Consider the following 144,179-nt stretch of genomic DNA (forward strand, 5'->3'; position numbering starts at 1 on the left):
AACCAGTCGTCCTTGAATTCAGAGTCCCTGTGCTAAGGGGAAGTCTTGAGGGAATGAGGGTGTAAAAGTTCTACTTTTCTATTGTTTTGATTATTAAACAATTAACCACTAAAGGATGGGAAGGCTAACCTGGTATACAGTAGGGGTATTGCTGTCACTTTCTTTCTTGGGTGGAGGGGGTGAGCACCAAGATGGAGAGACCTCTAGGACTGGAAGCCCCATTTTTTTTATTATGAAAGAGGAGGAAGGAGGCTACTGATTTTTTTTTTTTTTTTAATGCTTAAGGTTTTGTTTCCTTCCATTTATGTCTTTAAAAGTCAGGCATGGGGCACCTGGGTGGCTCAGTGGGTTAAGCTGCTGTCTTCAGCTCGGGTCATGATCTCAGGGTCCTGGGATTGAGCCCCGCATCGGGCTCTCTGCTCAGCAGGGAGCCTGCTTCCTCCTCTCTCTCTCTCTGCCTGCCTCTCTGCCTACTTGTGATCTCTCTCTGTCAAATAAATAAATAAAATCTTTAAAAAAAAAAAAAAAGTCAGGCTTATTGACCTTTTCAAAGAACTAATTTTGGATTTTGTTGATTCTTCGTATTGTTTTTCTGTTTCCGTTGACATTTGTATTTTCCTTATTTTCTTCCTTCTGCTTGCAGTGAATTTAATTTTTTTCTTGTCTTAAGGTGAAGTTTATATTGTTGGATTAAGACTTTTCTTCTAATTATAGTCATTCAGTGCCATACATTGCATTCTAAATACTGCTTTACCTGCATCCCACAAATTTTGATAGGCATGCTTTTGTTTTATGAGTTATTCAGACGTTTGTTGTTTAATATCCAAATGTTTGAGGATTTCCTTGATTTTTTTAAAAAGACTATTTATTTATTTATTTGAGAAAGAGAGAGAGAATGAGAGAGAACATGAGAGAGGTCAGCTGGAGAAGCCGACTCCCTGCTGAGCAGGGAGTTTGTTGTGGGACTCCATCTGGGGACTCCAGGGTCATGACCTGAACCGAAGGCAGTCGCTTAACCAACTGAGCCACCCAGGTGCCCCTCCTTGATTTTTTTTGGTATTTGTTCTACTTTACTAACTTTTCAGTCTGAAAATATGCTATAAAATGATTTCAGTTTTAAAAAAATGGAAGATTATTTTTTGATCCAAAATATAGCCTATTTTGATGAATGTTCCATGGGCAGTTTTGTGTTTGTTGAGTAGAGTGTTTAAGGGCGAGCAAATGTTCAATTTATTTATTTATTTATTTTTAAAGATTTTATTTATTTACTTGAGATAGAGAGAGAGCACACAGGAGCTAGGGTGGCAGAGGGAGAAGCAGGCTTCCCACTGAGCAGGGAACCCAATGTGGGGCTCGGTCCCAGGACCTGGAAATCATGCCCTGAGCTGAAAGTGGACACTTACCAGACTGAGCTACCCAGGCACTCCTAAGTTACTTTTTAAAGATTTTATTTTTAAGCAATCTCTACACCCAACGTTGGGCGCGAACTTAGAACCCAAAGATCAAGAGTCGCATGCTCTACTAGGCCTGGCAGTCACCCCACAAATTTTCAGTTTTAAAAGATAATTCCAGGGGCACCTGGGTGGCTCAGTGGGTTTAAGCCTCTGCCTTTGGCTCAGGGCATGATCTCAGGCTACTGGAATTGAGCCCCGCATCGGACTCTCTGCTCATCGAGGAGCCTGCTTCCCTTCCTCTCTCTGCCTGCCTCTCTCTCTACTTGTGATCTCTGTCTGTCAAATAAATAAATAAAATCTAATTAAAAAAATAGTATCTCATTGTGGTTTTACTTTACTATCTTTCTGCTTCCTAGTAGAGTTAAGAATCTTTTCTGGGGTGCCTGGGTGGCTCAGTGGGTAGATGCCTCTGCCTTTGGCTCAGGTCATGGTCCCAGAGTCCTGGGATCCAGCCCCACATTGGGCTCTCCGCTCAGTGGGGAGCCTGCTTCCTCCTCTCTCTCTGCCTGCCTCTCTGCCTACTTGTGATCTCTCACTGTCAAATAAATAAATACAAATCTTTAAAAAAAAAGAATCCTTTCTTTTGTTTGCTAAAAACTTATGCTTCCTCTTCTGTGAAATACTTGTTTATGAGCTTTCATATTGATTTGTAGGAGTTGTGTATATTTCGTGTATATTCTTTCTTTATGTAATATAAGATTATTCTTATATGTATTCTTCAATTGTGTTGGAAGAATACATGTATTCTTCCATTGTCCAGGTTTCCTTATGGTGTCTTTTAATGGAAAAAAATTCTTAGTTTTAATGTCCAATTTTATGATTAGTAGTTTATTTTACCACAAGTTTTTAATGGGCCTCTCAATATAATTCTAAATTTAATGACATTTTGGTGCTTGAGTTAGGCCAATGATTCTTTTTTTTTAAGCTTAAGAAGTATACATCCTGATGGTTTGATTTATAAATATTGTGAAACGTTTGCTACAATAGGTTTAGTTAACATCCATCAGCTCATGTAGATACAATGAAAAGAAAATAAATTCTTTTTGTGATGAGAAGTCTTAGGATTTACTTTCTCAGCATCTCTCCTATATATCATATAGCAGTGTGTTAACTATAATCATGTTGGACATGATACCCCTAGTATTTATTTATCTTATAACTGCAACCTTTTGTCTACCTTCCTCCAATTTCCTTCCACTCCCCAAATTTATTATTTTTTATTATTTTTTTAAAGATTTTATTTATTTATTTGACAGAGAGAGAGATCACATGTAGGCAAAGCAGCAGGCAGAAAGGGAGAAACAGGCTCCCTGCTGAGCAGAGAGCGTGATGTGGGGCTTGATCCCGATACCGTGGGATCATGTCCTGAGCTGAAGGCAGAGGCTTAACTGACTGAGCCACCCAGATGCCCCCACCCCCCAAATTTATGATTAAGTACTCTTTGTGTTGTATGGTACCTTTCCTTAACTTGAGCATAAAAATATTCTATAATGGAACTGATTTTCTTCTATTGGATCTGATTTCTCTATCTGGTATGCATTAGATTCAATGTCATTATTTTCTCCTAGGGATATTCATTTGTTCCAGCACCCCTTATTTTAGAGATCCTCTTTTTCTTATTCCTCTGCTGTTCTTCTCTTATAAAATAGTAAGTGTTTGGATTTGCCTGGTCTGTTTTTCTGGGGTTTCTGTTGTGTTTAATTGCCCTATCAATCTTTCCTTTCTTTATATTTTAATTCTTTTCCTCTTTATCTTTATTTATTTATTTATTTTTAAAGATTTTATTTATTTATTTGACAGAGAGAGATCACAAGTAGGCAGAGAGGCAGGCAGAGAGAGAGAGGAGGAAGCAGGCTCCCTGCTGAGCAGAGAGCCCGATGCAGGGCTCGATCCCAGGACCCTGAGATCATGACCTGAGCCGAAGGCAGCGGCTTAACCCACTGAGCCACCCAGGCGCCCCTCCTCTTTATCTTTAATATGTTAATTTTACTTATTAACATTATATAATAATATGTTAACATTGTATAATACTATTGATATTATACCAGTATATCACATCAGTATTTATTGCAAATATCAATATGTGAATAATAGTTAACATTATATATTATATACTAATATTAATATCACAGTATTATTATATAATATTAGTTGCTAATTAATAATTACATTTTCAAAGCAGAATTTTATGTATTCATTTACTTATTTATTTTTAAATGGGGCCAGAACTCACAACCCCCAGATCAAAAGTTGTATATTCTTCTGACTGAGGAATTAGAATTATAAATTTCATAGACACAGACACAAATATTCTTATGCTGTCACTCAACAAACAGTTGGGTTTTGTATGGAAACTGCATTGGCTCTATAGGTCAGTTGGAGGAGAACTGGTCTATTTATGACATTAAGTACGGGTTTTGATCTTTAAGACTTCTTATGTACATGAAAAATTTACTTCTAGTCAGGATATAAAAGGACACAAGACCTCTATATATATTGATCTGAGTCTTATTTCTCTTTCGATAACTTTTTCTTTTTTTTTTTTTTTTATATATTGTTTCTTCTCTTTCATTTTGGCTTTCTAAAATTTCAAGAGGTTGTGCCTACTTTCCTGCTTTAAGTGACATCTTTGAAGATAAAGTGTTGTTTTAAAAAGTTCAGGGAAGGGGTACCTGGGTGGCTCAGTGGACTAAGCCTCTGCCTTCGGCTCAGGTCATGGTCATGGTCATGGTCATGGTCATGGTTATGGTCATGATCTCAGGGTCCTGGGATCTAGCCCTACATCGGGCTCTCTGCTAGGCAGGGAGCCTGCTTCCCCCTCTCTCTCTGCCTGCCTCTCTGCCTACTTGTGATCTCTCTCTCGGTTAAATAAATAAAATCTTAAAAAAAAAAGTTCAGAGAAGTTTCCTTCTGTTCTTTTCATTTCATTGCCTCTATTCTTTTATTCTGGAACTCATTTTTTAAAAATTTCTTTTTTAAAAATTTATTTAAGTAATCTCTCCATCCAGTGTGGTCTCAAACTCACAACCGCATGATCAAGAACCACATTTTCCACCAACTGAGGCAGTCAGGCGCCCCTGGAACTCATTATATTTTATTTTTAAAAAAGATTTAATTTATTCATTCGAGAGAGAGACAGAAAGGATGAGCAGGGGAAGGGGCAGAGGGAGTGGGAAAGCAGACTCCCTGCTCAGTGGGGAGCCGACACAGGGCTGGATCCCAGGACTCAAAGATCATGACCTGAGCCAAAGTTAGACAACCTGCTAAGCCACCCAGGTGCCCCAACCTCGAACTTATTTTATCCTCAGTCAATCTTTCAATTCTCTTAACTCTTTTTTCCTCAAAATTTCCATTTGCCTTTTTCCTCTGTGTTCTTGGAGATTTCCTCAACTTCATTTTGTAGATTGATAGTTCAGCCATGACCTTATTATTCATCGTATCCATAGATTTTTAAAAATATTTCTTTAGCAGTGCCTGGGTAGCTCAGTGGGTTAAGCTTCTGCCTTCGGCTCAGGTCATGATCTCAGGGTCCAGGGGTCGAGCCCCGTGTTGGGCTCTCTGCTCAGTGGGGAGCCTGCTTCCCCCTCTCTCAGGCTCTGCCTGCCTCTCTGCGTACTTATGATCTCTGTCTGTCAAATAAATAAATTTAAAAAATCTTAAAAAAAAAATTTCTGGAGCCATCATAGTTTTAATATATAAAAATTTATTTTTGATCTTTGGTTTTCTTTTTATGTATTAGAATGTGCTTTTTTATGGGGGCCATAACTTTAAAAATATGCAGTGAGGATATTAAATATCTTTTTCTGGCTTGTCCTGGGTTCAAGAATACTGCCGACTTGCATGCCAGGTCCAGCAGTCTGTTTTCAGTGGCTGGGCAGCCCCAGGTCCTAAAAGACTTCCTGGGAGGGCTGCCTTCTTTGGTGGGCCATGTGGTTGTGCAAGAGAATGTGTCAGCCCCTGCGTTTTGTTTCTTTGTGTGTGTGTGTGTGTGTGTGTGTGTGTGTTGTTGTTGTTGTTGCTTTTTGTTTTTGCTTTTTTTTTTTTTTTTCAGTTTTTTTGGTGGCCATATGGGGAAGACTAGGATATATTAATTTTTTAATATTTAACTTTATCCCTGAATTATTTCCTTGTCTCAGTTTTCCTCTCTTCCATTTCTTTCCTTCTCTCTCTCTCTTTTTTTGTTTTTTGTTTTTGTTTTGTTCTTTGGATCTTTTTGTTGATCTTGATTCTTTTCTTTTCTTTTTTTTTTTTTTAAAGATTTTATTTATTTATTTGACAGAGAGAGATCACAAGTAGGCAGAGAGGCAGGCAGAGAGAGAGAGAGGAGGAAGCAGGCTCCCTGCTGAGCAGAGAGCCCGATGTGGGGCTCGATCCCAGGACCCTGAGATCATGACCTGAGCCGAAGGCAGCGGCTTAACCCACTGAGCCACCCAGGCGCCCCATTGATTCTTTTCTTTGATGCTATTTTCCTCAGATGTCTGGCTGTTATTAGCTTTCCTTTCAGATCTATGGGTAAAGGATTGCATTGGTTAGTATACATAAGTTTTCCCCCTTTGTTGTATAGATTTGTTTTATTAATGAACGTTTTGAAAGGAATGACTGGCTGAATTCTGTGTAAGTGTGTGTGGAGTGTTGATGGGCAGAGCTTTCTTTCTTTCTTTCTTTAAGATTTTATTCATTTATTTGACAGACAGAGATCCCAAGTAGGCAGAGAGGCAGGCAGAGAGAGAGGGGGAAGTAGGCTACCTGCTAAGCAGAGAGCCTGCTGATGCAGGGCTTGATCCCAAGACCCTGGGATCATGACCTGAGCTGAAAGCAGAGGCTTAAACCCACTGAGCCACCCAGGCGCCGTGCCCCTGGGCAGAGCTTTCTAGAGCATTTGGGGTCAGGGATCAGGTAGGTACATTCACAGTGGCTACCTGTATTTGCCAAAGTGAAGAGAGATTTACTGGAAGTGTGGATAAAGTGATATAATGTAGATTATTCCTGAGTAGAAACAGTTTTCTTTTATTCACCTTTATTTACCATTCCTTCATCAACTGTATTTCTTCAGGCTCTGGGCAATTTTGCTGACAGGTTCCAACATCCATATTAGAAGTTATTCCTACATTGACTACTTTTTAAAAGAGAGGATCTTTGGGCTTTTCTAAGACAGTGGTTCTCCTAGTGTGCTCCCCAGACCAGTATCTTCAGCATCACCTGAAAACTTGGTGGAAGTCCAGATTCTCAGGCCCCAGCCCAGACACACTGACTAAAGAATTTGGAAGATGAATCCCAGAAATCTGTTTAAACTTCTCCAGATGATTCTGATACAGTCAAGTCTGAAAACCACTGTCCTAGGAGCAAAAGCCACTGCTGTTAGTTGTTCTTTTTATGTCTTGGGGGGGGGCAGGGGTTGGAATCTCTGGTCCAGGTGTTTGGAATGAAATTTATTAAATGAAATAAACTAGTGAATGCTCCTTGACCAAAATCTCTGCTTTTGGTTTCATTTGCTCCTGTTTAAATTCTTACTTGTGGCTCTTTTTAGAAGAACAGTACTTACTTTTGCTGTCCAGGAGTGGGGTTTCATCTACTCTGGTTATTCACTAATCCCTTTTGCTTTGTTTTTTTTTTTTTTTTTTTTTTTTTAATTTTAATCACGGAGCCCAATGTAGGGCTTGAACTCACAGCCTGAGCCAAGACCAAGTCCTGAGCCAAGACCAAGAGTCAGACGTCTAACTGACCGAGCCAGCCAGCCCCCCCCCCCCCCCAATTTGCTTTTACTTTACAGAAATTCTTTATAAAGATTGTCAGTGATACCCTTTCTGTTAAAAACTTCATTCAGGGGCACCTGGGTGGCTTGGTCCATTAAGCGGCTGCCTTTGGCTCCAGTCATGATCCCAGGGTCCTGGGATTGAGCTCCGCATCAGGCTCCTTGCTCATTTGGGTGCTTGCTTCTCCCTTGCCTGCCATTCTCCCTGCTTGTGCTTGCTCTCTCTGTCGCTCCCTCGCTCTGTGTCAAATAAGTAAAATCTTAAAAAAAAAAAAAAAATTCAGACGTTGATGGTTGGGGAGGGGAAATATTTGTTTCTATGAAAAAATATCATTTAAGTTAAATTCTTTCGAACTAAGGGTCCATTAGGAAATCAAATTGGCTTTTTGACTCTTCTTGATTTATTATGAAGAATTTTGTAAACTCATAGCCCTAGGTAATTATTAAACATTAGAACTGTGGAATTTGAGATACCATCTTGTCCTGTAGACCCACTTTAGGGGGAATCAAGAGTTAGAAAGGGGAAGTAGCTTGCCCTGGTTCAGACAGCAAGTTATTTTAGAGCTGAGGCTAACACCTAGAGTGCATTGCTGATTCTATGTTTCTGGAGGGAGTGCAGAAGGACCAGAAGCAGACAGACACTTTTCTGGCCTGAGTAGTTAACTCAGGGAGGCAACTCCATTTTTGAACTTTATTTCTTGGAATAGAGTATCTCCTACATTGACACGGTCCAACTTTCAGAAAATTGGGCTGTTAGAAGTCACAGAGGGAATTAGCAGCTGTTATAAGAAAAAGCAAAAGGATTGTTGCCAGACTTCTTAAATCTTGGCATATTTGAGAAAATGTCCAATATGTAACATATGCTCATTCATGTGTGTAAACCTTTGGCTATTGTACTTTGTCAATATAAATATGTTCTGCATTGTAAGTTGGTCTGAGTGCTGGATTGCATGTTTATTAGTCCCTGAGAACCCCTGTTTCGCTAGTTCTTCTCGCTTCATTTCTCCTGCTCTTTGGCTCTTTTTTTTTTTTTTTTTTTTTTCATTCTCTTTCTTCTTCCAAACCCTGCCCTCCCATCCTTAGTGACAATTACTTTCTGATCTCCACCTTGTCCAGAGGTTTACGTTCGAACCATATAAGCCATGCTTCAGCAGAGTGGAAAAGTAAGTCCTATTTTTAGAACTGGGAAAGTACCAAAAAGTGGGTAGAGGCCCCTGTGAGGAAGTCCACTGTCACTCTCGAAGCTGGGTAGGCACAGACTCTTGTCCTATAGAAACAGTCAGTAAACCCAAGCGCACATATGCATACAGACATAAGTCAGATTGATTTCGTTACTCACATTTTTAGCACAACCAGCTTCTCTGAGAAATTGTGAGAGGCAAATAGAAGCCATGTTTACTTTGTAAGTGGCCTCCTCATAGAGCTTTTTGCTCTGGGTCAGAGTCTTACCCCAGCCCGTGAGTCAAGGGGTGTGCTGAAGCAGCAGAAACAAACCAGTGAGGAAAGGGAAAAAAAGCTAGGATTGAAGGGCCATAGAAAGGTAGTGAAATATTTGCTCAGTGGGCCTATGGGCAATAAATAAATTGGTGGATAAAATACCAATTGTTCATCATCCCTTGGCTTTAGGCAGTAGTTTTCCAAATCTGTTTTAAAGCGGATAACCTGATTTGTCAAATGATAACTTTTCTGGAATCCTAATGTAAAATGAAGGGGAAAAAAAAAAACCCTGAGATGAAAACGCAGCCAGTGTGGTTGAAACATCTCCACAGGGCACAACTGGGGATGGGTTAAGGCATTCAAGACTCCTTTGAAATGTAATAATAGCACCTGGGAGGTATAACCTATTAAGCTATAGTATAATAACAGTTTTCCCTGGGAAAACATGAAATAAATCACTTCTGGAATACTGTATTAACGTCTGGGAGTTATACTTTAAGAAGGGGAGAGAAAACCTGAGATTCTTTGAGTAGGATTTCCAGTGTTCAGTGTTTCTTGGTGGAACTAGGTTTTGGAATCAGAGGTCTTTGTTATGCCCCAATAACGGGTCCATGATTCAAGGAGCGAGACTGATATAAAGCGAAGGTCAAGCAAAGCTTTATTTCGCACCAAGCATCAAGAATCTAACTGAAGGTTCGGGGACGCACCTCTTACAAGAGAGGGCGACCCTTCTCTGGGTCACAGACTAGCTTTTAAGGGCAAAGGCCATGCGGTCGGGCCTGGCCAAGCACAGGTGGCCAATGAGATTGTAACACACACAGGAAACGCCAGTGATGCTACGTGACCAATTGAGTTACAATTTACCCTAGTAGACATTTGACCCAGCCTATCACCTTGGATGGGATTGGCGCCCAAAAGTCTCCCAAAGGGCGGGGCCCATACTCCTTGGTAACTAGGGAGACAGTATGCAGCCCCCCACTGTTCGGATGTCTCCACCTGGCCGGAGCTTTGTTACCTGAGGCTGATTTCCAGGACTTGTTTTTAAGTGAATCCCCTGGGGGAAGGGGAGCAGGGAAAGTTTAACTTTAATGAAAGCCTCTTGCTAAATAGGTCCTTACAGTCTTAAATTCAAGTTTTCCCTCTGCCATTTAGTACCTGTGTGACTGTAGGCAGTTCATCCCTCTGACGCATAATTTCCTTTTCTGTGAAGTGGAACAGATTGTGTCACCCCCAAATACGCATCTTTGGCATGAGGATGATTTTGACCTAATTACTTTTTACATTTTTTTAAAGTAAACTCTACCCTCAGCATGGGGCTCAAACTCACAACCCTGAGATCAAGTCTTGTCCTGTGCCCTACGGACTGAGTCAGCCAGGCACCCGTCCAGAGCTGATTATTATTTTTCATTATTTATTTATTTATTCATTCATTCCTTTATGTATTTCATTCCCAATGGTCTTTTTTTTTTAAAAAATTAACACATAATGTGTTATTTGTTTCGGGGTACAGGACTGTGAATTATCAGTCACAGGAGAATCTCTTCAGACTAAGTAGAAGGTACCCTTTTAGGTGTATTTACATTTACAAGGGAAATTTCCATTTGGGATGAGCCTGTCTCTAGAAACTTCCATTAACCGAGGAGCCAAGGACTCACATCTACATAACAACCATACCCGGATGTTTACTGTGGGTTGCCAGGTGGCCCCGCCTCACCGGCTCCCCACCCCCTAAACATCTTCTTTTGTTTTTAACTGGAGGTGGTATTTAAGGTGGCTAATGGCCTGGGCCATTTTGGGGAGTTACTCAGTTTTCCTGGGTCTCCTATGTGTTTGGGAAGTTTATTTGCTATTAAACCTCTGTTTTTCTCCAGTTCATTCGTCTTCTCTTACACGGGGTTTCGGGGTGTCTGAGCCAGAAACCTAGAAGGGTGAAAGGAAAATCATTTTCCTTCCTCTTCATCTGCTTTGTGCCCCGTGAGGCTGGTCTTCAGGGACCGCTTTAAGGGCTCCCCTTCCCTCTGGCTTTTGATTGGTTTCAGTCAATGGGTGGTCGCGACCGGAAGCTGGAGAGTAGAAGAAAAGAGAGCATGGGACTATTATTCCAGACTTTCTTCCAGAGGTAGTTTGGAATTGGCTTTGTTCCTCTACTGAATACCTCAGCTCCTGTCTGGTAGCTTTTCCCTGAAGTTCTCTGCACGTTCTGGTTCCTCTTCCCTCCCCTGCCCTTTCAGGTAAGTGTGGTGTTAAATTAGGATCCTGGTCTCTCTTCTTGTCCCTGGAATGCTTCCCTTTGCTCTGTTGATTTTCCTACAACATTAGAAATTGTCCTTTGAGTGTGCCATCTATTTCCTGAGGGGGGGGACTCCCATAAATTCAGTATTAAAGACATTATCCCATTATTGAAATGTGTTTGCGTCTTTGGGTATGTTTCCTCAGGAACGTTTGTTACCTGAATAAGACTGTGGCCTTGGTATTTAACTGTCCATTGACTCTCAGATTTTTTTTTGAGCATTTTATTTTAATAAAGGATTTTATTTCTTTATTTGACAGAGAAAGATCACAAGTAGGCAGAGAGGCAGGCAGAGGGAGAGCTGGGGAAGCAGGCTCCCTGCTGGGCAGAGATCTCGATGCGGGGCTTGATCCCGGGACCCTGGAATCATGACCTGAACCCACTGAGCCACCCAGGCGCCCCAAGCATTTTATTTTTTTTAAATTAACATATAATGTATTATTTGGTTCAGGGGTACAGGTCTGTGGTTCATCTGTCTTACACAACACCCGACTCATAAATTTTTATCTCTGGGCTTTCTTTACCTTTTATTGTCTGTAGATGCCCAAGAATTATGGAGTCTGTTTGTGTGCTAAATACACCCAAGATTCACTACTTCAGGGCTTGGGTATTATAAGAGGTTTGCTCGGCCTGGGGCTAAGGACACCAGGACCCAAGTTTTGTCCTTGTGGGAGACAGCTTGTCTTCTAAAGCTTTAGATGGTACTTACAACCTTGGTCACCAATGAGTATTTAGAGGTTCAGTTAGGGTAAGATCACTGGCTCTGATCAAGCAGCAAAATAGTCAGTCTATTGATCTTGGGTCAGTTGTGTCCTCTTTTTTAGGAAGAACAGTTATATTGTCTATAAAGGGGACAAAAAGCCAACTCAAATAATTACTAGATGGACTCTAATTCTTCTCAAAGAATACATACATCCTCTTTTGGGAGGTGCAACTTGTTACCTTTCCTTTCTGACCTGGCATTCAGGATATATTTGCTATATTTATTTATTAAAGATTTTACTTTTTTGAGAGAGAGTGGGGGGGTGCACATGGTAAGAATGGAGGGGGGGCGGTAGAGGGGCAAGCCGACTTCCCTGAGACTACCACCTAAGCTGAATTCAGATTCTTAACGGACTGAGCCACCCAGCTGGCCTGATATATTTGCTATATTTCAAACTCAGTTGGGATGCCTGGGTGGCTCAGTCCATTAAGCATCTGCCTTTGGCTCAGGCCATGATCCCAGGGTCTTGCTCAGCAGGGAGCCTGCTCCCTCTGCCTGCAGCTCCCCCTGCTTGTGCTCTCTATCTCTCCGACAAATAAATGAAACTTTTAGAAAAAAAAAAAACAAAAACAAAAACACCTCACAGTAAAAATCTCATTATTAGTTTCTGATATAACTATACCTCCATTTTCATTAGTTTGTTTAGTCTTTATGGAACTATTTGGTGGCTATTTATATTTTACAGAAGTTATTTTAAATCATTAGGAAATAGAAAAAAATAAATTCATTAAGAAATAGTATAAGGACTCAGGGGGAGCTTTTTTTTTTTTTTTAAATTTTATTTATTTGTCAGAGAGAGAGGGAGAGAGCGAGTGAGCACAGGTAGACAGAGAGGCAGGCAGAGGCAGAGGGAGAAAGGGAGCCCGATGTGGGACTCGATCTCAGGACCCTGGGATCATGATCTGAGCCGAAGGCAGCCGCTTAACCAACTGAGCCACCCAGGTGTCCCTCAGGGGAGCTTTAATGAGAGTTCGAAGAATATGGAAAAATGAGGGGGGCAGATTGCTCTCTGAAATCAAGATGTAAGTCCAAGTAGATCTGTACAACCACCAGAGAGAAGATGGCTTTGAGACCAGAATTAGTGATGTGTTGTATTAAAACATCTAAATAAAGACCATGTCAATCAAAAAGAGGGTCTAGTCAATTCAGCAGGCATAGAAGAAGGGGACTTAGAGAGGCACATGTTAGCAGGGTCCACCCAAGCACGCTCAAAGCAAGAAAGCCTGAGATAGTTTACTTCTAGTATTTTGATCTATTGAGAGCATTTGAATGAGATGGATACATCGAGGTACCCCGCTATTTCAAGAATTTGATCAATTTGATTATTAATCCTTTTTATAATTGCAAGCTCCTCAGAAAACATTCTGAGTATGATGTGGCTTTCCAGGCACCATCACGCCAGGGAGAAAAATCCACTATTCACATACTATGAAAAATCTGCTGTCTGTAACAGTTAATTGTCAGTGTGAAGTTAAGAAAAAGACCTTTTTTTTATTGTGATTGGGCCTTCCATGTGGCATGTCTACAGGGAGAAAATACACTTGTCATGCTGACTTGATTATTCCAGTCCGTGTGAGGGTCATATTTTCCTTTGTCAATAAATGAATTGACATTTTGACTCCTGTCTCCCTCCGGTGAGCTTAATGAGCCAGCAAGCAGATCTGACTTCTCAGGTTGCGAGGCAGAGGGCCAAAGGCAGGACCGTGGTGAATTCACAGAAGTAACGAGCACCCTCCTGTGAGCCTCTCTCGGGAGCCAGCCTGTAGGCATTGTCTCGTAATGACATGCTATGTAGCTGAAAGTGAGCCTGCTTTTCTTTTATAAAATAACAGGGCTTCTAAATAGTCGCTTAGCCAAGGTAGGTTAAGGCTTTATCACAAGCCTGTGGTAAAATGGGAGTGCATTAACTTGCTTCCATTTTTTTTCTGTTAAATATATGATTCACATAAAAGAATATATGTAATACACATGAAAGTTATTAATCATCATAATAGAACAACTCTAAACCATCACCCCACCACAGAACTAGCAGGTTAGAAATACTGTTGAAATTCCCGTGTGTTCTTCCCTGATACGTTATCACTGTTGGTGTCTCAGAAGGAACTAATGTCCTGAATTCTGCATTTCATATTTCCCTTGGATTTCTTTGGTGCTTTGCCATACATGTAGATATCTCTAAACAATTTATTGCTTGTTTTTTTGCTAAGTGTTGAGCTTCATAAAACTGTCAGGCAGATACGGTTTGGGAATGTTGGGATGCAGAGCCGACGGCTAAGGACTCCTGAGACATCTTTGGTGCAAAAAGGTGGTTTTATTAAAGCATGGGGACAGGACCCGTGGGCAGAAGGAGCTGCACTGGGGTGGTGAGGAGTAGCTGACTGTAGATTTTCTGTCCTTTGTGGGGCATGGTGGTGTTATGGCTCCAGGAAATTGAGTCTATGGGGTTCTGGAGATAGCTTTTTTCTTGTAAATCAAGACAGTTGCAAACTGATGGAGACTCTGGTCCTGCATGACTGATCAGCCATCAGTTAATGTGCTTGTTTTTCCCTTTCCTTACTTTGGGGCAGCCAGGAGTGCCAGAGGAATGTCACACATTTCCCGCCTTGGGGCGGGGTGGGGGAGGGGTTTGTGGGGTATTAGATTGTGCTTTGCCCTCAGTTTGCCTTCTGGTCCCTCATCAAGGCTGTTCGTATTTTTCTTGGGGACTTGGGGACTTGGTTTTTTTTAATACTTAAATGGTAGTTTAAGGTTATTCTGTTGCATATATCTATACTTGATTCATTTTCACTGTTGTATAATATTCTGTCATGGGACTGGACCACAATTTGTCTGTTTTCCTGTCAATGAACATTTAGAATGTTGCTGTGAATATTAGAAGTATGCAGTATTTCTTGGGGCGCCTGGATGGCTCAGTCGTTAAGCGTCTGCCTTCAGCTCAGGTCATGATCCCAGGACCCTGAGATCGGGGCCTCACATTGGGCTCCCTGTTCAGTGGGGAGTCTCCTTCTCCCTGTCTTACCTCCACTTGTACTGTCTGTCTTTCAAATAAATAAATAAATAAATAATCTTTTTTTTTTTTTTTTAAATAAAGTTTTTGTCTAGTAAGTCCAATGTCTGGGCTTTCTCAACGATGGTTGCTTTAATTTCTTTTTTCCTGTACATGGGCCATATAGTCTCATGTCTTTGCATGCTTCATAATTTCATCTTGTTGAAAAGTGGACATTTTGACCATTGCAATGTGGTAACACTGAATAGCAGATTTCTTACCCCTTCTTAGGGGGTTTGTTGTTTCCTTTATGCTTTGTAGTGTTTTATTTACAAAATATTTTGGAAAAATTACTAAAGACCATGTATTTTGTCATGTGAGGTTGAAGTCTCTGTTATGTCAGCTTAGTGTTTAGCTAGTGATTTTACAGATTTTGAAAAAAAAAAAACTTTGGAGCCAGAAACTCCATGTCTTTGCAGCTGGGCTCTTTGTGTGCAGTCCTTCTACACTCAGACAGTGGACTCTGCCTTTGCCTTCATTTTCGACTCCTGCAGAGCTTAAAAGTCAGCCAGAGGGAAGAGCTTAGGGATTTCCTGGGTTTTCCCTGAGTACACATGGCCTTTTAAATTGTTAGGATTTTGTGGGAGCTTTCATTTCCCAAGTATCTTAAGTCTTTCCTGTCTGGTTTTTCATTGTGCTTACTGTTTCCCCCAACTGGTCTCAGCTGACAATTGTCCATTCATTGACCTTGAATATGTTTTCGACAAGTGTTGCCTTCCTTGCACTCACTTCTCGATCCTGAGACAGTTCCAGGAAGAGGCAAAATAAAGGCAAGTTTTTTGGGGGGCATCTGGGTGGCTCAGTTGGTTTAGTGTCTGACTTGTGGTTTTAGCTCAGGTTATGATCTCAGGGTTGTGAGATCCAGCTCCTCATGGGGCTTGGTGCTGGGCATGGAGTCTGCTGCAGATTCTTTCTGTCTCCTCCTGCCCTTCCCTACTGCTCCCCATGTGGAGGGGAGCGGGGTGTGGCAAGTTTTTTGTGTTGGTCCTACAGGAAACCGCCCTTGAGTTCAAAACCAATAATCACACATCTTTGAGAACAAGGTCCACTCTATTGGTACCAGGCATTCATTTTTGGAATGTGGACTGATGTATTCAAGGCCTCCAATAAGCTTGGAAGGTGTGGATAACCCATGGGTAATGTGAAATGCCACAAGGCACTCCTCCTGGGTTTTAGTCATCTTTTTCTTTTCTTTCTTTCTTTTTTTTTTTAATTTATTTGACAGAGACAGTGAGAGAGGGAATACAAGTAGGGGAGTGGGAGAGGGAGAAGCAGGCTTCCCACCGGGGAGCAGGGAGCCCTATGCGGGGCTTGATCCCAGGACCCTGGGATCATGCCTGAGCAAAAGGCAGACGCTTAACGACTGAGCCACCCAGGCGCCCCGAGTCACCTTTTTCTTGTTGAAGCATTTGCTTGGTTGCTGTAAACTGTTTTCTTGAATTCTGAGATCATTAATTCTATCATTTTTGTCAGCTTTTGGGGTGTTTTTGTACAGGGGCAGACCCCTGGGATCCTCTGCTCCACCATTTTCACTGATGTCACCCCTACTATTTGTTATTATAATTAGTACATTTTAATTATAGTGAGCAAAAAAGTCATAAGTAGTCTCAAGGTGACTGAATTCTTTTTCTTTTTAACATTTATTTATTTGGGAGACCTGGGCTGCTCAGTTAAGCATCTGCTTTTGGCTCAAGTCATAATCTCAGGGTCCTGGGATGGGGCCCCTTGTCAGGTTCCTTGTTCAGTAGGGAATCTGCTTCTCCCTCTCCTTCTGCCCCTCCTCCAGGTTGTGTTCTCTCTCTCTCTCCAAAGTAAAATCTTTAGGGACAGCTGGATGGCTCAGTTGATTAAGCATCTGCCTACGGCTTAGGTCATGATCCCATGGTCCTGGGATCAACCCCCACATCCGGCTCCCTGCTCAGCGGTGAACCCGTTTCTCCTTCTGCCTGCCGCTCCCCCTACTTGTGTGTGTGCTCTTTCTCTCTCTCTGGCAAATAAATAAAATCTTTAAAAAATATATTTACTAGGAGAGCCAGAGCATGGGGAGTGGGGAGGAGCAGAGACAGGGCGAGAAAGACTCTCAAGCCGACTCCCCTGAACAGAGACTGACATGAGACTTAATCTCTTGACCCTGAGATCATTATCTGAGTTGAAATCAAGAGTCAGATGCTTAACTGACTAAGACATCCAGGCACCCCTCAAGGTGGCTGAGTAGTATCTGGGCATAGGCCATATTACACTAAGCCACAGAATAATAGTCAATATAGAGGGAGCATCAAAAATCAGGTAGTCTAAGTTGATAGTGGATGGCTCTTTCCACTATACTAAATTAAACTCATGACCAGCTAGAAGAGTTCTGAGTATAGGTTGGGGAGGTCATCTGTATTTTAATTTCAGATTATTAGCAAATAAGTTTCTTTTGTGCCTTATTTTCCAGAGAGTTATCCCTAAGTAGACAAAATCCATCTTACCACTTATCCTTATTCTAACAACAGATGTTACAAGGCTGTGAGGCCACCTTTCCTATTTGTCATGAAATTACTCTGTTCGATTTTATCTGTAGCAAAATTCTTTTTGCACCCCCCTCCATTTTTTCCTTTTGGATTGTTGTTTTACAAAATACATTTTTTTTTTTCTTTCTATGACCAATGAAAATGCCCAGGCGTTCATTTTGGGCTTGTACACAGTTTCCTGTCTTCTCCTGATGCATTATTCCAACTAGATTTCTCTCCTCCAGAATCTCTAGTGATTTGTGTTTTTTTCCCCTTTTGGTAGCAATTACGTTTGTTTACTTCCCCTTAGCCCAAGTGCAAAATCAGGACCCAGAGATCAATTAAAATATACTCTTAGTCTAGGGCCATTTACTTGTCTAAGGTCTAGGTAGGAAAGTGAATAGAACAGAGTGATTTTGGATATTCGACCACTTGCCCCGTAAGTATGCTCATACCTACTAGGCTGTATGTCCTAGTAGTTTATAAAATTTAAAAAAAAAATTTTATTTATTTGACAGAGAGAGCACACACAAACAGGGGGAGTGGCAGGCAGAGGGAGAGGGAGAAGCAGACTCCCTGCAGAGTAGGGAGCTCAATGTGGGGCTCCATCGCAGGAGCCCGGGATCATTACCTGAGCCGAAGGCAAAGACTTTAACCCACTGAGCCACCCAGGCGCCCCTAGTTTATAAATATTTGATGTGTATGGATCATCTGGGTGAATGAGTCAGATGGGACTCTCTGTGTCAGTTTATTTTTCTCATGGACCTCTGATGAGAACTAATGTGCTATGTGTTCTTTCTTGTTATTTGTATCTTTGATTTATTGGGAAATTTGGCAAAGAACATCTGACTTAGCCTTAATGGAAAGAAGGTAAATTGATATAGTTTCTGATGAGTGTGTGTGTGCGTGTGTGTGTGCGTGTATGTGTGTGTGAGAGAGAGACAGAGATTTCATTTTCTTGGTGCCTTTAATGAGGAATTGATTTGAGAGTTTTTAATGAAAAAGTAATAACAAAAAAAAATGAAAGCTCTGATAGTTATTAATAGGAAATTGAAGTATATTTAGGTATAGACAATTCTGTTAATATATGCTGTGAAGACTGAAAAGCAATCTTAATATGGGAGAACATTCTAGTTTGTTATTAATGTGGCCTGTGACACTTCTTTTTCATAATTCATTTGAATGCCTTGTGACTCTGGATGGGGCTTCCTGGCCTCTTGTTATTCCTGCTATCTACAAATAGATATCAGTAGTAGTCCTCTTCCTGTGCTTTCAGCCAAAGGGCCAAAGAACTGAAGAATTTATGGGGCAGTCTTCTATGCTGTGGCACTTTGCCTAATATTATTATATTAATAATAATAAAAATAATAATAGCTATCAGTTATCAGGACATACCAGGTGACAGTTACATTTTATACACTATTTCTAAATCTTGCAACCTTGGTGTTTTTATCTCCACTATATACAGGAGGAAACTGAGGAACAGAGAGGGGAGATAACTTGCTGCAGGTAACACAGCAAATGGTTCAAGCCCAGGCCTCCCTGAATGCAGAGCCTTCCTTCTCTTCACTGTGCCTCAGTGCTTTTCAAGCATTCTAGTTTGTTACTGCTACTGGATATGCTGCTTTTCTGTTCCTTGTTTTCAGAGAGCTTATTGTTGAAGCATCTGCCGTAATGCTCGGCATTGTGATGGCTCTATGTTAAGACTCACAGTAGTGAGGTAAATGTTAATACCCTTATTTTATAGATGAGGTGATTTTTCCATTCTGCCTCCACCTCTCCCTGTTCTTTTTTTTTTTTTTTTTTTTTTTTTAAAGATTTTATTTATTTATTTGACACAGAGAGACAGCCCAAGCAAGGGGGAAGGGCAGAGGAAGAGGGGAAGCAGGCTTCGCGCTGAGCAGGGAGCCCATTAGGGTCTCCTCCCCGTCCCAGGACCCTGGGATCATGACCTGAGCCCAAGGCAAATAAATGCTTCAACGACTGAGCCACCCAGATGCCCTTCTTCTTCTTCTTCTTTTTTTTTTTAAAGGCATTTTGGATTTTATTTATTTATTTGAGACAGAGTGAAAGAGAGCATGAGAGAGGAGAAGGTCAGAGGGAGAAGCGGACTCCCCGTGGAGCTGGGAGCCCGATTCAGGACTCATCCCAGGACTCCAGGATCATGACCTGAGTCAAAGGCAGTTGCTTAACGAACTGAGCCACCCAGGCGCCCCTCCTTTCTCTTGTTAGGCTAGATACCTTTTCAGTCGTGCTCTGACCCGTCCTTCCCCATCCTCATCATAACTTTCCAGATGCATCTTCCGGGTGATTGCATCATCTTGTTCCTACGGGCTCGGTGGTACGAAGGATTTCTTATGTTAATGTTTCTGACTTGTTAGCCCTCCTTAAGGGACTCACGGGCTTACTGCTCCCTGAAAGAATGGACTGTCCCCAAGCTTGGTGTTCCTCAGCTGTGGTGTAAATTACAGCACGCGTAACATTTCCCCGGGCCTGACTCAAATCACCTCCGTGGGACTCACGGACAAGGGAAACTCGCTTACTCTGCTCAGGCTGCTTTAACAAAATACCACAGATCGGGTGGCTTAGAGACCAGACATTTCTTTCTCCCAGTTCTGGAGGCTGGGGAGTCCCAAGATCAGGGTGCCAGCATGGTCGAATTCTGGTGAGAGTTCCCTGGGCGTTCGTGGTTCTTGATCACCGCGCTACCCGCTACCCGAGGGCGTTCAGTCTAGCTTATGGGAAGAGGCTTGATTCCCCACCTTTCAGGCGGTTCTCTGCCCACCCCCGTGGGGAGGCTTCTCCCAAGCGGTCTGATCAGTATTTTGCTGAATGCTCCAGGGGGCCACTGGTGCCCTCCCGGGTTCTCTCTGCTGCTTTGTCCTCTCTCATTGTCGGTCCTGCAAACTCTAGTCTTCTTGTTCTCATACTCTCAGTTTCTTCCCCTCCGACCCAGGGTATCCATTGGGCATCTCTTCTGTTTTCCCTTTCTGCCTCCTGTATGCATCCTGAAAACTCTTTCCGGCAGTAAACTGGTTTAAGTGGTCCTCCGTTTTACGGATTGCTCTTCTTCGTTGCTTGGTGTCCTAGGTCTTGCAAACTTCTGCTTTTCACTGTGTTTGTTTTTTGGGTTGTTTTGATTGAGTGGATAATAAGCCTCTGTTACTCTATTTTGGCCTGAAGTGGAAATTGGATTTTTATTTTTATTTTTATTTTTATTTTAAGAGAGACTGAGAGAGAAAGGAAGGACAAGAGGGGGTAGGGTCAGAGGGAGAAGCAGACTCCCTGCTGAGCTCGGAGCCCCAAGCGGGACTCCATCCCAGATCCCTGGGATCATGACCTGAGCCGATGGCAGATGCTTAACTGACCCCAGGTGCCACTGAACAATTCTTTTTTAAATTTGGCTGTGATATTTAGAAACAGCCCAAAGAAGAGGATGAGTAGCTCAAAATGAATCAGGTTGGTCGTCAAGCTGGCCAATTTCTTGCAACCCCGTCTTCCAAAAAAGGTGTGGTAGTAAAGTAACAAGCCTCGTCTTCTTTCTGTGGTTTAGAATTATTTTTCACAAAGAGGAGTTTTAGTGGATTTATTCCACTCGAACTTCTCCTAGTTTACTAGGCACTGTGACCTATGGAGGACTAAAGGTTCTGGAAATAAATTAGGGTTATATTTTTACCATCATCCACTTTTCCCCAACACCGCAGTTAATTTACTAGACATTTTATGACTCTTCCCTTTTTGGTGTCTCTTATCTTCTCCCTCTCAGTGCCAGGACTTAGGCTAAGTGGATTTGGTGTGGAATAGAGTATCATACCCTACTCCTAACTGGTCTTTCCCTTTTTCTGTCTTTCACGTGAAGGCCAGAGTAACTTTCTGAAAGATAAAAAAGCAAGAGACCTGACAATGTCATTTTACCCCTTAGAATGGTGCCCCCTTAAATATAGATTGTCCAGCCTTCTTTCTGTGCTCACAATTTGATCTCTGCTTTTATTTCTTACTTCATTTTACATACCACAATTTCTGCCATCCACAGAATTCTGTCCTTCGCATGACAGTATTGTAAGGTGCTCTAAACTCAAACCAGCTGAGATGCTTCTGCCTTTCTTGTACGGGTCCAGCTCTGGCCCACCTTGGTGTCTCTGCCTATGCTATGTTCTTTTTCACAAGTAGCCCATTTTGCCTGCCTTTGGAGACCTCTCTCAGATAAGAACTACTACCAAAGGCTTCCTCAGCAGCCTCTAATTGGAATAAATTCCTTTGTCTCTTATTTTTCCATAACACGTTGGTCACATCTGTATTAGAGCACTTAACCAACTCTGCTTTGGTTTCCTTGAGTAAATGCCTGCCTCTCTCAGTGGCCTGTGAGTCCCTGGAGTGCAGGAATTTCTGACTTTCTTCATAGTCATCATAGCGTCTACCCCAGGCCCTTATAACTAGTATGTTCTGAATAAATATTTATTGAATTGAAATTTATTAAGTTAGGGAACTTTAGCACATAGGAATAAATCAGTAATGCTTTCATTTACTGACATCTGTAGTTTGGTCTGGGGTCGGTGAAACTGCGAGCCAATAATTTGTCTTTGGGTTCTGTGAGGACCCTGCTCTCTTCTGATGGCCAGCCTGCCCCGTAGCTCATACTTGGTCCCCTGACTGCCTGCATTCTCTAGGCAATATCCTCAAAGTAGCTTCAAATCTAGTTATGTCCTTGATTTATCTGGAGGGGGAGTTTCATTTCATTTCATTTTATTTTATATTTATTTTTAAATTTATTTTTAAAAAAGATTTTACTTATTTATTTGACAGAGAAATCACAAGTAGGCAGAGAGGGTGGCGGGCGGGGGGCGGGTGGAAGCAGGCTCCCCGCTGAGCAGACAACCTGAGTCAGGGCTCCATCCCAGGACCTTGAAATTATGACCTGAGTCGAAGGCAGAGGCTTAATCCACTGAGCCACCCAGGCGCCCCTACTCTTCCCTTTCTGTTCTCAAACTTCAGTTGAGTATTAGAACCTCCTTGAGATATTCAATAGGCAGTTGGATTCTTGTGCCCTACTTCAGGTCTATTGAATTAGAGTCTCCATGGCTAGATCTTGGGAGCCTCTAGTTTGAAAATGCTATTCCCAGGCAATGCAGATGCCCCAGTCAAACTTGGAAAATAATGATTTCACATCAGAGGTCACCTACTGACATTTGTTTTCTAGGACCATGATTTTCAACCTTGGCCATGCACTGGGACTACCCATGCAACTTTAAAAAATGTGGATTGCTGGTCCCACCATAATTGGTCTGAGATACACCTTGACATTGGGATTTTAAATCTCTCCAGGTGAATCTAACATGCAGCCAAGGTTGAGAGCCACTGCTGTGGTGGAGAAGATAAAAAAGGCTATTTGAAGCTGTATTAGTCTATTTTGATTACAAGCTATACTAACCTAAGCTAGCTTAAGCAAAAAGGAATTTATTGGTTTACCTAAGATGTCCAGGGGTTGTCTGAATTCAGATAGGTCTGGATTTAGGGCCTTGAATAATGAAATCATGGATCTCACTCTCTCTCTCTGTCTCTTGACTCTCCTTTCCTTTATATGGTTACATTCTTGTGGGTAAGCTTTCTCCACTGGCTTTGGATTTATATAATCCTTAGAGTTTGTATTCTTGGAGAAATTAAAAAAAACAAAAACAAAAAACAAAACCTGTTTACTCTCATAGGTTACATACCAACTCTTAGGGGAGACTTTCATTATTCTACCTTGCTTTTGGCACCTATGTCTGAACTAATCACAGTGACCAGATAGATGAAGGAGGATGGGTCACATGCCACCCCAGCTGGTCTGGAGGGTGGGGATTATGATTCGATGGTCTCACTTAAACCATGTGGTATGAGTTTCCCATAGGAAGGGGTCTTTGGTTATAAGAAGAAAGGAAGAAGGAAGGAATATTATGCTAGCCAGTGGATATCACAATCCACTACCGAAGTGGACTTTACAAATTTAATCCTGTTTTGATGTTGCTAATGGCACTGGTAGGAATAGTCAGAGTCCCAATGTTCTAAGACAAATGGAATGTTTACCGGTGAAGACCATCTATAAGGTTAGTCTTGCCTGAAATCAGGTTATAGGTTCTTTCGTAAGCTAAAAAAACAATTTCCCTTTCCGATGGCCGATGGAAGTGTCAACTCAATTCTACTTTATGAATTGGCTACATTTTCCTTCCTGCTGTGGATATTAACTGCTGAGATCTTAGAAAGAACGGCATTCTTTCTGATCAGAGACTGTGTTTGATGAAACTCTTACGCCCCATGCGCGAGTCCTCTAACCGCTTAACATTCAGTTGAGGAGAAATCACTTCTTAGGTTGTTGGTTTGCAGATTGATAAGGCATTGCTCTTGCTACAGTGCTCAAGGTAGTGAAATTTGCAGAGCTATTAGAATTCTTATATTGTCCGAATTGGTCATATGTGAGAGCCTAGCTCATGGCCCCTCTCTGAGACCATGCAATATATTCACAGTTGAAGGCCTGGCCCTGAAAATCTGATTGTCAATTGGGAAAAGCACTTTTAGAGTTCACTTCCTCTGTAATTGGTTAACACTCTTCCTTCTCCATGGAATCAAGTAATAGAAAAATAAATGCAGAGTAAATAGAATTTCATGCTTGCGCAAGTCACTGGCAAATCATCCTTGGGTCATGCAGGAAGAGATGTTCTGTGCAGAGGAAAATTGTCTGGAAGGGAAACATTTTATTTCAATCTCCTTTCTCTTATTTACTCTATCTGAAGTTCTGATTTTAAAATGCTGATTCTTTGCAGAGAGGGGTATTGAGAAGGAGGAGACTTTGCACCTGTCCTGTAAATCACATGAGCAATTGTAGCATTATAAAATGAGTGATTTATTCATGGAGATTTGAATACTAGAAAACTCCTCCAAGGTTACTTACATAAAAAGAGAGAAGAGCACATTAAAACCAAACTCCTCTCTAAAGTACCTACTAATTTTACCCGTTGGGCAGAATAGCAGATAATGTTTGCCTTAGCAGGTAAATTACCTCCATTCTGTTGGGTCTCTGTGTAGAGTGTGTGTGTATGTATGTGTGTGTGTGTGTGTTGGTGGGGTACTCTTTCTCTCTCTCTCTCACAAATACCTTATACTTACGGCCTCACCTTATTCTTCTTGCTGTGTTGCCTTTGTTTTCTATTGCTGCCCTGGCAATTTCCCACAGACTTGGTGGCTTAAACAATACACATTTATTATCTTACAGTTCTGGAGGTCAGAAGTCCAAAATGCATCTCACTGGGTTAGAAATCAAGGTGCTGTTGGCAGGACTGAATTCCTTCCTTAGTGGCTCTAGGGGGGAATCTGTTTCCTTTTCTTTCCCAGCTTCTAGAGGCTTCATTCCTTGGCGTGTGGCTCCATCTTCCATATTCAGAGCCAGCAGTGATTGCTCATGTGGTATGACCCTGAACTATCCTGCGTCCCCCTTCTGCTGTTAAGGATCTTTTTTTGTATATTAAGGCCCACCCAGTTAATCCAGTATAATCTCTGTTTTATTTTATTTTATTATTATTTTTTTTAAAGATTATTTATTTCTTTGATAGACAGAGATCACAAGTAGGCAGAGAGGCAGGCAGAGAGAGGAAGGGAAGCAGGCTCCCCGCTAAGCAGAGAGCCCGGTGTGGGGCTCGATCCTAGGACCCTGGGATCATGACCCAAACTGAAGGCAGAGGCCCAACCCACTGAGCCACCCAGGTGCCCCTAATCTCTGTTTTATAAAGTCAACTGATTAGCAACCTTAATTCCATCTGCAGTCTTCGATCCCTTTTGCCATATAGCCTAACATGTTCTTAGAATCCTAGGGTTAGGATATGCACATCTCTGTAGTGGTGGGCAGGTGGGTTGGGGGGGCATTCTTTTTTGTTTGTTTGTTTTAAGATTTTATTATTAATTAATTAATTTATTTATTTGACACACAGAGAGAGAGAGAGATCACAACTAGGCAGAGAGACAGGCAGAGAGAGAGGGAAGCAGGCTCCCTACTGAGCAGAGTCCGATGCGGGGCTCGATCCCAGGCCCCTGGGATCATGACCTGAGCTGAAGGCAGAGGCTTTAACCCACTGAGCCACCCAGGTGCCCCGGGGGGGCATTCTGCTACCATACATGCCCAGTGCTTCAGGCTTTTGTTCTATGCATTGGCTGCCCAGAATTCCTGACACTCAAGTTAGGAGTGTTATTTCCTAAAGATCTTGGAGTGTAACTTAACAGATCAGCAGAAGAGGAGGCAGGGGTTTGGGTTGGCAAACGGCCTCTACACAACTCCAAGGTTGTGTAACCTTGGGCAAATCTTGGAATCTCAGCTGCCTCATCCATGCCCTTTTCCATTTTCCTTTATCAGAGCTTACCTATTCTGTATCTTTTCTAGCAGGGAAACTCATTAAATCTAAGACACATTAATAAGTGATATGATTTCATACACTGCCACTACCTTCTTTCCAACTCCAATACACATATATCCTCTCAAGTACTATTTACATTTCCTAAGACGGATTCACTGGAAAGGAAGTCATTGTATTAAGTGTGCAGGAAAAGTAAACGGAGTAGGCTGCTAACTCCCTCTTAAAGCTGGCTTTGTCCCTGAACATTTAAGAAGAAGGTGTCTAGGGCACCTGGGTGGCTCAGTGGGTTAAAGCCTCTGCCTTTGGCTCAGGTCATGATCTCGGGGTCCTGGGATCAAACCCCGCATCGGGCTCTCTGCTCAGCGGGGAGCCTGCTTCCTCCTCTCTCTCTGCCTGCCTCTCTGCCTACTAAATAAATAAATAATCATTTAAAAAAAAAAAAAGAGGTAGGTATCTATAGGATGACCAGAAGACCTGGCTTACCTCAGGATGTTCTCAGTTTATATGTGTTAATGATAAATTATATGATCACTGTATTTATTTGGCACTTGTCAATGTTGTGAGTATATTTATTTCTTTAAAGATTATTTATTTATTTATTGGACAGAGAGAGAGAGAGAGAGAGAGACAACAAGTGAGGGAACACAAGCAGGGGAGTGGGAGACGGAGGTGCAGGCCTCCCGCCGAGCAGGGAGCCCGATGCGGGACTCGATCCCAGAACACTGGGATCATGACCTGAGCCGAAGGCAGTCGCTTAACCAACCGAGCCCCCGAGGTGCCCAGGTGAGTGTATTTATAAAATTCTTCTGCCTTGGACTTTCAATGAAACCAGGGACATCTTAATTACATTTGTAGTTTCTCCTTTTATTTGCCTAGAATCCGCATGCTTCTGGGTAGCTACTTCTGACTGACTCTAATTCCATATGTTCTATTTTGGCCATCATTATTTTTCAAGTCCAGTTTGTTGACTATTATGAACTGAACTGTGTCCTTTGCCAACTTTTTGTGTTGAAACTCTAACCAATAATTTGACTCTGTTTGGAGATAGGGCCTTTAAGGAGGATTAACATTAAATGAAGTCATGAGGTGGGGGGTTCATAATCCAATAAGACAGGGGTCCTTATAGGAAGAGGGAGAGACATGAGAGATGGACGTGCACAATGAAGGGCCATGTGAGGCAGCGCCTGGGTGGCTCAGTGGGTTAAGCTGCTGCCTTCGGCTCAGGTCATGATCTCAGGGTCCTGGAATAGAGCCCCGCATTGGGCTCCCTGCTCTGCGGGAAGCCTACTTCCTCCTCTCTCTCTCTGCCTGCCTCTCGGCCTACTTGTGATTTCTGTCTGTCAAATAAATAAATAAAAATCTTAAAAAAAAAAAAAAAAAAGGCCATGTGAGGACACCTACAAGCCAAGGAGAGAGGCCTCAGGAGAAACCAAACTTGCCAACACCTTGATATTAGATTTCTAGCAACCAAAACTGTGAGAAATTAATTTCTGTTGTATAAGCCACCGATTGTGTGGTCATTTGTTGTGTTAGCCTTAGCAGACTAATATGTCACCTATATATAAAGGTCCTGTTAAAAAAGCAGTGTCCTGTGTGCTGTTTCAGTTTTAATCAGAATCTCTTTCTGGGGCTTAGGGACGCTTTGTGTTTTCCTTAAGTGATTCTTATACACAGTAATTTTGAGAACCACTGAAACAGGGACCTCGGCACTAGAAAGGGGGGCTTTTTTTTTTTTTTATTCACATTGTCTATATCATGTTAAGTTTTTGTTCTCTCTTCAGGGACTTTCTACCTGGGTGTTAGCAAAAAATAACAGGGCTCGAATATTCCAGTTATCTTTGGGATATCTGGAGGTATCAATGCAAATTACAGAATGCTTGGAGGCTATCGGGACTGTATGTGAAAGACGAATCAAGGAAGAGAGGAATAGATCATTTTAGGGGGAGGAGGTATCAAAACTGGCCTAGAATTAGCCCTTTAGAAAGGTCATGGGGGTACGCCTGGGTGGCTCAGTTGGGTAAGCGGCTGCCTTCGGCTCAGGTCATGATCCCAACGACCTGGGATCAAGTCCTACATTGGGCTCCTTGCTCTGCAGGGAGCCTGCTTCTCCCTCTGCCTCTGCCTGCCACTCTGTCTGCCTGTGCTCGCTCTCTCTCTCTCTCTCTGAAAAATAAATAAATAAAATCTTAGAAAAAAATAAGGTCACGGGCAAAATCATTGAAGCTGTATTTGACCATTGTTTTCCTTTCCCCTTGTCCCTCCTTTGGAGGAATAATACTTGAATAATACTTCCTGCCTTGTCCCTTTCCTGGAGGGCCCATCGGAGACGCTGGCTTTCAGGTCTTAGTCTCGTAACCAACCTACTTCTCATAGAAGCAGTTAGCCCCCAGAGATTAAATCCCAGCTCATGGAGATGATTGACAAGGCAGCTAAGAGAAATGGATTCAGTGGATAAACATGGTATTCTATAAAGCTTGAGATGTTCAAGCTCAGAAGTTAGGTTGCGTCTTTAATGTCAGACCTGGCTGTAATTAGCACGAATCTCTGCTCATTCCAGGGTCTGTAGCGGTTCAAAGCCTTCCCCTGGGTCCCTGGAAATGCCAGTTTCCTCCAAATAACCTACTTGCACAAAGCATTTCTAAGCAGTATAGATTTTACTGTAATTTTGTGGAGGATATGGAGAATAATTCACTTTAACTTGTACTATAGGCAGTTCTTAACTATCCATTGTTAGCACAGCCCTTTGGAGTTTTACTAGCCCTGTCATCTGAACCCAGTTTCTTTTTACTTTGACAATTCCTTTCATATTCACTCATATTTTAAGATAACAACAAAATTCCTTCCCCATTTCTTTCAGAGCCACTACTTCACCATCCTCAGACTTGATGCTCCCTGGCTATTCAGGGTTGGGTTTTTTCTTTTTTCTTTTTTTTTTTTTAGTTTGTGGTGGGGTGGTGGTAAGGAGGGTCACTTTTTATCTTTCTGCTTTATGCACTTACCAAAGCAGACTTCCAATTCAAGACTGTGCTATTCTTTTTTTTTTTTTTTTAAATATTTTATTTATTTATTTGACAGAGATCACAAGTAAGCAGAGAGGCAGGCAGAGAGGGAAGCAGGCTCCCTGCTGAGCAGAGAGCCCGATGTGGGGCTCGATCCCAGGACCCTGGGACCATGACCCGAGCCGAAGGCAGAGGCTTTAACCCACTGAGCCACCCAGGCGCTCCTCTTTTTTGTTTTTTTTTGTTCTTTGTTTTAAGATTTTATTGATTTATTGAAAGAGAGTGCACTAGTGCAAGCGGGAGGGAGCGGCAGAGGGTGAGGGAGAGAGAGACTCTTGCACAGACTCCCTGCTGAGCATGGAGCTGGAGGCTGGATCAGGACCCCGAGATCACCACCTGAGCTGAAATCCAGAGTCACACACTTAATGGACTAAGACTTCAGGTGCCCCAAGACTGTGCTTCTCTTGAGAGAAACTCTTGACCAAATTTGTCTCCACCTCATTTTTCACAAAAATAAAACTACTGCTGTTATTGCCTTGGAGTGGATAGGGATATGGCATAGTTAAATGAAAGGAATACCAGGCAGTGAATAGAAGGAAAGTAATTTTTTTAAAAAGGTTTTATTTATTTGACAGAGATCACAAGTAGGCAGAGAGGCAGGCAGAGAGAGAGGGGAAAGCAGGCTCCCTGCTGAGCAGAGAGCCCGATGGGGAGCTCGATCCCAGGACCCTGAGATCATGACCTGAGCTGAAGGCAGAGGATTAACCCACTGAGCCACCAAGGTTCCCAGAAGAAAACTAATTTTAACTGGATTTGTGCTTTACTTCCAGCACCAGGTATGTGTTTTATGTTTTATTTAGTCCTCACAATGTGAAGTTAATTATTATTAGTTCCATATTTTGGATGAGAAAAATAAGGACCAGAGAGGTTAACTGACATCAGCTAATGAACGGAAAATCCAGTATTTAAACTCAGGTATGAGTCTTTTTTTTTTTTTTTTTTTAAGATTTTATTTATTTATTTGACAGAGATCACAAGTAGGCAGAGAGGCAGGCAGAGAGAGAGGAGGAAGCAGGCTCCCCGCTGAGCAGAGAGCCCGATGCGATGCGGGGCTCCATCCCAAGACTCCAGGATTATGACCCGAGCCAAAGGCAGAGACTTTAACCCATTGAGCCACCCAGGCGCCCCTCAGGTCTGAGTATTCATGCAATTTTAACTATACCACTGAATGCCTCTGAATTTGGAGTCTTGGGTCCAAACTTCTACTAAGAATTAGTTTGTGTGCCTGTAGAAAAGTCATGTTCCCTCCGAGTTTTAGTTCTTATCTATAAAACAGGTAGGCTGGATTAAATGGTTTCTAAAGGCCTTTTGAGTGCAGACACTATGATATTCTCTCACCTCTTCGTATATCATTTGACCAATAAAATTGGAAGCTATAGTATGCCTTAGTGAAGGCAGGACCTCATTAAGCTCTGGATCCTGGGCTTTACTGTCCTACTCCTGAGGTAGATAAACTATACAATTTATTTATTTTTATATTAGAGATTGACTGGTTTTAGATACATAAGGTCCAGAGTTTTTTAAAAATTAAAAAAAAAATTATATTTTAGGTTGAGAATCTTTTAATAAAAAGTAAGCTTAATTTACTTTGGACTTTATTTTCCATGTTTTGAAGTATTTTTCAACTTTACCCTGAAATGGGAAGGCTGGATGGTCTTTGCAATGCCAGTGAGTTATAGGACAACCTTGCTCTTGCTTCTAGGAAGCAGTGTCTTGGATGTTTGGATTAGCAGCTCTCTTATCTGTAGCTATCAGTCCTTAACTGTGAAGGCTTTTTTCTGGTACTGAGCATCATGGCCTGAAATGCCATCATCTCTTCTGAAGGCTGTGTGGGTAAGGTAGGGAGACCAAAGACGAAGTCACCCATTGTCATGGTAAGCCCTGGGACCGGGCTGCATCCCCACAGTGGCCGAAGCAGAGGGGATTGTGGAGATTTCTGCAACCTGTATGTGGTGAAAACAATGTCACTGTTTAAGGTGCCGTTGATTCATGGCTTTAGTGGCTAGATATTGGCCAAGTCATTGTCCATGTGAAGAGGAGGAGATTGGAGGGTACTATATGGAGGAATCTTATTTGTGTTGGTTGAAAGAGGACGAAAAAGAATTTCTCAGGCGAGATGCTACGAATTGTGCTTTGCTGTACAGAATTCAATTATTTGGGTTATGCCATCCTTGTCTGGCTAATTATCTTCTTCAAAACAAACAAACAAACAAAACCCAAACCCAAACCCAAAAAACCCACCCAAAACCCCAACGATTTACAGTGCTTTATATGCATTATTTTGTTTCACCATCACAGCAACTTAGATCGATAGATATGTAGGCAGATAGGTAGATATTATTGTTCAAATTGTATAGATGCGGACTGTGAAGCTCAGTGAGTTTAAATGACTCTCCCAAGGTCATGTAGCTAGCTACTGAATATCTGAACTAGAATGTGAACTTGGGTAGTCCTCTTCCTTTCTTCCCTTCCCCTTTACCTGTTCTGCTTACGACGTTTCTACTCAGCCTGAATATCTAGTGATTATCTTGTGGAATCATTTGTGAAATTGTTTCCAAGAGAGTTAATACCAGTGAGCTAAATAAATAAATGACAGCAAACTGGGTAACTGATAAGGTAATTAAATATTCATTGAGTTCTTAACTCCTGCAAGCTTTGGGGATACAGTATTACAAAAATACCAGAATAGTCCTTGCCCTCATGCAACACAGAATCTAATTGCTGGTGCTGTCTACAATGATAGCCGCGAGCAAAGAGCAGCAATTTAAATTTAAATTAATTAAAATTATATACAATTAAAAACTCAGTGTCTTGGTCACACTAGCTACATTTCAAGTGCTCAATGGTGACCTGAAGCTAGTGGCCAGTGTACTAGACCACAAAGGTAACAGAAGAGTTCCATTATCATAGAAAGTTCTTTTGGATAGTACTTAGATAATAACAATTGTGTTGTGAAAAAAGAGGACAACGTGTTGTTGTTATTATTTTTAAAGATTTTATTTGTTTGAGAGAGAGAGTGCAGGAGCAAGTTGGGGGAGGGTCCGAGGGAGAGGGAAAGGGAAAGGGAGAGAATCTCAAGCAGACTCTGCACTGAGCATGGAGCCGGATGCGGGGCTCGATCTCACGACCCCAAGATCATGACCTGACCTGAAATCAAGAGTCGATCGTTAACTGACTGAGCCACCCAGGAGCCCCATGTGTTCAGTTGTTTGATGGGTGAGCTAGTCTGGGAGGCTTTCCTGAGGCAAGTAACATTTGAGCTGAGCTTTCAGATAAAAATAGATTAGCCAGTATTCCTAGGTGGTGGTTCTTCCGCAGTTACTCCCTGATGTGAGGTAAAGTAAGGCTCATAGAATTGCAGCTCAAATGTTCAACTTGTCAGGGTATAAAGACACCTACCTTCTGCCCTCAATGGACCCAACCTTGGCTAAGCAAGAGAGAATACACCAGAGGAACGTACAGAGCGGTCTCGAATCTGTGCCTGTTAAAGTCAGGACAGTAGGCCCTGAGGCCATGAATCACTGTAAGTGAGGGCCTGCCCTCATTTTTTTTTTTTTTTAAAGATTTTATTTATTTATTTGACAGACAGAGATCACAAGCAGGCAGAGAGGTAGGCAGAGAGAGAGGAGGAAGCAGGCTCCCCGCTGAGCAGAGAGAGCCCAATGCGGGGCTTGATCCCAGGACCCTGAGACCATGACCTGAGCCGAAGGCAGAGGCTTTAACCCACTGAACCACCCAGGCGCCGCCCCGCCTCCCCCCCCCCCCCCGCCCGCCTTTATTTTTGATGCCCTGGGAAGCAGTTCTGTATCTTCTTTGAATTATTTTGGGGCAATCCAAGCTTAGGGATCATTATCAAGATGGACAAAACAGTGGTATGATTTAGGATATTCTGGGCAAAGTCAAAGAAGGCTGAGTAGGGGAGATGCTTGGGTGCCTGTACCCTGTCAGGAGGCACTTGCTCCAGGGGCTTCTTCTCTGGCCTGCCCTGGAGAGGTGAAAGGTATTTAGATACTCCGGTGTCTGCAAGCAGGAAGTTCAGTTCAAGTTCATCAGAGGCCAAGATCTGATCTGGGTGGCAGGTTTGTCTGTCTTTAAATTCATTAGAATGGAATGCCATCCCCCTATGTTCGTGGATCTCCATCTCATCATTTTGGTCTGCATCTATCTCTGTCACCTTTCACTCTCGTCTATTCTAGATTGAGATCTGTTCTCCAGAAGTCCCAGCAGGATTTCCAACGCTATCCAATTCCCAGATCTTCCCTCTCCATGTGTTCTACTCAGACTCAGATTCTTTTTCTGACTGGGGCACCGTGGAGCGAGGTGTGGGAAGGCCGGCTGTTTTTCCACTGCCGGCATCAGGAGCTAGGGAGGTTTCATGTTCACTTTGCAGAGAGAGACACCAGAGTCTCCAGAAGATGAACTTCACTGATAGTCATGTCAGTAAAAAACAACCAATAAGAGCTACCTCTCGGGTATCGTAGAAATGGGCAAAAAAAAGTCTGGATGATTGCGCGAACTTGTCAACTGTCAGCCGGTTACATGGGTATTACGCGGATGTCTCACTGCTGGGAATTGGAATGACTCCGTTCTCCAAATGCTTCCCGGTTTTTAAAACCCAGAAACAACCATGTCAGCTTCTGCACATCTGCCTGCTGTTTGTCTCACTTGCATATTAAAAGGCTTTTTAAATGCATCTCATTGCTACTGTGTTTCCTGGGTGGGTGGGTGGGGGTTGGAGTTGTTTCTGGAGATGCTAGTCTCTTTAAAAAGTCCTGCCTCTTCCCCTTCCTCCTTCTTTCTTTGAGCATCCTGCTTGCAGCTGCCCCTCAGAGACCTTGACTCACTGGTTATGGCCGGAATCCAGGTCCTGTCTCTCTCAGTTTTCCCTGCGTGTTCAGAGCTTTGTCAGAGCCGTTCCGTATTTGATTTATCTTCTGCCAGGATGGTGGCTCCACATTCAGTCTGTGTGCCAAGTGCTTCTGAGGCAGCGTTTCCAAACCAGATAATTTAATTTCTTCATTTTCAGAAAGCAAAGAGCAAGCCACCTTATTAACTGGAGATGTGCTTATTTGGTGCTGCGTGGGGGCTGACATTATCCCTCTGAGTCTCAGGAAGCTCATCTTGTTCCTGAGGTTTAATTTGCCTTCTCAAAATCTCTCTGCAACTCCCCCACCCCGACCCCCACATATGTCCTCAGACACAGACACACATCCGTACTTGCAACTCTGAATTCTAGTAGTTCTTTGAGGCTCCCTTTAAAGGCTTAGCCTTTCCATGGACTCTTCCTTAATGAGGGAAATAACACACCCGCAGTGTATTTTCTCCTCTCCTACGGTATGTAACGTCTGCAGTACACAGTCTCAAGCTTGCTTCTTATACTGTTTTGTCCTATTCGCTCCAACTGGAGAGTAAACTCTTAGAGGGCTCAATCCATATCTTAGCATTCTTCTCCGGGCGATTACTATATTCACTCATCTGTTCAACGGGCATTTATGGAATACTTAATAGGGTAGGTCTTATGCGAGGTGCCAGAGCTTTGAAGATAATGACTGGCACACAGTGCCTGCCTTCAACACGGCCCAGTCTAGAAGGGGAGATAAACATGTAAGTGTAATAATAATGTATTCTAAGTGCTAGGATAGGAGTCAAGAGAGAGTATGGGGAAAGCATAAAGGAAGGAGTAGGGGAAAGTTCTCCTTGAAGCAGGCAAGTCTTCATAATAGAGGTGCTTGACTTAGCTTAGTGTTCAACACATAGTCCATTTTAATTTGGGAGAAAAGAAGAATATTCCTAACAGGAAGAGCCTCAGAAGAAAAGTCGCAGAGGCTTGTAACAGGATAAAACATTATAGAGAAACTATAGGTCGTTTGGCATGACTAGAAGGCAGTTGGGTGGAGGTGGGTAGAGCAGCTGGTAAGAGAGAACTGGAGAAGGGTTGGGGGTCAGAATTTGGAGGGCCTTGTTGCTTTCAGGACATTGAACTTTAGGCTACCGGTCATGGTGAGCCACTGTGGAATTTTGTAGGGAGGAGTTACATGGTCTGATTTGGGGTGGGAAAAGATTACTCCGATGGATGGCATGGAGGCTGATTAGGAGGTTGAGATCATGAGGGACTGAGGCAGTGAGTGCCCATGACGGTAGGAACTGAGAGGAAGCTCAGCTTTCAAAGGTGGAGGGCAGCCAAACAGATAGGGTTTAGTGATTGACTGGAGAGGGAGAGCCAGAGACAGGGAGAAGTCTAGAATGACTGTCAGGTTTTTGGTTTGGGTTTAGTGATTGACTGGAGAGGGAGAGCCAGAGACAGGGAGAAGTTTAGAATGACTGTCAGGTTTTTGGTTTGGGTTTAGTGATTGATTGGAGATGGAGAGCCAGAGACAGGGAGAAGTCTAGAATGACTGTCAGGTTTTTGGTTTGGATCACCGGGTGGGTGGTAGTGCCGTTCACTGAGGCAGAAAACAGAGAAGCCAGCCCCCTCTATCCTGGTTCTCTTCCACTTCCCTCTGCAATCCCATGTGGGTGCACAGTAGATGCTCAAAAATGCTGAGCATTGATTTAATTTTACTCTATTAAGAGAGAGGAGAAGGGCTTACCTTTTCTTTGTGTCCTGCCTTGGCTTATATAAGATAGCTTCCTGCAGCAGAAAGGATCTAAGTTTCATGGCCTCTTTCTTGCTACTACTGTATGACTCTTTTCTCTGGTGCTATGATCTATTTTTGTGTTTTTGTGTCTCCGGTGCAGGTTCTGGACACCCTCCTCAGCCTTTCTTAGTGCCGCATTGCTCTGATCCTTGTCCATACGAGTGACTTAATAATCATTACTCACACGGGAACAGTGATTTGGAGTTTATAAGGCATGTTCTGCTATCCTTTAGTGCTTTGATCCCTATCACCCGACTCTGATGTGTAGGCAGTGAAATAGGTTTAATTGTCCATTATATAGATAAGGGAATCCAGGCAGTGGTGATAGGACGGTGTGGAAGACAACAGATCTAGGAAGTGGTATAGCGCTCGGATGCCTCCATATCTGCTATGCTTCAGTTACACAGTCCTCGTCCACGCCTCGCTCTCTGTGCTCCCATGTGCTCCCAGACTCCTCAGGCTGTGATTTCTGTTCCCTGCCATGTTCTGATCTCCGGTGCTCGCTTACCTGTGCCTGAACTGAAGTCCACTGTGACCGTCTGCTTTTGGTTGCCTCCCTTGCTGAGACCTCGCCTTTGTGCTGTATATTGTTCACTGCTCTGGCTTTCTCAGTCTGGGCCTCTTGCCCTGGCTCTGTCATCCTTGTGAACCCACAGTCCTGGCAGGGACACAGCAGGACTTGCAGATGGATTTGCGGCACTAGAACTTTTCCTCCTAAGAACATAAAAGAACACCCACTGTCAGTCTGTTGGAAGGAAACCTGACCTTAGGAAATATTGGCCTTTTGGGCTGTGTTGCTTGTAAAATATTTAATTTGTGGATGTGGGCAGCAGCAGAAGACACGACAAGCAAGGCATGTTGCCCAGCCCACGGCCTGTGTGCTTCCTGACACGTTTCTCATTTAAGGTTCTCAATGGGCTGCATTGCCTGAGCCTTAGTCTTCCTGTGAGTACATGAATCTCCCGACTCCGATGTTTAGACTTGACCATTTTGGACTTATTTTCATTTATAGGGTAGCAAAAGAGCGTTCAGGAGTATATAAATCGTTGGTAGGTGCTTTCTCAATCCTGCAGTGGTTTAATTGGTGTCCTCGTGTGCGTGAGTTTCTGTGGACCCTGTGGGGGCCTTGCTTAAGCTTGCTTCAGCGCACATAGCACCTCAGTGTTCTTTTTTTTTTTTTTAAGATTTTATCCATTTATTTGACACAGAGGGATCACAAGTAGGCAGAGAGGCAGGCAGAGAGAGAGAGAGAGAGGAGGAAGCAGGCTTCCCGCTGAGCAGAGAGCCCGACGCGGGACTTGATCCCAGGACCCTGAGATCATGACCTGAGCCGAAGGCAGCGGCTTAACCCACCGAGCCACCCAGGTGCCCCGCACCTCAGTGTTCTATAGTCGATCAGCAACTGCTTGTGAAACTCCTGCTGCATACTAGGGATGGTCCATAAAGACTCCTTACACTTGAGCCTTCCATCTAGTTGGGAAGAGAAGCCCAACATTTTTTTTTTCCTCCGTGACTGAGCAGCACCCAACACAGTTCTGTATCTATGCTGAAAAGGTTAGCATAGAAAATGAGATTGGGGCCCCTGGGTGGCTCAGTGGGTTAAGCCTCTGCCTTCGGCTCAGGTCATGATCTTGGGGTCCTGGGATCCAGCCCTGCATCTGGCTCTCTGCTCAGCAGGGAACCTGCTTCCCCCTTGCCTCTCTGCCTACTTGTGATCTCTCTCTCTCTCTGTGTCAAATAAATAAATAAAATGTTTAAAAAAAAGAAAATGAGATAATAGGCCTGTCTACTTAAAGAAGCTTCCTGAAAGAGATGACCTTTGAATAGAGGGAAGGTTTCCATAGCGGAGTGATCGAAATGTGTGAGTCAATGACAGTGCTGATTTTCTAGGAACCCCATATTTAATTCTTTTCCCAAGAGTGTTTTTCTCTATCTCAGGTGACCAATTCAGGAGGGGGCTTATCAAAGCCGGCTTTTTAAACTGTCAAATCTTGTCCAGTGCTGCAGTTTGGTTCTTTGGCAGCATGATTTTAGGCTCTGATGTGAACTTAGCTTAGGAGACTTCCTCTCCCAAGTCAGATTTCCACTCCAGGTGAATACTGAGTTTGTACTTTGGAGATAATTGTTCTAAGGAGGCAGTACTAAAATACAGGCTAGAATAGAAAAGTTAACTTTGTGTAGCTGTGAGATGCAATTTTCTCTGTTCTTCCTTGGCAAAGATGATGCTGTGACTGGGGAGTCTTCTCAGAGTGACAGATCTGTGTGGGCTGAAGCCCCAGTTTGATCATGAGGGGGCGGGAGATGGAAATTTCTTTCTCTTCTCTATGATGGTTTTTGATGAAGTTCTGGGAGCTATTGTTGGGGAAGTGATGTAGGCCTCATTTTTCAGCAGAAAATTGAGCAAACAGCACCCAAAAACACATTTTGCAAGAGGGTCAGAGGGCAGGATGGGCCAAAGCAATGGAAATAATTTATTGGATAACGCAGGTTTGTTGGCGCTGTGGCCTGCAGAATTGTTGCATCCAGTAGCAAACCCAATTGCCTCACTCTCTGTTCTCCTTTTCTAAAGACTTTCCTAGATTCCAGGGTGAACTGAGGTAAGATTCTGCTTCTCAGTTTGGGGGAGGGAACTGTTAAACAAAACTGGGCGGAGATGGCTGGCCCCTGGCCCTCTGTGAACTTGGCAAAATGTGTCTGTTATTTTTCCATCTTCCTATTGGTTTTCCCTCTTCCCACTTGGTCTTCTCCCCTGCGCAATCTAGAGTCGTCCTCTGTTAAGTCTCTACTGAGACCCCAGTAGTCACTTGTAGGGAGAGGGGGGTATGCCTGGGATGCAGAGATGGTGCCTCTGTCTCAAGAACAGTAGGCAGTAGCCGAAGCATGATATCCTGAGGATGTAGCAAATTCTTGCTCATAATGGGCTGTTGTGTATGCCCAAGGATACGAATTAAGGGACTTACTCATTAGCAGGAATTTATGCTCCTCCTGAGGGCCCATCTGTTCTGCTGAATGGTCAAGGTGCAGACATATTTTGAAAGGATAGGGAAATAATGGAAGTGGAGATGAAGAAAAATGACCTCACGGAGTTTGTTTAGGATGGAGTCAGTGGGGGAAGATATTAGTATCTACAGGGTAAAAAAAATATAATTACTAACACTTATTGAGACCTTACTATATGCCAAGCATTTAATATAAAGTTCTCATCTGATTCTCATGATAAGCCTATGATATGAGGTAGGTAGTTTCATTACTCACATTTAAAAAATCATTTTTTAAAAAGATTGTTTATTTATTTATTTGACAGAGAGAGAGAGAGAGAGAGAGATCGATCACAGGTAGGCAGGGAGGCAGGCAGAGAGAGAGGGGGAAGCAGGCTCTCTGCTGAGCAGAGAGCCTGATGTGGGGCTCGATCCCAGGACCCTGAATCATGACCTGAGTCAAAGGCAGAGGCTTAACCCACTGAGCCACCCAGGCCCCCCTAAAAACCATTTTAAGAAAGATTTATTTATTTGAGAGAGAAGACTGAGTGAGGGGCAGAGGGAGAGGGAGAGAGAAGCTCAGGCAGACTCCACGATGAGTATGGAGCCCGATGTGGGGCTCGATCTCCATGACCTGAGCCGAAACCAAGAGTTGGGTGCTTAACCAACTGTGCCACTCATTATTTGCATTTTAAATACTGGTAACATGAAATGAAATTGCCCAAGGACACGGTGTTGGTAAGTGATTGAACTAGGGTGGATTGATTGATTCTCTTTTTATTGTAGTAAAAATACATAATGTAAAACAGAACCATCTTAACTGCTTTGAACCAGGATTTATTTTTAATTTTCTTTTTAAAATTATCATTCAGTGAAGGTATTCTTTATTGGTGAACACTTCTGTGAATTTTAACCCGTAAAGAGATTCATGACGCTCTCACTGCAATGAGGATGCAGAACAGTTTCCTCTCCCCTGGAAACTTCCTCCTCCTCCTCTTCCTCTACATACTCTCTTCCCTCTTCTGTCCCTTAGAAATCGGTTATCAATTTTTCTTCACCATACTTTCGTGTTTTCTAGAATGTCATATACATGGAATCATGCAGCATGTAACCTTTTGAAACTGGCTTCTTTTACTCAGCAAAATTCTCTGGAAATTTCACTCGTTGTTGCACGCTCATTCCATTTTCTTGCCAAGTAGTATTCCATTGTATGGATATACCACAGTTTGTTTATCCTGTCATCTGTTAATAGCCATTTGCCTTGCTTCTGATTTCGGGCAGTTATGAACAGAACCTCTATAAATATTCTTTTAGAGGTTTTGCTGTGAACACCTATTTTCTTGAGGGGAAATACCTAGGAGTGTGTTTGCTGGGTCATACAGTTAAGTGTATGTTTAATTTTATAAGAAATGGTCAAATCATTTTTCAGAGAGGCTATGCAACTGTGCTTTCCTACAAGCAGTTACATGAGAGAGTTGATTACACCCTGCCCAACTTTTGGTATTGCCAGTAGTTTTTAATTTTAGTCATTCTGATAGGTAGGTAGTGGTACTTCATCCTGGTTTCAATTTGCATTTCCCCAATGGCTAATCACATTGAACATAATTTCTTTATTTCTTTTGCAATTCGAGTATCTTCTCTGGTGAAGTGTCTGGTCACGTTTTTTACACATTTTAAAATTGGATTATTTGTTTTCTTACTGTTGAGCTTTGAGAGTTCTTTATACATTCTGGATATAAGTCTTTTGTCAGATATGCGATTTGCAAGTATTTTCTCTCTGTAAGTGTCTTTTTATGCTCTTCACAGAGCCTTTCTCAAACAAATCGTTTTTCATTTTAAGTTTTGTAAGGTGCACTTTTTTCGTTTTTTCTTTTATGGATCACCCTTTTCTTTCTTTCTTTTTTTTTTTTTTTTAAAGATTTTATTTATTTATTTGACAGGCAGAGATCACAAGCAGGCAGAGAGGCAGGCAGAGAGTGGGTGGGAAGCAGGCTCCCCATCGAGCAGAAAGCCCGACAAGGGGCTTGATCCCAGGACCCTGGAACCATGACTTGAGCCGAAGGCAGAGGCTTTAAGCCACCGAGCCACCCAGGTGCCCCTGGATCATACTTTTCGTATCCTATCTAAGAACACTTTATAAGAACAGAAAGCAGATAGGAGATTCCCTAGAAATATTGTTCCTGCATCATTTTTAAAAATAATTCCTTTCCTGAGGCATATTTTACATGTTACAAGTCACCCTTTTAGAGTAATACAGTTCAGTAATTAAAAAAATAAATTTCCCAAGTTCTCCAACCATCACCATGAATAACTTTTTAGAATTTTTTCACCACCCCAGTAGATCCATCATGCATATTAACTATTTATCTCCATTCATCTTTAACTCCTCTCTGGAAAACATTGGCAATTTTAAAATTTTATTTAATTTAATTTATTTATTTGAGGTAGAGTGACAGCAAGATAGACAAAGCACTCATAGCAGGGAAGGGGCAGCAGGAGAGGGAGAAGCAGGCTTCCCGCTTAGCAAGGAGCTTGACGGGAAGATGGACCCCAGGACTCTGGGATCACACCTGAGACAAGGGCAGACATTTAACTGACTGAACCACCCAGGTACCCCCAGATTTTTGACAGTTTCTTCCAGCACCCATTTTTGTTTTTTTATTTCTTAGTTCTTTGAAAAGTAAGTTCTGTGCCTAAAACAGGGCTTGACATCAGGACCCCAAGATCAAGAATCACATGCTCAACTGACTGAGGCAGCCACGTGCCCCAGCATCCTTTTTTAATTTAACGATATAAAAAATTGTAAAAAAAATTGAAATGTACCATCTTACCATTTCTAAGTGTACAGTTCAGTAGTGTTAAGTATACTCACATGGTTATGTGACCAATTTTCAGAAATTTTTCTTTTCTTTTCTTTTTTTTTTTAAAGATTTTATTTACTTATTTGACAGGCAGAGATCACAAGTAGGCAGAGAGGCAGGCAGAGAGAGAGGAGGAAGCAGCTCCCAGCTGAGCAGAGAGCCCGATGTGGGGCTCCATCCCAGGACCCTGGGACCATGACCTGAGCCGAAGGCAGAGGCTTTAACCCACTGAGCCACCCGGGTGCCCCCAGAAATTTTTCTTGCAAATCTGAAACTCTATACCTATTAAGCAACTCCCCATTTCCCCTTCCTCCATTTACTGCCAGCCACCATTCTATTTTTTTGTTTCTTTGACTCTAACTATACTATAGATATCTCCTATAAGTGGAATTTTATAGTATATATCTTTTTTGTGACTAGCTTATATCACTAAGCATAGTATCCTCAAGATTTGTCTGTATTATATAACAGGTGTCAGAATTTACCTCCTCTTCTTTAAAGACATTTTATTTATTTATTTATTTATAAGATTTTATTTCTATGATAGAGAGATCACAAGTAGGCAGAGAGGCAGAGAGAGTGGGGGGAAGCAGGCTCCCCACTGAGTAAGAACCTGATGTGGGGCTCCATCCCAGGACTCTGAGATCATGACCTGAGCTGAAGGCAGAGGCTTAACCCACTGAGCCACCAGGCACCCTGGGAGAGGGAGAATCTTAAGCAGGCTCCGTATTCACTGCAGAGCCTAGAGGGCTGGATCTCACAACCCTGAGATCATGATCTGAGCCAAAATCAAGAATTAGGCTTTTAACTGACTAAGCCACCCAGGGACTGTATGGAGATACCATTTTTTGACAAGTTTCATGTCTATGTACTCAGTTTCTTTAATCATTATAGAACTGTTTAGGGGTACCTTGCTGGCTTAGTTAAGCTTCTGTCTTCGGCTTCTGTCATGATCCCAGAGTCCTGGGGTTGAGCCCTGCATCAGGCTCTCTGCTCAGCGGGAAGCCGGCTTCTCCCTCTCCCTCTCCCTGTGTGCTCTTTTTCTCTCTTGCTATCTCTCTCTCAAATAAGTAAATTTAAAAAATCTTTAAGAAAAATTATGGGACTGTTTAGATTACTCCATCTTGAATTGAGTTTTGACAGTATGTGATTTCTGAGAAATTGGTTAATTTTATCTAAGATGTCAAATTTAGGTACATAGAGTTGTTCATAGTATAGCTTTGTTATGCTTTTCATGTTTGTGAGACCTGTAGTAATAGCCTTCTTTCATCCTTTATTTTTTTAATTTTAAGATTTTGTACATTTGACAGAGAGCACAAATAGGGGAGTAGCAGGCGGTGGGAGAGGGAGAAACAGGCTTCCCGCAGAGTAGGGGAACTTGGATGTGGGACTGGATCCTAGGACCCTGGGATCATGACCTGAGCTGAAAGCAGTTGCTTAACCAATTGAGCTATCCAGGCACCAACCCTATTTCATTCTTTTTTTTTTTTTAAAGATTATTTATTTATTTATTTTACAGAGAGACATCACAGGTAGGCAGAGAGGGCAGAGAGAGGAGGAAGCAGGTTCCCTGCTGAGCAGAGAGCCCGATGCGGGACTCGATCCCAGGACCCTGAGATCATGACCCGAGCCAAAGGCAGTGGCTTAACCCACTGAGCCACCCAGGCGCCCCTTGATATTAATATTTGTTTTCACTCTTTTGTCTTTAAGTTGTATTAAAAGTTTTTAAATTTTAGTGATCTTATAGAATCATCTAAAAACATCAAGACCTAGGACAAAAGATAGAAGTTAATCTAATGAAAGATGATCAAGTTTTTTAAACAGAAACTATAAATTGTGTTAGGAAAATAAGTAAATGGAAGAATAATATGTTTATGGTTTTTTGAAGTCTGTTTTAAAGATGTCAGTTTTCCCTATGTTGATCTATAGATTGAAAGAAAATCTAATCACGATCCCAGTTCTGTTTATAAACATTGAGATTGATAAGCTGTTTCTAAAATGTATGTGGAAATATAAATACCCTAAGGTAATTAAGAAAAAATCTTGAAGAACAGTGCAAGAACATTTGTATGCCATCAGATATCTAGGTTTATAATGATTAGGGTATCCCTTTAAACGTAGCGTGGTATTGGTCAAGAATGGAGAAGTAGAACAGAAAATGTGAGTCTATGTGTCTATGAGATTCTTATCTTAGAGATGTGAGTTTATGAAAGTGAAAACAGTCCAGAAACAAACTCACATATTATATGGGACTTTGATGGATGACTGATTCAGAGTGGAGATCACTCTGTTACAGAGAGACTGTTAAATAAATGAAGCAGGAAACATTGGCTATTCAGAATGTAAACAATATAGATTTCTATCTCTCATGTAGTATATGACTGTTAACCTCAGAAGAATTAACTGAGCTAAATGTGAAAAGCAAAGCTACATTTTTTAGTTAAAAGCATTGGTGAAAGTCCTCTTAATTTTGGGGTAGCAAACTTTTTTAAACATGACATAAAGCACAATTAAAAAACTAATAAGCCTGATAAAATAAATCACAATTATAAATTTTTGTTAGTAGACAGCTTCTCAAAAGTGAAAAGATAATCTAAAGACTGAGAAATTATTTGCAACACATAAAATCAACACAATGTTGGTATCAAGAGTATGTAAAGAACTTGTAAAAATCATGAAAAATGATAACCTAATAGAAAAATGGACAGGACATCTGAGTGACTCAGATGGTTGGGCGTCTGCCTTCGGCTCCGGTTATGATCCCGGGGTCCTGGAATCGAGTCCAGCATCAGGCTCCCTGGTCCTTGGGGAGCCTGCTTCTCCCTCTGCCTCTCTCTTTGTCTCTCATGAATGAATAAATAAAATCTTAAAAAAAGAAAAAAAATGGACAAAAGACATAAATTTTATAGATGAGGAAATAAATAAGGATAATACATAAGCCAGTCAACATTACTGATTATTAGAAAAGTTAAAATCAAGACAGACTATTTTTTACTACTCATTTGAAAATGATTAAGAAGGGGTGCCTGGGTTGGCTCAGTCCTTAAACATCTGCCTTTGGCTCAGGTCATGATCTGGGGTCCTGGGATGGGGCCTGCGGCAGGTTCCCTGCTCAGCAGGGAGCCTGCTTCTCCCATTCCTCTTGCTTGTGTTTCCTCGCTGTCTCTTGCTGTCAAATAAATAACAAAATATTAAAAAAAAGAAAATGATTAATTTTGACATTTAAAATATTGATGAAGAGGAGGGTAAACAGTATCTGTATGTTGATGCTAGAATTATAAATTGACTTAATTATTTCAGAAAACAAATCGGCATTATCTTGTAAGTTTGAATGTTCACATTCATGATGACCTAGCAATTCCACTCCTAGGTATAGTCCCATGAGAAATGTCAGTAACTGTAAACCAGGAGTCATATCCACAAATATTCATAGAAACATTTATTATAATAGTAAAAAACGCAGAAGTAGCTCAAATACTCATCAGGAGGAGAATGGGTAAATTGTGATATATTGACACAGTAGAATATTATAAAGTATTAACAATGAATGAAATCCAATGTGTAATAGCCTGGATAATCTTAATAATATAGAGTTAAAGAGGTAAGTCTTACAAGATACTCTCCACAGTATTATCCCCTTTATATAAAGTGCAAATCCAAGAAAAATATATTGCTTACTTGTATAAACATATGCAGGCACACATACACATGAGATAAAATTAAGAAAAAAGTAAAACATGGTAAACATAATCATGAAATGCAAGCTGGTTGTTATCAGTAAGAGGCAGGACTAGGGTAAGGAGAGGCAGATAGGTAGAGGTTATTGCTAATGTTCTAGATCTTAGACTGAGAGTTAGTGGAATCATGGGTTTATAATATTATTGAAATAATGGATTCAGAAGTAAGTAAACAAAGCAGTGCCTGCATGGTGCAATCATGATGGCGAGTGCTGATTAAGGACCCATTTTTGTACATCCTGGATGTTCCAAACAAATGAACCTTAGACTAGTGGGATTAAGCAATAAGTATCTTTTGTAGAAGATTTCCACTGATTTGTTTATTGGTGGAGAAATGTGGAATTAATTATTCTCTACACATTTTATGGAAGCTTTGAAAAAAAAAATCTGTTGACAACTACCAAAATGAATGAAAAACATAGTAACTATGATGAAATACAGTTAGTGTGTACCCTGCTATTTGATTGAATAGTGGCTAAAATAGACAAGATAACAAGTATAAAATATAAGTACCCCGAGAACCCCACTGGGCCAGTCTTTGCGATGGAATGGTTATCTGTGTAGTTGCAGTGGTTGTATTATGCCCTAGAGCTGCTGTGGCTCAGGGAAAGAAAAATCGTATACATACACACATCTATATGTGTATGCGTGTATATATACTCAAGTTCTCAGAAAACTCCTCTGTCATGTAGATAGAAACAAAAAATTGAACACATACATTCAATTGGGCATGGAAACTCAGCGTAGCTGCAGTTCCAGGTTTTTCTCCCGACAATACAATTTCGACCTTTTCCTGAAAGCTTTTAATGTTAAGACAGTATCTTCATGGAGCAATGTCTCAGAGATAACCGGTTCCTCAAAAGATTGTGGAGATCCAGAAACATCAGCATCAGCTGAGAGCTTGGAGGGAACGGAGGATCTCAGAACCTGTTCCAGAAGTACTGTTTCAGAATGTGTATTTTTTGGGCACCTGGGTGGCTCAGTGTGTTAAAGCTTCTGTCTTTGGGTCAGGTCATGATCTCAGGGTCCTGGGATCCAGTCCTGCATCGGGCTCTCTGCTCGGCGGGGAGCCTGCTTCTCCCCCCTCTGCCTGCCTCTCTGCCTACTTGTGATATCTCTTTCTCTCTGTCAAATAAATAAATAAAATCTTAAAACAAAAAAGAATCTGTATTTTTAACAGGATTCCTTTAGGTGCCTCGTGGGCCCATTACTGTCGGAGAAGGAGTTAGTTAAGAGTAGAGGTCCTTCCTTCCCTGAAGGGCCTCAGCAGGGGCTGGGCTTCAGGAAGTCTATACACTTACTCAGATTTTATTTAAAATTTTGAGTTTGTTGGCACGAGTATTTTTCTAGATCACACTACTACATGTATACATATATGTATATATATAAAAGTAAATATATATATTAAAGATTTTATTTATTTGAGAGAGAGTGAGAACATGAGTGGGGGGCGAAGCAGAGGGAGAATCAGGCTCCCTTTAAGCAGGGATCCTGATGCGGGGCTAGATCCCAGCACTCTGGGATCATGACCTGAGCCAAAGGCAGATGCTCAACCAACTGAGCCACCTGGGCACCCTTGTCCTAGGCATATATTTTACTCCTGGATCAGGCCAGACCACTGGAACATTGTGTAGTTCCCAGACTTCGTGTAATCGTTTCATAGGGCACGCTCTAGTTTTGTGTCTCCTTTACTTGTAATGAAGAGTACTGTGAAAAGCAGCTGTTGAAATTCATTGTCTTTATTGCTAGATACGACTGAGACTATTATAACACTACACAGGTGGCTTCAAGGCCAGATTGTATAAAAGAATCATCGTAGGTGTTTGTAAACTACTGATTTGAGGTACTGCCTGGGCAGAAGTATTATTATAACAAGTAGTCATGGTGATTTTGGTGAAATAGGTCCACTCAAGATTAGTTTGGGAAGTTTTATGCTATCTCATGTTTCTTTCTTAAAATTTGCAGGGTTTTTATTTCTTCAGACTTTAGTACCTGGAAAAGCTTTATTTCTTCTGGGTAATAGATATGCAGTAACCGTATGAATAGTATATATAAGTTAACATGTGTCCCTCATGAACTTATAAAAAGTACATTTGTGTCCTACTTTTTTTTTTTTTTTTTTCTTCAAAGATTCCATCCATTTATTTGACAGAGAGAAATCACAAGTAGATGGAGAGGCAGGCAGAGAGAGAGAGAGAGAGAGAGAGAAGCAGGCTCCCTGCCGAGCAGAGAGCCCGATGCGGGACTCGATCCCAGGACCCTGAGATCATGACCTGAGCCGAAGGCAGCGGCCCAACCCACTGAGCCACCCAGGCGCCCGATTTGTGTCCTACTTTTGACAATAGTCTAGAACCTTCTGTTTTACACTTTTGTGTTACCTTTGCCTTCATTTTATTTTGAATGATTTCCTTCAATTTATTCTTCTCACTTATTGTAACTTAATTGTCTATTTTTTAGTTGCTTTCACTTCTTTTGAATGGGGTAGGCTATGAATTAGAACAAACAAGTAGATATTTAAATAATTACTTATTTATTAGACCTGTGTAAACCTGTTCACTGTTAACATTTTAAAATCATTTATTTATTTATTTATTTTTACCCTTAGAAGGCAGTGGACTTTTCTGTAAAGTAACTTGTTTTTTCCATTTTCTGAGTTTGCTTCTGAAAGGTATATTAGGTTCTGTCATTCAGTTTATACTAAAACAGAATAGCTTTAAAATCGTGGCCCACACATGCAAATCAAAACTACAATGAAATAGGACTTCTTATCTACTAGGATGGCTATAAAAGAAAAGACAGATGACAAGTGTTGGTGAGGATGTAGAGAAATTAGGACCCCTTCTACATTGCTCTTCGAAATGTAAAATGGGGGGCACCTGGGTGGCTCAGTGGGTTAAACCTCTCCCTTCAGCTCAGATCATGATCTCGGTCCTGGGATCGAGCCCCGCATCAGGCTCTCTGCTCAGCGGGGACCCTGCTTCCCCCTCTCTCTGCCTGCTTCTCTGCCTACTTGTGATTTCTCTGTTAAATAAATAAAATATTAAAAAAAAAAAAGAAATGTAAAATGGCACAAGTGTTTTGGAAAACAGTCTGGCAGTTCTTCAGAAAGTTAAGCACAAAGTGAACATACTATCAGACAATTCTACTGCTAGATATATACCCAAGAGAAATGAAAACATGTCCACATAAAAATATCATGCCTGCATATTTAGAGCGGCATTATTCATGTCATAATGACCCATGTATCCATCAAGTGATAAATGGAGAAACAAAATTTATATTCATATAATAGGATATTATTTGGCCATAAAACAGAATTAAGTATTGACACATGCTACAACATGGATGAATTTTGAATATATTATGGCATGTGAAAGAAACCTGACATAAAAGGCCACATATTATATGATTCCATTTGTGTGAAATATTCAGAACAGGAAAATCTATAGAGATAGAAAGTAGATTAATGTTTGCCCGGACCTGGGGTTTGTTTCTGGGGTGATAAAAATATTTCGTAATCAGATAGAGGTGATGGATATACAACTCTGTGTATATAGTAAAAACCATTACATTATATTTTTTATTTTTTTAAAAGATTTTATTTATTCATTTGAGAGAGAGTGAGACAGAGCACAAGCAGGGGGAGAGGCAGAAGCCCACTCCCTGCTAAGCTGGGAGCCCGATGTGGGGATCCCCAGAACCTGGAGATCATGACCTGAGTCGAAGGCAGATGTTGAACCATTCTGAGCCACCCAGGCACCCTACATTATATCCTTTAAAAGGATAATTGTATGGTATAAGAGTTACATCTCAAAGATACTTAAAAAATTGTGGTCCATAACCCTTTCAACTGGCAAGCATGACTTTTTTTTTTTTTTTTTTTTGTGGGGGAAATGTATGATATATATTAGGTTGTTGAAAGTAGTAAGAAAGGGGCACCTGGGTGGCTCAGTGGGTTAAAGCTTCTGCCTTCAGCTCAGGTCATGGTCTCTCAGGGTCCTGGGATCGAGCCCTGAATCAGGCTCTCTGCTCAGCGGGGAGCCTGCTTCCTCCTTTCTCTGCCTGCCTCTCTGCCTACTTGTGATCTCTGTCTGTGAAATAAATAAATACAAATCTTAAAAAAAAAAAAAAAGTAGTAAGAAAGATCCCAAACTTTTTATTACTACTGTTAGGGACCCCTGGGTGTTAGGAGCCCTTGGATTATGTATGAATCAGCACCTTTAAACCGTTATTCTGAATTCAAGTATAATTTTAGAATTCGACAATGGGGTAGGCATGAGATTTTCAGTCTGATTGTAGTTGTGCTGGTAACAAACTCTATCACCTTGTTTAAGACAAGTCTCTTTTTTGTCGGCTTCTATTTTGTCATCTTCAAGGTGGGCGCCTTTTCACCTTGCAGGATTATGAGAATCACATGATCAACTTTGAATACGTACTATGTGTTAGACACTTTTCATAGACCTATACTCCTTCATTTAATCCTCCAAACTATCCTCTGACGTAGGGATTGTTCCTTCCCCCTTTACATATGAAGAAATTAAGCTCAGTGAGGTTCCCATCATTCATTTAAGATATATCTGAAATGGAACTTCAACTTGATCTTTTGGAGTTCAGGGTCCAAATTTGTAATCAATCTGTATTACCTAGTATAGGACATTGTGGTGTAAGAAGAAACTGTGAGTCTTACGGATTAACGTAACAAAAATTAATTTCTTTTCCTGGTTATACAGTTTTGGTTGCTTGCGGGTCAGCAGCATTCCAGGTCCCGGGCTGACGGAGGAACCTTCCATCTCTAGCATTGAGGGCCCTCTTGCCATGACAGAGTGAACGATGTATGATGCACTGGCTCTTGGAGCCTCAAAGCGACCCAGGTCACTTCAACCTGAGCATTGTTGATCAAAGCTGGCTGCTTGGCCAACCCTAACGTGTGTGTGTGTTTAGGGAAAGCAGTCCCACTATGTGAGAAGGAAGAGAAATAGGAATATTGGGTGAGCCGCACTAATGACTACCGCATTTTTCAAATGTGTTTATTGATATAACACTATTATTATTCTGCCTTTGAATATTATTCTTACCTAAGAAGTTGTTGTTATGACTGTTGTTATGACTGAAGATTGTTCTTATCTAAGAAGCAGTGATTTATGTTCACATTTTTTTGGGACAGTCCCTTTTACAAGTCCTACGTAAAGTCAGCATATATGCTACAATTTACAATTAAAAATAAAGAGTGATATGTAAATAAAACAATACAACAAATGAATCAGGATCTGAGCTGTGCTGTTGAAACGGATATATTTTAATGTGGTTTTCTTGTCCTAGAGGGGTAAGGTTTTTACCTTCCTGAAATACATTAAAAGAAAAAAATTACATTAGAAGGAATGAAAGTACAACATAAGGGGTTCTATATAAATTGGAACGAATGCCATAAACATTTTCAAGAGGTTTGCTATGCCTTTTGGGCGTGGCTAGTTTCAGAGTAATTTCCTGCATGTGACTGTTGCAATGCTTAACACAGCCATTTGTAATGTTCAAAGTGCTCTACAGAATTAAGGGCACCAATGCAAATGAGAGAGCTTTCTGGAAACCGTAAGCATTTTGCAAATTTAAATATTTTTCTTCTTATTGTCACATGATCTCATTTGATCCTTCCAATTATCCTGTGAGGTAGACCCAAAACTGTGTACGTTACTCTAGTTTTCACTGTCTTTACTGGTAGTGGAGGAAGCTCAGAAGTATTAAAGTACTCACCGTGATGATGTGGTTTGTAAACCGAGGACTCTGGGCCAGAACTCCATCCAGTCTGTAACTTTCTGGTCAGCCCTCTTCTCACTGTACCCTGCTACTAACTCTTTGGTCACATTCTTGGGTAACTTAAATGTAGCCAGGAGAAATGAAACAATTATCCATTGAAAGAGGAAAAGATCATTTTCAATTTCCCAAGACACAGCTAGCATTGTGCATGCACCCAAGTCCAGGGAACAGAGGCTACTACCCTCTGATGAGGAACTCTGGAAAATCTGGAATCATTCTAAGAGCTAACATTAATGGGGAGAAAATGGTCTTTCCGAGGGGCCAATTAGTGGCTTGGTAGGCTGGAGTATTTCACAGAATGTCATAGCTCAAGGAAGCCGAGGAAAGGTGGTTATGCCTGCCTTGAAGAATTGTGCAAAGTAGGTTAGCAACATTGCTTCCATTTTTGTGAAAGAGAGTGCCTTTCTAATTTTAGAGTCTTTTAAGAGGTAGGTTGGCTTTTGTGTGAGGGGAAGGTTTTCTCAGTGCTCGTTTTGAGAGGTGCCTGTGAAAGCACTTTATATCCTGTTTGGAAAAGGAAGACAATGTGGTAGAAATGAAATGAAAAATGAGTTTGCGTAAAAAGTTATCTTTCCCAGAAGAGACGGTGGAAATAGGGCTCCACAACCATAGTTACTACTTTTTCCCTAAGTTACAGAGATGTGTATTATCACTTCAGTGCAGGTATTGGGTTCCTTTAAATGTAATGTGTCTCCTGAAGTTATACAGGAGGAAGTATTTATTTAGCTGATCATTCTAGAAGGGACAAAGGCTTTCTTTTAGCTCCTGGAGAATGCTGGGTATTCCCCAGCTTCTCATCTCCAATGTAATTTATTTTGTAAATTCCAATTTTCAGAACATTAAAATGTAGTTTGTAAAATGACCTTTTATTTTTTAACCCACTTTTTTCCTCTGGTAAAACAGCAAATATGCCAAGGGCAAATATCCTCGTAAAGAAAAGAAGGGTTCCTCCAAGGACCTGAGGTCTCTTTAAAGGTAGGTCATTGTGTATAGCTTTAAGTAACGGAGGTTGAATTTTGTCCTGAGAAGCCACTTTTGAAACTTTGCTTTAATTGAAGAATTTATATATATTTTGAAATTAAGAATTCTGTATATAAAGATGAAGACTGTGGGGCGCCTGGATGGCTCAGTCGTTAAGCATTTGTCCTTAAGCTCAGATTATGATCCCAGGGTCCTGGAATCCAGCCCTGCATGGGCTGTGGGAAGCCTGCTTCTCCCTCTCCCTCCCCCTGTACTTGTGTTCCCTCTCTTGTGGTCTTTTCCTCTCTCTGTCAAATAAATAAATAAAATCTTAAAAAAAAGGTTTAGAGATATCTGGGATCTAAGATTATAAAATTACCAGGTGATCTGGTGGAGCGTCCTAGAAGGCCAGGATTAGATTGGATTAGAATTGAAGGTGGTCTTTCCAGGGCCAAAGGCAATGTGATTCTCCTGAATGGGGAGTGTGCAGAGAGATCACAGATAGAAGGAGGGAACAGAATGAACGGTCCTAATGAGTATTTAACATATGTATTCCCATTAAATCCTCACAAACTGTGATGGAGAGCTCAGATTTTATAGAAGAAATAATATGGTCAGATAGAAATTTGTCGATGGGCCTAAGACTACATGGCTAAGTGCACATCTACTTTTTTTTTTTTTAAAGATTTTATTTATTTATTTGACAGACAGAGAGAACACAGTCTGCAGAGAAGCAAGAGATGGAGGAAGCAGGCTCCCTGCTGAGCAGAGAGCCCGATGCGGGGCTTGATCCCAAGACCCTGGGATCATGACCTGAGCCGAAGGCAGAGGCTTTAATCCACTGAGCCACCCAGGTGCCCCTACTTTTTTTTTTTTTTTTAAGATTTTATTTATTTATTTTACAGAGATCCCTAATAGGCAGAGAGGTAGGCAGAGGGGCGGGGGTGGGGGGTAGGCTCCCTGCTGAGCAGAAACTCACTTTTTTTATTGAAGATTTTTATTTATTTCTTTGACAGACAGATCACAAATAGGCAGAGAGAGAGAGAGAGGAGGAAGCAGGCTCCCCACAGAGCAGAGAGCCAGATGCAGGGCTCAATCCCAGGACCCTGGGATCATGACCTGAGCCGAAGGCAGAGGCTTAACCCACTGAGTCACCCAGGCGCCCCACAAATCTACTATTAAGTCCAAATTTTATGAGACTTTCAAAACCTGTGCTCATTTTACTAGACCTAAATGTAGGTTCAAAAAGACCTCAGGTGAAGTCTTAGGTGGAGTTATTAGGAGGAACTGAGGGTATCAAAGCTTTCCCTAACATTTCAGACCAAAGACAACCAGACCCTCTTACCTTGAGGCCCAAGCACAGAATTTAAAGCTCCGGAGGCGATGAAGCTGAGGGTGTATGCAGGCCCGGTTCCCTTGCAGACCAGTCAGCCATATCTGACTTGAAGTTACACAGACTTCCGTGACCCAGTCAGCTCACGTTTGAGTGACAGAGGGCAAATCATCATGACCTTTAGACATGTGTGACCTCTAATAACTCTTCTGTTTATTTCATTCATCTGGGGTTTGTGCTAGGCATCGTAAGAGTCATGTCCTGTACAGGTTGATATATAGGAAGGACCTATATAGGACAGATTTGTCATTTATTAGTATTGGGCACTCTGCTTCTAGATTCAAATAGTACTTATGTCCATTAACATCCGGCTTGAATGGAACTTTGTAATTCAATAAGTAATTTCATTATATGATATTTTCCTTTTTGTCTTCTCACGAGATTATGCAGCTTGTTTCATGTACTGTGGTAACTCCTAGAACGCGTGCTTTGCATAGAGATCAGTAAACGTTAGTCCGTGAACATAAACACCGCGGGCCTACCGTGCTTGTCAGTTCCTTTCTCCATTCAGTTCTTTCGCCTGTTCACTGCTCGAGTTATTTTTTCTTTTCCACTTCTTTGCTCTCCTAGAACCTCCAGTCTTTGCGGTAAAACATGCCATCTCCTACGTTGCAGAAAAAAATAGAAGGCGTCAGCTGGGAATTTCCTCAACCTCTCTTTCCAACCCACAAACTTTCATTCGCTTTCATCTTTTCTTATTTCTCTGCTGTTAACAGAAGTGTCAAAGTGTCCCTTTTCTATCTAAGGCCAAGTCCTCAAATTTTTGCTTTGTATCCTGTCACTTCCGGGATTTCTGTTGTATTGGTTGGTTAAGATAATGGTAGCTCCTGTAACAGATAAACCTGGAAAGATTATTGGCTTAATAAAATACATTAATGTCTCGTTCAGGTCAAATCCAGTGGGCAACATGGGGCGGGAGTGAAAGTTGCTCTGTTTTTTGCAGACTTGGACTAACACAGGCTCTTTCCTCTTCAGCATCAGGTTTCTAGTGTTTCCCTGGGCATAGAGATATCAAGCCAGCAGATGAGGGAAGGGAGAGAATTTAATGCTTGAAAGCTTGTATAGGTCAGACCTTAAAATGGACTGGAACCAAGGCACATGACCACTTCTAACCATACAGGAGTCTGAGAAATACATTCTTTTTGCACGTCCAACAAGAAAGGAAATGGTAAACATTTAGCCAGTCTCTCTCTCATCCTGTTTAGTTTTGTTTTATCTGCTGTGTTTTTACCTTCACCTTCTAGATCGGCTCATTCTATCGGATTCTGAAAGCATGATTAAGTTGCTCCTAATTTTTAGAACAAAACAAACCACAACACTTTCTTGGCATCCCCCTCCATATTAGTTTCCTAAGGCTGTTGTGACGAAGTACCACAAACTGGGTGGCTTAAAACAGTAGAAATCGATTCTCTCAACCTTCTGGAGGATGGAACTCTGAAATCAAGATGTTGAGAGGGACACGCTTCCTCTGAAACTCTACTCTAGCTAGAATTTGTCCTTGCTTCTTCCGTAGTTTCTGGTGGCGGCCATTTTGATCCTTGGTGTTCTTTTACTTGTAGCTGCATCACTCTGCTCTCTCCTCCTTCCTCATGGCATTCTTCCTGTGTGTGTCTGTCTTCACATGGCGTTTTCTTTTTTTTATAAGGACACTGGTCAGTGTGGATTAAGGGCGTATTTTACTCCTTGACGTGATCTTAATCACATCTGCAGTGATTCTCCAAATAAGGTCAGTTTTGAGGTACCCAGGAGTAGGACTTCAGCATATCTTTTTGGGGGACACAAGTCAACCCACAACACCATCTTCAGTTGCCCTGTATAATTCTTCCCCTTTCCCCGCCACAAGTATAGTTACTGTCTGTCACCATACAAAGTTATTACAATAGTACTGTAATATGTAATTCTGTATATTCTCCTCTCCTTAATTCCACACTTGGGGAATGATTTCTCTGTACTCAGTGTCTATCCTTTCCAGTCCTCAGTGCACTTAAATAAGCTGTTCACTGTCATCACTCACCTAAATGTACTTTTACTATCTTCCTTGTATAATGCCCAGTGGATACTTTTCTCTCTTTTAAAAAAATATATTTAGTTGTTTGAGAGACAGAGCGTGTGTGCTCGAATACTTGGGTGGGGCGGGGAGAGAATCTTAAGCAGATGCCCCACTGAGCATGGAGGCCTGACACAGGATTGAGCTCACGACCCATGAGATTAGGACCTCTGCTGAAATCACAAGTCAGATGCCTAACTGACTGAGCCACCCAGGTGCCCCTACTTTTTCTCTTTTTTAATCTTACTTGTCCTCCTAGACACATTTTCAATTATTGGCCACTCCCTTCACAAACCTCTTTTCCTAGGACTTTGGAGAAACGTCTTGCATTTCTAGGAACTCTTTCTCCTTGTTCCTGCCTCTTCTGTCCATCTCTTGAATATAGCTGTTTTGGGGGTTCCATTGTAGACCCCGTTCTCACTCCACATAATTTATCAATCTCGTCTGTCCTGATGGCTTAATCTATGTATGCACATGATTTTGAAATCTCTGTCTTCAGCTCCTATCTCTTTCCTGAGTGTCACACTCAACTTAAGTATCTCCCCTGTAGGTCAACTTGGATGGTCCAAGGAACCTCAGAGCTGAAATTATCTTATTTTCACAACTCCTGATTGCTCTTGGTTTTAGTGTTGTAGGTATTTCAGTCCAGTTGAATTTATTTTGATTTAAGGAATGGGGATAGGGGTGTACCCTTTCTCATATTTCAAATAATTAGCTACATGATACATACTATTTATTCAATAATCCCTCTTTACCAACTTGGAATGCCATTTATCTCAAACACTCTGTAGTTTGCTTAGATATATTTTCATTCTGTTCATTCTCTTTCAGTGATCTGTCTACTTTTTCTTTTCCTTTCTTTCTCTCTTTCTTTTCTTTTCTTTTTTTTAATGATTTCATCTATTTATATGACAAGCAGGGGGAGTGGCAGGCAGAGAAAGAGTGAGAAGCAGTCTCCCTGCTGAGCATGGAGCCTGACAGGGGACTTGATCCCAAGACCCTGGGGTCATAACCTGAGCCAAAGGTAGATAGATGCTTAACCACCTAAGCCACCAGTTGCCCCTAGTTTTTCTTTATTACCAAATAGTTTTAATTATGGAACCACATAATGTTTTAATAGATGATGAACTTGCTTCTCAATGTTTGACCTAGCTCCCCTTTATTCATTCAGTTTCTCATTATCAGTAGAAACCTCTTACTCTGTATGATTTAAATTAGTACCACAAGTGCCCCGATTTTTTCCTACTTACTGTGATTCTAGTACTTTCTTGGACACTTGGGGTGTTAATTCCAATGGAAATATTTGGAAGAAGGAGAGAGTGGCTTCTGCCAAAGTCTCAGTTCTTAATCGTGCTCTGTGGCTGCTACTCTGGGGGGGAATGGAAATTTGCAATTATCATATTAACAGCTCTGTAATCCAGCATGTTGCATCTCTGTCTTTCACCCTCAAAAATTTCTAAGAGTATTAGCAACCCAATTGGACCCTCTGTTCCTAAGGAGGAGAGTACAAAGACCATTGTGATTTGACTGGGAGCCTTGGGGAAGAGCTTGTGTGTAGAGTGCCACCGTGGGGTATTCCTTGTAAATTTCCTATAAAATTTATTTCCATGGCTGATCATCTGTTGGAATTTCCTATATATTTCCTGTCATTTATTTATTTTAGAGACAGAGAATGCACATGAGCTGGGGGGTGGGGAAAGGCAGAGGGAGAGGGAGTGAGAATCTGAAGCAGGCTCTCTGCCCAGCATGGAGCCCAATGTGGGGCTCGATCCCATGACACATGAGATCATGACCTGAACTGAAACCAAGAGTCCAACTGACTGAGCCACTCAGGGGCGCCTTCCCTGTCTTTTTAAAAGAAATTAAACTAAAATCTCTTAAAATATTTTTGTCTAGGTTGTAACATGTATGTATGTATATCTAGGGTGTAATACTTTTTCTTTTTCTTTTTTTTTTTTAGGGTGTAACACTTTTATTTTTTTATTAACAAAAAGCAAACTGATCTTTTTGGCCACAGTCTTTGCACCCTCCCAATAACAACACTCTTCTCTATAGCCAGTGTGATGTGACTGCCTTGTCTCTATCTCCACCCTGGGCTTTGGGCTGAGCTACTGACTGGTGTGACATCTTTTGGTTGCTTCAAAACAAAACTCCTGATCCTTTCTCTGAAACTTCCTTTCCTTTCCAAATTTCTTCTTTTGGAAGATGGCCACCCACCTCAAGAAGGGCACTAATCGGTTTCAGTCATTTCCTTAACTATTCTAACTATCTTAACTGGCCTTCTGGCTTCTACTCTGCTCCTCTCCAAACTTTTCTCTACCCAGCAGTTGGGAGAGCTACAGAAAATACAAATCTTAACACATCAGATTTGTGCTTTATCTCTTTAGTGGCCTCACACTGCTGTTGGAATAAATATAAATCATCTCAACATGCCCTGAAAACCTTGACTAGTTTGTCTACCTCTATACTTTTCTATTTTCTTCTTTCCCCATGTTCTGTCCACTGACATTAATGGATACTTTGCCTTCTAGAGATATTCTGAATATATGCACATATCTCTGCCACCATATTTCCGGTGCTTCCATTTCAAACTACCATTTTTTCTTCACCTCATGTTCATGTTTTGGCTGACTATGTTTTTCTGATTCTACCCTTATCTTCTTACAATGCAACTGCACACTCCTCTCACAGTAATCTTTTAAACATAGATATGCTCGTGCAACTGCTCTGTTTTTTTTATTCCTTTCATTTTTGCATAAGACAGCATCTTTTTGGTAGAGCACACAGAGCTCTCCGTGATCTGGCTCTTATCCCTATAATTTTAAGCCATTCCCCAGTATTCATTTGCTTTGTGCTCTAGCTTTAACGGTAATTATGTTAACAATAATGATAATCCCAACTAGTACTAGCATTTACCAATTATTAACCATCTTTAATGTACTATTTCTTTGAGCATCTCTAATTCTGGAAATAATCTTTCTATTTAGGTGTTGAAGAGCCACTGCTCTAGGTTCAGTATTAATTGGGATGCTGGCTCTTGGCTCTTGGTTTGAAATAAAATATTCTTTATAATGTTAAGTGCTTATCCTTCTATTTGACGCTTACTACACTTGGAATTCAATAAATCTCTTTCAGTATCCATTTAGAGGGTTATATAGATGTGGGATATATTATGATTGCAGATTGCTGATATTAAAGGAATTTGAGGAATTAATCTTAATTGTGTTATGGGATTTTAATTTTAATATACTAATGTGTTTGACTGACTAGTATTTTTTTTTTAAAAGATTTTATTTATTTATTTGACAGAGAGAAATCACACGTAGGCAGAGAGAGAGGAGGAAGCAGGCTCCCTGCTGAGCAGAGAGCCCGATGTGGGACTCGATCCCAGGACCCTGAGATCATGACCTGAGCCAAAGGCAGCGGCTTAACCCACTGAGCCACCCAGGCACCCGACTGAGTAGTATTTTATTTAGCATTTTTACATCTGTTCATAACTGAGATGGGTCAGTGCCTTATATGTACAGGTGTGTGGGCACATACATATGAATGTTATCTATCATTTTTGATCTCAGAATTGTGCTACCCTCATAAAATAAGTCGGTAAGCTTAAAATCACTTATTCTGTATCTGTCTCCCCCATTAAATTATAAGCTTCACGAAGTAAGGAGCCATGTTTAGAGATCATTGTAGCACAGTATATGGCACATTAAAATCAATGTATAATTATTTGCTGTATGTTATAGGTGGAGCTGAGTATCAGAGTGTTGAATCAAATCGCCCTGGGCCATACAGTTAGTAAATGGCAGAGCTGATCCTCAGGATGTATAAATAGAATCTAGTGGCAGAGCCTTGTGGAGGAAGAGAGCATGCGTGGGCTAGAAACTTGACTTTGTGGTTCGAATGTTAAAAATGGCAAATCAGGTTCTCAAAGTCCTCCACTGACTGTCTTGTCTTGTTCTGGTTCAGACTTAGTTAGGACTCGGAGTCTGTGCGGCTTCTGCTTTATCATGCTGCCTCTCCAACTACTTGGGAGTTCCTCATATATGCAGGGCGACTGCATAATGTATTGTCCAAACTGGGACAATTTTGAAAATGAAAATGGCTGCTATTTATACTTCTGCCTGGGTAACAGAAGTAAATTGGGACTATCTTGGGTACCGGAGCTGTATGGTTTTCCTACCCATGCGTACACGATGTGTTGGCTCTTGGATCCGTTTCTTTGCCCTTGTTCCCCTGCCTGAAATGTTTCCTTCTTGGTCTAGCCTACTCTTAATAATCTTTCAAATGCTTCCTTTCTGTGAAGCCTTCCTGCTCAGTCTCCTCCTTTCTCCCCAGACTCAGTCAAGTGTTCGAACACTGTGTCTTCAGTACTTCGTGATTATTTCATTCTAGGATTTGTCCTACTCTCTTATAACTGGGTGTTTAGTGGTTCATCTTCCTGATAGACTGTGAGCTTCCTAAGGGGGAGCAAGGGACCTTGTTCTTCTTTTCTCCTGGCACCTGGCAGTGCTTGGCATGTCATAGGTCCTCACTACGTTATTTGTTGAATATGTGAATCCAGACATAAATGAATGACCACCAAATAAAAATTTCTCCCTGTATCAGAGAACTGTTGTTATCTTTTCTCAAGGGAACAGAGCATGAACATATGTTCATGCTTGACACTTGACGTACATGACTCAGCTCTCTCCCCTGTCAGCCCTTTAGGGAACATTAGGGCAGGGAACAGATGGCCTCACAGCTGTGAGATGCGCTAAATGAGGACCTACTATACAACTTCCTCTGGGTGCCACACCGCCTTGAATGCCGCCCTTGCAGCCATTTCTTTGGGATGAATACGGCCTCCAAATGGCTATTCCTAAAAGTGTACATATATCATCTGACAGAAGTAGTCCTCTAAATGATCGTTTTCTCCCCACCGACCTAGATTTTACTGGGAATGGGTTGTGTGGTACACGGGTGGGAAATGGGTGAATTTAGGTTGCAATGAGGGAGGTGTGGTGTGTGGACTTTTGTTTGTAATTATTTCCATGTGTCTGGTGTCTGTCTCCCACACTGTGCTGTGAGCTCCCTGAAGGCAAAGATCTGTCTCCTTGGTTTACTCAGTACCCACTGTAGCTCCTGACTTACAATAGGTGTTCAACAGTATTTGTTGACTAAATGATTGTAAATTTATAGTCCTTGTATCATTGAACATCATTTGTTTATTGACATGTTGTCAGACTCAGCTCTAATGAGGATGAAAATTGAACCTCAGGGCTCAACCTGCATAGCCCAGCCCAGCATCAAAACTGCCCACTGCGTGTTCTGTATCACCAACTGGAGCTCTAATTTGTTTTGATTCCCAAGCCTGGTAATGAGAGGGCCGAGAGAGAGGGCACACAGGCCATACCTCAGAACATCTGGGTGCTTAAGGAATCTCTGCTTTCCTCCTGACTTCTGCATTTCACATAACCCTGACTGGTTCTTTCCAGTTTCCCTTCTCTACCTTCATGGGATTGCATTGTACTTCTTACTTTCTTTTCTTTTAAAGATTTTATTCATTTATTTGATAGAAAGAGAAACAGCTAGAGATGGAACACAAGCAGGTTGAGTGGGAGAGGGAGAAGCAGGCTTCCCGTAGAGTGGGGAGCCTGACACAGGGCTCGATCCCAGGAATCTGGGATCATGACCTGAGTTGAAGGCAGACACTTAACGACTGAACCACCCAGGCGCCCCTGGATTGTGCTTCTTGTATCCTGGGATTCTGCTCATGGTCCTCTTACCACAAGGCTGAATTAAAATGCTCAGTTTAGAGTGTGGGCTTCTCACTGTCAGGTACCTTCTTTGTTCGTTGCTATACTTCTCATGTCCAGAATATTCCCAGGCCCAGAGTAGGTTTTCAGTTTATTCACCTTGAATGGATGAATGATGGAGCCCTTTCTTGGGAAGGCATGATTGCTGTTGAAAGGGGGTTGGTCTTGGGCAGTAGTATTAACAGCTATCATAGCTACTACTTACTGTCTGAGTTTTCTGTGCCTAGTGTTGTGTTAAGCATTTAAAAATTTTTTTCTAATTGGCATGATGTCATGAAGCAGGTGGTATTATAATCTCCATTTTACTTTTCACTAAACAAGGCTTCAAGAGGTTGGCTGCATGACTAAGGTCATATACTAAGTGGGAGAACAAACCCATGTTGTTGACTCCAGAGCCCCCAAGCTTTACAGATAAAAAAGAATACTGCTCAGGTGGTAGTGGGGTGGCAATTTAGGGGGCACAGGCAGGTAAGGGAGGTGGTATGGATACGAAAGATAGACGCCATTGCTTAACATACTTGCCAAGTACAGGCTCTGTTGCCCTTTGAATCTGAGGTTGTGCTACAGTGGGAGGAGTCAGGCTGTCCCCCTCGGAGGAGTCTATGGTTCGTAAGTACTGAGAGCAGAGAGGGCGCTGGGCTGGGAGGTGGCTCTCTGTTGTTCATGACTGTTCTGTGTAAGCTGGTCAGGGTGCCTGGAGTTCGTGCTTATATGGGATTGTAAGCTGAGGGAAATTGCTTAATTAATTTTGGATTATCTGCTTGGTTCCCCAAGATAAAAAACCTCAGATTAATTTATAATATGAAATTTGTTCTAATTTTCTTTCTTTTTCCTTCTTTCTCTCCCTTTCCCTTCCCCTTTTCCCCTCTCTCTCCCTTAGCAATAAATATGCTGAAATTTATGGGTAGTTTATTCTATTTGGTGCAATTTGAATGGGAAGTGAGCCAAAGTACAGAGGTAATTGTGGTCGAATTTTATTAAATAAACTTCCTGAAACTCAAACAAGATGTTGAATTGTGTGTCGTGGAGATCTACTCACATACCTAGCATTCACAGATTTTGAGGTGGTGGATGTTATGGGTTAATTGACAGTTTATCAACATTCTTGCTTTTTACCCAGGAGGTGTAATACATTTCAAGGAAGAGTGGCACAACCTACTGTGAGTATCCATGGTAGTGTTTAGAGTAGTGGGAAGCCAATGACCTCTAGTTCACGGACAAGTACCTGGGGGCAATCAGTTCATTGACCGGGACTGGTGGTTAGCCTGTCATATTTTGAATGTGTTTTCCAAAATTAATGGGCATTTGCCTTTTCCAAAGGATTCATGAAGGAATAGAGTTAGAATTACAGAGGAGCTGACATGTTATTTCAAAGTTTTAACTCCCCAAAAGGGAAGTAGAGCAAGTAACTACTTCCTTTCTCTTTATGCATCAAAGGATGCCTCATTAGGTTCCTGGGTAGCTCAGTTTGTTAACTATCTGACTCTTGGTTTTTGCCCAGGTTGTAGCCCTGTGTGGAACTCTGCACTCAGTGGGGAGTCTGTTTTAGGATTCTTTCCCTCTCCCTTTGCCCCTCCCCCTGCTTACACACATGTGCTCTCTCTCTAAAAGAAATAAATCTTTTAAAAAAGAGGGGCGCTGGGTGGCTCAGTCATTGGGCATCTGCCTTTGGCTCAGGTCATGATCACGGGGTCCTGGGATCGAGCCCCGCATTGGGCTCCCTGCTCGGCTGGAAGCCTGCTTCTCCCTCTCCCACTCCCCCTACTTGTGTTCCCTTTCTCTCTGTGTCTCTCCCTGTCAAATAAATAAATAAAATCTTAAAAATACTCATTGTGATCCAGTCAGATGGGTCAGTTTATGCTTAAACTCCTCATTCTTGCCTTTGTGTCTGTTTATGCTGATCTTTGCCTGGATTACATTGTGGTCTATGTGAGTCTTCATCTTTTTCTCTTTTCTCCTTTTTCTCTTTTTTTCTCCTCCACCTCCTCTTTCTCTTTCCATTTTACTCCATCCCTTCTCTTCCGAATATCAACAATAAAAAAAAAAGCAATGTCTTGCAATTAATAATTACTTAAAGATTTATCACATAATCCCTATACACACTAAACAGAAATTACCTGAGTGATCTGTATTGTGAGAAAATTTTTTCTTTTATTATCTTATGCATAAGGACTCTGTAGAACAATAGTTTAAGACCCCAAATAGCTCTCGGGTACTTGGTTAAATGATTTCCAACCATTAACAGGAAAGACTATTCCAGAAAAATTAAAATTTATGCAGTGGAGGGAAACAGACAGAGAATGCGCAACTGGTATGCACAGGGACCGGTGGCCACCCTATATAATGTGACTTGCACTATGCTGTTTTATTTAATCTTAATTATCTTGGTTCATCCTCACAACCACCTAATGAGGAGATACCACTATCTTTATTCTTTATTTTTTTTTAAATTTTATTTATTTATTTGACAGAGATCACAAGCAGGCAGAGAGGCAGGCAGAGAGAGAGGAGGAAGCAGGCTCCCTGCAGAGCAGAGAGCCCGATGCGGGGTTTGATCCCAGGACCCCGAGATCATGACCTGAGCCAAAGGCTGAGGCTCAACCCACTGAGCCAACCAAGTGCCCCCCACTATCTTTATTCTAAAACAGATGGGGATACCGAAGTTCAGAAAGGTTAAGTAAATTGCTTAATGTGAAGTGGCTAAGGAATAGTGGAGCTGGGATTTGAACTCGGGTCAGTATTATTCCAAAGACCCATTCATATTCTGCCCTGTAGTTCTCAAGATCCAGCTCGTTAAAGCCCACTTTGAGAACTCTAGCTCTGTAAATTGGTTAATAATCTGAACCCATAATAAGCACAGTCTGAACTACTGAATCTAAAAGTTGAATATTCACTCTCATAAGTTATCCTTTAATTGTTTCATGTGAATAACCTTGATTTTTACCTCTAGACATAAGCTTCTTTTATATACAATGCTGAGCGTGTAGTAGGTTTATTGGGTATACAGTTCACTTCGAAGGGGATGGAAAGTCAAGCTGTGGTTCTGAAAATGGAAATTCCATGAACGCGGAGTCTTTGTTGACTTAAAACCCGAACAAGTGGATGATACCTAAAGCCAACCAAAGAAGTTTGGTAGATGGTTTGTTTGGGAACAGATGGGGTGAGACTCTGCAAGAAGGTGATTGATTTGGATGATTAAAACAAACAAACAAACAAACAAACAAAAAAAACCAACCAAATCACCTTCATTGCTTGACCAGTGAGGCAGTGGCGTCCCAAACACGCAGTGTTTTGACTATGTTGGGTGAATCCTCCAGTCAGTAACCAGTCAAAAGGTAGATGAGACAATATCTAGGTAATTAAAGTTGGCTTTTTAGAGGTGCTACATTCCACAAGTTGATCCTGTGAAGTAGATGTTGATGCAAACCCTCTCTTTGCTCTTTACCGTTGGTTGTTATTTCAGATATACTTTGTCTTTGACTGACAATGATCTACAAGATGTTAGCTTTAGGCGTGCCTCGGTGGCTCAGTTGGTTAGCCCACCTTCAGCTCAGGGTGTGCTGCTGGGGTCCTGAGACTGAGCCCTGTGGTGGACTCCCTGCTCAGTGGGGAGCCTGCTTCTCCCTCTCCCCACCCTATGTTTCTCTGCAACCCCTGCTTGTGCTCTCTCTTGCTCTTTCTCTCTCAAATAAAAAAATAAAGTCTTTTTTAAAAAAGATGTTAGCTTTAAGTTTTTCTCTGACTCACTTCCTCGTCAATTACAGGTGACTTCTTTAAGAAGAGCCAAATCCACAAAATATTGAAATGAGGGAGGAACTGTTTGCATGTTGAAGTCATTGACAAGAAGATTTCTATGTACAGTTGCCTTAAATATATTAACCAGGATTAAATTTATAAAATTCCTCCCCATATATATTTATAAAACATGTAAAAATATGTATATTTATAATCAAAGCTATTCTATGAAGAAAGTGATGATTAATCTATCAGCCACTCATAAATGTATTGAGTTCTGTTATTGAAAAGATCCTTTGCTAAAGATTTTGAAATGAAATTATCATCTGTTATTTATTGGCATTTGTCCCTTGGGGTTTTGCTCCATTGAGTTTTCAATAAAGTGGTAATTGCATCTATACAGGTTTTTTCACCCTTAATTCTATTATTTTGGGCCAGGTAATTCTTTGTTGTAGAGGTCGGTTTGTGCCTTGTCCCTGGACTCTACCCACTACCATTCTCCCACCCCCATTTTTGGTGACAAAAGTATCTCCAGAGATTGCTAAATGTCCCCTGAGAGGCAAAATAGTCCTTGGGTGAGATCTACTAAGCTACATAGATCTTGAATATTAGGAAATACTTATTAAATTAGAAGTAGAATAGTTAGAATAATTATAGCACTACTTCTATAACATTAGTGGCCAATGTTTTGCATATATAACTTATTTAATCCTTATAGTTCTGTAAAGTAGATACTATTACCGCATTTTACTTTTTTTTTTTTAAAGATTTTATGTATTTATTTGACAGAGAAAGAGATCACAAGTAGACAAGCAGAGAGGCAGGCAGAGATAGAGAGTGGGGGAAGCAGGCTCCCCGCCGAGCAGAGAGCCCGATGCTGGGCTCGATCCCAAGAACCCCGGACCATGACCCGAGCTGAAGGCAGAGGCTTTAGCCCACTGAGCCACCCAGGTGCCCCCCTCCCTTTTTAAAATTAAGTATGTTCCATGCCTAGCCTGGAGCCCCATGTGGGGATTGAACTCACGACCCCAGGATGAAGACTGGAGTTGATATCAAGAGTCTGATGCTGAGCTGACTGAGCCACCCAGGTGTCCCACTACCCCATTTTAGAGATAGGGTAATGGAGGAACAGAGTAGTTAAGTATTAAAGATTGTTGTAGTGCCAGAATGTGAATCCAGGCTGAGTGGCACCCGCATTTGTCCTCTGAAACCCTAACTATGCTTTCTGTACAATGGAATGGCCAGATAACAGAATTTTTTTTTTTTCTGGAGAAACAATATTTATGTTCTTTCCTACCTATCCACATTGACCATCCAGAGGGATGTTGTGCATTGTCAACTGTGGGTCTGCCTCTGTGAAGGACTTCAGATAAAGTCTAAGGTAGTATAGTCTAAAAAAATTCTTTTAAGATTTTTTTTTTTTAAGATTTTATTTTTAAGTAATCTGTACACCCAACGTGGGGGTTGAACTCACAACCATGAGATAGAGAGTCGTGTTTTCCACCGACTGGGCCTGCCAGGTGCCCCGATTTTCTTTTATTTTTATAAGTCATCTGTACACTCAGTGTGGGGGCTCGAATTCACAGGCCTGAGATCAAGAGTCTTGTGCTCTTCCGACTGAGCCAGGCAGGTTGTTTTTTATACATCTATATATACATTTATATATACATTTATATATCTACTTGTTTTTTATACCAAACATTTGTAAGGTCTCTTCTTTTGGTCACTAACTACTTTTGATTGAGTCAGTGAAAATGCTGCTAATTGATAGACTGAGTATGGCCTATATGCAGGCAGGGCTCATCGTATGTTGATTGCAGAGTTAAACACTGACGGTGGGATTGTATTTCAGGAGTTTTATGAAAAATAATGAAATCGTAGCTGATTTTGGTGGACTCACCTTGCCTAGAACTTGATTACCCAGACTGAAGGGTCAGGATAGTTCCAAAATTCTAATGTATTCTTGATGGGCAGTTATGTAAGATTTTCAGATATGAACGTTGGGTAGATTGCAGATCAAGGAGCTGCTGAAAACACAACCCAGGCCTCTTTTTGGATGAATAACAGGTGACATTAAAGACGATTATTTGATCTCTTGCTTTTGAGATTGGCTCTGATGATTCTTTTACTAGTAGGCAGTACCAGACCCTTGATCAGTCTTAGCCCAAGGGAGAACACATGGCTGGAAAGCCTGTTTGGAGTAAGATAGTTCTATATTTCAATTCATTACATTTCTTTCTTCCTTTATTCACCATTTTTAAAAAAAAGATTGAGAGAGGGAGAGATAGCAAGAAAGAGAGTAGTAGTGGCAGGCAGGGGAGCAGGGCGGAGGGAGAAGCAGACTCCGCGCTGAGAAGGGAGCCCAGCTCGGGGCTCAATCCCAGGAACCTGGGATCATGACCTGAGCCGAAGGCAGACGCTTAAGTGACTGACCCGCCCGGGGTCCCCCCTAGGGGAAGGCCTCATTTATCAAGAGTCCTTTATTGTAGCATAGTTTTTAACACTGCTGGCTCTCAAATCAAATTCTACCTATGACACTTACTAATTGTATGGCCTGTGACAAATTAATCTTTCTAAGCCTTAGTTTCTCCTTTGTAAAATTGAGGTATTGTGAAGAATAATGGCCTCACCATGATTGCTTTGTGTATTAAATTGAATAATGTACATAGAGTATTTCATGGACACTTAGCTAACCCTGAGTATGTATTATTTACTTAGCTATTACTAGGATGGTGTGCTGATCATGTCATTGTGTCTGTCTACTAGGGAGAGGAAACAAGAACGTAGCTACAACACAAGGCAGAAGGTCCTATGTCATGAAAGGAGGAATGAGAAAATGCTCTGGTACTTTAGAAGAGTATGCGTCCTGATGAAGAAGTAAGGAAGGAATCATGGAAGAAGTAACAGCCACTCTGAGCCTTGAAGGAAGGATAGAATTAAGGCATGCGGTTGTGAGAACACTATTTCTAGAGTCGGCTAGAAATATCTACTGACACTGGACTGCAAGTGATGAGTCATCCTTTTCTTCTAATTCTTCTTCTTCTTCTTTTTTTTTTTTTTTTAAGTTTTCATTTATTTATTTGACACAGAGAGAGATCACAAGTAGGCAGAGAGGTAGGCAGAGAGAGAGGGGAAGCAGGCTCCCTGACAAGCAGAGAGCCCGACATGGGACTCGATGCCAGGACCCTGAGATCACTACCCGAGCGGAAGGCAAAAGGCTCAACCCACTGAGCCACCCAGGCGCCCCCTTTTCTTCTTCTTAATCCTAGCAATGTGCACTAAGGAAATCCACGGGGGTAGCAAATTATTACCAACTAGTTAGTGTTCCCTCCCCTTCATTTTTTATGGAGAACATAGAAGGGCAGTCTTATTTCCTGCTGCAGCAATAAAGGCGCTAAGTTCAAGGTCATGTAGTCAGCTTTAAATTAGACTCAGGTGAATGAATTCTCTAAGTAATTAAGCACCATGTACATTTTTATTAGGCATTTACTCTAATCTAATATTGTATGGTGCTTTGGGGGGACAGAAGTAGTCTGCCCTTGAAGAAACTACAGTCACAATGGGAAATATGACATAAATACACTAAATAGTATTATAAAATAATACAGAATCTTATATTCAGGTGTGTGGTGTAGAATCCTTATCTCCAATAAGTTCTGAAAGGAGGTTTGATCAGTGGAACTTGTGATGATTTAGGAAAGATGGCTTCATGGGATAGGAATTTGAGTTTTGGGTTGATGTAGGGGAGGGGAGAGGGGAGTGTTTGAAATGGGGAAGTTTATTTAGCAATGCTGGTAATTCCGGAATGAGTGAAGATAATGTCTTTTAATTCATGGATTAAAATTGCAGGGATGTCTGCTTCTCTTCAGCTGAGTCATATTTGCAGAGAGCTGTGTGTGGCTCTTTCCTGTCCTAACGTCCGCACTCCAGGTGATTTCTAAACCATGCACGTATGTGGGGCTCTTTTTCAGATTCCTGCTCTTGCTGATGCTCTGACACACAGAAACTAAACAAATGTCATGGCATTGACAGGAATAATTCTCCATTTCTAGTCATTTTCAGGAAATGAATAATACTGGCTCATTTCAAAAAGGGGTCTTTCAAGTCAGCACATTCTCTGACATTCTTCTGCCTTATTCCCCTTCAGTGAGTGTGTGAACCCCACTGATATCTTAGGAGGATGCACTGGTTGTCAAGGTAAAAACCACGCTAATTGGGTTCCTCTAGTTGATGTTCTGTCAGGCTCACTGCCCCACTGAGGATTTGGAATAGAGCACTTAACTTTTTACTTCTCAAAGAACATGTTCCCAGCGAGTCAGCTGGCTCAGCAGAAAATGGAAGGTATTTGAAATGTCCAATACGTTATCCAAATACTTCACCCTTCATGGGGCCAGACATGCACAGTTTCACTTTTGTTTGGTATCTTCTTTCCACGGAGAGTGCTGATGAAAACGCAGCTGGAGATTTTTAACAGTGTTAAGTCGATTTGGGGGATTTATAAAGAATGAAAGCATGTGGGCAGACCATTACTTTGAGAAAGGAGACCTGAGTCCAGGGCAGGGCTGGTCTGGAGCAAACGGAAGTAGTCCTCTTTTGTGATCGTCTTGCCCTGTTTTCCCCACTGCTAGAAGGAATGAAGGAATTAAAAATGACCTCCAGCACAAACTGTGAGGTCAAATTCCCACCGTTTTTTATCTACCTTCTCTTCCAGGGTATTTTCCTTGCTTGGCAACCTGTAGGAAAATCTGAACTATGGTTTTCACGGCTCTGAATGATTTAACATATCACTTCTGTAACTTAACAATTGAAATTGCACTTGACCATCGGGCTAGATAGTTTGGTACTCCTCATTACATCAGGTAACAGTTGCCATCATTTCCATACTGGTTTAAGTTTCCTAGCCCCTGGTAATGTGGACTCCTTGAGAAATTCTGAGTAGACTGCGTAGCTCTGTGCTTCAGTTTTTTTTTTAAAGGTTTTATTTATTTGACAGACAGAGATCACAAGTAGGCAGAGAAGCAGGCAGAGAGAGAGGAGGAAGCAGGCTCCCCGCCGAGCAGAAAGCCCGATGCGGGGCTCGATCCCAGGACTCTGGGATCATGACCTGAGCTGAAGGCAGAGGCTTTAACCCACTGAGCCACCCAGGTGCCCCTGTGCTTCAGTTTTTGAGGCTGATCCTTTTGACTCAAGGAGCACATACATGCCTAGGTGTGAGATCAAGGGTTTCCCTAGGTCTTTTGTCTTTTTAACTGTTTCTGGAATACTTTCAGTGATGCTATAACTCCTCTGAAGAACCTTTATTCCATCTCTCTCTTTAAATCCACTTTTAACCACCACCGGTCCTCTATACCTCGGTGTGAGTGGGTATGGGACAAGGTTTTGGGCACTGGCCACCTGAGGGATCGAGAGGAAACCCTGGGGGTGGGGGTGGGGAATTGTCCATTGCATGTTTGAGGCTAGGAAAACAACTAGCCTTTTCAACAGTTTTGCCTCAGACTGGTAGTGGGGATAATAATGATAATTATCAGCAAATGGGGCCAATTCAGTGCCTAATTGGGCATGATGTTGTACTTGGAGAACTTCACAGACCTCTCCATTTCTGCAGCGAGCCTAAGACAAACACAGTTATGAAGAGGGGGTTATTCAATGGTAATACTAAGTCAGTTGGTGCTAAATGTGTGCATCGCATCGTACAGGCTAAAGATCAGTTCATTGTCGAGGAGTAAGGGGCAGCGAGATTGAAAGTCTGAAGGCAAATGGGACTTGGATATTATTTTGGCTTTACTCCTTATCCGATATTCAGAAATGTTTAGGTTCTCTTTCCTGCTTCAGAAAGTAGCATTCCAGATTCTTCCGTGACCAGGAAAGCCCTTGCTCTAGGCACCAGGAATATTGTTGACACGATCAGAGATCACGGTCTACTCTTGGAAATGGGTATGGAATAGGAGAGGGAAGGATGGAGACTCACCCCGAAATGTCCTCTGGAGGATGGTTTTGCATGACTTTGTGGAATAGCAATATACATTAAGATTTGAGTTCTTACTAAGTTCCAGGTGCTGTGTGAAGTAGCCTACATCGGTTATGTCATTTAGCCCTGCTAACAACCACTACCTTGATGAGGAAGTTGCCCCAAATCACACAGCTGTGCAGATTACCTCCTCCCAATAAACCCGTTTATGTGATAGTTTTTTTCTTCTCATGGGCACGGTCTCTCTACAAAAGTTGGATGCAGTTAGCTGAGGACCCCCCCCCTCCACGCCCCTTAATTGGGTTCTGGATAATTGAGGTTTGGCCTTCATACGAGGTTGCAGATGATTCAGCTCAGCTACAAATTAGCCCCTTCCTGTCCACATATAATTGCGTCTCACAATAGTGTTTGTTTTGGTAGAGGTTGAGGAGTCGAATATTTCTATGCCATGGAAACCTGATATTATCAGAGGAGAGACCTAAGTTGTTCAAAGGGCTCAGAACTCTGTTGAATTCAAGCTGTTTTCATAATTCCATTATTGTTAAATCCCTTCTTTCCCAACGACCTACAAGCTGCCCAGCCTTAAGGGCTTGTTTACACTGGGTTCCTTCATTTTAAACGGAGAAAGAGCTTTGCAGCTCCCAGGGTGGAGGTGAAGTCTCCACCCTAGTGCCTACAGTTTGCCCTTCTGTGTTTCCATAGAAACAGAATTGTTGCTTGAACTAAAAATGCTTAGATTTGTTTTGAGCTTAGATTTGTTTGAAACTTGTGCTAGCTGTATCAAAACTGGGGGAGAGTTTCCTGGCATTCCATTCTACTGGCAATTAGTGGGGGTCTGTGTGCCTGGAGGAGAAAGAAGGCACAAGGGCTCTGTAGAGTCAGATTTGCATGAACCCTTGATATCAAGAAAGAGATTCCTGCGCCTGTGAATCTGCTTTCAATTCTTTCCCAACTCAGTCTTTCATTCAGCTCAGCCATCTTGCCTGAAACTATAAGATCATTTTGGAGGCAAGAGTGTAGTTCGGAGTTCCTGGGTGGTTTATTTGGATAAGTGTCCGACTCTTGGTTTCGGACCAGGTCATGGGATCAAGATCGTTGTCCGTCTCCATGCTCAGCACAGGGTCTGCTTGTCCCTCTCCCTCCCCATGCTCCCCCCACCCAACTTGGGCTCTCTTTCTATCTACACCCCAATAAATAAATAAATAAATAAATAAATAAAATCAATCTTGAAAGAAAAAAGTATAGTTAAGAGCATGGGTTCTACTGCAGAGAGCCTGCTTCTCCCTCTGCCTCCCATTCTGTCTGCCTGTGCTCGCTCTCTCCCTCTCTCTGATAAATAAATAAAATCTTAAAAAAAAAAAAAAAAGATGTAGTCTTTCCAGAATCTTCTACAAAACTTTCTGGGGCGCCTGGGTGGCTCAGTGGGTTAAGCCGCTGCCTTCGGCTCAGGTCATGATCTCAGGGTCCTGGGATCGAGTCCCGCATCGGGCTCTCTGCTCAGCAGGGAGCCTGCTTCCCTATCTCTCTCTCTCTGCCTGCCTCTCCATCTACTTGTGATTTCTCTCTGTGAAATAAATAAATAAAATTTAAAAAAAAAAAAAAGAGCATGGGTTCTAGAGTCAGGCTAATTTGGGTTCGGCTTCTGGCCCCACTAAGTTATCAGCTTATGTGAGCTTGGACACGTAACGTAAGCCCTGTGATCCTCAGATCTTTATCTGGAAAATGGGGATAAAACTGAGATGTGCTCAGTAGAAATCACGTGAAGGCCTAGTGCCTGAAACATGATAAACATTCAGTAAATGGCAGGTTTGGGAAACTTACTTGTGCACCCCCCCAAAACCTCCCCAATATTTTAAACCCATCACAGCTTTGAAGACCTTTGCCTGAGCCCCCATCTCATGCTGCCTGCTTTGAGGTCCCATCGCCTGACGCATTTGAGGTGGTCGCCGAGTCAGTTGTAGTTGTTGCATGGCGGTGTCTCGCAGATCATCTAGTTGGGAATCACCTGAGGGCACAGGTGGGCTGTTGCCTGGCACAAAACTGAGCACCAAGGAAATACAAATCAAATACTCACGGGAGTAGGGACTGGGCTTTGGGCTTCCGCAACTTACCCAGAGAGTGTGCGGAGTTGACCTTTTTGTTGTCATTGGAGTTCAGGAAGCCACTCTCTGCCCTAGCTTTTGCTGCCCCCACTAATAATATAGTCTGGTAAAATATTTCTAAAGCACCCCATGTAGTAGATCCCATCTCTAAGGACTAATGAAGATGAAAGAACGTTCTCATACAACCTAAGGCTTTTCGCCTGTTGTGACCCTGTGCTGGTGGCTTATTTTATTTGGGGAAACACTGTATTAGGTTTGGTCAGCCTCAGGGGAAGCCACTGGGGCCTCTTAATGTGTGTACACTGGCAAGCGCCTGTAGCCAGGCAGAGCTGAGCTAGGCTAAGATCAGCTTCACTTTTAGATTCTCCTATGGAGGGGCACCTGGGTGGCTCAGTCGACTGTTTCGTGTCTGCCTTCGGCTCAAGTCATGACCCAGGGTCCTGGGATTGAGCCGTGCGTCGGGCTCCCTGCTCTGTGGGAAGCTTGCCTCTCCCTCTCCCACTCTCCCTACTTGTGTTCCCTCTTTTGCTGTGTCTCTCTCTGTCCAATAAATAAGTAAAATCTTAAAAAAACGATTCTCATGTGGATCACCATTGGGTGGTAGTATCGTTCAGACTCGAGTTGTCAACCTTCAGCCTGGGCTTCTTTTCTCAGATGTTTTGAGGTTCAAGAGCCTATTGAAGGTGAAAAATCAGTTATGAGACAGTGCTCAAGTTAAGCAATGAACGGCTTGTGGGTAGACTGCTGGGGCAAAAAACGGGCACAGTAAGGCATTATTAAGGGAAAATCAGTCGGTTACCAGGGCTTTAGAAAATAGAGGGGGAAATGAAAATAGGGCTTCTTTGATCAATGAACACAAAGAGCTTGGTTTACCTCTTTTCTGAACTTCTCTGTCACTCTAGTCAAATAGCAGAGGTATTTGATTCTCAAACACAAATTATTATTATTTTATTTTATTTTTGTTTTTGTTTTTAGATTTTATTTATTCATTTGACAGAGATCACTAGTAGGCAGAGAGAAAGGGGGAAACAGGCTCCCTGCTGAGCAGAGAGCCTGATGTGGGGCTCGATCCCAGGACTCTGGGATCATGACCTGAGCCAAAGGCAGAGGCTTTAACCCACCTGGGCGCCCCTCAAACACAAATTATTTTTGCCACAATAATAAAAGGAGGAATCCAAGGAGGGTCTTTGGGACATCTCCAGGTAAGAGCCACATCCTAGGGAGGGGGTAATTTGGCTGTTCCCTCTTTAGCTCTGCCTGTGGTTGTCTCTTTGGTTGGCATCTAGGTGCCAAGTTGGTTGCGTAGTTTCCAAGATCTCCTCTCTAGAGAAGATCCTCCAGCCTCTAGAGCCACCTGCACTTCTGCCGAGGATCGAGGGCAGGCTCATGCCTCTGCTTTGATGGCAGGGGACAGGGGAGTTAGAAGGGAAGTGAGTGAGAAGGGAGGTGAAGAGAAGCGAGGCACGAAGGGCCAGTATCCAAGCTTATTGAGCTAGCCTGTTCCCTGTGTTTCCTACCACAGGTCCTGCTTCTCTCTAATCCATTTTCCACACAGCCACCATTGATCTTCCTGAGCATAAATCTGATTGTCTCATTCCTTTGCTTAAACTCTTCAGTGTTGCCTATTAAGCTGAACATCCAGTCCAAGCTCCTTGACATGATCTATAAGGCCCTTCACAATCTGTTTCTTAGGGCGATCTATCTCACCTCTTCCTACTTTCTGTATCACACTTGATGCTATGATAATATTGAATGGCTTACAGATCTTTCTGCCTCTCCTCCTCTGCTACGCTCTTAGACACATGATGTCCTTGCCTATGCAAATCCTTCTGTGAAGGACCCTGTGTCCATCTTTCTTTGCGAATTCCTGTTTATACTTCTAAGACACAGCTCAGATACTACCTCCTCTAAGAAGCATTTTTCCAAACCCTTCAGGGGCCTTTGTTTCTCCTCTGAGTTCCTCGGCACCTATGTATACTTCTTATCGCTTAGTCCATTATACTGAAATTGTCTATTTACATGTCTGTCTTCCCCACGTGACCCAGAGCTTCCCAGAGGATGGGACTAAAGGCATTCAGTATTTGAGATGTTGGTGAGTGATACAGAGAAGGCCAAGGTAGTGGTCTTCTGTACCTGCCAGATGTCGCCATGGTTTGGCCTTCCTTCCTGTTCGGCAGATGCCTGCTTTCTCACTGGCTTACATATTTATCAAAAGTTGTCCATGCAACTTTTTCATTGGGACTCCTGGCTCTAGCAAATGTTTACAGTTTAAATTGGGTCCTTTTAGTGCCTTCCCTTCAGGGAACAATGGAATTTCAGGTCCTAAGGCAGGCTAATGTAGAGACATTTTCTTTGGCCCACAGACCAACCACATGGTGTAGGCAGCTATCCACCAAGCCTGTGTTATAGGGTCAACCCCAACCCAGTGAACTCTGTTCGCCATAGTGATCTGTGAATACTCAGTTAATTTGTCTTTTAGAAGAAGAAGATATGGGCATATTGATTCTGAGACTCTAGCTAGAGTGTGAGGTCCTTGTGAAAAGGGACGGTCTCCACCTTGGCTGGCCTTTCTCAAGGGTTCTATAATATGGGAGAGGCTCTGAGGGGGTTCTGGCCAATCCCGCTGATTTATGTGAAGATTTCTTTTTTTGCGTTATGCCTAAACAAGCATGGAGGCAACACTTTGATACAGTTCAATCAAGATTGGTTGTCCTGTGCTTCTACTCCCAGGGTGCTGTACTTACTAAGTCTTAAATAACAGCTAGTGCAAGGGAAGTAAAGGATGCATAGATGGATGGACCATCAAACTTGGCTGCTCTCATCACATTATCATTTTTGAGAAGTTTTAAATGATTCTTACTGAACAATTAAAAAAATGAAGGAATCACATCTTATAGTATCTGTAGGAAAATGTGCTTTGAGCAGCAAGATCCAGTCTGTCCTTATTGGAGAAATGCCAGTTCTACTGATGGAAAAGATTTTCTCAGACCATCTGTCAGTTATAACAGTCTGTGTTTAACCCCTTCTGTACCAGCAGAAAAGAATTTACTAGTCTGGGGGTTCCTTGCATTGGGTGCTGTGGGGGATAAGACAGAGGATTATCATTTGAGGAGAGACAAGAGCTAGAGACTCAGGGATAAAGTAGGCTGAATGTACTAAAGGATTTGCCAAATGTGGTGGAAGCACCTGTGAAAGGGTAATTACTTTTGCCTAGGGGCGGTGAAATTTTCTATGCAGGCTTCTGAAGGCAGGGGGAGGGGACAGGAAGTGTGGGCACTGTGCTAGAGGGACTTGCATGTTCAATGCCAAAGTCCAGCGTCGGTCTGTACAATGGGAATAGTCTGGTGCTATAGAAAAAGGGGATGTAGAAATAAAAGTAGGTGGCTGAGGGTCAGATGAAGAGGTCGACATTTTCTTCTATAGACAGTGGGTTGTCCGTGGTAATCAATACCTGTTCTGAGCTTTGTTCAGGCTTATTTGGGCAGGAAGTATGAGTTAAGTACTGAGCTGTTTTCTCTAACCTCAGGGGAGGGAGAAATGGATTCATGGTTTCTGCTAAGCAAGATGTGATGTGCTGAGTTTTAGAGACCTGGAACTATATTTTTATTTTATTAGTTGCTACTAGATTGACAGCCCTGAGGTCACAGCTAGCCCAGGTGGCATGGGAGGGTACATTTTTCTGTTGGACTTTGAAACTATGTGAACTTTATGAGCTTTGGGTTAAGCCTGGGCCAAGTTATCAATATTAGTTTGATGTCCTTTTTATTTTGTGAGTGTGTATGTATGTGTGTGTATTGTTTTTTTTTTTTTTTCCAGTTTTTTTGACTCAGTTTTTTTGTATCCCATGGAAGTAGAACAGCTGGAGCTTTGGGGTGGTGGTGAGGAGGATGTAGGATCATATCTGAAATATCTGCATTTTTATTCCCCCAAGTTCCTTCTGGCCTAATGCTATTAAGAGGCTTAAGTTACGGTGTATGTTTTTGGTTGGAGTGGCCCTAGTGTTTGCCAAAGTGTAGCTTTCTTAGAGTACTCGTAACAATTCAGGGAAGGAGGAATCTGGTTTAAAAATTCAGGTTTCGGGCCCTGCCCTAGACTGACTAAATTAGAGACCAGGTAACTACTGGTTGAATAAGCTCCCCAGGAGATTCTGATGTGTGCGGGCGGCTTGAGGAGCACTCCATCCACTAGGAAATGATTAAAAGCCAAGAAATTGAGTATTGAATTAAAAGGGAGATCATAAGGTAGAAAAAAGGCAGATCATAAGGAGTTTTGAAAAGTCTAGAACACTTGGCCTTTTGGATTTTTTTTTTTTTTTTTTGAGTTCATCAAGCTAGGGATTTTTAGGTCTGGGAAGAGTAACTTGTGGTAGAAGTATCTTCCTGTTCTGGAATGGTCTTTCTTCTTTGTCTCTCCCTGTACAAATCTGATCCATTCCCCAAGGCTCACCTCCTCCCCTACATCTTCCAGGACCATTTGAACCAATGAAGATTTTCTTGGTTTTCAGAGCTGTCTTCGCTTCCTGGTTGTTCCTTACTTTACCTTTTTAGTCTCGGCGCCTCTCGTGTGTCAGCTTGCCCTTACACTTGTGGTGACTTTGCCCTTGAATTTGGATTTGGGATTTACCTGCTTCACACAGGTTGATGTTGCCTCTCCCAACTGGTCTCTAAAGTCCTCAGGGCGGAGGCTGTAATTTATTCTTCTTTACACACCACTCATGTAGCACCTGACACCATGCTTGTCGTTCCTACGGGACGTGATAAATGCTTGCAGAAAGAAAGAAAGGGTTTCAGAGGACATGATGTAGCTTTGCTTGAAAAACACAAGTGCCAAAGCTATGCTGAGGAATAAAGGGGAAAGTGAACCTTAAAACACGCTTATATTCACTAAAATAGTCAAGTCCTTAAAAATGAAGTGTGCAAAGTTCTCCGTCTTCTCAGTAGCTTTTAGAGAATTGCAGTGAGTCCAAATTCTTTATTTTCATTTATGAGAAACCCATTTCCATAACTCGCCTTCCATTTTCAACACTTTCTTTCAATTCCAACTATGACTCAGGCTCACTTTATTTCTGGCAGCATGTTGTCTTTTAACCGGGGAGTGAAAAGAACTTGGAACAATGACTTTCAAACTTCCCTAGTCCTTCTCTCTTAAGTGCTGATGGAGAGCTGGTGGTGCATCCCCTGATTACATCATCCATTATCCTGGCCCTGCCTTGGGATCGCTCTCCTCCTTTTGAAATTTGATAACTGACCCTGTTTGATTTCATTTGTTAAAAGGCATCTTCCCCATTTCTCCCTTCCCCCCTTTCTTCCTTTGAATCTACAGCTTCCCTGATTTTAGAGTGTGGGGGCCTCGGGGTGGGTGGGAGTTGATGCCTGCCTGGGCTTTTTAAGTACCAGCAGCAACATTATTTCTTTTTTTTTCCTTTTTTAAAAATTTCTGTATTTTTTGTTCTGCCACTGCAAATGCCTCAGCCCACACATTACTGGTTCTCATTCTCTTCTTGTTCCCCCACCCACAGCATCCTCCCGCTCCCCCTCCAGTGCCCGCCCTCCTCGGTGGCTACTTTCCTTCACAGTTCCAGAATGGTTTCATTCATCACTGTCACTGTCCCTGTCGATGGTAAACTCTTCCATCTTATCTGCGGCCACCAGTAAATGAGTTCGCATTTAATATTTTAAAGAGTTTTCTTTGTTTCTGACATTTCTCCACCCACTGATACTTGCACTTCTGTGGCTTGCTGTCACCTTTCTCTCTGCCAGTTGGTTGTCAGGCACCAGTCTCCCCCAGAGAATGCAAGAGGATCATCCTGTCACTCAGGAAATCTGTCTAATTTTCTTCTGACATTGGTTACAAGTGCTCGCTGTCTTCTTTGGGTGAGGAAGGCAGACTTAAGAAGAACAGGAACGATTTAAAGAGTTTGGCAGAGGAGGCTGAAAGTTGCTAATGATGGGGCTGGACGCCGGGAAATTTTGGATTTGAGTTCCTGCCTTGGGCTGACCTGCTGTCAGTTCCGTGTGAATTACATACTCTATCCTTGTCCTCTCCTGTCCTATGGGAATGTTGTTAATATCTATGCTGGGATGGAAGACAGGAGCAGTGGGCACCATATTTTGAAAATAAAAAGAACTTTGAAAATAATGAGATTGCTTGCTGGGAGGTTGCTCTGTGTGAGGATGGTAGGTTGTTTGCACACGTGATCTCTGCTCCTCAAGACAACGTTGAGTCAGTTGTCTCTGAAGATAATCAGTTTCTTGCTCAAGACCACACAGCTGATAAGCGGTGGAACAAAGATTTGAACATAGGTCTGTCTGTCTCCAGAGTTCATACGCTTAGGATTTTGTTAGCAAGCTTAGGGTGGTCCTGGGCACAGTTGGGTGTTCTCAGTGATTTGTGTCTCCTCTTGCCTTGTTTTCCCTGAAGACATCCACTAATGTGGGGCTGATGTGTCCCTAGGAGTTTGAATTTCAGCTCAGTCATTTACGGACTACCTACATTTCGGCCAGTTATTTAACCTCTTTGTGCCTGTTGTGTCTGTGAAGTGGGGATGATAAAGGATGAGAAAGGCTTCTGCCCCACGGATTTGTTGTGGGGCTTCACAAGTTAATATATATACTCAGTACTTTTGTTCAACACATTGTCAAACCTCAGTGATCATAGCTATCCCCTATTGTCAGCCATGGCTTTATTTCCCCACAGTGTTTCTCCCCAGACCTGTTCTGTGTAGCTGATCGGCCATGTTCCAGATGTTTTCTTACTTATTAAACAAAGGAAAAAAGTCTTTGTTTTCGCTTCTTTTCAGAGAGTCTTACTCTGCACCTTCCAAGGTTACTCATCTTTACAAGATGAATTAACACATTCTGGGGTATAAGTAGTAGATTCTTTATGTTTGACTTGAAGTTTCGGATGACACTGTTCTTTAACTCCAAGAGGTAAAAATGACCTAGTATAGATATTAATGTGCGGTGCTGTGAACCTGAATGCAATAAGCAGAGCATGTTTTATTCAAATAGAGCTACTTTTATATCCTTTGTGCATACATTTAGCTTCCTGGTAAAAACTTGTTGAAATTATAACAATATAAACACTTACATAGTAAGTACTTTGTGCCTGACCTTGTTCTCCATACTAAATATTATTTCATTTAAGCCTCAAGATAACCTACGAAGTAGACATTATCCTCATTTTACAGAAGTTAAAGCATAGACAAGTAACTTGTTCAAGGCTAAGTAACTAATAAGTGATTTGGGATTCAAGCCCAGACCAGACTCTTTGTTACCATACTGTATTGCTTCTGTTTGAAGAAAAGTTGTCTTGTCTTTTTTTTTTTTTTTTAAGATTTTATTTATTTATTTGACAGAGATCACAAGTAGGCAGAGTCAGGCAGAGAGAGAGGAGGAAGCAGGCTCCCTGCTGAGCTGAGAGCCCGATGTGGGACTCTATCCAAGGATCCTGGGATCATGACCTGAGCCGAAGGCAGATGCTTTAACCCACTGAGCCACCCAGGCACCCCCCCCCCCCCTTTTTTTTTTTTTAACTACGTTTGAAAACCAACTGATCTTTAATATTGAAAACTGAGGGAATTGATTTGCGGTGAGGTTAGGTGACATCGAAAAGCTGTCACTCTGGAGCTGTAAGTTTTGGTTCAATATTGCAGTATTTTTATTGTTTCAACATCTCACATTTTAGTAAGCAACCTTGTAATTTTCTTTAAAAAAATTTTTTTTTTTTTAAATTTTCAGAGAGGGCAAGAGTGGGAGAGGGGCAGAGAGAGGGAGGGAGCGAGAATCTTAAGCAGGTTCCATGTGGGGCTGGATCTCGCAACCCAGAGATCATGACCTGAACGGACATCAGGAGTCAGACACTCAACTGACTGAGACACTCAGGTGCCCCAAACCCTGTAAGTTTCAAGCAGTATTCTGCCTCCAGATTGTAGAAGAGAGTTCTAGGTCATATGATTCATAAGGCTTGAGGCAGAAATCAAACTGTGTACATGTCCTTTTTCAATTAAAATACTCCATTCGCAGAAAAACTCTTAAATAATACAAGTCTTAATTTTTGAAGACTTCCTTATGGGACAAAAATCACAATGACATTGAGCCCCTACAGACCATGTCATTCCCCCCCTCACAAAATAGCTGAAAGAATTAACCTACAGAGAGGAGACTTATGGAGATGAGAGAATCATCTTAAAAAATGTGTGCATCCAATGATTGTTATGAAGAAGGGGAACTTGGATTGCTCTCTTTTGTACTTAATGGCTGAACTAGAGCTAATACATAAAAATTATAGGGAAAGTAGATTTTGGCTTAGTGTAAGGAAGGCTTTTAATAAATAGCTCTTATTTAATGAAGCAAATTTCTTATGAATGCTCTATTATAGCTACAATATACTTGGGAAAATAAGATGTTTTGAGTTGCTTATTAACCCTTCCTAGATATCTTTTCTTAGCTATTAAGTTTACGCATTCAGTTTGTTAAAATTTGGTCCTAGAGGACAGTGGCCTCTTCTGTACATACATGCACCATGAATTGGATTCTTAAGAAGTCCCAGATCTTATTTAAGCTTTGGTTCACCACTCAAAAAGCTTTTTTTGTGGTTGCTGGCTGCTGCTGTCTTAAAAGCTGCCTTCTGACTTGGAAAACCCAAGAGACTTGGTCTTAAGACCTGGAGATCGCATATATTTCCACTAGGAGGAGGGAGAGCATCTAATTCTCGAATTCTAATTCATCTAGAACTTCTGGCATCCTACAGAGCAATTACGCTTTAACGGAGGGAGATTGGATTCTAAAATGACAGAATCTTGTAAAACAAAATGAAAAAGAATGTGAAAAAAAATTTATGTTTTTATTTACATTCCTGTTACAGTGTGACATTAGTTTCAGGTGTATAATATAGCAATTCAGCAATTCCCTACATCACCTAGTGTTTATCATAACGAATGTACTCCTTAATCTCCATTGTCTGTTTGACCCATACCCTCCACCTTTCTTCTGGTAACTATCAGTTTGTTCTCCATCGGTAAGACTCTGTTTCTTGGTTTGTCTTTCTCTCTTCCCCCACCCTTTGCTTGTATGTTTTATTTCTTAAATTCCACATATGCGTGAAATCATAGGGTATTTGTCTTCTTCTGACTCATGTATTTCACTTAGCATAATAATCTAGTTCCATCCATGTCAGCGCAAATGACAAGATTTCATTCATTTTTTATGGCTGTGTAATATTCCATTGTGTGTGTGTGTATACCACATCTTTATCACTAGAGCTGTTTCCATAATTTGGCTATTCTAGACAACGCTGCCATGAATATCAGGGGGAATGTATCCACTGAATGAGTACTTTTGTATTCCTTGGGTGAATACCTAGTAGTGTGATTGCTGGACCATAGAGTAGTTCTATTTTTAACTCTTTGAGGAACCCCCATACTGTTTTCCAGAGTGGCTGTACCAACTTGGATTCCCACCAACAGTGCACAATGGTTCCTTTTTCTCCGCATCCTCACCAGTGCCTGTTGGTTTTTGTATTGTTAATTTTAGCCATTCTGACAGGTGTGAGGTGATATCTCATTGTGGTTTTGATTTGCATTTCCCTGATGAGTGATATTGAGTATGTTTTCAAGTGTCTTTTGGTCATCTGTGTATCTTCTTTGGGAAAATGTTTATTCATGTCCAGAATCTGAAAATTTTAAAATCACAGTGTTGACCTTGGAGTAACCCATAATAACGTCAAGGTATTTTCCTTCAGACTCAAGAAAAAAGTTTTGTAATTTATCTTGGGAAGCATAGTTTTGTTAAAAAAAGAAGTCTGATTTCTTTCAGGAGAGCAGACTCCAGTAAGAGCTCTTGAAATACATTCTTCAAGATCATTCTGAGACAGAGTTGAGGTTAAGATGTTATTTCATCTGCAGTCTGCCCCGTAGTATCAAATATTGCCTCCATTTCTAATTTATCACATTTTACTTCCCATGACAGATAGAAGACTACTTTGATGAAATGCTTAGGAATAGATGGTATCTTGCATTTCGGCCTTAAATACAGTAAGGTTTTAAACAATTTAAAAATCACTCTTGGAAGTATGCACTAGTTTATTGGTTTAAAAACTTGGAATAATTCTGTTTTATTAAAAATCAAGCCAGGTCCTCCCCAACCCACCTTCAGCTTTCTGTTAAATATTTTCTTCTGATTTCATAGGCATGGCTAAATACTATCTCCTTCCAGACTCATGTTAGGAAGGAGGAGGAGCTGTATCTTTTTTTTTTTTTTTTTTTTTTTTAACTGAACACACTAATGAGTCATGGATAATAAAGACAAATTAATCTTTTAATGCAGACCCCATTTTTATTGAGGCTTCACCCTAACTGTAAACCTTTACATGGTGCTGTTAAGCATCATTTTATCTTTCATATCTGGAGCTCTTCCCTTTGTTTCTCTAGTCTGGAAGCTCTGGGAGCCAAAAGCAGGTTAGGGAAGAATCAGCCTAGAGCCCGGTATCTGATTTGCTTAATATCTGATGTTAATGTATTGGCTCAGCCTCTCCTCCATGCATGAAAAATAATTGAAGAATCCACAGAGAGCAGCTTTTTGGGAGAGTGTTTTTGTTGTTGTTTGTTTTGTTTTTGTTTTTTTAAGTCATCGGTTGCAGTCTGAGGTTTGGATAAAGCGGGATGGAGTTAGAATAGCTGCTGGAAGTGATATTCCATTTTTTACATGAGTCAGTAGAGAGAAGCCAAGTGCTTCTGGACTACTTTCACTTTTCCCTGTACCGGTGATAACGGAACATCTATTAACCCCAATGCCCGGGTGTAGGAAGAAGGAAAGCATGGAAGGTTATGATTAGTGGTATTTTTAAAGGATTACTTTTAAATTCTGGTTCTCTTTCTCTTTTGATTGAAACCATTTCTAACACATTTGAATAAGAATAACTACTGTTAATTGGGGCTCAGCTTGGTCAGTGCTTATCTTATAACTGCCCTGGGAGGTGAGTGGTAAATATATATCCTGATTATACAGAGGATAAATCTGGAATTTGAAGAGCTTAAGTATATTTTCCAATTGAATTATTGTTAACTGGGGCTTGTGAAGCTATTTTCAAAATCCTGTGATTCAACCTTCTGAAAAGAAAGCAAATAACCCCCCAATTGTGTTGCTTTCATAAGTCTGAATTTTTGTCTATTGAACAACATGTGGTAGAACAGATCAACAGAAACGGTGGGCAGTTCCTCAATTTATTGTAATGGGATTTTAACTTTATTTCAAACTATAGTCAGATGCCAAAGGAATTGTGGAGGAAAGAAGAGCTAGTTTCTGGGAGAGGCTGTCTTTCCTCAGCAGTGTGAACAGAACAGCTTGTCTATTTCCTTCTTAATGAGAAATGGCAGGTGAAGTAACTTCTGGTATGCTGGATTTCGGATAAATACCATGAGGGTTCTGACCGTAATTCAATTAGGTCCAGCCTGGGAAGCATTTTAGGTTTAGTAATACAGTGCAGAGTGCCTGAGAAGAGCTGTTGGATGAGGGAGAGTGTTTAAGACGTGCTCTAGAGGGTAAATCTCAAGGAGAATCAACCGTTGGCAGCCAGTGCTTCTTTGTGGGAGTGGTGCATTTTGGTGGCTATCTTTGGTGATTGTCAGCTAAGACCAGACCTCTAATGAACTGTCTGTATAATTGGAGAGGAATTCAGGTCTCATTTTGGTATTCGTGGCCATATTATATGTGATTGTGCTGATAAAACAAAAGAGAAATAAGTCTGATTAAATTTATTGTGGTTTACCTAATTATGCATGGAGAACAATGCATAATTAATGAAAGGGGTCCTGGACGCAGAAACATATAATGATACTTGACTCAGAGCTTTCAAGTAATTTGTAGATATTAATTTCCATTAATTTTTGCAGTGGAAGTGGTAAGTAAATGTTATTGTCATAGATAGGCTCAACATGGCAATGTCACGAAGGGATCCACATGTATGTTTTAGAATTGATTTTTGGTCCTTTGGGCATATCTGGAAAAGCATCAGGATTAGCTAATGTGTTTAGCAAAGATAAAGCAACCAGTAGATTCCCTAGTCAGAGTTAACTATTTGGTTAAGGGAAATAGAGGCTCAGTAGTCTTTACTGCCGTTCCTTATGAACAAATCAACAATATGTCGAAATTTATTAATGTAATACTGGTTTCTGTAAGCCAGGTGTCTATCACTGAGTCTGCAGATTACAGTCTGTGAGGCAGATATGGCTACCACATGTTTTCATGAATGTTTCTTTGAATGGTCACATTGTTTTCTTAAGGTATTACCTATGGGTATTTTCATTGTATAACAGAAGAGTAGTCAAGTAGTTTCAATGGACACAGCATGACCTGCTATTCTTAATATTTATAGTTATACTCTTTCTCTTTGCAGAGAAGCTTTACTGATCCCTGATGTATGGTATTTCATAATAGGATCTGTGCTGAGAATGCTTTTATTTGCCTACCCCTGTAATTATGAATGCCTTATTGCTTAGAGTAAGAAGTATACTTGTTCACACTACAGTAGAGTCTTGAAAAACTGGTTTGAACTGTATGGTTTTACTTATATGGATTTCTTTAAATAAATACAGTGTAGGACTGTAAAAGTATTTTCCTACCTTTTCTTTTTTTTTTTTTTTAAGATTTTATTTATTTATTTATTTGGCAGACAGAGATCACAAGTAGGCAGAGAGGCAGGCATAGAGGGGGGCGGGGTAAGCAGTCTCCCTGCTGAGCAGAGAGCCCGATGTGGGGCTCGATCCCAGGACCCTGAGATCATAACCTGAGCTGAAGGCAGAGGCTTCAATCCACTGAGCCACCCAGGTGCCCCTCCTTATGATTTTCTTAATGACATTTTCTTTTCTCTAGCTTTTACATTATGGTAACAAACAACATGATATATACATATATATGTTTATATGTCTATCTATATAGATAGATAGATACAATGTTATATATTGAACGTTTCTGTTATAGGTAAGGCTTCCAGTCAACTATAGGCTATCGGCAGTTAAATTTTGGAGAGATGAAAGTTATATAGGAGACATCATAGATTGTTGCCACATTTTGGCTCTTGTGAATAAAGGTTCTGTGAATATTGGTATACAAATATCTGTTCTAGTCCCTGCTTTAAATTCTTTTGGGTATATACTTAGAAGCAGAATTGTTGGGTCATATGATAGCTCTATATTTGGTCGTTTGAGTATCGGACAAAGTGTTTTTCACAGTGGCTGCACCATTTAAAATTCCCTTTAAAAATACCCGTAGAGTAGGATTGCAGTTTCTATTTGCCCTCTCCCAAAACTTATTTTCCATTAAAAAAAAATTACAGCCATCCTAGGAGGGTTGATGAGGTATCTTAATTTTAATTTCCATTTTCCTGATGAGTAATAATATTAATTATCTTGTCATGTGATTATTGACCATTTGTATATTTCTATTTTTGGAGAAACATCTACTGAAATTCTTTACTCATTTTTGAATCATGCTTTTTTTGTTGTTGAGTTTTAGGAGTTCTGTATATTCTGGACATTAATTCATTATCAAATCCTAAATTTATAAATATTTGCTCCTATTTAGTAGTTTGAATTTTCATTCTGTTCATAGTGTTCTTTCTTGGGTAAAGGTTTTAATTTTTATGAAGTCCCATTTATCTAATTTTTTTTGTTAGTTGCTTATACTTCTTTTTAAATATTATATCCTTGAAGTTATTGCCAAATCCAATGTCAGGAATATTTTCTTCACTCTTTTCCTCTAAGTGTTTTACATTTTAAACTCTTGAACTTAGGTCTTTGATCCATTTTGAGTTAATTTTTTCTTATGACATAAGTTCCATTTTCATTCTTTTGCATAGGAATATCTAGCTTTCCCAGCAGTATCTCTTCAATATACCATTCTTTCTCCCATTGAATCGTCTAGCACCCCTGTTTATTTTTATTTATTTATTTATTTAAATTTAAAAAAAAATTTTTTTTTTGAAGATTTTATTTATTTATTTGACAGAGAGAGATCACAAGTAGGCAGAGAGGCAGGCAGAGAGAGCAGAGGAAGCAGGCTCCCCACTGAGCAGAGAGCCTGACGTGGGTCTCAATCCCAAGACCCTGAGATCATGACCTGAGCCCAAGGCAGAGGCTTAACCCACTGAGCCACCCAGGTGCCCCTCGTATTTGTTTTTCAAAGTGACCCAGAACAGCTAAAACAATTTTTTTTAAAAGATTTTATTTAGGGACACCTGGGTGGCTCAGTTGGTTAAGCAGCTGCCTTTGGCTGAGGTCATAATTCCAGCGTCCTGGGCTCGAGTCCCACATCGGGCTCTTTGCTTGGCAGGGAGCCTGCTTCTCCCTCTGCCTCTGCCTGTCATTCTGTCTGCCTGTTAGCTCTCTCTCTCTCTCTGTCTCTGACAAATAAATAAAATCTTCAACAACAACAAAAAGATTTTATTTATTTATTTGACAGACAGAATTCACAAGCAGGCCGAGGCAGACAGAGAGAGAGGAAGGGAAGCAGGCTCCCTGCTGAGCAGAGAGCCTGACTCGGGACTCAGTCCCAGAACCCCAATATCAAGACCTGAGCCGACGGCAGCGGCTTAACCCACTGAGCCACCCAGGCGCCCCTATTTTTTTTTTTTAAAGATTTTAGTTATTTGACAGACAGAGATTACAAGTAGACAGAAAGGCAGGCAGCGAGAGAGAGGAGGAAGCTGGCTCTCTGCTGACTAGAGAGCCAGATGCGGGGGCCCAGGACCCTGGGATCATGACCTGAGCCGAAGGAAGAGGCTTTAACCCACTGAGCCACACAGGCGCCCCTAGCACCCCTGTTTAAAATCAATTAATCATATATGGGAGAGTTTATTTCTGGCCTCTCTATTCTATTCTATTGGTCTGTTTATGTATTTATGATATTATGTTGGTATCATAATTATTTATCAATATTAAGACTTCTTATCCACGAACATAGGATGCCTTTCCATTTTCTTGTTTTCTTTAATTTCTCTCAGTAATATTTTGTAGTTTAATGTATAGAAGACTTTCAAATCCTTGGTTACATTTATTCCTGAGTGTTTATTTCTTTTAGATATTATTGTAAATGTATGTGCTTTTGTAATGTCATTTTTGAATTGTTCATTTTTGGTGTACATTTGACTTGAACAACATGAGTGGTTAGGGGTACTAACCTCTATGTATAACTCCCAGCTCCTCTAAAGACTTTACTAATTGCCTGGTGTTAACTGGAAGTCTTGCCAATAACATAAGCAGGTGATAAACACATATTTTTTATGTTACATGATATACTGTATTCTTAAAGTAAGCCAGAAGAAAGAAAACGTTATTAAGAAAATTATAAGGAAGTGAAAATACATTTATACTACTAGTATTTACTGAAAATATGCCTGTGTAAGTTTCCCTGCACATTTCAAACCTATGTTTAAGTGCCAGTAGTATAGCTGATTTTTGCATATTGGTATTGTGTCCTAAAACTATGCTGAATTCCTTTATTAGCTCCAACAGATTTCTTATGGATTCTTCGGCAGTTTCTATATATAAAATCATGTCAAATATAAATGGAGAGATTACCTTTTTCTTTTAAATTTGGCTGTCTTTTTATGTATTTTTTAATATTATTTCTCTGGACAAAAGTTCCAGTAACTTATTGACAAACAATAATGAAAGGCAGTATCTTTGTTTCGCTGCTGATCTTAGGGAGAAAGCTTGCTGTCCTTCGTTATTAAGTATGATGTTAGCTGTGGGTTTTTCTTAAATACTCTATATGCTGTTGGGCAATTTTTCCTTTATTCCTAATTTTCTGAATGTTTTTAATATGAAACGTTGTTAGATTTTATCAAGTGACTTTTTTGCATTGAAATGGTCATGTGTTTGTTTTCCCTTATTCCGTTAATGTGATGTTTTACAGTGTTCTATTTTTTTATGTTGAACCAGTCTTGCCTTCCTGGGCTAAATCTCACATGGTCACAGTAAATAATCCCCTTGGATTCTATATACTAATCTTTTGTTTGGGATGTTTGAGTCTGTGTATGGTATATTAATCTGTGATTCCTTTGTCTTGTGATGTTTTTGTGTGTCTTTGGTATCATAATAACGTCGGCTTTGTAGAATGAATTCTGAAGTATTCCCTTTTTTTCTGTTCAGTTTTTGAAAGAGTTGAGAAGTTTTGTGAATGATTGGTGTTAATTTTTTTTTTTTTAAAGTAGTTTCCATGCCCAGTGTGGAACCCAACATGGGGCTTGAACCCATGACCCTGAGATCAAGACCTGAGCTGAAATTAAGAGTCAGATGCTTAAATGACTGAGCCACCCAGGTGCCCCTGGCAGTTGTATTTGAATATTTGGTAAAATTCACCTCTGAATCCATCAAGTCCAGGACTTTTTTTTCTTGGGAATTTTTGGTTATTGATCCACAATCTCTTTGTTATAGGTCTGTTGAGATTTCATATTTTTTCTTGAATCGATTTTGGGTATTTGTATATTTGGAATAATTTGTCCTTGTTGTCTCAAATAATTTGTTGGTGTTCATTTTTCATAGTATTTTTTTTTTTTAAAGATTTTTTTTATTTGATAGAGAGAAATCACAAGTAGACGGAGAGGCAGACAGAGAGAGAGAGAGGGGAAGCAGGCTCCCTGCTGAGCAGAGAGCCCGATGCGGGACTCGACTCCAGGACCCTGAGATCATGACCTGAGCCGAAGGTAGCGGCTTAACCCACTGAGCCACCCAGGTGCCCCTCATAGTATTTTCTTATAATCACTTTTATCTTTGCAAGATCAGTAGTAATGTCCCTATTTTCATTTCTGGTTTTATTTGTGTTCTGGTTTTATTTGTGTTTCCTCTCTGTTTTTCTCTGTAAGTCTAGGTAAAAGCTTGTCAATTTTGTTTACCTTTTCAAAGAATTATCTTTTGGTTCCATCATTTTTTTTTCTATTGGTTTTTTTATTCTCTGTTTTTGTTTATTTTTGCTCTACTCTTTTAATTTCTTTTTCTATATTTGGGTTTAGAGTGTTTTTATTTTTCTACTTCCTTTAGGTATAAAGTTAGGGTTTTGATTTGGAATTTACTTTTTTTTCTATTAACATAAGCATTTATAATAGCTGCTAATTTTCCTATTACCAGTACTTTCTCTGCATCCTGTGTTTTGGTGTGTTGTGTTCCTTGATATATGATAAATCGCCTTCCTCTGTTGGTTTCACTTATAGCTATTACCCTCAACTAATGTCAGCTGACTGTGGTATTGGTTTTTTAAATGTGTATGTGGATAAATTACATCATATATTGCTTCATCTGATCCAATTAAATGTTGGTCCATTAGTACAAGTAGTATTGGAGGCATTTTTGAAGCTCATTCTGACCCCAGTGGGGGCTCTTCTTAGCTCTCTCCCTTGTTCATTTTATTAAACTACTATCTAGTGTATGTTTAAGTTGTTTCTCCTGTGGATCTACCAACCTCCTCTTAATTTCCTATGGCAATAATATCCTTCATTTTTGATAGCATGCTTAGGCTTGAAATTCTCTGGTTTATTCCAAATAGACCTCTCCCCTGGGGAGACCTCTGTAGTCCTCTCTTAAGCAACCCCCCGCCCCCACTCACAAAGTCTGTGCCAATTTTCTGAGGCTGGGGGTGGGACAATAGCCCATTCCTCTTGGGTCACACTCCAGGTTTTTTAGTTTGGCACTGGTCAAGAGTGGTATCTACTAGTCATCCCAGCTTGCCTCTCCTAGGAGCCCTCTGAGCAACCTGGTTTGGAGCTAATTGAAGCCCAGTGTACCTCTCCTACTTTGCCTGGAGTAAAGCTACCATTCTATGGGTATGGGCTGAACTCAGAAAGGAAGTACCAGACTTCTCAGCTGCCCTTGTCTAGAATAATCTTTCTGCAACATGGAGTTGTAGGTGAATAGAATTCTTATGGAGAGGGCGCCTGGGTGGCTCAGTGGGTTAAGCCGCTGCCTTCAGCTCAGGTCATGATCTCGGGGTCCTGGGATCGAGTCCCGCATCGGGCTCTCTGCTCAGCAGGGAGCCTGCTTCCCTCTCTTTCTCTCTGCCTGCCTCTCCATCTACTTGTGATTTCTCTCTGTCAAATAAATAAATAAAATCTTTTAAAAAAAAAAAAAAGAATTCTTATGGAGAAATTGTAGCTGTGGATTGGAAGCTTAGGGAGAGGGAGCTCTGTATTCTTTGCTGCATTCACCAAGAGTAGAATTTCCATTGTGTTGAGTACTAGGGAAGAATGGGAGAGAGCAGGTCATGGTTCAAATGCTCCAGACTCTTGCTGTTTCAGCAGTTTTTCTTAAGTACATGTTTGTCTTTTTACTGAATGGCCTTGGGAGGACAATTTCTAATGGCATGAAATGGTTGTCCTTTATAATTTTCACTGGTTATGGTTATTTCTCTAGAGAAGGTCACTGTAGCTCCCTTATGATCCCCTTCCTATCACCTGTTCTTAACTACATACTCTGTTTCCTTTTGGGGAGACAATAAGAATTTTCTGCTTTTCCCTTAATAAAAATTAGTAGATGAAATAAGGTTTAGCATGTTTAGGATTTCTGGGGCAAAAAAAAGGGAATTCTGATTGTAGTAGAAATATTTAAAGGAATTTTCATTTTCAAAGTACTTTTTTGTTCTGTATATATTTGTCTAGTCTCAGTCTTAAGCTATTTTAACACACAAACCACTTAATGTGTTTTAAACTGAATTGGTACATGTTCATCATATTGGGATTGGGATTTGCTGTAAGACACACAAAACCCGAAATAATATTGGCTTAAACATGACAAAAATTTTTTTTCTTATGTAAATTATAGGATTAGATAAGCATTCTGGCAGCCCTGTGATCAACCAGGAAATAGTCTCTTTCTGTGTTTTGCATCTGAATCCTCAACACTTCTACATCATAGTCCAAAAGGGTTGTTCCAGCTATAGACATCATGGATACGTTGTAGCCAGCTGGAAAGAGGAAGTAGTTGGAGGACATTTCTATTTTCATCCTGTTGGACAGAACTTAGTCATGAGGCCAGACCTCGTGGCCGGGTAGTATGAAAAGGGGGGGGAAAATATATATATATATATATATATATATATATATATATATATGTTTTTTTTTCATGATGACCACGTTACTAGCTACAAAGTAGAGGTTCTGTTTTTAAGAGGGAGATAGAGAAAATACTGGAGAAGAACTGGTCTCTGCCGTGGTCAATACTGTATAGTCTTTGCACTAGTGTCATTTTTCTTTTCTGATGAGACTCCCGTCAGTCAATTAAGACAAAGCAATCCATTTCTCCTACTTTTAGATAGAACATAAATTTGAAACTTAGATTCTTGAAGCATTTCATGTTAAATATAAAATATTTAATTACTTCAATTCTTCAAAGAGTGGGGCATCCATAAATATCCTGGGGAGAGTTGCTGGATTAATCAGCAGCCAACACGTATTTTGTTAACAACAAATAATTGCCTGGCTCAATTGCAAGTGCACATATGTGTTAGAAGAACAAGATTAATATGCATGAATCAAGTAGAAAACAGTAGAAAAGTATATTTCTTTGACCTTTGCCTAAAACTGTCATCACTTTATTAACTATTTATATGTATCCTATATCTTGTCTCTGAATTCTTTTTGAATTTGGGAGCCACACATGATTCATCAGTTTGACATCTTCAGTACTCACTGTAGTGTTTTGTTTTGTCTTTTTTTTTTTTTAAGATTTATTCATTTATTTTAGACAAAGAACACTAAAGAACACAAAGAACACATTTATTTTAGACAAAGAACACATTTATTTTAGACAAAGAACAAAGAACACGTGATCATGAGTTGGGGGAGGGTCAGAGGGAGAGAACCATCAAGCAGACCCCTGCTGAGTGTGTAGCCCTTTGTCATGACATTTCTCAGTCCCATGACTTGTGAGATTTGAGACCTGAGCCGATCAACTGACTGAGCCACCCATGCACCCCTCGACTAAGTGTTTGAAACATAGAAGGTGTTAAATATGTGTTCCAAGTCAAGTCCTAGCTCCAGAATCTTCTCTAAGCCCTCTCTCTTCCTTATTCGTTATATCCCAGTTCATCAGCAAGTTTGGTTGTTGTAGCTGTAAAATATATGTAGAATTCAGGTTCCTTTCTTCATCTCTATTCTTGGCACCCAGACTAAGCTACCATTTCCCCTAACATTGGACTTTTGCAGTAGTCACCTCATTGATTTTCCCATTTTTATTCTTTCTTACAATGATTGTTTTCACAGTAGCTAGAGTTCTGTTTTGTTTTTTTTTTTTAAAGATTTTATTTATTTATCTGACAGAGAGAAATCACAAGTAGATGGATAGGCAGGCAGAGAGAGAGAGAGAGAGAGGTAAGCAGGCTCCCTGCCGAGCAGAGAGCCCGATGCGGGACTCGATCCCAGGACCCTGAGATCATGACCTGAGCCGAAGGCAGCAGCTTAACCCACTGAGCCACCCAGGCGCCCCCTAGCTAGAGTTCTGTTTTAAACATGTAAGTCCAATAATGTCACTGCCCTGCTTGAAAATACTCTAATAACATTCGAATATTCATAGAATGCAACTGAAACTCCTTACCATAATTTGGCGCCTGGTGCTTCTCTATCTTTATCCTGTACTACATGTCCCTCACATCCAGCTACAGTGACCTTCTTTCAGTTTCAAGAACATGCCTAGTCCATTTGCACAGTAAGACTTTGCACTTGATCTTCCCTCGGCCTGGAATGATGTACAGTAAGAGCATTCCTAAATGTATGTTGGGCTGGCTCTTACATCACTTTTTCTTTGAACCCATTTGTGACCACACAGTCTAAATTAGCCACACCTCCAATTCAAATTCTGTCGTGTCACTTTATCTTTTTTCTCACAATATATATCACTTTTTGAAATATTGTTGTTTGTTCATTTGCCCCTTACCTCTGCCCCTATATAAAAAATAGGCTGCATGAGACCAGGAACGTCATCTGCCTTGTGGAGTGTTGCATCCCTGATATGTAGAAGGAGTGCTTTGTATACAGTAAGTCTTCACTGGACCTTAATTGGATGGGTGTTTAATGAATTAAATGCATTGGACATTTCTCATAGTATTGCCTATGTTCTCATGGCTTGGGTTCCCTTGGATGCAGTCTCTGATATGGCATGTAGACAATAGGTTGTTTATTTAGGAATACCCTTTGGATCAATACCTGTGGAAGGGAAAAGAAGGAAGTTGGAGTGGATAGAGGGAGAATTGAGCTATAATTCAACAGTACCTTTGTTATCCCCACAAGGAAATCTGGAGCAAGAAGGTCCTTCAGAATTTTCCCGAGTTTGGCCAGAATGCCCAGATCCTTACCTCTTCATCAATCAGTTTTTGGATGTGGGCTGCTCTACGATGGATCATGACTTTGGACAAGATGGGTCTTTGCAATTTAGGTGACCTTCACAGGGTCGAATAGCTGTTTGCACAGTTGCTGAAGCAACTAGAACAGTAGATATTTCATTGGCGTGCATTACCGAGTCTACCCCTTGTCTTAGATTCACTTTTTCAAATGTGTTTTGTTTGCAGATTTTCTTTTCAGGATTCTATAGCCCTCTCTTCCTGGAGGGAATTTAGAAGGCAGAGTTTATTGGTAAAAATTACAGCTCCCACAACTGTGGATGATCTCAGTACTTTCAGTGGCGCTTGTCATTTCCACACCATGGTTAATTCTAGATTTCCTTCAACCTCAGTATCCCTAGTGTTCCTGGTGTCTTACGTGGGGATCCATATCCTCTCCCCTCAAGGGGGCTTTTGTGGTATTTAAATGTGATCAGCTCTGTGTATTCTTTCTAAATGCTTCACTCCTTTTCAAATTGTGATAAAGTGCCTCAGTGGTTCTGTAAGGTCATGTTTGCCCTTTAGCAGGCAGAGCAAAATCACCTGAATGTGTTTTCTTCACACTATGGCAGCAGGTGCAGCCTTGGAATTGAAACCTAAATGTGTCATTGAAACAAATTAATGGTTGATGAATTTTTTATAGAAATGTTTTCAGGTGCTGAAAGAGAACTGCCCATGGCCCCCTTCCCAGTATAGTAAGTCAGAGAGAAAGTATACAAACTCTAAACTAGCACTGACAAACTCTGCAAAGCTGAATTGGAGACTTTACTTAAACTCTGACCCTAGGGAAGGCAGAATAACTCAAAAAGGCTTTCACTCACATGTTTCTAAATTCTTAAACATTTGCTCCTCCTGGCCTCTAGGAGCTTTTTGCTACTTGAAGATTACGACTCTTCCTTATAGAAAATTTTCCCATTTCTTTTTGGGAATTATCCTGTTGCTTTTTTTTTTTTTTTTTTTAAAGATTTTATTTATTTATTTGAGAGAGAGACAGTGAGAGAGAGCATGAACGAGGAGAAGGTCAGAGAGCGAAGCAGACTCCCCATGGAGCTGGGAGCCCGATGCGGGACTCGATCCCGGGACTCCAGGATCATGACCTGAGCCGAAGGCAGTCGTCCAACCAACTGAGCCACCCAGGCGTCCCTATCCTGTTGCTTTTTGTGTGTGTGTTTGTGCGTGTGTGTTGTATAGAGAGCTTCAACGAGGTCTTTTCTTGGTTTCTGGGTGTCAGCATCATGTAAGCCATAGGAAAAAACTAGGGTTACTTAATCGGTGACTTTGTGCTGTTAGTCACCAGAAGGAAAAGTTGACTCACGGACAGACACATGGCCACCTTAAGGCAGCTTGTATCACATCCTAAATCGCACACACTTTTTTTTTGAAATTAACATATAATGTATTATTTGCCCCAGAGGTACAGGTCTGTGAATCATCAGGCTTACACAATTCACAGCACTCCCCATAGCACATACCCTCCCCACTGTCCATCACCCCGCCACCTTATTCTTACCCCTGCCCCCCCCCCCCCCCCCAGCAACCCTCAGTGTGTTTTGTCTGATTAAGAGTCTCTTCTGGTTTATCTCCCTCCCGATCCCATCTTGTTTCATTTTTTTCCTCCCTACCGTACACAACCCCCGCACCGCCGCCCTCCCCCCACCCTCTCAAATTCCTCATATCAGAGAGATCACATGATACTTGTCTTTCTCTGATTGACCTACTTCGCTCAGCATAATACCCTCTAGTTCCATTCATGTTGCAAGTGGCAAGATTTCATTTTTTTAAAAAAGATTTATTTTATTTATTTATCAGAGAGAGAGAGAGAGAAAGAGAGAGCAAACACTTGCACACAAGCAAGCAGAGGTGGAGAGAGAAGCATGCTCCCTGCTGAGCAAGGAGCCCTATGAGGGACTCTATCCCAGGACCCCAGGATCATGACCTGAGCCAAAGGCAGTGGCTTAACCCACTGAGCCACCCAGGTGTCCCTTTTTTTTTTTTTTTTTTTTAATGGCTGCACAGTATTCCATCGTATATATATACACCATATCTACTTTCTCCATTCATCTGTTGATGGACATCTACGTTCTTTCCATAGTTTGGCTATTGTGAACATTGCTGCTATAAACATTTGGGTACATGTGCTCCTTCGGATCCTTATATTTGTATCTCTTGGATTTTTTATTTTATATATTTTTTTGTATTAATGTATTTTTGTATTTTATATTTTATATTTCTATATTGTAACTACCCAGTAGTACAATTGTTGGGTTGTAGGGTATCTCTAATGTTCAACTTTTTGAGAAACCTCCATACTCTTTTCCAGAGTCGCTAAACCAGCTTGCATGCCCATCAAGAGATAGGAAGGTCCCCTTTCTCTGCATCCTTGCCAACATCCGTCATTTCCTGACTTGTTAATTTTAGCTATTCTTACTGTTGTGAGGTGGTATCTCACTGTGTTTTTTTTTTTTTTTTTAAGATTTTATTTATTTATTTAATAGACAGAGGTTACAAGTAGGCAGGAGGCAGGCAGAGAGGAAGCAAAGCAGGCTCCCTGCTGAGCAGAGAGCCCGATGTGGGGCTCAATCCCAGGACCCTGGGATCCCAGGACCCTGAGCCGAAGGCAGAGGCTTTAACCCACTGAGCCACCCAGGCACCCCTCACTGTGGTTTTGATTTGTATTTCCCTGTTCCTGAGTGATATGGAGCACTCTTTCATGTGTCTGTTTGCCATCTGGATGTCTTCTTGGCAGAAATGTCTATTCATGTCTTCTGCTCATTTCTTTATTGAATTATTTGTTCTTTGGGTGTTGAGTTTCACAAGTTCTTTATAGATTTTGGATACTAGCCCTTTATCTGATACATCATTTGCCAATATCTTCTCCCATTCTGTCAGTTGTCTTTTGGTTTTGTTGACTGTTTCCTTTGCTGTGCCAAAGGTTTTGATCTCGATGAAGTTGCTTCCAGTAGTTCATTTTTGCCCTTGCTTCCCTTGCCTTTGGTGATGTTTCTAGGAAGAAATTGCTGTGGCTGAGCTTGAAGAGGTTGCATCCTGTGTTCTCCTCAAGGATTTTGATTGATTCCTTTCTCACATTGAGGTCTTTCATCTATTTTGAGACTTTTTTTTAACGTGTGGTATAAGGAAATGGTCCAGTTTCATTCTTCTGCATGTGGCTGTCCAGTTTTCCCAACACCATTTGTTGAGGAGACTGTCTTTTTTCCATTGGACATTCTTTCCTGCTTTGTTGAAGATTAGTTGACCATAGAGTTGAGTTCTCTATTCTGTTCCATTGATTTATGTGTCTGTTTTTGTGCTGATACCATACTGTCTTGATGATGACATCTTTGTAATAGAGCTTGAAGTCTGGAATTGTCATGCTACCAATTTTGCTTTTCTTTTTCAACATTCCTCTGGCTACTCAGGGTCTTTTCTGGTTTCATATAAATTTTTGGATTATTTGTTCCATTTATTTAAAAAAAGAAATTCAATGGCATTTTGATAGGGATTGCTTTTAATATGTAGATTCTCCTTTAGGTAGCTTAGACATTTTCACAATACTTGTTCTCCCAATTCATGAACATGGAACGTTTTTCCATTTCTTTGTATCTTCCTCAATTTCTTCCATGAGTACCATATAGTTTTCTGAGTACAGATACCTTGCCTCTTTGGTTAGGTTTATTCCTAGGTATCTTATGGTTTTGGGTGCAATTGTAAATGGGATTGACTCCTTAATTTCTCTTTATTCTGTCTTATTATTGGTGTATAGAAATGCAACTTATGTCTGTGCATTGATTTTATATCCTGACACTTTCCTGAATTCCTGTGTGAGTTCTAGCAGTTTTGGAGTGGAGGCTTTTGGGTTTTCCACATAAAGTATCATATCATCTGCCAAGAGTTAGAGTTTGACTTCTTTCCTGATTTGGTTGCCTTTTATTTCTTTTTGTTGTCTGATTGCTGAGGCTAGGAGTTGTAGTAATATTTTGAATAGCAGTGGTGATAGTGGACATCCGTGCCATATTCCTGACCTTAGGGAAAAGCTCTAAGTTTTTCCCCATTGAGAATGATATTAGCTGTGGGTTTTTCATAGATGGTTTTGATGATACTATGGTATGTGCCATCTATGCCTACACCGTGAAGAATTTTGATGAAGAAAGGATGTTGTACTTTGTCAAATGTTTTTTCAGCATCTATTGAGAGTATCATATGGTTCTTGTTCTTTTTTATTAATGTATTGTATCACATTGATTTGCAGATATTGAACCAAATTTGCAGCCCAGGAATAAATCCCACTTGGTCGTGGTGAATAATCCTTTTAATGTACTGTTGGATCTTATTGAGTAGTATTTTGGTGACAATTTTTGCATCTGTGTTCATCAAGGATTTTGGTCTGTAATTCTCCTTTTTGATGGGCTCTTTTTCTGTTTTTTTGATGAAGGTAATGCTGGCCTCATAAAATGAGTTTGGAAGTTTTCTTTCCATTTCTGTTTTTTGGAATAGTTTCAGGAGAATAAGTATTAATTTTTCTATAAATGTTTGGTCGAACTTGCCTGGGAAGCCATCTGGGAGATTGTTAATGACTGCTTCATTCCACTTACTGGTTATGGGTCTGTTCAGGTTTCTTATTTCTTTCTGGTTCAGTTTTGGTAGTTTATGTGTCTCTAGGAATGCATCTACTTCTTCCAGATTGTCAAATTTTTTAGTGTATAGTTGCTCAAAATATGTTCTTATAATTGTATTTCGTTGGTGTTATCATCTCTCCTCTTCCTTCATGATTTTATTAATTTGGGTCCTTTCTCTTTTTGGTAAGTCTAGCCAGGAGTTTATCAATCTTATTAATTCTTTCAAAGAATCAGCTCCTAGTTTCGTTGATCTGTTCTACTGTTCTTTTGGTTTCTATTTCATTGATTTCTGCTCTGATCTTTATTATTTCTCTTGTTGCTGGGTTTAGGCTTTCTTTGCTGTTCTTTCTCCAGGTACTTTAGGTGTAGAGTTAGGTTGTGTACTTGAGATATTTCTTGAGAAAGGCTTGTATCGCTATATGCTTTCCTCTCAGGACCACCTTTGCTGTGTCCCAGAGATTTTGAAAAGTTGTGTTTTCATTTTTATTTGTTAAAAAGGATACAATGCAATGGGACTGAAGGAATACAGTGACGGTGCATATATAGAGAAGGAGAGGAGAAAAATGTTCAGAAGTGAATCCTGGGGCATTTAAGCATATGGAAATTGGGAAGAGGAAGGAGAGCCAAAACTGAGATGGAGAAATCAGTGCCGATGGAGGAAAATGGCAGCTGTGTTGCTCTGAAATCCAGGAAAGGCGGCATTTCAAGTGTGAGAGAGAAAACTTTAAATACTACTGATAGTCAGATAAGGTGAGGACTGATAATCCACCATTGGATTAATGTTAAACAGATTATACTTGACCTTGACAAGGGTAGTGTTATAAATTAATGAGTACAGAAGCTTACTTGGAGCAGATTTTAGGGAATACATATAAATTGGAAGTGATATAGATTCACACAGTCATCCATGTTCAGAGCTCATGTTATTAATCATTAGTAGGTGTGTTTATTTCTTTTTTAAAAAGATTTATTTATTTGACAGAGCAGGAGCACACAAGTAGGCAGCGAGGCAGGCAGAGGGAGAAGGAGAAGCAGGTTCTCCGCTGAGCAGGGAGCCCAACTTGGGAATCAATCCCAGGACCCTGGGATTATGACCTGAGCTGAAGGTGGATGCTTAACCGACTGTGCCATCCAGACACCCCCAGGTGTATGTTTTTCAACAGATCTGTCAGACTGTTTCCTCATAATGATTTTACTATGTCCATTTTCCTCCAATAAGATGAGAATCGTTTTCTTTATGTTTTAGTAACATGGGAAACTTCAGGTGCCATTATAAGCCAGTGTGGCCCACAGCCAACATACTACTCAGTGGTGAAAAGCCAAATGCTTTTCCTATAAGATAAGCAGCAAGGATGCCCACTCACCTTTACTCAACAGAGTTTTGGAAGTCCTACTCAAAGAAGTTAGGCAGGAAAAAGAATTAGATGATATCCAAAGCATAAAGAATGACAGATGACATGGCATTTTATATAGAAAACTAAGAATTCCACCAAAAAACTATTAGAACTAATAAATGAATTCAGTAAAAATCACAGGATTCAAAATTAGCATATAGAAATCATTAGCATTTCTATATACTTCAATAATGAGGTATCAGAAAGAGAAAGTAAAAAAACAATCCCATTTATGATTGCATCAAAAGGAATGAAATATCCAGGCATAAATTTAACAAAGGAAGTTAAGGATTTATATTCTGAAAATTTTAGGGCATTGAGTAAACCTACTGGAGACAACACAAATAATTGATAAGATATACAAGCTCATGGATTGGAAGAATTAATATTGTTAATATGACCATACTTCTTAGATTCAATGCATTTCTCATCCAAGTACCAATAGCATTTTTCTCAGAAGTAATACAAAGTATCTTACAATTTGTGGATCACCACCAAAGACCCTAAATAGCCAAAGCCATCTTTGGAAAGAACAATAAAGGTAGGAGGTATCATTTTTCTTAAATTCTGATAATGCTACAAAGCTACATTAATCTAAAAGGTATGGTACTGGTTGGAAAACAGACATATAGATCAATGGCATAGAATAGGGTGCCTAGAAATAAACCCACATATATCTTATCAATACACAATGAGGAAAAGGTACTTTTCAGTAAATGGTGATGGGAAAATTAGCGAACTCCATGGAAAAAAATGAAAGTAGAGTACTATCTTATATCTAATAATAAGTTAAAAATTGATTAAGTCTTGATTGTAAGACCTGAAACTATAAAACTGCTAGAACAGAACATAAGCAGTAATCTCTTAGGACCTTGGTCTTAGCAATAATTTCTTAGACAAGTTTCTGCAGGCAAGGGCCACAAAAGGTAATGTAAGCAAATGGAATTATGTCAAACTACAAAGATTTTACACATTGAAGGAAATCATCAAAAAAATGAACAGGCAACCTAGTGGATGGGGGAATATATTTTCAAATGATATATCTGATAAGGGGTTAATATTCAAAATATATAAAGAGCTTACACAACTTAATATCAAATGAACAAACAACTCAATTAGAAAATGTGTAGAGGCCTTGAATAGATATATATTTTTTTTTGTAAAGACGACCTACAGATGAATAACAGAGACATGAACTGATGCTCAACATTACCAATTACTAGGATAATGCAAATCAAAATCACAATGAGATATCACCTCATGCCTGTCAGAATGGCTAGTGTCAAAAAGACAAGAAATTCCAAGTATTGGTGAAGAAGAAGATGTGTGTACTAAAGGAAAACTCTGTAGACTGTTAATGGGAATGTAAATCGCTGCAGCTGCTGTGGGAAAATGTATGGAGGTTTCAAAAAAATTCAAACTAGAACTACCATATGATCCAGAGAATCCAGTTTTGGATATTTATCTCAACAAAATGAAAATTCTAATTCAAAGTGATATGTACCCCTATGTTCATTGCAGGTTAATTTATAATAGCCAATACATAAAAGCAATATTAATGGCCATCTGTAGATACAGGAATAAAAAAGACTCTAGAATATTACTAAGCCATAAAAAAGAATGAAATCTTGCCATTTGTGACAACATAGATAAACCTATAGAGTCCTATGGTAAGGGAAGCAGTCAGAGCAACACAAATACGGTAAGATTTCACTTAATATGTGGAATCTAAAATGAAGGAAATGAACAGAATAGAGACTCCTAGATACATGAAACATAATAATAAATATATTTATATTTTACTGTGCCAAATGTTTCATTGTTATGCTGAGTGCTTTCTCTCATAAAATTTTATTCTATATTTTGTGTCTTCCAATGTAATTTATAAATAGCTTCTGGTTAAGTGCCCAGATTTTACTTCTTCGTGTTCTAAGTGCTTAATAAATCTCCTTTTGCCAGTTAGAGGACAACACACCTTTGAACAGAGGTTGTACTTTCAAAACACATTTTGGGTGTGTGTTCTGTCATGGTGATAGACTTTTCCAGAATATGGTACTCATTATGGTTTTTCTTTGTTTCGAATTTGAAGCATAACAAAATCTTTGTGATGTTTATAAAGTTAAAGAACATAAAGAAGTAGAATTTATGTTTCTCAATTATATGGCTGATTTTTATAAAATTTCATGTGTTTTGATCTTTTGGATGGTTACAGAATTGTCTCTTTGCCTTGTTGGTGTTTCACTGTAATGCGCACATGTTGAGTAGAGGTGGAGATGTGCTTTTGAACTTGCTGATTCAAGTACTGCATGGTTTTTAATGTATCCAAATTCCACGGCCTGTCCTTGATTCCCAGTTTATGTCAATGCATGAAGGTTATTCATATACATGTGCTCTAGCAGGTAATGGAGTGTCAATCTCAGCAGATGCCAATTAGACATTCCTTGGTCAACTGGGCCATAAAGGCATCCAATCTTGCATAATATAAAACTGTAATCAATTGGATGGATCAACCCAAGTTCCAGAGCTATAAATCTAGTTAGAAATGCCTTCTTAGTACCAGATGGCCACTTCTGGAAAGGCAATGGGGAATCTCCTTCTGTAATGACCAGAGGGCACTCCATAGGTCCTTCTGAGGTAGATGTTAGTTACGTGATCCATAGAGTCCCCAGGAGATAATAGTGACAGAAAAACTGATGTCTTTACCAATAATTTTACAGATTCTAGTTAATCAGTAGTGACTTTATGCCTAATGGGAGTTAATGGAAACCGTGAAAGAAACTGCTGTTGAAACCTCCCCACTGTGGTTCATTTGATGCCTGCATCCTTGTCAGTTTTGAGTCATGACTTGGGTGGTTGGGTTACTGTCACTTTTGGGAATTTAGTTGACTATGTATGTAGTGCTGGGAAGGGTGACACTTAGCAACATTATCAGTCATGACCGCCTTTGCGTGGAAGTTTTTGTTGCTGTTGTTGCTTTTCATTAGACCTCTATTTTGGCAAACAGGTGTAGGATGTCTGAGGATATGTGGCACTGAATAGGGACTTATTCTGGAACAAGAGGAATATGTCTTTGTGTTCATATTGGCTTAGCACTGGCAGTACCTGCATACTCGGAAAACTGTTTTCTTTCAAGGTCTGTTTCTGCCACTAATTAGCATTATGACCTCCAGCAAATTCCTCTGTTCCTCTAGGGCCATGTTTAACTTTTTGCAAAATGAGTGAATTTTGTCTGGGAGTTCTCAGACTTCGAGATGTGTAAGAGGTGTGCAAAGGAATGTGTTAAAAAGGAAGATTTATTGGGGTTATTGGGGCACCTGGGTGTCTCAGTTGGTTAAGCAAGTGCCTTCGGCTCAGGTAATGATCCTGGAGTCCCAGGATCAAGTCCCACATCGGGCCCTCTGTTCAGCAGGGAGTCAGCTTCCTCCTCTGCCCCTCGTCCCTCTCATGCTCTCTCTCTCAAATAAATAAAATGATAAAATGATTTAAAGAAAGGCGGATTTTTTGGTTGTCCTTCATTTCTTTATCCTTGGATTCAGTAAGTTTAGATGAGGGCAAGGAATTTTAGTATTAAGAAGTAACTTGAAGGGTGTATATAGTTGAAGGATCATTCTTTGAGAAACTAGATTCGATGATTTCTGAGGTCTTTTCCAGCTCTAAAAATTCTTTCTGGTGGCTTTACCTTTGTTTTGTAACAAACCATTTGTATGCCTCCGTTTTCCATCTCTGTTCCTCTTTCTTTGCTCATTTTCTTCCCTCTCCTCCCACCATTCCCCCTTTGCCCCTTGGCCCACCCCCTCCTCCACAAGGCATAATTTGTCTCCAGTGGGGATGGGAATGGTTCGGTGAGCACTGACTCTGAAAGTACTTACTACATGGGCTCTCTCTTGGCACTTGGGGAATGACAGGGACAGCTAAGCCATGTTCCTTGTTTTTGGGTGGAGAAATACTATATTTGCCTCCTAGTCATGTGTGATAGATGGGATGCATGTTTTGCTAGAGCTATAAACTTGGGCTGGGATGAGTCCTAGAGCCAAGGACAGAGGTGGAGGGACTTCTGATGTGTGCTTACTAAACGCTGCTGGTCTCTGACTTGTGGTCGGACTTGTGATCTTCTGACTTTTAATTGGAAGGACTGATCGAACACAACTAGTAAGAAATGCTACTTGTATCTGAGGTGGCCATTCAGATCAGTTGTAGACCCATTTGTTCTCAGTCTGGCTGCACATTAGAATCCCCTGGGTGGCCTATAAGAATTCACAGCCTGGCCTTTCAATAGACTAATTAAATTCAAGTCTGAGAGTGGATGTTGGCATCAGCTTCTTTAAAAAAAAAAAAAAAAAAGGTGTACCAGGTGATGTAATGTGCAATCAAAGTTGAGAACCACTGACATAGGAGCTTACTTGTAGAAATGAGAGAGATCAGAGTGAAGTAACTGGTTTTCTAGTAAGTTGTTAAGCTGCAGACTAGTATTACCCTGATAAAGCAGGCCTGAACATTTGTTTTTGAAGTACCTTCCCTCCTTATGTCCTGATCTGTGGATTATAACTTCACTTACAAAGCATGTGCCTAGGGGCACCTGGGTGGCTCAGTGGTTTAAGCCTCTGCCTTCGGCTCAGGTCATGATCCCAGGGTCCTGGGATCGAGCCCCTCATCCAACTCCCTGCTTCTCCTTCTCTCTATTTCTGTCTGCCTCTCTGACTATTTGTGATCTCTGTCTGTCAAATAAATAAAATCTTCAGGGAGGAAAAACAACAACAACAAAGCATGTGCTTATAATGCCAGCTTCCCTCTACATACCTAGATTCTCGTGCCTCGGTATTGTTATACCTATGCTCAGTTCTCTGTTCCCACCAGTGGTATATAATACTCAGTTTTAGTGTTTGCATAACATGGATTTGCTTTAAAGAAATCAGGAAGGCTTTGGCCTTTACTGTAGTTGGAGGCGTTGAGTCTTCTTGACCCCAGGTATGGGGTCCCAGGGCTCTTAACCAGTTCTGAGCCAACAGTGAAGCCTGAAGGGGACCCTCTGGGAAAAGAAGCTTTAGATCCAGTGTTCACCAACTACCCCCAACTTGGAGCTTGTAGCTGTAGCCAGGAAAGAGCAGGGTTGGGGGTCAATGTGGCTTTCTCCTGAGTTGTGAGTTGTGAAGACTCCGCATCACGTAGAACACTTGTTGAGTATTGCGGTGGCTAGGTTGTGGTGTTAGCATCTACTCGGAATGAGCTATTAAAAAGCACCTTCACGACACTAAAAAAGTGGTGGCCTGTGCGAGTGAAGGACAAGTACTGGCAGATCGATGCTTTGAGGCAGGAATCTGCTTCATGGTCTCCCAACCTACTCCTTGGGAGGGAGCCTCGTGTACTCCATGAAATGACTACAGAGGGCTCTGACAGAAGCTGGTGTGGTGTTGCAGGAGCCTCAGAGAATCTGTGAATGAAATGGAAGCATTGTTCCAAATGTGTAAATATAAAGCTTTGAGCTGTTGCATCCTTCAGGCGAGAGCATCTGGAAGAACAGCCAGCTTGGAAGTTTTATACAATCGTGTAACAGGGCGACGGTGTTACAAGTTATGGTCACCCCTCCTCCTCTTGAGTGTCTGTGTGTTTAAATCAAGAGCTAAATTCCTCCCTTTTATTGGACTTGAGAGAAAGAAGTACCTGCGAAAACCTGTTGCCAATTATAACTAACTTCTGAAGTATAAATTAAATGCCATTTATAAGTTTTAATAAATACGTGTTATGAACTACAATAAAAAAACGCCAAATATGTGAAATGAGAATCTTCTCTGATTTAGCTCGAGTCTTACTCCTTTTCTTCTAATGTTCATTTCTAGTTCCCCACAGAGCCACTGTGGTCTACATTGACTAGTATCCTTTTATATGTGGCTGTTGAGCTTGCCCCTTCCTGTCCTGTCTTAGGAAACAACAGGATCACTGGTATGCTCAGTTTCTTTTCTTGCTTCCAGCAGTGAAGTGGTCAGAAGATTTGCTTTCCTTTCTGCTAAGGATTATGTAAACAGTTTGCATTACACAGTGAGCTTTTGAATCCATTCTTTCATTTGATTCCTACAGCAAATCTGTGCAGTAGTCCTGGCCTGAGGTATTAGCACGATTTTTTCTTTCTTCTTATTTTTTAAATATTTTATTTACTTATTTGACAGCGAGAGATCGCAAGTAGGCAGAGGCAGGCAGAAAGAGGAGATGAGGGAAGCAGGCTCCCCGCTGAGCAGAGAGCCCGATGTGGGGCTCCATCCCAGGACCCTGAGATCATGACCTGAGCCGAAGGCAGAGGCTTTTTAACCCACTGAGCCACCCAGGCACCCCAAGCACTTTTTATTAGAAGACAGGAGAGTGAGCGCCAGAAGGAATGTCACCTGCCCCACATTTTTATATTCAAAAATCAATCTGTCTTTTGCATAGCACGTATCATTCCTCCCTATCATTCATATTGTTTGCTTATTTGCTTGATGATCATTTGTCTTCACTGCCACTGGAATACAAATCAAATATTAATACGGGTCTTCCCTGTCATGTTCAGGTCTATATCCCCAGAGACTAGATCAGTGCATGCCATATAGTAAATGCTTTGTTCAGTCTTGAAGACTCAGTCTTCATGTCATACTCTTTCTTTTGCCAGTGTTCAAACAGATAGGTGGAAAAATGCAGAAATGGTCACACCAATAGAATTTAGAAGAACGTGCACCAGAACCTGAGTTGTTTACTTCTCAGTAGATTTGTGTTACTTTCTTTTATTTTTGGGCATTGGCAAACCCAATGCAATGCTGTGTTTTAGGAAGATCTTGAATAGGGATTCTCATGCTTTAAGACCGATGACAGAGCCAGCCTTTTTGGAAAGTTCTGGAATGGGAAGTTTGTCATCTTTGTCTATATACCCCCATCCCTTTTTACCTGAGCTGAATCTCATCTAGTCTGCACTCTAACCGGGCCTCACCCTAGCCTGCACCTCAGTGTTCAAGTCTTTCCAGATCCCTTCTCTCACATTTTCTCTGTCTTTTAACCCACTCTTAGTGGACACTGATGTCAGTTGCTGGGTGGATGGGATAAACGTATCTCTTTGAGTCTCAATTTTCTTAAATAACAAGGATAATAATACTTCCTTCTTATGTCCTTTGTGTGATATGAATGTAGAAAGTATCAATGCGTACATTATAAAGCATTTTACAAATTGTTTTATTGGGCTTTTCTAGGAATTTCCTTAACACAACAAACAAGTTCCTTTAGGACCCTAAGGTTCTTGGTAATGGTTTTGGGCTACCTTTTCTGGGTTACCCACTCAAATTTTAACAAGGATATTCAATACCTTTAACCTAAAAAGGTAATTCCTGTGATGGGAATTTTAAGAATCTTATATTTTTAGCTCTTCTCTGTTCACTTTCTTTATTTGCAACACGGTTCACCTTGACTCTTTGTTCTTTCTTTGTAACTTCTGCTGAGTTAAGGATATTGGTCAGGATTGTCAGTATGTCATGATGATTGGCCTGAAATGATTTGAAGTGATCCTAACTTTTTAGAGTCCGTGTGATTTACTTCTGGAAAGATTCTCACTGTAAGTTTCCCATTTTGGAGCTCATTAGGCAACAGATCTCTACTGTGCAGGCAATGTTGAATTTAGACAAAGCGTTCCTTTGCTTGTTGATGTTCTGTGATTGGGAGACTGATGCCAAGGAGGTGAAAGGTGAGGGTTAAATAGTGCACAGAAGCCCACATTTGAAAAAGTTGGGGCCAAAGCAGAAGGTGTCTGATTCATTCGGAAACTTGCCCCCGGGGTCCCTTTTGTCAAAATCTGTCAACAAGAGGCTTTTGCAGAGTTGTAAGACCCTGAGGTTGGGTGTCTTTCTAGGCATTTTCTTGTCAGAGCCATCATTCCAGAAAATTACAGAGTGTGGATTGAAACTAAGATTATAGGTTTAAACAGCCCTTGCCTGTCTCCAGCTAGGGACAGCCTAAGCAATGCCCAGAAACTAAATTTGGTCTCAGTCATTATGAAAATTGAAAGTAATGCTTTACAATTAAGAGTTTGAAAACAGCCTTTAATTTAACTTCCATAAAACACTGATGGAGTGGGAGGGTGTGATGGCTAAGGGCTCAAGGGGAGTGGGGGTGGGGTGGCTGTATTAAAGATCAGTAGAGGCTTTTAAAGCTTTGTTACTAGTTTTAGTGTGGTTCAAGGGTCTTCAGAATCTCAGAGCACTGAGATTTGTTCATTGTTTCTAGTCCTGTGAAATGGAGTATTCAACATCTTTGTAGCCAGAATCCCGAGAATTAACTGCCTAGAAAGGCAAAATGGGTGCTAGGATTTTAGATAGGTAAGGTAGACTTTAAATATAAAGAAATAAAAAGAGACTGAATTTCAGAGACAGGGATATTTTAGAAGGATCAAAGAAATTGAAAATAAAGATAGAAACCCATGTTTTAGCCTGAAATGTAAAATGAAATGAAGAGTTAACATAGAGTGTAGATGGGACCAAATTGGAGAAGAAAAGCATAATACAACAAAACAAAACATTGGAAGACATCCTATAACTTCCCGTTCAGAGGGAGAATCTCAGCTGCCCAAGAAATCATAGAAATCCTGGACCTCCTAAATCTCTCCCTCATTTGGAAGAGCCAGGGCTAACGGGGAACTTAGCAAGATTCGATCATGTAGAGAACATCCTTCTGAGGAGATGCTCGTCCTGGTCTGGCTATTCATGGACTGGTTTCACCAGATCAAGGAAGCAGAATCAAAAGTGCCTTAGAGACCTATGTGTGTGTGTTTGGGATGGAGGGAAAAAGAAGACAGTTAAAGCATCTAAAATCTGAGTTAAACCACTTCAGGATGATCACTCTTTTTTCTGTGTTTCATTATGCGTATATACATAGGTTACTTTCCGTAGACAGCATCGGAGTCTAAAGGGACTTTTGACAACCCTCTTCTCTTCTCATTACAGTTCCCCGTGATACCCAAAGTTAAGAGCCTGGTGGATATAATTTTATACCTTTCTCTACATTTCCTTCATCTGATTCAAACACACACTGGTTTTATTTGGTCAATATTGTATAAATTGGTTATAATGTTGGACATTTTCCTTTATTATTTACTTACTTATTTATGTACTTACCTGTCAGTCAGTACCTAGTGGATTTGGTGAGATTTCCACAGTTCTCTTAATGACAGTGTAATAGCTTATAACCGGAATGTATCTGACTTTATTCAGTCACGTCCATATTAATGGGCATTCATTGTATTTCCAGTTTTTTGTTTTTTGTTTTTTGTGTTTTTTTTTGCCATCACCATTTGTGTTGAAGTTACTATTCTTCTGTTGGTTTAAGCTGTAAGAAATAACTGATTTTCTGGACCAAAACAGCCAAACATCAACAACAATATTAGACTAGCTTATGATAGTAAACTGGCAATTGTGTTGGGATTTGAGAATGTGGAAAATAAAATCACTTTTGGGTTCAAATTTAATTTCTCCTGGAATGTAGAGAAAAAGAGCAAGGAGATACAAAGAATGAGAAAATGAATAATAAATATAATGGACCAGTGAATGGAGAACCACTATGTGGCTAATCTATGTATCTCAGAAGGCAAGAATAAATGCATTAGAAGTAATAACAGAAGAAAACATTTCTGAGATGGAGAAATAGTTGAATCTGTAGATCAGAATGGATCACTAGGTACCAGTCAAACTAAGAAGAGGCGACTGGCATCTAAACAATCCTGGTGGGGCATCTGGGTGTCACTGTCACTTAAGTGTCCTACTCTTGGTTTCAGCTCAGGTTGTGGTCACAGCGTCCTGGGGTCCAGTCCCGCTTCCCTCTCTGTGCTCTGTGGGGAGTCTGCTTTCCCTTTCCCTCTGCTCTTCCCTTGCTCTCTCTTTCAAAAAGAAAGAAATCTTAAAAAAATAAAATCCTGGTGAGTGTCCTGGATTTATTGTAAGAAGGAAAAAAAAAAAAAAATCCAAACACCCGGTCAAAAAAGAGAAACAAGAGAAAAACAAAAATAAAGAGGTCACCTCAAAAAAAATTTTTTTTCAGAGATTTTATTTCTTTATTTGATAGAGCATCAGCTAGGGTGCAGACGGAGAGGCAAAAGCAGGCTCCAAACTGAGCAGTGAGCCCAATTCAGGGCTTGGTCCCAGGACCCCGGGATCATCATCTGAGCTGAAGGCTGATGCTTGACCAACTGAGCCACCCAGAAGCCCAGGTCACCTCAAAATTTAAAAAAATATAAGATGTTAGGGTACCCTGGTAGCTCAGTGGAGAGCCTGTTTCTCCCTCTCCCTTTGCCTGCCACTCTGCCTCCTTGTGCTTTCTGTCAAATGTGGGCATTTGTTATAATATTAAATGCAGTAAGACAATAGAGCAGCATTTACATATTTGATAGAAAAATATTTTGACCAAGGCATACTCTACCCAGACAATGTAATAAAATACCCCTTCAGAAATACCATAGCTCAGAATATATACCTTATGTCGAATCCTTGGAAAAGGAGGAGGGTACAACTCAAAACAGATAGGCAAGGCATCTGGAAAATAATGAAAAAAATAAAGGTCTTAAGACTTGGACTTCGGCATAAATTGATGCATACATTGAATTGATTTAAATATGGTATTATTTAATTGATGTTATACATGGGGTTATAAAAACACAGATATTAATAATCCTTGAAAGAGTTGATAACATTGTTTCAAACATTGAAAGTGTAAAATTTCATCTATAATGTTATACTATGTCCCTATTACCTGGGAGATCAAGATGGGATAGTAAAGTGCAGGAGGAATTACTAAATACTGCTTCAAGTAGACCCATAGATTTATATTTTTGGCAGGGGGAGGGACAGAGGGAGAGAGAGAAACCTAAGCTGGCTCGATGGCCAGTACAGAGCCAGACATAGGGTTCTCTCTCGCCACTCTGAGATCATGACCTGAGCCGAAAGCAAGAGTCTGACCCTTTTTATTTAATGGACAGATGCACCCAGGTGTCCTGTAGATTCATGTATTCAAATATAAAGGTAACCATATGCAGAATTAAAAGCAGAAAGTATACTTTCCAAGGTATTAACGTAGAAAAAAAATAAAAGATAATCCATATTAAAAAAGGAAATAATAATAAGAAAGCAGAATTCAAATGCAACGAAGTTAAGACCAAACAGTGCCAATAAATGGGTGAGTTAAACATTTCTATTTTAAGACAACGATTCCCAGAGTGAATTAGAAAACAAAATACGTTTGTAGTTTCTGTGGTTTACAAAACACACGGGTCAAAGTAATGGTTAAAGGTAAAAGGAAGAGGAAGGCTGACATATATCAGCAAATGAAAGCACCAAGATATCATAGTATTAACTGACAAAATCTAAAGCAAATTCCTTCATAAGATAAAGCCATTCATGTATTATTAATTTAGCCTTGTTCTAATATTGTCGTTTCTAGCTACATGTGGCTGTTTTAATTTAAATGTAATCTAATGAAATAAAGTTTAATTTAAAACTTCTGTTCCTCAGTAGTAATAGCCACATTTCAAGTGCCCAGTTGTCACATCTGCTCAAGTGCATAATAGCCAGCATATTGGACTTCACTGGCCTAGAATATGTCCATCATCTCTGTTCAATTTGACAGCCCTGGTAAGGAATTAAAAAAAAAGGGGGGAAGTGTAATTAACGTGTACTATTTATAAAACTTTATGCACAAAACAAGATTCATTTAAAAATGGCAACTGAATACTGCCAGATACAAGGAGAGACTGACAGCATGTCAATGGGAATGGGGGAGTTTAACATCTTGTAAAAACACACAATATATGAAGCAATATAGAGGATCACATTATTTTACTTAATAATCAGTTCATATAAAATTTTTTATTTGAAAGAACTGTTTCTTCTTTTGTAGGATCCAGGGGACATTAAAGAAATGTAGTGTTATTGGTCATGACATAAACCCCAGTTCTAAAGCATACATAGTGCAGCATTCAATAATATTTGCAATTAATATTAGATACAGCAAATGGAAACCTTACTTATTTCCACATAGGAAATGCAAAACTTTCATAATACTGGAAATAAACAAAAGCCACAGTTCACCATACTTGAAAAAATACCACAAGAATATATTGTCCCTTAATCTAAGAGGTATAGCTGAACTTTAATCAGAGGAAAATTCAATTCAGTAACGTTCAGCTTCCGAAGTTAGAACAACATAAATAGGAGGAAAAAAATGAAACAATAAGACTAGCAGCAGATATTAGCGAATTCTACTACTCCTAAAAAAAGGGGTGGGTGGGTGTGGGGGACAAAATCCTAGCCTAACAAAAGTAAGAAAGGGGAAGGATGCCTGGGTGGCTCAGTCATTATGCATCTGCCTTCAGCTCAGGTCATGATCCAAGGGGCATGGGATCCAGCCCCACCTCAGGCTCCCTGCTTAGCGGGCATGGAGTCCGCTGGAGAGTCTTTCTCTCTCCCTCTCCCTCCACCCCTCCTCCCCCTCCACCATGAATGAATGAATAAATAAATAAATAAAATCTTAAAGAAAAAAAAAATGTTTGCTAAATAGTAAATTTCTCTTACAAGGTAAGTTACCCCATAGATTATTTTTTTGTTCCCAAAGAGAATTTGTGCCTTTTTCTCAACTAAATATTCACTGAGCTATAATTTACAAAGAGTGAACTGTCCATATTTAACTTGTATAGTGTGATAAGTTTTGACCAGTTCATATACCTGCGAAAACTGAACACGGAATGTTTCTGTAATTCCACAATGTTTCCTTGCACCCTTACTTCCCAGTTAACAATTGGTTTTCTTTTTATCATTGCACGTTAGTCTTTTTTGCATTTTGAGTAAATCTTACGGTATTTTCTCAGTTTTGTCAGGCTGCTTTCACTGAGCATGATCTTGAGGTTCATTCATGTTGTGTGTATCAGTACTTATTTCATTGTACTGCTGAGTATTATTTCCTTAAATGGGTATAGAACACATTACTTATCTGTTTACCTGTTGATATAACTTAGGGATGTTTCTAGTTTTTTTATCTTGTTTTTATTATGCACTAAATTATAACACTGCATAACCTAGAAGGGGTAGATGAACATAACCGAGTGATTTTTCATTAATCAGGAAAATGCTTCCTTAATCGATATTCTCCAAATCCTTTAACCCTTTGGAACAATTAGCTCCAGAGATGGACCTATCTGTTTTCATAAAATTCCACTGACATGAATAATGAGCAGCCCTTTTTACTTGTCCTCATTACTGAGCCCGGCTGTGCTGGGGATGACCATGTCCACGGCCGTCGTGCTGATCCCAGGTAGAATCTCGACCCATTGTACTGTAGTAGCCAAGACCAAACCCTTCCTTCCTGGCTCCCTAAAGGTTGGAATGTTTCTGGTTTTGAGGTATTCTGTATAAAGATGTTACAATCATTCATGCACAAGTCTTCCTTCCCTGTTGCTATCTAAAGTAGTTCCAGTGGGGTTCCTGGGTGGTTCAGTGGGTTAAAGCCTCTGCCTTTGGCTCAGGTCATGATCCCTGGGTCCTGGGATTGAGCCCCACATCGGGTTCTCTGCTCAGCGGGGAGCCTGCTTCCTCCTCTTTCTGCCTGCCTCTCTGCCTACTTGTGATCTCTGTCTGTCAAATAAATAAATAAAATATTAAAAAAATAAAAAGAACAAACTTATAGAGAGGAAATTGGTGGTTGTCACAGGAGGGGTTAGCGGTTGGGCATTGGATGAAGGTCATCAAAAGTTGGAATCTGGGACGCCTGGGTGGCTCAGTTGGTTAAGCGGCTGCCTTCGGCTCAGGTCATGATCCCAGCGTCCTGGGATCGAGTCCCACATCGGGCTCCTTGCTCCGCAGGGAGCCTGCTTCTCCCTCTGCCTCTTCCTTCCACTCTGTCTGCCTGTGCTCGCTCTCATTCACTCTCTCTCTGACAAATAAATAAATAAAATCTTTAAAAAAAAAAAAAAGTTGGAATCTTCCGGTAATAAAATAAATAGGTGCTGGGAATGTTATGAACTGCATGGTGAATATGGTTAACAATCCTGTGCCGAGAGAGTAGACCTTCAAAATTATCACCTTAAGAAAAAACAATTTTAACTGTGTGAACTGGTGGTTGTTAACTATGGTAATTATTTTGCAATATTTACATATGAAATCATCATGTTGCACCCTTGAAACTTATGCAATGTTATTTGTCAATTACATCTCAGTAAAACTGGAAAATATAATACTAATTTTTTTCTTTTTGTTTTATATAAATTATGTATGTGAAATTGTTGAAAAGTGATGTGGTTCAGTGTGCTGCCTTTTAAAAAATTTTTTTAAATTTATTTTTATTTTTGTAAAGAATTTAAAAAAAAATTTTTTTATTTGACAGACTGAAATCACAAATAGGCCGATGCAGGCAGAGAGAGACGAACAGAAGCATGCTCCCTGCTGAGCAGAGAGCCCGATGCGGGGCTCCATCCCAGGACCCTGGGATCATGACCTGAACCGAAGGCAGAGGCTTTACCCCACTGAACCACCCAGGCTCTCCAAAATTTTAATTTATTTTTCTGATAGATTTTACTTATTTTAGAGAGAGAGAGAGCCAGCATGAGCAGGGAAGGTCAGAGGGAGAAGCAGAACCCCTGTTGAGCAGGGAGTCTGATGCGGGACTTAATCCCAGGAGTCCAGGTCCATGACCTGAGTAGAAGGCAGCTGCTCAACCAACTGAGCCACCCAGGTGCCCTACGTGTGCTTCTTTTAAAAGATGGTGAACACTGTACATTTTGGTCGAGGGAAATGTAATACAAGTGATCCTAATGGGTAAATTTGTAAGTTATTAGCTTGGGATCTATTTCTGTTCTGATTGTAACCAAAAAGTGGTGATGATTCAGTCTCATTTTTCTTTTTGTTGTTGTGGAGATGTAATTGCCACTTTTCCAGACATAGGGTGGATTCCAATCCAGGTACGAGCTATATATTCTATATCTTTATGTTTACTTGGATTATAGAATAACATTCCTAATCAGCAACTCTGTGGACATTCATATAGTTTGCTTCTCAGAGTTTGATGAAGGGTCATAGCCATGGCTATAGAGATAAGGAAGAACTGAATAAAATTGGCCTCCTGCATTAACTCCTTATACAGCTTTATGGTGTGTGTATGTGTGTGTAGATGGAGGGAGGGAGAAATATTATTCTTGCCAATAATTTTTTTAGAACATTTTGTTTGTCAGAGAGAGAGAGAGAGCACAAGCAGAGAGAGTGGCAGGCAGAGGTGAGGGAGAATCAGACTCCCGGCTGAGCCTGATGTGAGACCTGATCCCCGGTCCCTGGGATCACAACCTGAGCCGAAGGCAGATGTCCATCTAACCATCCAGGCGTCCCTCTTGCAAATAACTTATAAGGTTGTATTCTCTTTCTAGTTCTTGATATGCTTACTTTTGTAAGTATAGTTAATCTTGATTGTCCATATTTAAAAAAATGGTGTCTACTGACTGAGCAAAAGCAAACTATATCTGCTTTATTTTACTGCTATCTCCTTTTCCTGCCTTCCCCATTTAGTTGGTTATATTATTTTCTTAGTTTGTTTAGCTTTACACTTTTAAATGTGCCCATAGATCTGAGTTGATTGATCTGCCTTGAGTGATGTCCCTTGATCCCCAGCTTTAAAATAGGAAGAAATCAGTACACCTGTAGTAAGCCCGACCTTCATTTTTTTTTTTAACGATTTATTTATTTGAGAGCGAGGACGAGCATGAACCCATGAGCACTCCGAGGGGGAGAGGGAGAATTTCCAGCAGATACCCTCTCACCCCGAACTTGGAGCTCCACGAGGGCCTCCATGTCAACACCTTGAGATCACGTTCTGAGTCGAAATCAAGAGTCCGTCGCCCAATCCAATGAGCCACCCAGGTGCCCCTAAGCCCCGCCATCTATCTCCCGGCCTATCTTTATTTATTTATTTTTTAAAATTTTATCTATTTATTGGACAGAGAGAGATCACAGGTAGGCAGAGAGGCAGGCAGAGAGAGAGGAAGGGAAGCAGGCTCCCCGCTAAGCAGAGAGCCAGATGTGGGGCTCGATTCCAGGACCGTGGGATCATGACCTGAGCTGAAGGCAGAGGCTTTAACCCACTGAGCCACCCAGGCGCTCCTCTTTATTTTTTCTTAATTATATACTTATCCATCTAATTTCATATAGTTTTAGTTAGGCATTTTTTTAAATAAGATTTATATTCTACTCTGTAACCATAATTTCCGGGTTATTTTAAGTATTAGATGGTTTCCATGCTTAGTGCTAATCCTCTTGCCAGAGATTCTCCATCCATCTTTTGAGTAGGTTGACGCTCGTCCTCCAGCAGTGTTTTCAAGATGTGCTCATTGGAGTGTTCTCCCCTAGGTTCCTGGATGATCTGAAACATTTCTTGCTTTTCTTCTGGAAAGGCTACATAGCAGGCTATGGCTCACATTTTTATTTTTCTGAAGATACTCTGACGGATAGTGCTTCACTGTTTTTTAGTATTGAATGTTACTCTGGAGACTTTTGAGGTCAACCTGATTATTTCTCTTAATGATGACTTTATTTTATTGTCTGGGTGCCCAGGAATTCTTTGTTTTTGAAATCTCATCATTTTATGAAGTTATATTTTAGTGTTAATTATTCTGATTATTCTGTATCAGTTTATGCAATGTGGTATGGGTTTTTTTTTTTTTTTAAACTATACATTTGGGGTGTTTTTTTTTGTTTGCTTGTTTCTGGGAAGATTTAAATATTTTTTAATTCATGTTTTGGTATATTTTTTGTCTCTGTTTTTGTATTAGATCTCCGTTGTCTGCTTCTTTTATATCTGTTGTATCATTTTGAATGCTGTTACACTGTTCATTTCCATTTTTTCAATACCTTTTTATAATCCTTTATACTTTATATTTCTTACTGGGCTTTCATCAGTATTGATTCTGGTATTATTTAGAATAGCTTCTTGTATTATTTATAATAGTGTTTTATTCTTCAAATTTTTCTTACTTGACAAGTAAGCAGTTTTATTCTTACCCACATTAGCTCATCTATTAAAACAATTCTGTATAATAATCTAGTTCCTCAGTTTCTTCGTGAAGGAATATTTCTTCCTAAACTTTGCTCAATTTTAAAGTTTTAGTCTAGATATCGTTTCCTCCTGAAAACTCTGTGGTCTTCACCCCTTCTCCATCCCGCCGTGCCGCCCTCGAAGCCTTCAGCGCTTTCCTGATGATACCACTTACCATATATATATTTTTAACATTCAGGTTTGTTTTCTCTACACTTTTGGGCAGTCAGGGAGCGTGTTCGTTGTTCTTGTTCAGTGATGCATTGCCTGCATCTGGCCTCTCCGAATCCTGTCATTTATGTCTTAAATTGTCTGGAAGGGCTTCAAGATTAACCTCACCAGAAAGAACACAATCTTGTGAGTCGCCAGTTAAGAACATGCTCTGAATCTTGAGGATGGTGCAAAAGCCGGTTTTGTACTTTTTCCTGTTTTTCGGCTGAACTGTTCTAAGTGAAATGAAGGCTCCAGGAGTCCATTCTTTCTTTAATGACACTCCAGTTTCCATTTTTATTGCTTTTGCTCTTCCCCAGGGTTCTGGCTCTCTCTGTCTAGCAATCAACACCTTGCACTTTGATTTGAGACTTTTTTTCCCCTTTCTTTTAAAAAGAGTCCCGTGAGTGACTTCTGCACAGTTGATTACTTAGTCTTCTTTGGGAACAGGTTTAATCTTTAGTTACTTCTAAAGGGTGCTTTTATACAACAGCTAGTTTTCTTATTAATATTGCTTGCTTGTTATTTTGCTAATATTACCAATCACCACTAAAGTTATTGATGAGAATGAAGGCAGGGGAGGTTGTGGGGGACAGGATTTCTGCTCTGCCCGTCCTAGGAAGTGCTCAGTAAATATTTCTGGAGAGTGAAAGAATAAAGTATATAACTAATGTGTGCTGCTTGGTCCCCCTTCCCCTCGTTTCTCGGCATATATATATATATATATATATATATACTTTTCAAGTACTCCTCTACATATACATGATACGTTTGAAATAACCTAGAAGTTTCATACCTTACAACTTGAAATGTAAAGAAGGGAATTTTAAGTGGGGCTTCTGACCATCTAGCTACCACCTCACATGGTATGAACTGATTCTGAAAATGCGTCAGGGTCTACACCTGCAACATCTTTGAATGATGACCCAGGCATGGGATTCAGATCGTCACACATGTGTTTGGGAGAGTGGGTTGCCATTGAATTCCTTTCATGACTCATTACCTGGGAGACTTTCTTATTTAGTAGAGTTCTTAAGCAAGAGAAAGAAAACGTCCAGAGGGTGAGGGTCCTGAAGGTGGGAATGGGGGTTCTTTGCTAAGGGTAGCACAAGAACAGTGGCTTTCCATGGCGAAATACTCCTGTCTGGGAAGTTCTCTCCTGGCTTGTTGTTATCACATACTGACTGCCCATTTTTAAGTTTTTTTTTTTTTTTTAAAGACTTTATTTATTCATTTGACAGACAGAGATCACAAGTAGGCAGAGAGGCAGGCAGACAGAGAAAGAGAAGAGGAAGCAGGCTACCCGCTGAGCAGAGAGCCTTATGCGGGGTTCGATCCCAGGACCTTGGATCGTGACCAGAGCCGAAGGCAGAGGCTTTATAACCCACTGAGCCACTCAGGCGCCCCCCACTTTTAAGTTTTATAGTATTATAATTCTACCTCTTTTTACACTTTTTGTGTCATCATCTATTTGCCCTTTCAGTTATGGGGTTGCTTTCTGAGTTGCTGTCTTGTATTTGAGCTATCCAGTGGGAATTAGGGAAATAAGAACAAAAACAAAAAGGAGTGAGTGGGGTCTGGGGTTCTAGCATTTGGCGTGTGAAGCTGTGCTTCACTGCCCCAGGGACCCTTGAATTGAAGCCAAGCTGGTGACAGTTCTTAGACAGTCGTCAGGTCCCACAATCCATCCCTATTCTGCAGCTCTACACCTTTCACATTTGGGTCTCCTGTTTGTGTGCCTCTTGAAGCACCTGTCCAACTTGTTGTGGGCAGCTTGGTGTAGGGGGCGGGGGGAGGAGGGCGAGGTATTGCTGCTTCCTTCCCCTCCTCTTCTCTGCTCTGGCTGCTCTTCCTGCAAGTTGTTTCAAATGGAATGCCTTCTTCCTAGCTTTTCTAAATCCTACTGTTTTTGAATATTTAGCTCAAATCCTGCCATTTCTGCGAAGCCTTCTGCGATTGCTTCCAAGTTGTCTACTTCTTTTCATCTCTGAACCTGACTGACTGGATTTGAATCCAAGGTCACGTTTCCTCACGTGAGAAGTGTGACCTTGGTCAAGTTACTTAACTCCTCTGTGCCTCAGTTTCCTCACCTCCCAAGAGAGAAAGATAATTGTGTCTACCATTACGTTGGCTGTTGTGAGGATTAAAGGGGGTATATATATTTAATACACTGAGTGGTGCCTGGTACAAAGCACAGTGCCTGCTCAGTGATGATTAGATATTTTTCTTTATACTTCCAATATGGCTTCAAACACTTATTTATTTTTGTTGAATTGGGTTTTTTATGGTTGCATTTTGTCTCCTTAAGTGAACTTGGGGTAATGTAACAGTGGAAAAAGCATGGGTTGGGGCGCCTGGGTGGCTAAGTGGTTTAAAGCCTCTGCCTTCAGCTCAGGTCATGGTCCCAGGGTCCTGGGATCAAGCCTTGTATCAGGCTCTCTGGGTTTTGGATGTAGACTGCCTGAATTGGAGTCCTAGCTCTGCTACTTTTCTAGCTCTGTGATCTTGGAGAAGTTTCTTAACCAGTATGGGTGTTGGTTTTACTGTTGTAGAAGAGAATAATTATGCCAAGCTACTGCAGAGTCTGTCAGGATGAATAGATCATGCGTATAGGGCACTAGATACAGTAGGTGCCCCTAAATGGAAATGCTATTGTTACATTTTTTAGGATTCTTTGTTCCTAGGCCCAGATTAAAGTCTCATTCCGTGTTTGCTAAATGGTCTGGAAGTAAAATAGTCTGCTTTGTCAGGCATCTCTCTTTTGCATTATTCAGAAACACAGAGAGCAGAAAATGAGAATTGCATCCTTGAGTTCTTGACGTTAACCCCAGGGTCAGAAACTTTTCTACCTCTCAGGCTCCCTTTTTTTGTTACGTTAGGGCCAAGTCATGGAGATGATGATGATGACGAGGAAGAAGAAGAAAAGCAGCTACCATTTGTTTTCTAACTATGTGCCCTGTAAGTGCTAAGTTTTTCACATAAATTATCCCTAGTTGTGTTTCCTGCTGCATTCTCTCCCCTGGAAGATCTTAGCTCTTATCTTGGCTTCGGATACCGTTTATGTCCTGATGACTCCCACATTCCTATCTTTATTCGGGACTTTTGAGCTCTTTATCCTTATATGTAAGTAAAAACGTGACATTGGCATCTGGCTATTCTAGAGGCAACGCAAACATTCAGCTTTCAAAACCGTCCCTCTAGTTTTCCCTACCTCAACACCATTCTGGTTTTTGCACCCATCACCTAAATATTCACTTGCCCTTCACATTGAGAACCCCAGGAAATTCTAATATTTCTTCTTCTGACATATATATTAAATCTATTTCTTTCCCTCTTCACTACCATCACCATAGAGGAAGCTGTCATTTTTTCTGCGGATTGTACTTGATTTCTCACTGGTGTCACCTCTTCCATACATGACCCCTTCCAGTCTGTATCTTCACCCTGCCTGGGTATTTTTTTTCCTTTTTTACATTGATTTATGACAGACCTACAGTGATCTGTACAACGTGCGCTCATCTTAAGGGTATAGCAGGATGAATTTTTCTGTATGTGTATATATACTTGTAACTATTCCTCACATTAAGATGTAGACTATTTCCAACACCCTAGAAGGTTTCTTTGAGTACCCTTTCCGTGGTAACTGGTATTGTGCAGTCAGATTTTTAGCAATTTTTTTTTTAAGATTTTATTTATTTGACAGACAGAGATCACAAGTAGGCAGAGAGGCAGGCAGAGAGAGAGAGGAAGGGAAGCTGACTCCCCTGCTGAGCAGAGAGCTGGATGCAGGGCTCCATCCCAGGACCCTGAGACCATGACCTGAGCTGAAAGCAGAGGCTTAACCCACTGAGCCACCCATGCGCCCCTGTAGTCAGATTTTTATTAGTGTTTTTTTTTTTTCCCTTTGTTTTTGTTTTTTTTCGTGGCGGGGAAAAAGAAGCAAAACAACCGAATATTTAACTCTTGTTAATGATAGCTCTGCTGACGTTATCCTATGGGAAGTGACTACAACTTACTCTGAAATGAAAATGAAGATTTATAGGGTGCATAGGATGCCGAGATAGATACATAAGTCACGGAGCAAGTCTAATCAACCCGAATCATGGGCTCTTATTGGTGGGATGCAGGTGTTCACGATACAGTAACTTAAAACTTGAGGTCAGTTGGAAAATTTTCATTATAAAAAGTTGGAAAAGTGCTATCTTTGGAAAAGAAAATAATCTTTCCCTATTCCCTAAGCCATGGCTTCCAGTGGTCTTGATATAGAATATAAAATCTTATGTCCTAAGCAGCTCAAGATTGCTTCTCCCAGACTTTCCAGTGCCTTCTTCCTTCGCTCCATCCTCCTCACTATGAACAAGCCATACTTTCCACTCTCCCATTTCTTCCCTTATCCGATGTTGAATGAGTGAGAATGTTAATAGAACAACGAGCGCACAATAGTGTGGTGGCTGGGGGAAAGGGTACTTTTTCAGAAATACAGTCTTAGGTGGTCAGTATTGTTTGTGTTAAAGATTGGCAAGAGGCCTGATTTCCAGTCTGAATGATATCTGATTACCAGTGGCTGTTGCCCCGCTGTGAGCTTGAAGTCTATTTATAGTGGGAATACTCTTGTCTCTGCCTTGTGATGGGAAGTTGCATGAGGGTAGAAAAAGCCTTTTCTCTGTTGTGTGTGTAGCACCCAGCGTGGTCTCAGTCATCCACAAAATAGACATTCCATAAATATTTGCTTAATGAAACAGTGATGTCATTAAATTGTTGTAACAGCCTTCTGGGATCCCAGTTTGCCTCCCATTTTGAGAGGAGGGAGCTGAAGCTTATCAAGGTTAAATACCTCACTTCCGCCCACACAGTTAGTGGGAGAAACTGTAGGATTCAGTCCCATATTGGTCTGCCTTCAAAGCCCAGCCTCTCTGGTGCTATCCTGCCTTCCCCTAGGCAGTCCTTACAGTCTATTGGAAGTTGCCCTGAGTGTGAAATGGGCAGGGCTTCAGGGAGCCAGGGAGAGAGAGGAAAGTGCTGCATATTTGTCTACTGGGGTGATTTCAGCTCATAAACTTCTTTCTGGTGGTTGCTAGAAGCTGCAATTTGCAGCCCACACCTGGAAGTGAGCAGGGCCCCTGCTGAGCCAGCACTCCTCCCTAAATTGGTGATTCATTTTGGCTAATCACCTTAGTTATACTCATTAAGTTTCCTTTCCATTAAGCCAAATGTAATAACTGCCATGTTAGCTGATGAGGGTTTAGGATTGACTAAAGCACTACAATGAAAAAATGACTGGCATAAGTGGATAAAAAATAGTCTTCCTTAACCAAACTAGCTTAGGACACTCTTACAAAGGGCAGAGATCCTTAGGCCCTCTCTGCCACCTGACTCGCCATTGGCTGTTGGGCCAACGCTCTCCTTGGCCCCATCCTTTGGTGAAGTAGGTTGCTGCCTACATGCTGTGAAGTGAGGGGGTGGTTAATAGTCCCTGACAGTCATCTATTCTCACGCCTTAGATATGCCATAGTATTGGATACCTGAATTGAAAACATGGCACCCAAGGCCCCTATTTTTTTCTTTCTTTAAAAAAATAACTTATTTGAGAGAGAGAGAGAGAGAGAGAGAGAGAGAGAGAAAATGGGTGAGGGGAGGAACAGAAGGAGATCAAGAGAAGCAGACTTCTCGCTGAGCATGGCTCCATCTCAGAGCCCCAAGATTAGGACCTGCAGGGAAATCAAGAGTCCGACAAATGACGGATCCACCCTAAGTGGCCCCTATTAAACTTTAAATCTGTCCTCCAGTGGGGGCCACTCCATGTCTCTATAAGCCATCACCACCTTCATTTATTAGCTCTTGCTGTTTCTTTTATTGTCCGGCCTCTTCCGCTTTGCCCAGGTGAGCCCAACGATAGCCAAAACTACACGTTATATTGACCTTCCTGAGCCAGTCCTGAATGAGAAGAGAAATAATTATCACAATTAAGAATATTTAATGAGTAGGGTGCCTGGGTGTCTCAGTGGGTTAAGCTGCTGCCTTCGGCTCAGGTCCTGATCTCAGGGTCCTGGGATCGAGTCCTGCATCGGGCTCTCTGCTCAGCAGGGAGCCTGCTTCCTCCTCTCTCTCTCTCTCTCTGCCTGCCTCTCTGCCTACTTGTGATCTCTCTCTGTCAAATAAATAAATAAAATCTTAAAAAAAAAAGGATATTTAATGAGTAGTTACTGGGTGTTAAGTACCATGTTAAGTGCTTTACATATTCTGTGTCAATTGAATTTTTCTGACAAACCTGGGGGATTTGTGGTGATTGTTTGGTGGAGCATCTCACAGAGGTACAGAGAAGTTCAGCAACCTGCTGAACTAAGGTTACGCAGTATGGTCACACTAGAATTTTAATCCAGATGGCTTGACCTCAGAGCCCATAGTCTTCACCGCCTTACCCTGCTGTATTTGTCCGCCTCAGTGGGACCGTTAGTGATCTCCAGCCTTAGTGCCCTTGTGACCTCTGCACTCTTGTATGGACTTTAAGTCACAGAGGCTGAGCAAAACAGATACGCTTCAGAACTGGTCTAGCAGAAGGCAAGGGTAACCAAGCATTTGTATTAGCGATTTCTATGTAACTCTTATAGTAACATCTGTCACTTATTGAGGGCTGCTTGTGTGCCAAGCGCTGTGCTATTGTATCCATTATTTGTATTAACTCAACCGGAGGTGGTAGTTTCAAGATCCGGTCTAGATCCCCATCTTGTCATCCAGGAACATCTAGGATAGGATCCCATTAGGAACACTGACTCAGTTAACTAGGGCTCTAATATCCTACCAATTCTTGCCAGTACCTTCCTAGGGGGTTAGATCCTGTTCCCTTTTGGTCAGTTGCTGGTTTAGGGACTTGTTCTACATGGAAGAATTGGTTACAGCCTGACTGATGGTTGTGTCTTTGATGTATTTGGTCACTTGGAGTCTGGACTGGTTCACTGACCTTATCGGATAATAGACCAATACTGAATGTTTTCTGGTTTTGAAGAGAAACTCTCATACCCGTTGTGAGACTGAGCTGCCCTTTCTAAGCTAGCCTGTGCAATTGTTTTTCAATTTCTATCTAGACTAGCCCCATCATCTTTCCAATTAACAAAGGTGCCTTTTTGGCAAGGTCTCAGCGTGCACTGGGCTTAAGCCTCCTTGAATGATAGTGGTTATTCAAGCATAAGACAACAACTTCGACGTTTTTTTTTTTTTTTTTTTTTTTTTTTTTTTTTTTTTTTTTGATGGGATTTTAAGTTTCTTGTATGCTCTTTAGCGAAATTCAGAGAAGGATTCAGAAGTCCAGTGAATCATGTGAAACTTCCATTTCCCTTTAGACTGTTGCATTAAAAATTTTTTTTTATTGAAGTATGATTGACAAATTATATGTCCATCTATTGCATTTTGACATGACCTTGGTGGAGTCCTCTCCTCCATTTTCCATCCGTCTACAAAATTAAAAAAAAAAATAGGCACAAAGGTAGCACATAAAAGCATTATATTTGAATTGACTGAGGTAATATATATGATTTTACTTAATAATAAAAAAGGTAGTGCTTCTCACCCATTCTTTAAAAAATATGTGCTCTACATCTTTTCATTATTTTTTTTTTTTAAGATTTAACAAGCTTATTTATTTGACAGAGAGCATGAGAGCGAGCACAAGCAGGCAGAGTAGCAGGCAGAGGGAGGCGCAGACACTGAGCAGAGGGCCCGATGCAGGACTCGATCCCAGGACCCTGGCATCATGACCTGAGCCGAATATACACACTTAACTAACTGAACCACGCAGGTTTCCCCTACGTCTTTCCATTATTGATGCATATATGGGGTGTCTTGGTGGAGCTAGCCATAGTCTTCTCCCCAGACCATTTATACTTGTTCATTGGTGACTGGGTTGGAGCCGGGGCAGACTCTGCTAAGTGAGGGAGAATAGCTGTCTTGATCATAGGTACATTAAGCTCATAACCTCAGCATGATGAGCTTCAGGCCGTAGTTTACTGAGTTTACCGTCTGGTTTCCACACTTGCTTATATGTGCAATGCATTCTTTGCACTTCTCTCCTCCACCTCGAATTTATAAGTACATTTTGGTTCATGGGCAAAAACTACCTTTGTGCAGGTGCCAAGAGCTCTGAGGCCAAGAGTCCTCGAATGTGCCACCTTAAAATGTGAAGTGGCATAACATTTTGGTATAAAACTCTTTAGGTATACAGAAGAGGAGTATCTCTTGTTTAGTGATTTGCAGGACAAAAAAATAATGCACATGATGACTTTTTGGAGTTAGAAAGCTAAGATAAAGAACTAGGCCTTTCTTACTTAGGCTGTATTTGTTTAACATGCCTTTATTCATCAATACCTAGGAATCGGGATGGTCTCTTGTTGTGTACATCGGCCAGTTTTTTCACATGATCCCTATCATCCTAGACACTGAATGGGGTTTCCCCGCACAATTTTTTAGATGAACAAACTGTTTTTGACATGCTAAGTCTGTGTCTTGATGTGTTTCTCAAAGTGGGTTCAGTCTCAGCCACCACTAGCAGAAATGTGTGGGAGCATTTGTTGAGGAGGAGAGTTTCTGGGCCCTATCCCAGTCGTAAGGAGTCAGAATCTCTAGGCATGGGCTCTAGACATCTGGATATTGAACAGGTGATCCTGTTCTGATAACCAAAGCTCAACACTTCTCAAATACCTTTTCCCCGTATTCTTGCCTGTGAATCACCTGGGTGTTCACATTGACGCCACCTTGCTACACTCCTCATTTCCAACAGAGAAGTTGGCTACGGGATGAGGAACGTAGGGATATCGGAGCAGGGATGCTAGAACAGTCAGTCATGCGATCGCATGGACAGGGTTGGGAGGCAGACTCTTGAATTTTGCAGGGAGAATTTGCTGCAGGTTTTGCATGGGAATGTGCTACTGCATTGGAGAGAAGGTGGATAAACCCCTGAGAAATAACAGTGATTCTGATTGGTTAGAGCTTTAAATTCGAGTTCCATAGCAACGCTGTTTGAGGAGGAGGATCTGTGGCCAGATCAGGACAAGGAAGTAGGAGGAAAAAAGAGACAAAATGCCCACTTGACAGCAGCCTCAAGAGTAGGGAGGGATAAAATTATTTTAAGAACTTCACAAGATACTTGCTGGAAACTTATTAAATATATTCCTTGCGCATGTATATAGCATATTTTGAATGTATATATCCTGGGTTGTGGTTACTATTTGCCACTGTTTTCTCACTCATCCGTTGTGAAGCACAGCTTTTGTCATATGGAAATGTGAGAAAATGTTCGATGATGAGAGAGGCTCTCATATTCCATGAAGATAGCTAGAAACGATTCACCTTGTATTTGCGTTGATCAGGTTGCGATAACAGAATATCCTAGACTGGGTGACTTCTAAACAACAGAAATGTATTCCTCACTGTCCAAGATTGGGGAGCCAGCATGGTGAGCTTCATGTTTGAGGCCCTGCTCTCAGGTTTGCGGATGTCTTACCTAGTGGGGTCGGTGAGAGAACTCTGCCCCTTGTGAACTAATCACCTTCTGCAAAGATTCTTCTAATACCTTCACATTGTCAGTTACGAGTGCAACATACACAATTTGTGGAGGACACAAACAATGAGTCCATGAGACCTACTTTCGAGGTAAGACAGTGTACAAACCGAGACTACTTTCGAGGTAAGACAGTGTACAAACCGTTTGAGGAAGTCTCCTGAAAAGAAAGTCACTCATTGCTGGGGAGTTACCTGTGGATAGCTGAAACCGTCTGGATGGAAATGGTAAATCCCAGCAGCTCTGGCCTTGGCCTTTGTGGAAGGATAGGCAGTTTGTGCCCCCCTACAAGATCACCACTCTGAGCCTCTCTAGAGGTCTTCTATTTTGGCTTGCTTTCCTGTCTGCTGCTTACCTCTGGCACCAAGCAGGCCGCGCCCCCCCATCAGATGGTGGGTTGTGATCGTTCCTGTTGTCAGAGAATCTGTGGTTTGCAGAGGAGTTTGAGCTTGTGCTCTTCTCCTACCAATTTTCTGTCATGCTGAATGAGGTACCTGGCATCCATAGATATTAGGCCCATCTCCCAACTGTTAAGAGGAGGCAGGAAAGAAGTGACAAAAGGTTAGCTACTGGTAAAAATAATGCTGGGTGTCACAGTGCTCATAGCTTTGAAATACGAGAGCTGTTAAACTTTTCAGAAGCCAGTTAAATGATCTTCCTCATTTTAGGAAGGAAAAGCTTCTAATTAAAAGGACTTGGCAAGGATAAACTGTCATCTACAAATAAACTGCTTTGTGACATGCAGTGATCTGGTTGCCTTGAGCTCTCAAATTCCCTGGGTATGAACACAGAGGTTTTCGTTTAGCAAAGCACGGTATAAGCAAAACCTTTGATGCCCTTAGCCACCACCAAAATTCACTTGGATCATGGAATGACAAAACTCTTTATTTTCCAAAGCCCTCATTTCATACTTCGGGAAACTGCGGCCTTGACGGGTCTCGAATCGTGAAATATCAATGTTTGAAGGCCTCATATTCTAGTCAAGGAACTAGTTCAAGGTTCCCTGTTAGCTACGAGATGATACAGGACTACATTCCTGACAGAATGTACCATTCTTGGTACTTTTAAAGTATGTGCTATGTTCTAAGCAATGCTATTAACCCCCCCTTTTAAAAAAGATTTAATTAATTAATCAATTAATTAATTAAAAAATATTTTTATTTATTTGACTGACAGAGACCACAAGTAGGCAGAGAGGCAGGCAGAGAAAGGAGGAAGCAGGTTCCCTGCTGAGTAGAGAGCCCAATGCGGGGCTTGATCCCAGGATCCTGGGATCATGACCTGAGCTGAAGTCAGAGGCTTTAACCCATTGAGCCACCCAGGCACCCCAAGATTTATTTAATTTAGAGAGCATGGGCGGGAGGGGAGAAGTAGAGAGAATCGGAAGTGGATTCCATGTCGAGCCTGGAACCTCACACACGGCTTTATCTCAGGACCCTGGCATCATGACCTGAGCTGAAACCAAGAGTCAGATGCTTCATCAACTGAGTCACCCAAGTGTCCGTAACCCCCCCCCTCCCACACACACACCAGTATTAAATTATTTCATCTTTGAGATTTTATTTATTTGAGAGAGTGAGTGAGCGAATGAGAGAGAGTGAGCCTGAGCTTGGGAGGACCAGAGGGAGAGGGAGAAGCAGACTCCTCACTGTGCAGGGAGCCTGATTCAGGACTCGATACCGTGACTCCGGGATCATGACCTGAACCAAAGCTGGCCGCTTAACTGACTGAGCCACGCAGATGCCCCTATTTCATCTTTATAACACACTCCTCAGTCACGTTAATAATATTTTGAGCTCCGTTTTACAGATAAGAAACTGAGCCACAGAAAACAAGTTATTTTACCATTGTTATCCAACTGGTAAATATTCTTTTATATGTCAACCTCAGGGAGGATTAAATGAAATTATAAATGTAAATTTCATAGCATGGGTTTCAGATGAGTATAAGCTGTCAATATTAGTTATTTTTTGTACATGTTGTATGGGAAAAAAAGGGATTCTGAAGTGACCTATACCAGAGTTCGGATTAAGTCCTTCCAGTAATTGCTTATGTGCTCTCTTTGAGCCTCACTTTCCCATCTGTAAAATGAGGATGATAGTATTTTGTAGGGCTGTTATGGATCTGAAATGAAGTCATCTGTGCTAAGTACTTAATGCAGTAGCTAATACATTGTAGTTTCTGTATTAATTTTTTGTTGTTGTTGTAACAAATTACCCTGTGTTAGTAGTTTAACACAAATTTATTTTTTTACAGTTTTAGAAGTCAGAAGTCTAGAGTGAGTCATTCAAAGTGTCAACATGGCTGTTTCCTTATGGAAGCTCCAGGAAAGAATTCATTCCTTGTCTCTTCCGGCTTCTGGCTTCTGGTAGCCCTCTACCTTCCTTGGCTTGTGGCCACATCACTGTAATCTCTGCTTTGGTGGTCATATTGCTTTCTCCTCCTCCCTGTGGTACTCTCTCCCCCCTGTGTCCCGTTTCTAAGGATATGTGTGATGGCATTTAAGGCCCACCTGGGAATATTCAGAATAATCTCATTTTATGATGCTTAAGTTAATCACATCTTCAGTGTCCCTTTTGTCATATAAGGTGACATTGACAGGGTCCATGAATTAGCTCTTGTATATCTTTGGAAGGCCATTATTAAGCTAAGCAATTGCTCAATGACCCTATTATTAGAACTTATTTTTTGTCAGTACAGGGCTGTTTCCTTTACATTTCACTTCTTCATTTTGAATTTCACTCGGCCACTGCATGTAGAGAATTTAGAAATAATAATGAAACTAAAAATGACCTGCATTTTAGCACCATACACCAAAATTAGAAACCAATATTCCTCCCAACTGGGCAGACTTCTCTGACTTCATCTCCCACTTTTGGTGAATCACTGCTCAGGACTGACTGTAATGTTCTGGGACCCAGAGAGAAGGAGTGATTCAGGACAGGACTTTGTCTTCTCTGCTTACACAATCATTTATTGTACCCAAGTTATCTCCTATACATTGGTATGGTTTCATGTTGTCCCTTATCCAGGGGTCCTGACAGCTGCTGCAAGGATATCCAGCAGCTGTTTTGGGTGGTGTGCCTCACTGCACTGGAGATCAATCCCTGAGTCTCCCTAAAAAGGTCCTTATGAGACTTTGGGTAGGGGATGGATTCAGAGCTTCCCATGGCCTTTAATTTAGAAGAAAAGAAAATAGTCTTTATTGTTGGAAAATGAGGCAAAGATTTGCCTGGTGTGTGTGTGTCTATGTCTATGGGTGTGTGTGTTTACATAAAATGCTGTTATGGCAAATGGCCAATGAAAATATAATTCGAAGTTGAAGGAAGGATATAAGGGAAGGAAGACTGTCGTCCCTCTGTGGCTGTGGTCTTTACACCTAGAGCTGAAATCCAGGCTGTGTAAGGGAGAACCAGAGACTATGAGAGCTGCAAGAGACCTCACTGGTCCTTGAAACTAATAAAGTCCACATTTCACATTTTACCACTGTGGTACTTCAGGCCCAGAAAGAGGGAAAGACCTGGTGTTTTTCTTTCTTTCTTTTTTTTTTTTTTAAGATTTTATTTATTTGACAGACAGAGATCACAAGTAGGCTGAGAAGCAGGTAGAGAGAGAGGAGGAAGCAGGTTCCCCGCTGAGCAGAGAGCCTGATGTGGGGCTCCGTCCCAGGACCCTGGGATCATGACCTAAGCCGAAGGCAGAGGCTTTAACCCACTGAGCCACCCAGGTGCCCCCTTTTGTCACATTGTAAAAGGCAGAGCAGAATTTGCATCAAGGACTCCCCACCCCAACCGCCCACTTATATACTCACACACACTCACAGTTAAGACACACTCATTTCCACCCATTAATCCTTTAATTGATTTTTAATATTATTGTCCAAGGATGAGAAAACCATATTTTACTAGCTCGGGCATTCTCTGTACTGTGGCTCAGCTTGCCATACAGAAGGAGTTGTAGTCCTTAGGCTAGGGGAATCTGTAGCTACCTCTCTCAGTAGGTTGGAAACTACCTTCCATATCCACTTGTAGAATGCCTATGACAGCCATAATTGTGGCTCAGTACTCATTGGTTACTAGGTCATTTGAATCTCTTCTAGGTTCTCCGACATCCTTTTATTACTAGTTTTTTAAAATTTAATTCATTTTTTTTCAGTGTACCAACATTCATCTTTTATGTACCATGCACAGTGCTCCATTCAAATATGTGCCGTCCTTAATACCCACCACCAGGCGCACCCATCCCCCCATGCCTCAGTTGCCCTTCCATAGCCCTCAGTTCGTTTCTGAGTCCACATTCTCTCATGGTTCATCTCCCCCTCCGATTTCCCCCAGTTCACTCTTCCTTTCCTTCTCCTATCGTCCTCCATGCTATTTGTTATGCTCCACAAATAAGTGAAACCATATGATAATTGACTCTCTCTGCTTGACTTATTTCACTCAGGATAATCTCTTCCAGTCCCATCCATGTTGCTACAAAAGTTGGGTATTCATCCTTTCTGATGGAGGCATAATACTCCACAGTGTATATGGACCACATCTTCCTTATCCATTCATCCGTTGAAGGGCATCTTGGTTCTTTCCACAGTTTGGCGACCGTGGCCATTGCTGCTAAAAACATTGGGATACAGATCGCCCTTCTTTTCTCTACATCTGTATCTTTGTGGTAAATACCCAGGAGTGCAATGGCAGGGTTATAGGGAAGCTCTATTTTTAATTTCTTAAGGACTCTCCACACTGTTCTCCAACGTGGCTGCACCCACTTGCATTCCCACCAACAGTGTAAGAGGGTTGCCCTTTCTTCACATCCTCTCCAACACTTGTTGTTTACTGTCTTGTTGATTTTGGCCATTCTAACTCGTGTAAGGTGGGATCTCAATGTGGTCTTTTTTAAAAAGATTTTATTTATTTATTTGAGAGACAGCTATCACAAGTAGGCTGAGAGGCAGGCAGAGGGAGAAAGGAGGAAGCAGGCTCCCTGCTGAGCAGAGACCTCGATGTGGGGCTCTATTCCAAGACCTTGGGACCACGCCCAGAAGGCAGAGGTCTTAACCTACTGAGCGACCCAGGCGCCCCTCAATGTGGTTTTGATTTGAGTCTCCCTGATGGCTAGTGATGCTGAACATCTTTTCATGTGTCTGTTAGCCATTTATATGTCTTCTTTGGAGAGGTGTCAGACATCCTTTTAAAAGAAGTTTTTTGTTGAGCCTCCTGGCTGGCTCAGTGGGACAAGTGTCTGCCTCTGGTTGAGCTCATGATCTTAGGGTCTTGGGGTCGAGCCCCGAGCTGAGCTCTCTGCTAAGAAGGGATTCTACTTCTCTCTTTCAATTAAATAAAAAAAAAAAAACTTAAGAAAAAAAAAAGACTTTTTTTGGACCCAGTTGTACAGAATGAATAAATGATTATATGTCAGTTGGACCCTCTACCTGGAAGGAGTGTTCGGTGTTTACCCTCAGCTTGTCCATAGCCCCTTATTGCTAGTTTTGGAGATGAAGGCGGGAGATCACTTTGTACTGGGGATGGGTTAATTTCAGCAGCTGGCACCCTTCTGGGTCTTTCTACCACAGAGCTGTCTAATCCTTCCTCAGTGTGCCACTCCACGTAGAGGAAATTGATGACCATTATGCTCACCAAGGTTGGTGGAAGTGTGGGGTCTTTAAGACAGCAGTTTGAGATGGCAGCTAGCAGCTCTATGTTCACACTCTGGCTCTGGATTATACCTTCTGGCTTGTCACTCATTTGATATCTCTGTCACTACAGCCTCGTGCCTATCTTGTAACCATTACTGCCCTAATTTTTTCCCTGATTCTTTGGCCTTTTATTACGTTGCCTTTATTCCTGGTTTTCTGGTGGTGGAGGGCTGACCTCACGAGCTGTTGAGCTTGTAGGCCTCATGGTCTTCTGGCTTGCTTCAACCGGAGCCCCTCTGCTTATATGTTTTACAGACTGAGGTGCTGTGTAATTTTCTTTGTTCAGGAAGGGGTGAGGGAAAGTACATAATTCACCGCTCAAGAGGAAAGATCTTTTTGAATGTCATTGTCCTCCAGGGTGTGCAAGGGGACTTCTCTGATTCTGTTTTATGTGTGTGTAAGAGCCTCAAACGTTTACAGCATATATTGTTTATGTGGTTTCTGTCAAAACACTTGAACTTAGGTGGTGAATTTCCAGGAGCATATGTGAATAATAAAGGTCCAGTTCCTTGAGGGCCCCTAGACAAACATTTTAAACATTTTGAAATTATTTTGTCACATGGCTTTTACAAGTACCCTGGGCTAGTATGGGGTGGAAGTATTAGGTAAAAACCAGTGTTAAGATCAGGTACATTTGTGAAAGCCAAGCCTTTTGACTTCCTGGCTGTTTATCTCTCCTTCTGCTGTATTACTTAGAATTTATAAAATAGCATTAACACTGAGACATTTGGTAATAGTGGTGTCAAATGATCAAAGAACACAAAAAACAAATGACAGTAGGAACATTAAAGTTCATGAGCTAATGAAAATTGAACACATGCATTCACCATTGAAACCTCTTTGTGTTTGAAGACGAGATTTGGTATAATTGTTTTGTTCTTCAAACATGATATTCTTTAAACATCGTGAGTTTTTTTTTCAGCCTGTTTGCTTAGGAGAAGTAGATGGAGATTGAACACTAACTCTCAGAAATGCTTGGTGTAGGAGGGAAGGTGGCAGAGGGGGAAGAAAGATGTTGTTTTAGGCTTTATGAGCAATTCAGTCTTAAAGAAATTTGCATTGCATAAAATGTTTTCCCCAATACATAGCACGCAGTGGTATATCTACTTTATAGATCAACTATATTATTTTGGCCAATGAACTGGTGGGAATAGCTGATAACTGTCAATACAAGGAAATGAAATTTTTTACATTTGTCTGAATTCATATTGCATTTCTAAAAGTGATTCCACCTTTATTGCTTTGAAGAAGACCGAACATGTTTCTGCTAATCTGTATTTATGATTTTCAAAAGGACAGAATTTTTGAGGTAAAGATAATAAGTGGCACAGATTGGAACATCTTGGGGGCTATTGCATTATTAGAAAGCTTGAATAATAGAACGTATTGAGAATACTGAAACTCTGTTGCTATCGAGTATACTTATCAATATCATTTATTCTTTTACTTATTTAGCAACTATTTATTAAATATCTATATGACAGGCATGGTTTAAAGTGCTGGGTATATAACTATGAACAAAACAACAAGACTTGACCATCATCAAACTTGATTTCTAGCAGAGGGGAAAGGCAGAATCAATTATAATGTAATAAGAACTAGAAATGTATATTTTTAAGATTTTAGTTATGTATTTGGTAGAGAGCACAGCAAGGGGAGTGGCAAACAGAGGGGGAGAAGCAGCCTCCCCACTGAGCAGGGAGCCCAAGGCAGGTACTGGATGTGGATTCCAGGATCATGACCTGAACCAAAGGCAGATACTGAACCCATTGAGCCACACAGGTGCCCCCAAAATTAGAAATATTAAAGAACACAGTTCAATAGGTTTCCTTAGGGGAGCTGTATTACTGAGTAGCTAATGATCTATAATTTTCTTATGTGTTATTGTCAAACAAGGGACTACTTCTAAAGTGGTTGAAATAGTTGGTTGAAAGTATAAATATGCTTCTTGAAATTTTGTCTATTATTTAGCATACTAAACTTTTTTCTACATAATCACAAATTTTGTATTATTGTTTTTTAAATTAATGAGGTTCTCTTACTAATTGGTAGATTTATATTTGTCTTTTGTCTCATGGTGTCTTAAGGTAAAATCATAACTCTTGAACTTGGCATTAGATAAAATATCAGTAGTGATAAAGCATATAAGGTAGGTTCTGCAGATTGCTAAAGCAGTAGAAATAAAAGTAAACATGGGTTAGACAAAGCTTTGGGAGATATGTATTTTGGGTCTGATCACAAGAGATAAGAATTTATTGCTTTTGTTGCCTTTTTGTAAAAAATAGAGGCTTCACGTCCAACGTGGGGCTTAAACTCAGCACCCTGACATCAAGAGGTTCATGCCATGCTGATTGAGCCAGCCAGGTGGCCCACTTATGTTGCCTTTTAATCCTAGGACAGCAGAGAATGCCTTTCTCCATGTACAGCTCAAATTTGAAAATTTTTCTTCTAAAATCTAGTAATTTTTCCATAGGAATTGATCGAGCATGTACTATTTGTAAAGCAGAGGTGTGTGTGTGTGTGTGTGCATGCACGCACGCGCACACACACACAATTGCACTAGAGGCAGCAGTAGGGAAGAAATGACCGTGGGTAAGAAGAAAGTGTTTGAGTTGAGTCAGTTCTCAGTATGGTTGAATACACGTGCTCAGATAAATAGCATAAAAATATTAAAATGATAAGTTCCCCCTTAAAAACTTTATTTTACTTTTTAAAGATTTTATTCATTCATTTGTCAGAGAGAGCACAGGCAGGGGTTATGGCAGGGAGGGGGAGAAGCATGCTCCCTGCTGAGTAAGGAGCCTGATTCAGGACTCAATCCCAGGACCTTGGAATCATGATCTGAACCAAGGGCAGTTGCTTAACCAACTGAGCTACTCAGCCATCCAATCTGTAAGAAATTTTACAAGAAAGTCCTATGCAAGTTAAAGTCAGGCAGGGGGTTGTGATTTCCACCTAACAGCAGAAAGTTTCCTGTAGAAGAACGCCTGGGTTTTCCTATCTTTTCTTGGATGTTCTATTAAATTGAGACCAGGAGCTTACATTTTATAATTTGATGAGCACAGAATGTCTACATGCACAAAAATGTATCCTTTTGTGACGTTGCTATAGAACTTTAAGTTCTGGGGCACCTGGGTGGCTCATTCATTAAGCATCTGCCTTTGACTCAGGTCATGATCCCAGGGTCCTAGGATTGAGCCTCCTTCAGTCTCTCTGTTCAGTCCGAAGCTTGCTTCTCCCTTTCCCACTCCCCCTGCTTGTGTTCCCCCCTTCCTATGTCTCTGTCAAATAAATAAAATGCCCCTCCTTTTTTTTTAAAAGAATGAACCTCAAGTTCCATTTCCCCCCCATACTTTAGAAGTTTATATTATATTCCAATGGTGGTTAAAATGGTGGAAGAACGTCCCAAACCATTTGCCTCCGTTAATGTCTTTGTTCGGGTTTATTACTGCAATAAACCATTAAGAGAAATTTCCCGAGGAAAGAAGACACCGAATTGGAGAGATTTTCTTTGTCAGTCCGTTATGAAACGTCCTTTAAGAAAAGAGTGGTTCGGGACGCCTGGGTGGCTCAGTTGGTTAAGCGGCTGCCTTCGGCTCAGGTCATGATCCCAGCGTCCTGGGATCGAGTCCCACATCGGGCGCCTTGCTCGGCAGGGAGCCTGCTTCTCCCTCTGCCTCTGCCTGCCTCTCTGTCTGCCTGTGCTCACTCGCTCGCTCTCCCTCTATGCCTGACAAATAAATAAATAAAATCTTTAAAAAAAAAAAAAAAAAAAAAAAAAAAAAAAAAAAAAAAAAAGAGTGGTTCAGAAATAGTTTGGAATGGCAGCCCAAGAGAAGGGTCTTAGCCTGTATAGGCAGAAGACTGCACCGATTTTCTGGTCTGTGGTGTCGAGGAGTGCCGATGGACTCATTGGATAAGTCAAACCTTGCCTGAACAGGTGTGTTTGGTTTTGTTTTTCCCGAATGCTGGTTTTCCATATATTCTGCTTATGCAAGCTGCGAAACTGGCGGAAGGTACAGACTTCTGTTTCCGTTGCTCTATTTTCTCTGCCGTGAAGGAGAAGAAACATACTGGAAGCTTGGATTATAGGTGGAAACCGGGGCAGTCTCTCTTTAAAGAGTTGTGAAATTATTTTGCATTGCATTTGAGAAAATACTAGAGGGAGGAAGCTTCCTTAAAAAGGTTGTCCTACCACCCCAAATTACTGCCGTAAACCTTATATCCACTCATGAGTTCCCAACAGTTTGTGATTCTAAGAAAAAGATTCAGGTATCTGGAGGATCATTTTTCACTTCTCTGTCATGGCGTGCCAGAAATGATCAGTAACAGTGGAGAGTTTTGGTACCAATATATTCATGTTTCTTTAAGTTGTGTTCTAGGGTCGTACCCTTGTTTAGAATACATGCCTTGTTACTTTAGGGAAGTGATCTTTTGAAGTAAAAAGGTATGATAGAGAACACCTACACTAAAGCAACTTTGAATCAGTTTCCATGCTTAATGTGAGATTAGTTTATCCATCAAGTCAACATAAACCAGGCACCAAGGTTTATGTGATGGCAATGACCTGTACTCTAACTATAGTGCTAAGGAATAAATGGATAGCTGGAGGAAGCTAACCGTCCAACCCATAGACATTGAGTCGTAGAGAGTGTCATGACAGTTATAGAGGAATTTACGTGCTATAAAGAACAATACTTCTAAAATCCCAATGAATTATCTATGAATGTAATTTTTATAAAATACAAATAATCCTATATCATTGTTCTATTCCTATTTATAAAGCCATATACTTCTCTGGGAATTTGGAAGATGAATTGGAGTTACAGATTATATCTAAACGCCTAGAAATCTATACTGGGTAGTACTTATGAGAACAAATTGTTGATCGTTTTCAACGAATGTCCCGCCTTTGATTAACAATATCTATATACGTGTAGTGAGCATTGGGACCTCACGACTGCTGAATCACTGATGTCTGCCTCTGAAACTAATACTACATTGTACGTTAATTAATTGAATTTAAGTAAAATAAAATAGATAAAAAATGTATATATACAGACATATGTAACAAACAAAAATATACTGTAATGTGATTTTTAAACAGTAACAACATCAATTACATGTTTAGTATCTGTGGTGGGTGGTGTTCTAAATGCCCAAGATACAGCATCTCACTTAACTCACAACGTTCCTTTGATGGATGACTGATGAGCTCCCTTTTACAGGCGAGCGACCTGAACCGTACCAACTCACATTGCGTGGATTCTTCCTTCTTCTTCTTCTTCTTTTTTTTTTTTTTTTAAGATTTTATTTATTTATTTGACAGAGAGCGATCAAATGTAGGCAGAGAGGCAGGCAGAGGGAGAGAGGGAAGCAGGCCCCCCGCTGAGCAGAGCACCCGATGTGGGACTCGAATTCATGAGCCGACGGCAATGGCTTAACCCATTGAGCCACCCATGCGCCCTGGACTCTTCCTTCTTATTTAACTCATACCAGACCTCCAGCCCCTTGCAAAGCCTGGACCCCATCTTGCTCTTCCTTTGCTGTGCCTGTTCCTTCTCAGTGTCCAGATAACAACTTGCAAATCCACAGAGTTTATGCTGTGGGTTTTTTCTGGGCACTTCTCCGTCTGCGAGACTTTCTTCTTGTAGGGACTAGTCCTTGGGTCTCCTGCCCCACCCACCCCACCCTGCACTGCCACGACTCTGTGAGGCTCTGTAGCTTGTGGTGTGGTGTGTGGTGGCGGGTTGGTCCTTGGTTCTTGTACCCAACACACTCGGAGCAGGGCTCCCTCTCAGCTGCATTACCTCTTAGGGAAAATGGCCACCTACTCCTGCTGGGTGCTGCTGCTCTTCCCTTGGATATGCTTGCTCCTTGTCTTGGTGCCCCCTCTGACATGTAATTAACCAAGTTGAGTTTATATATTTATTTAGTAGAGAGAGAGAGAGAGAGAGAGCGAGCGCGTGCTGAGTGAGGGAGAGCACAAATGGGAGGGAGAGGTAGAGGAAGAAGCAGGCTCCTCTCTAATTGGGGATCTTGATTCGGGCCTGGATCCCAGGACCTTCAGGTCACCACCTGAGCCGAAAGCAGACACTTTACCACCTGATCCACCCAGGTGCATGCTGCTCTGCCTCATCCCCTCTCCCCCCAACCCCTGCCCCCTGTTTCTGGTAATTCAAAGCACTGGATGGTGACACCGGTCTGGATTCATAGTGGCAGAGACACTACTCTTTCCCTTTGTCCTGTGCGGTTAGAGGAGTTCCAGAATAACGTGCTTGCCAATGGGTCCAAGCTTTTTGTGGAAACAACATTTTGCAACTTTTACCATAGTTTTCTCTCTTCTTAGAATTCCTGTGTATCGATGGGGCTAGGCCCGGGACAGATTGAAATGATGTTCCTGAATTCAGCGAGGATCCCTCAGGCTTTATTGCACAGTTGAGATTTTTGTCTTTAACCATCCATGTGTCTCTTTCTGTGGGGTGAATTTTCTCTCTGATGCCTCTTCATCCACTAAGCCCATCCTCCCGGCTTTCTTTGGGGACTTTAGAGCCACAGCAATGGCAGTAGTTGAGGTTCATGCTTGACTCTATTTCATGGAGAAGAGGCTATTCAAGGTGTCAGTTATCCACAAAAGTTTTGAGTAGAATCTAATTTTCCTTATTTTAAAAAAAATGTGGTTCAGGGCACTTGGTTGGTCAGTGGATTAAGCCTCTGTCTTCGGCTCGGTTCATGATCCCAGGGTCCTGGGATCTAGCCCCACATCGGGCTCTCTGCTCAGCAGGGGGCCTGCATTTTCCCCCCTCTCTCTCTCTGCCTGCTTCTCTGCCTGCTTGTGATCTCTCTGTCAAATAATTAAATAAAATCTTAAAAAAAAATGTGGTTCAAGATGGTGAATGAATCGGTAGGAACTATTACATACTGTGGTTTGAAAATCCATTTTTACATTTCCAGCGTCAAGAACGCCCATCAGTACCCAAAACATCAACCATTACTGCTTTCCTCTTTGGATTTATGGCTCACATTATTATTATTATTTCCTCTGTGGATTCTGTCAGCATATTAATAAGATAATGTGGCCAAACGAAATAGCTTTTTATCAAAATCAGGCAGCTTCGCAAAGCCACCCTTCCATCTGGGTATATTTTCAAAATGCATGACTGCAAAGAAAACTCAACCCTGTTGCTGAGATCAAACGTTTTATTACCCAGTGATTGAGTGTTGGTAATGCTGGAATTTATAGAAAAGCATGCATTAGAGAATTTCTAGTGGTTTCACAGTGGTTATTTCAGTAATATTCGGAGCCTTAATATTTTTTATGGGGAAGGTTTGAGAGTTTAGGGTCAGATTTGAGTGATTTAGACTAATGCTCAGGAGTTGAGCTTTGAACCACGTTGCTAAACCAAAGCTAGTGTAATCAAATCGAGGATTTTTCCATTGCAACCCAGTGCAGATTCCAACGTTGACAAATGGGATAAATTTGGAAGAAATGGAGTTCATCAGGAAATACCCAAAGTACAGGTCAATTTCAAAGTTTACTAACAGAAAATGGAGTTATTTTAGTTGTTTCAACTAAATACAGCTGAAATATTAAGACCATTTCTTGTATGGAAAGGAAGACATATATTCCTCCAATTCTGTGAGCATTTATTACTCACTTTCTAGGAGTTAAGCACTGTACAAGATACTTAACACTATCTTAAGATACCACTTAGAAGTATCTGATCCTAAAGGCTACTTTCCTGAGTACTTCTCAGTATTCATAGAGATTTTAATTGCTCTTATTTTAAAGAGTTTAGTAACAACAAAGTAGGTTTACTGTAGGAAATTAGAAAACTCATTGAAACAAAATTTTTCTTAAAATCACTCCTAATTCTGTTGCTCAGAAATAACCACGGCATCATCTAGGTGAACATCTTTCCAAGCGTGATTCTGTGAATATACTTCCATTTTATGATAGAGGTTTTTTTGTTTGTTTTGTTTTGTTTTAAGATTTTTAAAAATTCGTTTGAGACAACAAACTTGAGCAGGAGAGGCAGAGCGAGATTGAGAAGCAGACTCCCCACTGAGCAGGGAACCCAACGTGGGACTCGGTCCATAGACTGTGGACTCATGATCTGAGCCGAAGGCAGATGCTTAACTGACTGAGCCACCCAGGTTTCCTTATAAGGATATAGTTCTAAAAGAGCTTATTTTGTTTCCAAATTTCCTTCCTTTCTATATACTGTGCTAATTATTATGTAACTTCATCATGATTATATAAAATTAGGATTATAAACAGTAGTTATTTTCTTCTTTTAGTTTGAGTTTGCTTTATGAAGTCTTGGTTCTGGATGTCTAGAAGATAGTTCTGAGAGGCTTTCATCTAATGAGAGTTTCAGGACTCAATGAGATCTTTAGCACAACAGAGCAAGTATACTCCTGTTCAGTGATTATTGTGAACCACCTGTGTATTGTCACCTTCAGAAATGGCCTTCATATTTTATTCCTGGTAGGGTATTTTGAAAGAATGGTTCAGTCTCAAGGATGGTTATAAGCCTATTTTATTTGAACAACCTTGTGTTTCACTTTTGTTACTATTAGGCAGACTAGTTGATTGCTTATAGATTATGAGTTGCAGGGTATTAGAAAATCTACCAAAAGATTTTTCTTACCTTGCAGTTCAGTAGTATGTAAATTAGCCATTTGAACCTCTTCCTGGATTTAAGTATTAAAGGTCACTATGGAAATGAGAAGGCCTTATCTGGGAAGGGAAGCGCAATCAACTACCAACCTCCTAAAACACCTGAGTTTGAATGAGAAATGGAATGCAGCAAATAACACAGTGCTTGGTGTATAGTAGTTGAATGATCATTAGTTACTGGAAGGTTGAGTGAAAGTTCACACAGCTTGAATGGAAATGGCTCTTCTGCTGGTCTCAGTTTCTGGAGTGTTCACTGGTCACAGCTTCTGGAATGATGACTATCCCAAATAGAAAAGGTGAGAAAGAAGTGTGTTGGAACTTTTGCTACTTTGCAGAAGTCATTTGGATTAGAGATTGAATTCTTTATAACCCAATCTGAGATGGATGTTATTCCTAGGATGATTGAACAAGAACTAGGTATTTTAACGGTAAGAAGAGATGCCAAGTTTTCTAGATTGGGCTAAATTTATAGCCAAGGTCAGCAAGATGATACTCACCTATGGTTATGAGACTATAGTTTTTTGGTTTTTTTTTGGTTGTTGTTGTTGTTTTTGTCTCTTGTTTTAAAGATTTTACTTATTTATTTGAGAGAGTGAGAGCAAGCGAGCCTGCAAGAGAATGGGGAGGGAGAAGCCAACTCCCTACTGAACAGGGATCACAACGTGGGACTTGATCCCAGGACCCTGAGATCATGACCTGAACTGAAGGCTGATGCTTAACTGACTGAGCCACCCAGGCACCCTGAGACAACGGATTTTTCAGTGGGGTGGCAAGCTTGTTTCATGCTTGACTTTACCTATTGTTAAAGCTTTAGATCGAGAGTTTTCTCATCTCCTTCTGATGCACTTACTTAAAGGAAAATCCCTTTAGCATCTGCACATCGCAGAGTATAGGATTATGAAAAGACAAGAAACAAGTTGAGCAATGTTTGATAAAGAGGAAAGAAATTGGCCTCCTCTGGTACCATCTTGGCTGGGAGTCCAGAGATCACCCTGAGTAGTGCTCTCTCCAAAAACAAAGAAGGTTAGTGCAGCTTTAAAGGAAGTGGAAGGTTACCAAAGGATAAAATTATTTCTATGTCACTTGACCGTGGCTGGCAGAGTATTCTTAGACCTATGAGCTATAGGAAGGGTAGGAGTTTCAGGATATAACACTGGGTTTGCTTCTACTTTCTCTTCTCACTTTTTGGATTTTATTCTATCTTTTCTCTATTCCCCTTTGTATAGACCAGAACATTTTGTAATAGCTTTGAATGATGAAAATAGGCTGGAAGTGTTAAAAAAAAAAAATGCAAGGAAGTCAAAACTCCGTTCACAATTAACCTTCCTGCCTTCAAATTTTCATTTTTTGAGTAGATATTTTAGTTCTGAAAATTCAAATTACAGTATGGTTGTGAGGGAAAACCAAATAAAGGTAAACCAATGCACATTAATATGTGCTCAGATTTAATGTATTCATTTTTTATTTTAGAAACATATTTTAAAATGTGTGGCTCTTGTCTTTGGTGATCGAGAAGTTGAAAGAAAAAAATCTATGCATTCCAGGAAGCATCCCAATTTTAATTAAAAATGCCTGGCTAATTTGTCTCCCTCCCAGAGCCACCGATATTTTGCCTTTGGGCTGTTGTGGGGACTTTTCTGCCATTTGTCTGAATATAAATAACTCATTTTCACACTTGTCTTTTCTTGCAGTTTGTCAAAATGGTTGCGTATAGCGGTAAATTAATTTCATATTGGGAGAGCAGATATACATAGAGAGAGAGAGAGAGAGAGAGAGAGAGAGAGAAAGAGTGAGAAAGCTAGTGCAAGCAAGTGCAAGAGCGATTGTATATAATTTTTCAACAAAAGACTTTTTTGTCTGTTCTGTGAAAACCAGAAAACATATTGTCTTTGGGTCCCTGAAGACTACCCTTAGATTGGGTGATTTGCTAAAGGAACTCACAAGACTTCAAAAAACTATACTTAGCACTATGGTTCCTTACAGTGAAGGGATACAGATTAAAATAAGCAAAGGAAAAAATGCTTAGGGCTCTGTCCAGGAAAAACTGGGCACAGGCTTCCTGTTGGCCTCTCCCACTGGAGTCATCCAGACAGCATTTAATTCTCCCTTCAACAATGTGTTTTGACATTTGAAAAGTGGTGCTGCGTAGGAAAGCTCCTCGGAGTCTTGGTGGTCAGGATTAGCACGGAGCACCACATGAGTGACCTTAGCTCTATTCAGTTTCCAGCACAAAGAAACCCCCCTTCCCAGCAATGTGACAGATACCATGTGGCCTCAGGCCCCGTTAAATCACAGTGTTAGCATATTCTCTCTGGTGTGGAACCAGGCCCCAGGTTTACATAAACACTCAGTAGGGATATTCCACTGATTTAGAAGTAAAACTCCCAGGAGCCTATCAAGGGTCATTCTGAAGACCTTTGGATTGTGCAACATTTGGATAACCTTGGCCTGCTGAGACTTAACTCTTTTGTTCCTGGTCATGGTGCCAAATACAGAGGCTTTTCACATAATTCTGAGTGCTGAATTATTCCATTGGGAAAAGTGAAATAGATCCTGGTTACCTTTTCTTGTCTCTTCATAAATTTCTTTATCATGTTATATAGCATGTAATCCAGCAGAGAAGAAACAAAATAAGGGTTTGATGGATGGAAACGTTTTTGTTTGAATAGAGTAAGAACAAAGGTCTGGCACAGAGTGCTAAAAATGGTGATCTTCTGCCCATCCATGGGGATTCCTGGGAATCATGGGAGCATTCGGAAGATAAGGGACACGGGGAATTTTTAATCACAATGAATCCAATGTTACGATCTGTTTTTCCAACTTCCCAATATTTTTGGAGGGCAGAACTTTTTCCTCTGCTTTATTTTTAGACTTTGTGTTAACCTGTCAACTGTACTTAATTTCAATCATTTAGAAGA

The sequence above is a fragment of the Mustela lutreola genome, chromosome X (assembly GCF_030435805.1).
Source record: "Mustela lutreola isolate mMusLut2 chromosome X, mMusLut2.pri, whole genome shotgun sequence".
Taxonomy (NCBI): Eukaryota; Metazoa; Chordata; class Mammalia; order Carnivora; family Mustelidae; genus Mustela; species Mustela lutreola.